At 40.8% G+C, this 143,842-nt stretch overlaps 7 protein-coding genes across 8 annotated transcripts; 5 read left to right on the top strand and 2 right to left on the bottom strand.

Annotated features, from left to right (window-relative positions):
• The first annotated feature begins 59,113 nt into the window (after positions 1 to 59,113).
• On the top strand, positions 59,114 to 82,616 carry prkacbb (protein kinase, cAMP-dependent, catalytic, beta b). Of its 2 annotated transcripts, none has more exons than XM_033982239.2 (10): positions 59,114 to 59,237; positions 69,860 to 69,921; positions 71,257 to 71,385; positions 74,189 to 74,287; positions 75,635 to 75,717; positions 76,839 to 76,965; positions 77,044 to 77,139; positions 77,895 to 78,017; positions 78,333 to 78,497; positions 80,951 to 82,616. In XM_033982239.2, the coding sequence occupies exons 1-10, from the start codon at positions 59,216 to 59,218 to the stop codon at positions 81,074 to 81,076; spliced, it is 1,032 nt and encodes a 343-aa protein (XP_033838130.1). In that variant the 5' UTR covers positions 59,114 to 59,215; the 3' UTR covers positions 81,077 to 82,616. The 2 variants fall into 2 exon arrangements, with proteins under 2 accessions (XP_033838130.1, XP_033838129.1); XM_033982238.2 differs by having other exon boundaries at positions 59,186 to 59,731.
• Positions 82,617 to 83,121: 505 nt separating this feature from the next.
• Positions 83,122 to 86,053, top strand: exosc4 (exosome component 4). The gene is made up of 3 exons (XM_033982360.2): positions 83,122 to 83,322; positions 84,345 to 84,551; positions 85,101 to 86,053. The coding sequence occupies exons 1-3, from the start codon at positions 83,152 to 83,154 to the stop codon at positions 85,458 to 85,460; spliced, it is 738 nt and encodes a 245-aa protein (XP_033838251.1). The 5' UTR covers positions 83,122 to 83,151; the 3' UTR covers positions 85,461 to 86,053.
• A 239-nt stretch (positions 86,054 to 86,292) lies between these two features.
• On the top strand, positions 86,293 to 97,554 carry gpaa1 (glycosylphosphatidylinositol anchor attachment 1). The gene is made up of 13 exons (XM_033982989.2): positions 86,293 to 86,380; positions 86,626 to 86,707; positions 86,776 to 86,955; positions 87,529 to 87,640; positions 87,720 to 87,867; positions 88,742 to 88,843; positions 88,953 to 89,149; positions 89,994 to 90,190; positions 91,715 to 91,868; positions 92,492 to 92,563; positions 92,647 to 92,840; positions 94,519 to 94,689; positions 95,599 to 97,554. Exons 2-13 carry the CDS (start codon positions 86,634 to 86,636, stop codon positions 95,840 to 95,842), a joined length of 1,845 nt encoding a protein of 614 aa, XP_033838880.1. The 5' UTR covers positions 86,293 to 86,380; positions 86,626 to 86,633; the 3' UTR covers positions 95,843 to 97,554.
• Positions 97,555 to 97,705: 151 nt separating this feature from the next.
• On the bottom strand, positions 97,706 to 106,946 carry LOC117385186 (ranBP-type and C3HC4-type zinc finger-containing protein 1-like). Its single transcript, XM_033982455.2, has 9 exons — positions 106,492 to 106,946; positions 105,112 to 105,286; positions 101,838 to 101,921; positions 101,615 to 101,756; positions 101,450 to 101,540; positions 100,545 to 100,827; positions 100,342 to 100,433; positions 100,136 to 100,237; positions 97,706 to 100,067 (listed from the first exon to the last, which is right to left on the bottom strand). The coding sequence occupies exons 1-9, from the start codon at positions 106,735 to 106,737 to the stop codon at positions 100,017 to 100,019; spliced, it is 1,266 nt and encodes a 421-aa protein (XP_033838346.1). The 5' UTR covers positions 106,738 to 106,946; the 3' UTR covers positions 97,706 to 100,016.
• Positions 106,947 to 108,602: 1,656 nt separating this feature from the next.
• Positions 108,603 to 114,743, top strand: LOC117385596 (alanine aminotransferase 1). The gene is made up of 12 exons (XM_033982888.1): positions 108,603 to 108,710; positions 108,792 to 108,881; positions 109,073 to 109,181; positions 110,073 to 110,206; positions 110,947 to 110,968; positions 111,026 to 111,247; positions 112,584 to 112,663; positions 112,938 to 113,074; positions 113,547 to 113,718; positions 113,794 to 113,949; positions 114,463 to 114,575; positions 114,653 to 114,743. Exons 1-12 carry the CDS (start codon positions 108,603 to 108,605, stop codon positions 114,741 to 114,743), a joined length of 1,434 nt encoding a protein of 477 aa, XP_033838779.1.
• Positions 114,744 to 115,494: 751 nt separating this feature from the next.
• dhx30 (DEAH (Asp-Glu-Ala-His) box helicase 30) lies at positions 115,495 to 130,105 on the bottom strand. Its single transcript, XM_033982631.2, has 19 exons — positions 129,934 to 130,105; positions 129,641 to 129,777; positions 129,445 to 129,555; positions 128,182 to 128,445; positions 127,941 to 128,090; positions 126,741 to 126,893; positions 125,515 to 125,976; positions 123,847 to 124,227; positions 122,721 to 122,799; positions 122,545 to 122,649; positions 121,860 to 122,035; positions 120,635 to 120,841; positions 120,483 to 120,564; positions 120,155 to 120,348; positions 119,926 to 120,085; positions 118,334 to 118,491; positions 117,772 to 117,875; positions 117,545 to 117,684; positions 115,495 to 116,846 (listed from the first exon to the last, which is right to left on the bottom strand). Exons 1-19 carry the CDS (start codon positions 130,103 to 130,105, stop codon positions 116,593 to 116,595), a joined length of 3,489 nt encoding a protein of 1,162 aa, XP_033838522.1. The 3' UTR covers positions 115,495 to 116,592.
• Positions 130,106 to 131,108: 1,003 nt separating this feature from the next.
• On the top strand, positions 131,109 to 134,601 carry LOC117385471 (chymotrypsin-like elastase family member 3B). Its single transcript, XM_033982758.2, has 7 exons — positions 131,109 to 131,173; positions 131,246 to 131,417; positions 132,504 to 132,629; positions 132,725 to 132,861; positions 133,618 to 133,760; positions 134,347 to 134,499; positions 134,576 to 134,601. The coding sequence occupies exons 1-7, from the start codon at positions 131,134 to 131,136 to the stop codon at positions 134,591 to 134,593; spliced, it is 789 nt and encodes a 262-aa protein (XP_033838649.2). The 5' UTR covers positions 131,109 to 131,133; the 3' UTR covers positions 134,594 to 134,601.
• The last annotated feature ends 9,241 nt before the right edge of the window (positions 134,602 to 143,842 follow it).

Here is a 143,842-nt window from a genome sequence, read left to right as displayed (position 1 = left end):
TGGTCCATGTAGAGCCTTGTAGCCGTTCCACAGATCTGACTCGGGACTTATCAGGATTCATTATTTTTGGCTAAAATGCAGAAACTCACAAAATGGATGTGACTGAAAACGTGAGCAGATAAATGAGCGTCCGGGGCTCCTCCTGTTTTGTGTGTGTTTCTGTTAATTCGTTGTCTCATCGTTTATTTAAAGTCGGGCTCGTTCCACGTCCGTGTGTAAATCTGACGCTCCGACTCGTTCGATCTCGTCCAACGCGGTGAGGACTTTCCCAGGCTGCTCCTCAGTGTGAGCCACATGTTTCACTCTTTTACAAAAAGAAACATCTCGATTTAAAAGACGTAAAGTTAAAGAAGCTGTGGAGACGCCGCTATGAGTGGAATGTGTCCAACGCTTCAAACGGCGAGGACACAAACACGTGACGTCAAGGTCACCTCGTTTAAAACTGGTTTGGAGATTCCAGCTCAGTGACGTCTGGACGAGACGTTTAGACGTTTCCACGACCTGAGAGAAAGATAAAATAATGAAAGAAAGAGAAGAAGAAGAAAAGTGTGATCATGAAACACTGTGTGTGTGTGTGTGTGTGTGGGTGTGTGTGTGTATGTGTGTTTTATAAGTATTTGTGTATTTGTATGTTTGTATGTGTGTGTTTTATAAGTGTGTGTATGTGTGTGTGGAGGGGTGTGTGTGTGTGTGTTTGTGTGTTTTATAAGTGTGTCAGAGTTGAGAATAAACTGTCTTGGTAAAGCTAATTACAACTAGCATGCTAACCACACACTTACTGTTTCTCAGAAAATAAAATGCTTCATAATTAGTAACAAAATAACACAGTAAAAGTACTAAAGTACTAAAGTAGTGTAATTTTAATTATCTGTACTTAAGTACATTTTACTTGAGTACTTTTGAGAGCAGTATCTGTACTTTCTACTGCACTACATTTTTGGACAGGACTGAAAAGTAAAAGTATTTTTATGTGTGAGACCTGCTGAAAAGTCTGAGGGTTTATTTTTTGTTTTTAACACGTTCAGAATTTGAACAAAACAAAAATATATAAATAAAAACATTGGATTTAATTGTTTTTGTTGAACAAAATTCAGCTCAAATCTTTATCAAAATCTCCACATTTGAAGCTTTAAAGACTCAAAATCTGTGAGAAATACTTTTACTTTTGACTCTTTAAGTACAGTTTTAAACAGGTACTTTAATACTTTTACTTAAGTTGATTTTTTATGTGATACTTTTACTTTTACTTGAGTATTTTTTTACTCAGGTCAGGGTTTTACATAATAAGTTGCTTCAGCTCAATCCTTTTTGGTTTATTTGAGTCAATACAAATAGAAAATGAATTTGTTTGTAAAAAATATGAAAAACCAAAATAAAGTTCATTCATTCAAACTTGATTTGTTCAGGTTCTTTACGGCGAATTTCACTTTTCATCCTTAAAAAGAAGCAGAACATGTATGTGGACTCTCGGAAATGATAAACTTTGACGTAAAAAGTGACGTAGAAGTATTTAAAATCAAACAAATAGTGACGGGACTTTCGGCTCTTTTTTGGGATCCGAATCTTTTGGATCATTTCAGAAGTTTGGCTCTTTTACTATTTATTTATCCACAAACTGATCACTGACAGAAAGAACCGACGTGTTTAAAACGGTTCAAACTGAGAGTGGGAGAGTATTTACCCTTCAAAATAAAACGTTACACTACTACAATAATTATAATACTTTTAAAAACTAATGTATCGTGATGTTTTTGTCTCACTCGTGTTTGTTTTTGTGCTGGTTCAGTGTTAATCAGGATAAAAACGCATAAAAACTGCAAACAAAAAGATTCGGTTCTTTTAAAAAAATGAAATCCAGTTTGAACAACATTAAGGAGCCGTTCAAAAGAGCCGTAAGGAGCCGTTCAAAAGAGCCGTAAGGAGCCGTTCAAAAGAGCCGACTCGTTTCTTGCTGCGGCTGAAGAGGAAAAACACACACGTACAGATGTGACTCAAAACGTCTGCGGTTCATATAAGTGAATGTGTGAAACAAATGTGTGCGTTTAATGTGAGTTTTTTATATTTTTTTAAGGAGCTGAACTTTGTGTCTCTGAGCAGGAAAATATTTGGAGAACTTGACCTTTGAAGTGCGTTTTTATTGTCCTGAACTAAAAAGAAATGATAAAACATGTAAATGCAGAGTGGACCGTTCACTGAAAAGCAACGGACAAAACCCAAAAGAGTAAACAAAACAAAACAGTTTGAGTTCTGTTTCTCTTAAAAGTTAAAATAATAAAGCTGAACAAACATCAACGTTTAGGTTTTATAAACTGCTCCATGTTTTTGCAGTGGGAGTTTTCTGTAGTTCAAAGTAAAAGCGTCGGGACCACAGCTGAAATACTCATCTCTGCCTCCTTCACCCTGACCCTCTGTGGGCCGGGATGGGCCGAGACAAACTGGGCCGGGCCGGGACATGGAGCGGGACAGATTTTACTACTCCGCTCCAGTATATCTGCTCCGGGTCAGTGGTTCGTGCGCTGGTTTGGCCCGAGTCCCCAAACGTCTTCTGCACAAATCGCATCAACAGAGAGAACAAGACCAAACAGACGGGGACATCAAAATGACTTTAGACTCTGTGATGTTTTACAAGGAATTTGGATCAAAAATACACAGATTTCATGAAAAACTTCGACGTGTTGGTGTTTGTTAAGTAAAGTTGTAGATGTCTGTGTCCCTCAGTGATGTTTGGCTGCTCATTACACTGGACACTGCCTAAGTATGAACTGAGCCTGAGACCTGTGTAGAAGAATCATTCAGCCTAAACGAGCCTACGGGCTAGAGCTTTTGTTTTCTTTGTTTCCTTTGTTTGCTTTGGGTCTGAGGAATGTAGTTATAAATCAGAGATAAATCATGTCTAAGGATTCTCTTTCCTGACACAAGTATCTTCTTTAACTCTCCTCTCAAACCATTTCTTTTCTGTGGCTCAGATCTGACCCTCTCTCTGTTCAAAGCAGTGGTCAGTGTGTGTGAGATGGACAGCAGACTGTGGTCCTGAGCTGCTCTCTCTCGTGTTGAGCAGACTGTGGTCCTGAGCTGCTCTCTCTCGTGTTGGTTCATTCTCTTATGGAGTGTGTTTAGTTTGTCCAGTGTGACGCTCACTTCACTCTTCACTATAATGAATGGAGTGAACCAGTTTCTGTCTTAAAGTGTTTGTAGATTTGAAATAGACAGAATCTCAAACTGTCTTAAAGCTCTCTGGCGTTTTTCAGACACACCTGATGTGTTAGGAATAGTTACACGTTTCCTTCTAGGTTCAGATTCCCTGTTGTCCTGTTTTTTAAATTTCTCTTAGATCTATTGAAGGCTCATTTTGGATCTCCACGAGGGCTTTGTCCACGTGTTGTTCCTCCTTCATTTCTCCTCTGTGTTTGTGGTTGAGCTCTGTGGTGTAGAGTCTGGATCACTCTGAGTTGAAGTGGACGGTGTGAATCAAACAGCAGGTATTGGTCAGTATAACTGCTCTAACCTTGATGAGCTTCATTTGGAGCTGAGGGCCGTGGGCGACGTCACTCACTCAGTCCACTTCTTTATACAGTCTATGTTCTATGTTCTACGTTCTATGTTCCTTACACACAGTATTACAGAACGATGCAAAGAAAAGCTCTGAAGATTGTTTTACCTCTTCACATTTCCAGCTGAACAACTTGAAACACCTAAACACATATGTTGTGTCAGCGGCCTCCCATTTAGCGAGACTTAATCACGAACAAGGGACCTCGAGTCTGTTTTCACAACATTATGAGGCCTCGCCGTTTCACCCTCCTTGAACAAACTCCGCCGTTTCCCCGGTGACATATATGGACTGCGACATGTCCACATGACTGGTTCCATTTATCCGACCTCGCTTCTGACTGGCCAGGAGCGCGGCGCCCTTGTAACTGTTGCTAAGGTTAATCAACTAACTGGAAACTATTTCAGTCCTGCCAAATCCGCGTCACATCAAGTTCATAGACTGTAAAGAAGAGACTGAGTGAGTGCGACGTCACCACAGCCACAAATGAAGCTCATCGAGGCCACAGCAGGTGTAGGGACTAATCTGGAGCAGAGTTACATATTTGGTGTTTAGTAAAGCCTCTTCCCGCTCGCACTGCTACTTTAACATGGGGTGGACGCTTAGCAACGCTGTCAATCAAACCTGTTGCTAACGCTAACAGGAGCGACCTCGGGGAAAGAAGGACCTGATTTGTCTGTTATTAATGTTCAGATCTTGATTTACAGACACAATAGTGAAATAAAAACCCCAGGATCATGTAGAGGGTTAATACGAACATTTAAGACCAGAATGACGAGTCTGACAGTAGAGATGGACGATACACAATAATATCATTAATTGTGATAAAAAATGTTCACAATTAATCGTTTGTAGCATTTTTGATAATCGTGATCATCGCACACGATTATAATCGTCTTTACGGCTCCAGACTGACTCATGTTTCCAGTTTCAACACAATGTTTAGATGTTAGTTCTGGTGTTTGTCCACAAGGGGGCGCTCTATCAGAGCGATGAAACTTGTTAGCTGCCCAAAAAAAGTCACAGCTCAGAGGGCAAACACGAGCAACTTCCACGCACATTTACGACACAAACATCTGCATCGTTTGACAAACTTGAGCCTGAAAATCTCCATCGTGATAAACACACGAGAAATAAACTATTGAATGTAGTTTGTGTTATTTTGGATTTGTATCAATAATGATGTGCGGTTGTGTCGACTTCGCTAGGTTAGCACTAGCTGAATAGCATTTTGCACAGCTGATGGTTGATGCAGCATGTCCTTTATCATGTCCTTTAACCTTTATCATGTCCTTTATCATGTCCTTTATCATGTCCTTTGTCCTCTATCATGTCCTTTATCATGTCCTTTATCATGTCCTTTGTCCTCTATCATGTCCTTTATCATGTCCTCTATCATGTCCTTTATCATGTCCTTTGTCCTCTATCATGTCCTTTATCATGTCCTCTATCATGTCCTTTATCATGTCCTTTATCCTCTATCATGTCCTCTATCATGTCCTCTATTATGTCCTCTATCATGTCCTTTATCATGTCCTTTGTCCTCTATCATGTCCTTTATCATGTCCTCTATCATGTCCTTTATCATGTCCTTTATCATGTCCTTTGTCCTCTATCATGTCCTTTATCATGTCCTCTATCATGTCCTTTATCATGTCCTTTGTCCTCTATCATGTCCTTTATCATGTCCTTTATCCTCTATCATGTCCTCTATCATGTCCTCTATCATGTCCTTTATCATGTCCTTTATCCTCTATCATGTCCTCTATCATGTCCTTTATCATGTCCTTTATCCTCTATCATGTCCTCTATCATGTCCTTTATCATGTCCTTTTTCTGGGGTTTTCTCAGGTTGGTTCATGTGTTTTTTTTTATAGTCAAGAGTTTTATATTTGACACATTTATTTTCCCACCGGGAGGAGGGACCCAGGACACACTGGAGGGACTATGTCTCTGACCTGGGAACACCTTGGGGTCCCACCGGAGGAGCTGGAGGACGTGTCCAGGGTGAGGGAAGTCTGGGAGTCCCTGCTCAGACTGCTGCCCCCGCGACCCGGCCCCGGATAAGAGGAAGAAAATGGATGGACATTTATTTTTCATTCACTGTCACCTGCAGAGTTTCTGATAATGGATATTTTAGTCACTTTTAAAAAAAACTGTAAGCCTTGGTTTAATAATTATTGTCATAATATTGTTAAATGTGATTATTTTGGTCAATATAATCGTGAGTTAAAATGTTCATATCGTCCCATCTCTACCTGACAGCAGCAGTGACAGGGGGAGGGGCCACAGATTCTCGATGGAAAGTGAATTAGAGCTGGAAGTTCGCCCGTGATCTCTTTCTATTTGGCACGCGGCGGCTAACAGGTTAGCTTTGTCCATTTCTATATACAGTCTACGGTCAGGTATGCCTCCATTTTAAAGTCTCTAAGTATTCCTGGCTGGCACGGGCCCCGCTGAAGGGCCTTTTTTCCCTCTGTTGTGTGGGATTCTAATGACATGGATGTGATATGGGCACAGGCTCAAAAAGGCTTCACTGAAACCCACTTTGGGAACGCCACGTTTTGCCAAAAAAGTGCCAGCGTTGAGATAAAGGCCCTATCATCTCTTTCGCATTAGCAGCTCCGATTCGTCCAACTTCCATTCAGCTCTTTAAATATGACAGAAAAAGTAAGATTCAGAAATGCAGTAATTACAGCTGGAGAGATACTGCAGAGGTTTATCGACAGTGAGGGAAGATACTTTAAAAATGTATTTAGAATGTAGTTTAATAGTCACAAACAGACCTGGAGTTGTGTTTTGTTTCATTCACACATGTTTAACACACAAACCTGCAGATTTAGGCTCGAAAACACTGTGTCCCACCTTGTGATGTCATCGTGTGGCGATACAGGAAGTGCTCCACTGTGTTTTTAAACTCCACACACTTTCATTTATAGAATCGTTTGGATCATTTTAGCCCTGGAATTTCCTGAACCTTAAATTATAGACTAAAAACGCAACATACACTAGGATTAAAAACAACTTTATATATTTTTTACTATTAAAATCATTTCTTTTCACTAATTTGACATGAAAAAATGACAACGACAATGATAATTCTCTGATTCTGTGCAGTTCAAGCCTAAACGGCACGATCAAATACTGCTGTGTATTTCTTCTTCTTTTCTAGGAAAGTAACTGTACTCTGAATACCACCACGTGACGCAGTAACAGTACCAAAATAGTTACACAAAATTAGTATTCTGAGTACATGTATTTAGCTACTTCCCAATACTGTTTATACGTAAGAAAGACATTAAAATCACACAAAACAAAACATAAACAATCACAAATAATCATCATAAAATTAGTATTAAAACAGAAAAGTGTAGAATAAAACCGAGCTAGCGAACAGAAAAAGTAGAAATAGCCGCTAGCCCAAAAACACGTCTATACGACAACACGAGGCTCACGTTTCCCCATCTTCCGTTACCTTGAACACATCATTTGGAATCCTTCAGCTATAATTTTGAAACTTTTATCGTCCTACACTGACATTTCAAGATCATCGTCGTGAAGTCTCCCTTTTGGATTTAGGAGAGGCTGTAAACGTTTCTGCAGCTGAATGTTTTATTATGCACATGAATGGGAAAGATGAAAGTTTACATCAACCTAAGGAAAGAATTAGAATGAATCTGCCTGTGCGGAGGACTCCTGCTTCACTGAACGGCTACTGCTAACATGCTAACTGCTAATTTAAACATAGGAAAAGAAATGGAGATATAAAAAGTGTTTAAAGCCACGGTGCCTGAGTTCTGCTTTTATTCATAGACTGTTTATATAAATGGATGTAGCTAACCTGCTAGCCGCCATGATCCAAATAGAAAGTGATCATGGGCGCGTTTCCGGCTCCATCAACTCTGGCTCCAGTTCACTTTTTATTGAAAAACTCTCGCTCCTTTCTCCGTAACTGGTCTTAAATGTTCGTATTAACCCTCTACATGATCCTGGGGTTTTTATTTGACTCTTGTGTCTGTAAATCAAGATCTGAACATTAATAACAGACAAATGAGGCAACGTTTTTATTTCCTGCGGTCGCTCCTGCTAGCGTTAGCAACAGGTTTGATTGACGCCATTGCTAAGAACCCGCTCCCTGCTAAACCAGCCGTGTTGTTTAGAATACGATGTTGCGCGCTTATAATGTAGGACTAGACTAAAAACAGCCAAGCAACATAAACAGGTCATTGAGCAACATGGCCGCCGCCTGATGTGCGCCGCAACGTAGATCAGGCCCCACGTGTCAGGTTTGTTTGTTTTTTTCAAAATAATATCCACATTTGCCCTACAACACTTTTGGGTGCGACATAACCACAGTTACTCTTACTCATAGACTGTTTATATAAATGGACGTAGCTAACCTGCTAGCTGCCACGTCCCAAACAGGAAGTGATCAAAGGTGCACTTCCGGCTCCATCAACTCTGGCTCCAGTTCACTTTCTATTGAAAAACTCTTGGACCCTTCTCTGTAACTGGTCTTAAATGTTCGTATTAACCCTCTACATGATCCTGGCCTGTTACCTTCAATTTCCTCGCTCCTGATTGGCTCTTTGGTTGCTATGATACACAAGGTTGCAATTCCAAACATGGAACTCAGCTCGAAATTAGCCGCTATAACTGCTAGCCTCGATGAGCTTCATTTTGGAGTTGAACGTCACACTCAGTCACTTTTTTTACACATATTGCTGAGCTTAAAGTTTAAGATTTAGGGAGGATTCTGTGTCTGAATTTAAACTTTTTGGACTTGCGTTGAGTGTCCAGGTCAGGCGGTGTTAGATTCCTGACCGGCTGCGGAGAGTCCGTGTTGTCGGAGGCCGTTTCGTGTCGTAAACCTCCTCAGGTCGAGCGTTAATGTAAAAAATCCTGTGCCCGTGATGCGTGCGCGCTGCATCTCGAGCGCTGGCCACACGCTGGGCTCTGTACACAGTCTTATGATTCTTGGCAGGAGCTGAACACTCCCACGCCGCTGTCAGGCTCCTGATTCAACGCAGATGGATTTGAAGTTTTTGACGAAGGCTCCGCAGGTTGGTCGTGTCAAAGTCCGAGCGCTTCTGAAAGCTGACGGGAACCGAGCTAACGTCTTTACCTTTCGGCGCTCTGGAAGTTCACGTAACTTTTCACAGAACTATTTTTGCGGTTGTGGCAATAGAATAAATAAAAAGACAGATTTAAAGATGCTTGTTTGTCCACGGATTTGAAGATTGCCGGTTCAAATCCCGCTCCCAATAGCAAATATGTGAAGTTTATTTGTTTAATGTAGTTTTAGCATATTTGGTTGTTTTTCTTTCAGGCTTTAACACAGTTTAAAGATCTTATATCACACAAACATGTCTCTCGTGTTAAGTCGTGTTATAACGATGTTAACGCCTCAAAGACAAACCTGGAGTTGTGTTTTGTTTCATTCCGCCTGCTGCTGGTGACATGTCTCCCGATAGGACACATGCATCTGCTTTCACTCAATCAACAAACAGCTTTTTATCTCAGTGACCACAGGGGGCGCTCTCCTCTCTGAAAATGTGAGGCAATAATGCTGTGGAAGTGTTTTCATTTTCTTAAAGGTCCCGTATTGCACAAACTTGACTCTTACAAGCTTTAAGTCATGTTCTAATACTGTTACCGCATCAAAAACAGACCTGGACTTGTGTTTTGTTTCATTCTGTCCAAATGTCCAAAGCTCAAATGTTCTGTTCCACCTTGTGATGTCATGAAGGGGTAGTTTTCAAGCTTCTTTTACCTTTAGTTCAGTCGAGATAAACGGCAACTCCAGGACTGAAACGATCCAAATGATTCTATAATTGAAGGTGTGTGGAGTTTAAAAACACAGTGGAGCACTTCATCACCACATGATGACATCACAAGGTGGAACAGAGTGTTTTCAGGAGGTAAGAGCTTTAGAACATGGCCACCTCTTCTCCCTGGCATTTAACATGAGCCAAACAGGATTTCTTGGTGTTTTATTGTTCTGTTCTTTCTCTATGTTCAGTATTATTGTATATTTGTTGTTTTTGTTTTTTTTTTACTCTTACGTGGAGCAGCTGAAGCTGTTTAAAACGTGCTGTATAAACTTAAAGTGTTAGCATTGCTTATCGTGTTAGCATAATCAAACGTTGCACACGTGTCTTGTCATATTTCCGTGTTGTTTATGCTCCTGTTTAATGAGACAGTTACTGCGTCGCGTTCATCGAGGGACATCAAAGTTCTTCTCAGTTCTCGATGTAGAACAGCGGCTCTCGGCTCCCGGCTCCCGGCTCCTCGCTCTCGCTCGTTCAGTCGGTTCCCGTTTGTGGAGGATGGGCGTCTGGGAGTTGTGCCACGGTAAAACGCGGCGGCGCGTCACGTTGTCACATTAATCTGCGGAGCTGGAGACTCTCTGTAAATATGGATTTGTCACATGGAGGAGACGGGTCTGATGTGTGTCAGCCTCTTCACTCGGAGCGATTCTCAACTGGAAATGTGTCCTAATGAAGCCCATTGTGTGTGAAACAAAAGAACACGCTCAAAGTGCTTTAAACACTCAGGAATCGGTTCATTCTGAGGAGCCGCTGACATCAAATCAATTCAGATTCAGCGTTTTCCGGATTTTTTTATATGTTCTTTGAGCAGTACTTTAGATTTACAGATTTATTCCTTCATAAAACACATATTTACCTTCATAAACCTGCAGATTCAGGCTGAGTTCTTCTCTCAAATCGAAAACACTCTGTTCCACCTTGTGATGTCATTGGGGCAACAGTGGCTCAGTGGTTGAGTGTTGGTCCCAACCCGAAGGTCAGAGGATCGAGTCCCGCTCAGACCTGTCGTTGTGTCCTTAGGCAAGACACTTCACCCACATTGCCTAGTATGAAAGTGGTGTGTGTGCGTGAATGATAGGTGATAGGAGGGGCCGATGGCGCAGATCTGCAGCCTCGCTTCCGTCAGTCTGCCCCAGGGCAGCTGTGGCTACAGTAGTATCTGACCATCACCAAGTGTGAAAATGAATGAATAATGAGTCTAGTGTGGAGGCTTTGAGAGGCTTTGGACTGTGAAGAGCATTACAAGTGTAAGACATTATTATTATTATTATTATTATTATTATTATTATTATTATTATTATTATTATTATTATTATCATGTGGTGATACAGGAAGTGCTCCACTGTGTTTTTAAACTCCACACACCTTCATTTCTAGAATCATTTGGATCATTTCAGTCCTGGAGTTGTCTGTTTCTACTGAACTAAAGGTAAAAGGTAAATGTTAACGTGAAAACTTCCACTTGATGACATCACAAGGTGGAACAGAGCGTTTTGAGCTTTGGAGATGTTACAGACTAATAATAAAGTGTGTGAATGAAACAAAACACAATTCCAGGTCTGTTTTTGAGGAACATGGATTAACGCTCACAAGAGTCCATTTTGCGTAATATAGGACCTTAAATTAAAGCTCCATCATGTAACTTTTTAGCCAAATAATAGCCTAAATTAAACGCATGTTATTTTTTTCATGTTTTTATTCTTACTATAAACACTCTTATCTCCTTTTATTCTTCTTCTTCCACGGTGTGCTCAAAAACTCATCTATCTCCTGGTGAATGATCCAGAGTATGGCTTTAACTTCTTGTTTCCATGGCATCGTGCAGGTCACGGCTTTAACTGTTACCGTTTCATTTTTCATAGAACATTTTGGAAAGTGCGAACACTTGGCACCTTGAAGGGAAAAAGACACAGTTCTATCGAAGTTTTTGGTGCTAAAAAGTGATAATTAGAGCCTCAACTCAAATGAAATTCTCTCTTGTTCAATCAGGTGATTAGTCTCAATTATGTCGTCTGAGAAGCCCCAGTTCCTCCATTACTGTCACAACGGACAGACTGTTTACGGTTTAAAGGTGCGATATGACACAAAATGGACTCCTGTGAGGTTTAAGTCATGTTCTAACGCTGTTACCGCATCAAAAACAGACCTGGAGTTGTGTTTTGTTTCATTCACACATGTTTGAGTCGCACTTTAAACACTCTGTTCCACCTTGTGATGTCATCAAGTGGGAGTTTTCACGTTAACATTTACCTTTTACCTTTAGTTCAGTCGAGATAAGAGACAACTCCAGGACTGAAATGATCCAAACGATTCTATAAATGAAGGTGTGTGGAGTTTAAAAACACAGTGGAGCACTTCCTGTATCACCACATGATGACATCACAAGGTGGAACAGAGTGTTTTCGACTGCAGGGTTTGTGTGTTAAACATGTGTTACTACTTTTACACTTCATAAACACACAGAAAACATCAAATATATATTAAGTAAGATAAACAGTATGAATAATGTAGGAAAGAAAAATTCTACAAAATATTAAAACAAAGGGTAGAGACTTTGAGGATTTGAACATAAAATAAATTTTAAAATATATTTATTAGAGATATTTAACTTTGTTTCTTTGCTACATGATTCCAAAAAAACGTAAATATTTTTTCAGCAAAGCAAAGTGTGGAGACTTTGAGGATTTAAATAAATAAATATACATCTATATATTTTCGATTTGAGAGAAGAACTCATTTAGACGCTTAAATCTGCAGGTTTGTGTGTTAAACATGTGAGAATGAAACAAAAAAACACAACTCCAGGTCTGTGTGCGACGAGGAAACGACGTTAGGACAGATCAGAAAATGGCGTCAGACGAGCTCTTTAAGTAACGGACGCTGCCCCGCTCCATTACAGTGACATTTAAAAGCGCATTAGAGCCACAAGAACGCGTGATATTTGTTCTTTAAGTGCAGACCTGTGAGGCCTTTCGCACGCGGCCTTTGTGTAATCCTCGCCGCAATTAAAATGTTTAATTTCCGAATCCCTATGTACATTTCCAGGCTATAAACACGGAGTCAAAGCTGGATTTTCTGAGATTGCTGAGGGAATGTTTAATCAGCCAAGGTCAGCGTGCGGCGTGCAGTGTATTCAGCCGTGCGCTTTCGTCAGTCGGGGGAAAACACAGGGACCGCATCTCATCTGTATTCTCTTCAGACCGAGTACGATCGCGCAGATACGGGATTTTTTTTTCGGAATTAAAACCCAGTTGACACATCCGCGCGTCCGTATCCTCGCCCACTGAGAGATTATGAATGGTTTGGCGGCGGGAAGAACCGACGCCTCGCTCATGAAATCACTCACAATGTGCAAAACGAGAATACTGTCGTCTGTTTGAACTGGCAATTATCCAGATCCACCCCTCAACTGATATCCTCCACCTCCTCCTCCACCTCCTCCTCCACCTCCACCTCCACCTCCTCCTCCACCTCCTCCTCCACCTCCTCCTCCTCTGCACAAACACGGGCCTCCACTTGAATCGTAATCATTTTGCTTTTTCACACAAAGATGCTAATATCACGGAGCTGCTGTCATGATTTTGTTGTGCTTTTGTTGCAGGTGTAAACGGAGAATGACACAAGAAACAAACAGCAAAAAAAATAAAATAAATAAATAAATAAAGCCAGAATGTGACGTCAGACTGAAGATGGTCAGAAGCGACGGGTTCAGCTGTAAAACCCCTCACCACACACTTTATACACTTTTCTCACACAGGCGTTAACATTTTCTCACATTTCTCTCTCGTTTAAACTCTCTCAAAGTTCAAACCTTCGTAGGCGTCTTTGTCGGTGCAGAACGTTTCATCGACATTGTGGGTTTTGTCGGGGAGAAAACAAATTGCAAACGTACAGCACTTCAGAGTCACACTGAGATCCAACGTTTATGTAAATTTGTCTGAACACATTCTGTACTGGACAGGAGACACGGCACGGAGGAGACTGATGGACAATGGTCTACAGTCCAACAGCCAATCAGGACGCACGACAAACAGCGAGATCACGAAAGGTGAACCACAATATAGTGATGGATAACTATAACATGGCTTAAATTTTGTGTAATATCGTTTTTTTGTTGTTTTTTTTTTAAGAATAAATAAAGCTTGAAATTAAAACCCAGTAAAGTGGCTGCACCGGCTCTTTGTTGTGTGTTTGTTGGTGAAAAAAAGATTGAATTCTTACAACTTTTTTCCTGCATCCGTTTTGTGTGGCTCCTTCGGCCGAGCTGACACTCACCTTGGGTTTAGTATTTCACATTTTCTGATTTAAAATAATGTCTACAGTTTGAAAACACACTTTATAAACTACACCTCCGTCACCAATGAGCGGTCTGGGTGTTGGAGCGCCCTCTGCTGTCAGCAACGGAAATGAACAATGAGGTAATAAACAAATGAAGGTTTTGTGAATGCTATGCTAGTAGAGTCGTGCATTTGAACAGAATTGGATCACAGAACGAGTCTGGAGATGGTGTCTGGGCTTAAAATTACGTAGGAGAAGTACTGATTTTTACCTGTGATGCAACAATCCTGGTTTAGATTTAAGGGCCCATGTTACACTGTTGTCTGATCTGGTGTAATGTTTTTTCCTCATCATAAACAGACCTGTTTTTTTGTTTCATTCTCACATGTTTAACACACAAACCTGCAGATTTAGGCCTAAAACACTCTGTTCCACCTTGTGATGTCATCATGTGGTGATACAGGAAGTGCTCCACTGTGTTTTTAAACTCCACACACCTTCATTTCTAGAATCATTTGGATCATTTACAAACCTGAAATTACCAATCTCTGCTAAACAAAACATAAAAGGAGATGTTAACTTGAAAACTACCACTTCATGACATCACAAGGTGCAGCAGAGCATTTTGAGCTTTGGAGATGTAATAAAATGTTATTTAAACATGTGAGAATGAAAAAAACACAACTCCAGGTCTGTTTTTGGGGATGGAACAACATTATAACATGGAGTCAATTTTGCGTTACATTGGACCTTTAATCACACGAACATCTGTATCTGCATCAGAATGTCGTGGTGTAACTTGAATCATAAGAAAATAATCCCACATTTTACTAATCCAGATTCTGAAAAACACGCAGTGCTTGTGTCTCTATGGTTCTCATCTCTGTGGATCATTTTGTTATAATTTACACATTTTAAATCACAATATTCATCTAAAAACACTTCTTAAAAGAAACAAATCCGCTGACTTCTGCGTTAGAAAACTGCGGCGTTCAATAGGAGCTGACGTCGGCGCCCCCTATGGACAGATGAATGGATCACACGAGCACATTTTTTTACATTCGTACCAAAATGACGACGTGACGCTGGCGAATCCTACGAGTATCAACGATTAAGAAATTAAAACTGGAGAAAGAAGTGGGCGTGTCACAGTGGGCGTGTCACAGTGGAGGTGAAAACAGGGATTTATCGGCAAAATGGCGTCTTGAAAATAGTGGATTAAAGATTAAACTCAAACATGAACTGCTCCAAATACAAATTACAACTTTAAATGAGAAGAAATGACTAGAACATGGTCAAAAACTCTGAAAAGTCGATTTTACCCGTACGAAAACAATCACCAAAATGAAGCCCAGTTCTTAAAATGAACCACGCCGCTCTGTCTCTCACCCCGTCCTGTCTCCGGTTGGACGGTCCGCTCAGGACGGGCCATGCTTGTGAATGAACGCTCTTTCATTAAAGAAACCTTACAGATGTATTATTACCAGAGGTTTTAATGAGGAGCAAGTGATAGGCCGACAACAGCACAAAGTGACTCCACGGACAGACAGGAGAAGGAGACGGCTACCAGATGGTTTGAGATGAGGATGACTGGAATACCAAGCAGGCCATACAGACACAATCTTTTCACTGGCGAGGTTCGCTGGCATCACTTCTACCTTGTTTACAGGAATGGAGTTGAATCAGCCCATTAGGATGGATCGGGATGCAAGGTCTCGTTCGCTGCACTCAGAAAGTATATCTTATATAATGTGTACTCTAAAGTGCACAGAGGAACTAAGCTGACGAAAAGTGGTCACGCTTAACATATGCACTGGAGGCCGGATTAATGGATTAAAATAAAAAACGATGCCTATGTGGGAGCGTTGTACTTCAGGGTTCTTCTTTGTTTGTGGCGTTGTTACAGCGTCAGGCCTCCAGCGCCTCCTGTAGGTGTGTATGTGTCTGTGACTGTATAAATGGACGTAGCTAACCTGCTAGCCGCGGCGGCGTTACATGTAAGAAGTGATCATGTGCGCACTTCTGGCTCCAATTCACTTTACGTTGAAGAATTGTCAGTTCTCTTTCTGTCTCTGCGTCTGTCAGACTCATTTTGGTCTTAAATGTTCGTATTAACCCTCTACATGATCCTGGGGTTCTTTTTTTTTAAAAGTTATTTTGAGTTTTTGTTTATTTTTGTTATTTTGAGTTGTTTTTATGTTATTTTTTATTATATTTGTATTTTTTTAGTTTTGTGCCTGTTTTTTTAGTTTTTGGTTTTGTTTTGGGTTTTTTTGTTATGTTGAGTTTATTTTTTTGTTTTTTTGAAAATCTGTGTTTCTCCTCTCTCTGTCTCTGCTGCTTCAGACTCATTCTGGTCTTAAATGTTCGTATTAACCCTCTACATGATCCTGGGGTTCTTTTTTTTTTTTCAGTTATTTTGAGTTTTTGTTTGTTTATTTATTTTTAAGTTTTTTTTTTTATATTTTTTCAGTTATTTTGAGTTTTTGTTTGTTTTTTTGTTATTTTGAGTTGTTTTTATGTTATTTTTATTATATAGATTTTTTTTAAGTTTTGTGCTTGTTTTTTTAGTTTTTGGTTTTGGTTTTTTTTTTTGTTATTTTGAGTTTTTTTTTGTTATGTTGTTTATTTTTTGTTTTTTTGAAAATCTGTGTTTCCTCTCTCTGTACCTGCTGCTTCAGACTCATTTTGGTCATTTTGTGTCTGTAAATCAAGATCTGAACAGAATCTTCAGACTTTTATTGCTATTTTCAGTGAACACAACTCACAAACTGGGAACGTTCTTTGGTGATAAAGTGCAACATAAAACACTAAATAATAATAATATGAAAAAGGATAAATACAACTATTATAAATACAAATAAGAGCATGCATGAAGTTAAAAAGATTAAAAATAAAACAGCCTTAGAGGTAGATATATGCAACAACATCAGAACAACAGTGCAAACTTGACTTTATTAAGATATCCGGTGTTATAAAGTGTTCAGTTTAGTGCAGATATTATAAAGTGTTCAGTTTAGTGCAGATATTATAAAGTGTTCAGTTTAGCGCAGATATTATAAAGTGTTCAGTTTAGCGCAGATATTATAAAGTGTTCAGTTTAGCGCGGATATTATAAAGTGTTCAGTTTAGCGCGGATATTATAAAGTGTTCAGTTTAGCGCGGATATTATAAAGTGTTCAGTTTAGTGCGGATATTATAAAGTGTTCAGTTTAGCGCGGATATAAAGTGTTCAGTTTAGTGCAGATATTATAAAGTGTTCAGTTTAGCGCGGATATAAAGTGTTCAGTTTAGTGCAGATATTATAAAGTGTTCAGTTTAGCGCGGATATAAAGTGTTCAGTTTAGCGCGGATATAAAGTGTTCAGTTTAGTGCGGATATTATAAAGTGTTCAGTTTAGCGCGGATATAAAGTGTTCAGTTTAGTGCAGATATTATAAAGTGTTCAGTTTAGCGCAGATATTATAAAGTGTTCAGTTTAGTGTGGATATTATAAAGTGTTCAGTTTAGTGTGGATATTATAAAGTGTTCAGTTTAGTGTGGATATTATAAAGTGTTCAGTTTAGCGCAGATATTATAACGTGTTCATGAGACCAACAGCAGAGGGGAAGAAACTGAGGTCACTCCCACTAGCGTTAGCATTAGCAACAGGTTTGATTGACAGTGCTGCTAAGCGCCCACTCGTTGCTAAACCAGCGAAGCGAGCGAGAAGGGGCGTTACCTTCACCAGTCTCGCTCCGGATTGGCTCTTTGGTTGCTATGATACTCGCTCCAAATTAGCCGCTATACCTGCTCTAGCCTCGATGAGCGTCATGTGACTGGAGCTGAACGCTGCGGGTGACGTTAGCGTAAGTCCAGAATAACTCCTCTGTAAATCTCACAAACCCATCGGCGCATTGTTCATATCCACAGTCATTTCATTTTCCAGCCCGTACGTGATTTTAGAACCGCTTTATTGTTGAGGTGGACTGGCCGGTCAGAGCGCTACGTTCAGGTCGATGTGAAATAAAAACACTTTATCATTAGCTGCGGACTCGGACTGTCACCATAATGATTCCTCACTCAGTATTTGAAAGATGGAACAGGATTTTTTGACGTCAGTATTTCTCATGTTGCTTTTTCTTTGAACCACTGGGACATTTTTGTTTATTTTTTGACTATATGATAAGATTTAAACTGTAATAGGTTGAATTCATGACACTTCTGAGTCAAACTAACGGCTAACGTGTTTTATTTTGCTGTTTATTTATCACAGCTCATGATTTTTACAACATTTATAGTAGTTTTTGTGGTTTAAATCTGTTCTTGGGTTTTTGTTCCAGTGGCTTAAATGTGTTTGAATATTATCATTTATTGTCTATATTTCCTTTATCAATATATCGCACTTAATTTTTGTTCTCGTGACAGGCCTGCTGCACGCTCATTCTGTCTTTAAGCGCTCGTTTACTACAAAATTGACTCATTTTCACAAACAAAACATCAGTACTTCAGTTTTAAATACATTAACCAGGTGCTGCTAGTCTCCAAACCCCGGGGTCTTCATGTCGTACCATGTGACCGCTCCAACCAATCAGAGCTCGAGTTTAGCCAGAGCGGACATAGAGCGTAGCCGAAGATAATGATTAAAGAGCGTTTTTTTAAGATAACAGATGGAATTTGAGCTGAGAAAAAGTTTATGATCTGAAAATAGGTCAACATCGCCACAAAATTCAACCTTTGTGGAAGATCTAGGCCCCTCTAGGAGAAAAATCCTTTCTGGGCAGGAGGGATTTCTTCATTGTACAGTGGTCTCTGGTTTATCTCGGGGGTCACATTCTAAAAATAACCCCCAATAGACGTAATCTGTGAATATCATCTTTATTTTTTACATTATTCTCTCAGTTTTTGTGTGTAAAACCCCTCACCACACACTTTATACACTTTTCTCACACAGGCGTTAACATTTTCTCACATTTCTCTCTCGTTTAAACTCTCTCAAAGTTCAAACCTTCGTAGGCGTCTGTGTCGGTGCAGAACGTTTCATCGACATTGTGGGTTTTGTCGGGGAGAAAACAAATTGCAAACGTACAGCACTTCAGAGTCACACTGAGATCCAACGTTTATGTAAATTTGTCTGAACACATTCTGTACTGGACAGGAGACACGGCACGGAGGAGACTGATGGACAATGGTCTACAGTCCAACAGCCAATCAGGACGCACGACACAATGGTCTACAGTCCAACAGCCAATCAGGACGCACGACACAATGGTCTACAGTCCAACAGCCAATCAGGACGCACGACACAATGGTCTACAGTCCAACAGCCAATCAGGACGCACGACACAATGGTCTACAGTCCAACAGCCAATCAGGACGCACGACACAAGTTCACTTCCTGGTTTTGGCCGTTTACCGAATGTCTCTCCCCTTTAGTCTTTTCCTCTAAAGCCTTATTCCGGTTCTACCTGAAGAAAAACAATCCGCTCCAGCACCAGAACTCGGAGCTGGCACCTACAGTTTTTTGAACGTCTGTATGGAAAAATGTCCCATATTTTGAGTCCAGACTGATGCTTTGATTTCGCAGCAGATTGTTGGCGCTTTGAAGCCGTCACTTACCACATGGCGACTGTGGAAACGGCGTGCGTTTGATACCTGTTATATTGTCACTCCAGTCGGCAGCCACTCCAGCTCCGAGCCCGATCCGCTGCGTGGGACTGGCTCCGCGGAGGGAACAAAGGGAATATGGATGAAGTGTGTACGCGCGCTGGCCCCTGGCGTACGAGCTGATTCGGCGCTGCTTTATGAGGCTTTCATCTAATTCCGGTCTGATATCTCCCAGTCTTAATTATAAGGGCAGCGTCGCAAGGCCCAGTATGAAAAGAAAACTGTTGAACATAGGAAGCAGCGCTATCTGGAGAAAGTGTTACAGGCCCAAAATGCTGCTGCTCAGAAACGTATTAAGGGAAAGTCAAGCAGAGGTTCACAGAGTATTCACACACATTTACACAGAGTTCTGATAAGACGCTGTAGTTGAATCTGTGAAAAGACTTTACAAAGCCCAGCGCAGAATAACCCGGCTCACACCAGACCGATGTGTCACTCTGAAGCCAGCGGTGCACAATATAACTCTGAAAACCATGGGGAAAACGAAAAGTCATGATGGTTATTTGAATTTGATTGGTTGAATCGTCACAACATATAATGAGGGACAAGTGTAGTACCAATGAGTGGCCACTAGTCCAACTCGAGACGGTTCTAACGCAGAAACACAATATCCGGTTATTTAACAGATCTATGCTCGTCTCAGTGGCATGAGTTCACTTCCTGGTCTTGGCCATTTACTGAATGTCTCTCCCCTTGGTCGTTCATGACAGTTATTTGAATTTGTTTGGTTGGATCGTCACAACAGCAGAACAGGCCAGAAAATCAAACTTTTTTTAAATCGAGTTGAGAGAAAAGCAGACATCTTTCCTGTCCGCACTCGCACAAAGCTCTGATCTTCTGCACATTTTTCACTGATTAAATAGTCGTAATGTCACTGAAATAGGCCGAAGTTCTTCTGTCGCCGTACAAACCTGAGTTCGGCCACACCTGTCGGGCCCAGTCGCACCTGTGGAGGGGTGGATTCTCATGAGTTTCTGAATTGTGCATGATGAGGTGCAGAAGTTTGTGTTATTTGTAGGCGTGATGCACATGATTTACAATTAGAAACGGTGGTTGTTGTTGTTGTTCCCACCGCAGTTTTCGTGTTTAGTTTTATTTTATTTTGACCGCTTGTAACCGCCATCTTATCCTTTTGGTCGTTACCCAAAGATCATGACCATAGATGACGACAGAAACCGTAGAGTGTAAGGAAAGAGGACTAAGTGTCAAATGAAGCTCATCGAGGCTGGAGCAGTTATAGTGGCTAATGCATATTTGTAATTCCGATCGCGAGTCTCATAGCAACCAAAGAGCCAATCAGGAGTGAGGCTCTTGAAGGTAACGCCCCTTCCCGCTCGCGCCACTGGTTTAGCAGGGAGCGGACGCTTAGCAACGCTGTCAATCAAACCTGTTGCTGACGCTAGCAGAAAGATTTGTCCGTCATTAATGTTCATATCTTGATTTACAGACACAATAGTGAAATAAAAACCCCAGGATCATGAAGAGTGAATGTGAATTGGAGCCAGAGTCGATGAACTACTAGCATTTCCTATTTGTAGCGCGGCGGCTAGCGGGTTAGCTATGTCCATTTATATAAACAGTCTTTGGTAGGAATGTAGACTGACCAGTAAAACGACAGAAAACCATACAAACGGTATTATTTTTCAATAAAGGTTCCAAGAAAGAATGACTCCCACTGAATCGCAGCCATTCATAATATTGTATTATATTAAAAGGTGTATTATGGACAAGTCAAAATAGTAGTCATCACTTATGGGTCCAGTACAAGACTCGCTATAAAGTGTAATAAAAAGTGCCAGATCAAACAATGTGGTATTACTCAGATACCAGAAAACCAGGAGAAAACCCATCCAAAGTCAGTGAGAGCGTGCAAACTCCTCACTCACAGCCTCTGAATCAAACTCGGGATAATTTAGCTTCGGAGCGAGGTTGAAAAAGAACAACAAAGGTCATTTAATGTAGTGTGGAGTAATATACTGGTATCCTGCGGTGGTATTTAGTCTGTGTGACTGAAAAACGCCAATACTTCTTTGAGTGTTTGAGCGGAGGTGTGAGAGACAAGGCTAACAAATACATTACGTAGCATAACTTTAAAGCTATTACGCGAGCCATCCCCCGCCGCACAATCAACCTGCAGCCAACTCCGCGTCTTCATTCCTTCGCTCTTTTTCAAACTTATAATGATGTGAGTGGCGTTTCCATCCAGACACCGTCACATCCTATTACAGGAGACACAATGCATGAACAGCGCTCCGGCTAAATATTTAGAACACAAGCAGCCGCCGTTTTATTTGCACAACCACAGCCTGCTGCGTCCGTGCCAGAATAGACATCATTTCAATTTTCCCTAAAAAACAATGGAGTGGAAAAGTACAACTCTACAAAAATGAAAATCTCTTCTGTTCCAGTGGAAAGAATGCTTTGTATACATCTAGTGTGATGAAAAGTACAGCGGGATGACAGTGGTTGATGGACTAAATATCAACTGTAATGCTGTTTTAATTAGGTCGTTCTCCGGAGAGTACAAGACGCCAGCGAAACACTTAACCCTTTGCCTGGTCTAATTGAGTCGTGCCTTTAGATTGAGTCTGCATCGGCGTTATACAGAGAAAATGAAAAGCTGTCAGACGCTTTTTATTCACAGACAGGACAGGAATTTGTAAAAGCTTATGCCAGAGCCGTGTGGAGCTAAAAGCAGATTGTGCAACGTGCAGAGGGGCCCCGTGTCCACCAGGGGGCCCCGTGTCCACCAGGGGGCCCCGTGTCCACCAGGGGGCCCCGTGTCCACCAAGGGGACCCCCAATGCAACAGACGGAAAATGGTAAACGGTCACAAATCCATTTTTATCAAGTGTTAAGTGTCTTGCACAAGGACACAAAGACAACATTCATCTACAGGAGCTGGAATCGCACCGCCAACCTGTGAATCAGTGGATCGACCAATGATGTTTATGGAATTCGAACCACCGACCTTCAGATCACAGGACAAACTGAGGACTTCTTGACTGTGCAGCGATGTATTTTAATTTTTTTTTTAAATTTAAGTTAATTTTATGATGATGACGCGCTGCACAAATAAACTTTTCTTTTTTTTACTTTGCACGTTAAGACTGAGACACGTCCCCAGATCGTCTAACGTCCTGTTTCTCTGTGGTTTATCAAACGGGCCCCAAACCCCCGTTGCGTTTTGCATAGACATTTGCATTTTTATCCTCCGTGAACCAGGAAGTAGCACTGTGAGATGTGAGATGTTAACGTTAGAATTGGGTCGACCAAAACTCTCCAAACAAACAAAAAAACCAAACAAATACTCGTAGTTTTGTTTTTCAAATCAGGCAGATCACACCACGTTTAATCAGGAGTGAAACGTAACGAAGTAAAAGTAGTAAAGTACTGTACTTAAGTAAAATAAATAACTAAAATGTATACTTAAGTACATTTTACAGTGTGTACTTTTTACTTTTACTTGAGTACATTTGAGATCAGTATCTGTACTTTCTACTCCACTACATTTTTGAACAGGACTGAAAAGTAAAAGTATTTTTAATATAGTTTGAGAGCTGCTGAAAAGGCTGAGGGTTTATTTTTTTATCAACTTCATAATTTGAGCAAAAAAAAAAATAAACAAATACATTTTTTTATTTAGTTGTTTCTGTATAAATGTCAACACAAATCTTTTTCAAAATCTCTACATTTGAAGCTTTATTAGACTCAAAACCTGCATGAAATACTCTCTTATAGTACATTTTTAAACAGGTAATACTTTACTTAATCACAAACTTTCTTGGGTGATAAAGTGCAACATAAAACACTGAAGAATAATAATAATAATATTTTTTTTAAGTAGAAATATAGCTATTATAAATACAAATAATGGAATGCATAAAGTTTAAATATATATTTGTATATGTGTATGTATGTATATATACTCTTTTTAAAATATATATTTCTTTCCTTTCCATATTTATATTACTATTAGTTATGTATGTATGTATTTATTAATTATGTTATTGTGAAAACTATGAAAATAAATACTTAAAAAAAAAAAATGCTTAAAACTAAAATAGTCAGAGGCAGTGAGTAGATTTTTTCATGTGATATTTTAAAATTTACTTGAGTATTTTTATTACCTTCTGTACTTTTATTTAAGTAACAGATTGAGTACTTCATCTGCCAATAAGATAAAAAAAATAATTTAAATAAAACATCATTTAGACCAGTACAACATTGCTCCTTTGTTTCCGTCTTTAACTCTTCAGCTTTAAGAGTCTCGACGTAAACGAGTCACGGCTCTAAATCATTTCTAAAGTTTCTGTTTACCCTCTAAACCAGCGCGGGGACGACTTACACACCTAGTAATCAGTTATGGCGAACGTTTTAACTGCTACACAAACAATGCGGTTGTGTAAAGCTGACGCGGCGTTCAGTTTGAAGGATTACGTTCGGGGCTGCGCTTCGCCATCTGATGTTGATTCCCATTCACATCCTCATAAACGTAAACCAGTAGCTGTCTGCGGAGGTTGAGAAACTGCATTCATCAATCCTAAAACATGTGCTTCAGAGCTGAGCGGGCAGAGGTCAGAGGTCAGGGAGTCACCGCGTCTTGACTGTTTTGATGGATGTTTGAGGTTTTTTTTACATATTCGTTGGCTGTGTGTGGAAAACGACGTTCTTTGATGTAAAAACCACACAAAAGTCCAGACGCGCAGTTTGTCACGGTCATCTTTACGTGGACTTAACCCGGAGGTGTAAACTATTATGTCGGGTGTCAGGTCTTATCGGCTTTGGTATTACGCAGGCTTTACGACGAGGCCCGCTTACGTTTACAGTTCTTATACATCATTGACTGCTCTGTTTGCATCGCTTTTGAAGGATTTAGCTCTAGTCGTACTCCCATGTCCAGTTCGTACAAATAGGGAGTTGTGCGTGATTCCCGGGAGCGAATGGAAAAGGGAGTGTTGATATCAGTTAGCATTTACGTCAAAATAACACAAAAATAAAATGGCTTTTGACTCGAACCAGTTGGACATACAAAATGTTAAAGAAATCACGTAACTGGATAGATTAATAGCAGTGAAAGAGTAAATATAAATGCTGTATTCTTACCTTGAATGAGAGTAAAAGTACAAGGCCACTGCGTATTAAACTAGAGCGAACACAGATCAATACAAACGATAAATGGTCAGAGATTTTCCTCCTTTAAGTCACTCAAAGCTCTTTACATCAACGAACAACTCACCAACTCACCCCTTCACTCACACGTTTACTCACACGTTCACTCACACGTTCACTCACACGTTCATACACCAGTGCACACAGACACCGGGGCGAGGGGGAGGTGAAGTGTCTTGCCCCAGGACACGACGACAATGACAGTGTTCATCTGCAGGAGCTGGACCGATGATGGACTTTAACAACATGGCCAACCTTAAAAGAGCTTGTCTAATTTATAAGGCCCTACACTCCCTTTAAAGGAGGACATTAAATATAAAGACAATTTAGCCACGACCACGCGAGCCTCCACCTGAGATGACCTGTGACCTGTGACCCCCCACAGATGAACTTTGATCAGAAAGTATTATCTGTCCAAGGTGGGAATCGTCTCTAACCCCGAGAGAATGTCCCATGAACAGATATTTTAAAGCTCACATAAAAAAACAAACATGCATTATCTATGTGACTTTAACTTTTACGGCCAAACTGACTGAAATAATGGGGCCTGTGCAATGAGCGTAGTGTGCAATGAGTGTAGTGTGCAATGAGCGTAGTGTGCAATGAGCGTAGTGTGCAATGAGCGTAGTGTGCAATGAGTGTAGTGTGCAATTTTTATTTTGACCCTTTTATGACCCCAGGCCTTGGGACAACAGATGGAAATGATCCTTTGGTTATAATCTGGTGTTTATATTCATGTTGAATCATGTCTGTTCATTAGAATGTGCTGTCCCAGTCAAATAAATAAATAAATAAATAAAATGTTTATGTCGAGAGCGGGATTCGAACCGCCAACCTTAGGATCAGCTGACTGAGTTGTTGAGTCGGCAGCTACTTTTTTTTTAATTAATTGAACTTTGAACTCTGTGAACTAGGAAGTGGCACTGTTTTTTGTTTTTTTTATGAAATATTATCAATAAAAAAAACCTGTAGAACGAAAGACAAACAAACAAATAACAGACAACATGGGAACACAGCTTCAGTAAGACACAAAAAAAGGAGCACACCAGACCCAAACCACAAAACCAAAATTTAAACAAATGGACCTGAGACATCGAATACAATTTTTTTTTGGCACAGATTTGAGCCATTTCAGGGGAAAGATCGAAACGGTCAAACCGCTCTGCAAACCAAAAAACCCCAAACATTTAAAAACAATGTTTTTAGATCAGGCAGCCTATAAAACCTTTAGTCAGTGCTGGAACATAATGAAGTAAAAGTAGTAAAGTACTGGACGAAGTGTCTTGCCCAAGGACACAACAACAGCTTTCAACTGTTGGAGCTGGAATCGTATCTCCAACCTGTGGATCTGACCGCTCTATGGACAATGTTTATGCTCTACCAACTGAGCCACCGTCGTCCCATCATCATGTGGCACTTTGTTAATTGTAAAAGACAAAATGGATCTAAAACAGAAACACGTCCATGACTTTCTGCTCAAAATCGTAGAATTTAAAAACTCTTGGCTGTTCAAAGTGGCGTTTGGCCGGAGCAGCAGGTTTTCATTTACTTTTATTACAGTCAGTGTTTATTATTCAGTATTCTTAAAGAGTAGTGGATTAACTCCTTTTACTGTGTCAGAAAACATTTGAGTAAAACGTCCCCATCCGTTTACAACAACAGCTCGACCTTGATGTTCTGTACTTCAGACATAACGTCGATGTCTTTTTCTTTTCATTGTTCAGTTCATTTTAATTCTGCAAAGCCCAAAATCGCACCAGCAGCTGCGTCGCGCGGCTTAACGAACCTGCTGATTTAACTAAGAACACATTTTTACTTTGCAGCTTTTTCAAAACACAGAAGGAAGGTCATGAAAAATCATTGAAATACGAAAATAGGATTTATTTACCACGCAACACAGGTTTGTTTCTGTTTGAGCTGCTCTCAGAGCGTTTACTAATCAAAAAACTATGAATATGTTAATGTCTGAAGGCTGCAGCTGTAACAAACAAACTGCAACCAAACCAACGTATGGACTAAACCTGTAAAGCCCCTCACCACACACTTTATACACTTTTCTCACACAGGCGTTAACATTTTCTCACATTTCTCTCTCGTTTAAACTCTCTCAAAGTTCAAACCTTCGTCGGCGTCTTTGTCGGTGCAGAACGTTTCATCGACATTGTGGGTTTTGTCGGGGAGAAAACAAATTGCAAACGTACAGCACTTCAGAGTCACACTGAGATCCAACGTTTATGTAAATTTGTCTGAACACATTCTGTACTGGACAGGAGACACGGCACGGAGGAGACTGATGGACAATGGTCTACAGTCCAACAGCCAATCAGGACGCACGACACAATGGTCTACAGTCCAACAGCCAATCAGGACGCACGACACAATGGTCTACAGTCCAACAGCCAATCAGGACGCACGACACAATGGTCTACAGTCCAACAGCCAATCAGGACGCACGACACGATGGTCTACAGTCCAACAGCCAATCAGGACGCACGACACAATGGTCTACAGTCCAACAGCCAATCAGGACGCACGACACAATGGTCTACAGTCCAACAGCCAATCAGGACGCACGACACGATGGTCTACAGTCCAACAGCCAATCAGGACGCACAACACATACTTGAGTAATGTCTCGGACCACTACCTCTGTACTTCTACTTCTAGTAATACTGGTTTGAAGTAACATTACTCTTACTTTAGTGTAATTTTTGTCTCTGGAGCCCACGTTATCTGCTGTGCCTCAAGGTGTTTTTCTTATCATTTTTTCCACATTATTATACTATGAAAGTCCTTGACCCGGAGTCACAATAACACAACCTCCGCTCTGACCCACAATGCACCGCTCCACTGGAAACACAGCTCTTCTTTATCGCGGCGGAGCTTAACCCGGCGCCTTGACCTGCGCTTTATACCCGGAGTCGTGTCTGTGGAGCTGCTTTACGTCGGTCCGCTCGCGTTTACCGTTCGCACACATCATTAACCGAGCTGTTTGCATTGGTTTTGATGGATTTGTGCGTCCGCCGTACTCAAAATCCATTATTTGTGTGCGCGGGGCTTACGCTGGTCAGATAAATTGGGGATGAAGATGGGAGTTCTGACAGTAGTGTGCGATCAGAAATGTACAGCAACGATTTCAACATAAAAATCACAAAATTCTGTAGAGGGGAGTTTCAGACTTACCTGACGTGAATGTCTCAATGAGCTCAACGTTCAATCACACGACCTCAGGGAGATACACTCTGCACGTTTGAAGGATTGAAGAAGTGTAATATTCTTGGCTGACCAGGTAAGAGGGTATGTGCATGCTGATGTCGTGTCCTTGGGCAAATCGAACTGACTTTTCATCAATGTGGTTTATGAACATGCACCGTGTGATTAGAGAAACAAACAAGGAACTTACTTCTTCTTTCCTCCAGACTCGTGTGAGCGGTGGACTTGTGCGTTGTGTTGTTTTGTGCAGTTTGTGATGTGTTCAGGAGCCACGGGACACGGCGGGAACTTTTGGAGGGGCTCTACGTTTAATCTGCTGCTTCTTAAAAGTCCAAAATGAGATTAACATTTCCCTTTGTCCAGTCCAAACTACAGGAGAGAACATAATGGACAGAGTTAGCATCTCTGCGCACAGTTCACACGAAGAAATGAAAACAACGGAGCGACATCAGAGCTCAATATGAACTTAAACACAAATAAAATATAATTACAGATGTAAATAAAGGCAAATAATAACAAAAGGACACGTTAATCATGGGATTACAACAGATGGATTTGCAAAGGGACGAGGCAGCGTCAAACTCCAAATTTAAACCAGGGGCAAAGGTCACACGAGGAAAAAACAAAGAAACAAAAGCATAGAAGAAGAGTCTGGAGGACCAAGACTGCAGTAAAACAAACGCCAGATCTGAGCAAAACTGTAATAAACAAAAGAAAAAACATAATTATACAGATATATATATATGCCCCGGTTACGCACAGACGTCCTCCATGGAAACGTTGACTCGTGGAGGGTTCGAACGCCTTTGTCACGTAGAGATAAACAAAACATTAATATGAAAGAAGAAGAGCTGGTTTATCATTCACTGTTAAAAAACTACAAGACCAAACACGAACTTTAAGAGTTTAAGTGCCAAACACAAACATGACGACGTCCAACAGCCCAAATGTGGAGAAATATCCATAAAGGGTAATGGCTGTCGCGATGCTAGCGCCACCTGCTGCATTTATTATCAATAGAACAATACGTTTTTATTTTTTGTTTAGAATTCTGAACAAATGCAACGTGAATGTTTGTTAAGTTTCAATTATGTCTCACCTTTTCCATGTATTTGAGCAAAGCGACTGTCTGCTTCTATTTATAAAGCGTTTTCTTCTCTGAGAATCAGGAAGTACACGTTTAACATACTAGTTAACAGCTCTGGTGAACAGTTTGGACGCTCAGAAGCGTAAAATAAGTGAGTAATAACTTTTGACGACTGCTAAAATCAACTAGTTCTGTTTTTCACCTTTAAAGTAGTAAAAATCCACTTCTGCATCGACCAAAAAGAGGGAAACGCTTGTATCTCCCTTTTTCCAGATTAAATGTTACTTTGTTTTCATCCCTGACAGTTTGTTCTGCTCACTAGCGCCTCACAGTGGTCACGTGATGTTACTGCGACGTGTCAGTTCAGCTGATTTACCGGCGGAGGCAGAACTACAGCGCCATCTGCAGTCGGACTTGTTCAGGAGAGTATCCCAGGTGCGTGCGAGTGAAAAGGCCCCTCGTCCCGGTTTAAAGTCCATATTATGTTTGTTGTCCTCTGTCCCACTTGTTTCTTTAACAGTGATCCAAAATGTCTTGTTTTATATTTTGTTCCTCGCTTTCACTGTTTCCCTCTCACCTTCTGTCCTATGTTTCTTTTTCCACGCACTGAACGCCCTTTCTGTTTCCTCGATGTTCGTTTTATTAACCTTCGCTCTGCAAAAATAACCTGCGAAAACAAATTAACGCGAGACCAGATGGACCTCATTGGACTAGTTGTGTTTCCCATTGCTTCAGCGGAGAGTTTTCGTCCGTGTGCGAGTCTACGATGACGTTTTCGGTGTCTGTTTGTGTCGTTCTGTTGTGTTTTGGCAGGAGGTGTCCGTGGGCTGCAGGAGAGGAGAGGTGAGGAGTGGGAGGAGCCGCAGACACATTTAAAAGAGCTGACTGCCATCGCGCTCGCTCTGGCTTTGATTGTGTCCGGGCTTTGATCTGGTTTTGCGGCGGCCATATTGTACGGCGCGTTATCCTCCTCCAAGGACACGACTCTGGACGCCTGTGTCTCGCTGCTGCGCTCTGCCAACCCCACCGAGCCCCCTCCCACCTCCGTGAATGAGCCGCCTTATCTGTGAACAAGAACCTGGCAGATATTTATGGTACGGTACAACCTCGCCAAGGTCTTTATGTTCAGCGCAACTTCAAAAACATGAACTTAAAGGTCCTGTATTACACAAAATTGACTCCTGTGAGGTTTTAGTCAAGTTATAATGCTGTTACCTCCTCAAAAACATGCCACACCACATGTTTAAGTGCTCTGTTATTAGTCTGTCTACATCTGCAAAGCTCTAAATGCTCCCTTCCACCTTGTGATGTCATGAAGTGGTAGTTTTACAGCGACTTTTACCTTTTGTTCTGTAGAAATTGGCAATTCCAGCTGCAGATCGTCAGTGTGTCTCCCGTAGTACAGTTTCTGCTTGGCTCAGTCTGTTTTTTGTGGCAGTGGTCATAGTTCTCAGTTGGTGTTTCTCGTTTTTCGACAGATCCCGTTTCTTGGACCCCGCACCTCCGCCTCCGACCCAGCTTCCTACGACCTGCTCCTGCAACCAGCACCCACATCCTTCATGTTTTTCTGTTAAACCTTTTACTCCGACTCTGTATCTTTGTTTTTCCCAGATGTTACGACGAAATGAAGGTGTGTGGAGTTTAAAAACACAGTGGAGCACTTCCTGTATCACCACATGATGACATCACAAGGTGGAACAGAGCGTTTTCAGTTTGAGAAAAGAACTCAGCCTAAATCTGCAGAGTTTGTGTGTTAAACATGTGAGAATGAAACAAAAAACACAACTCCAGGTCTGTGTGTGACGAGGAAACATTAAAACGGATCAGAAAACAGTGTAATATGAGCCCTTTAAAGCTACAGTATGTAACTTTCTAGAGTACGAGTCAGGTTTGTGAAGATGTGACACTTCTCTGAGCGTGTCTGCATGTTTTTCAGTTCAATAAACACAACCAAAATGAAAAAAAAACTAACTGTTATTTGTCTAAAGGGTTGCTTGCAGTGGCTTTACGTGTTTAACTGAACAATAAAATCCCACTTCCTGTATCACCACATGATGACATCACAAGGTGGAACAGAGTGTTTTCAGTTTGAGAGAAGAACTCAGCCTAAATCTGCAGAAACAAAACACAATTCCAGGTCTGTTTGTGACAAGGAAACAACATTAAAACAGATTGAAAAACATTGTAAATTGAGCCTTTTCCACAAACATGAGTCTGACAGCAGCAGCTACAGAGAAAGGGGCCACGGTTTTTCAATAGAAAGTGAATTGGCGCCAGCATCGACGGAGCTGGAAGCACGCCGATGCTCACTTCCTGTTTGGACCGCGGCGCTAGCAGGTTAGCTCTGTCCGTTTCTGTGGTGCTACTGTTTAGACGTTGTTTCAATCGCGCGTCACGGGTCCACGGGTCGTGTTTATTAATCTAATTCTATTGTTTTATAAATCAATCAAAAATCATCAAACATCAAAACTGGGAACAGATGTGGCTAAGAACCGTTAGCTCGTTATCCAACAGCACATTAGCATGAAGCTTTAATGTGACAAGCTCAAAACATGTTCCATTATCTGGTCAAACGTCGTCCATTTTGCTCCACCCTTTAAAAATAATGGACTGACTCAAATCCCGGGGGTTTTAACGCTCTGCATCTGGCACCAAGACCCACGCCCCCCGACCCACAATGCACCGCTCCACAGAAAACCGGCCGCTTGCTTGTTGACATCATGACCAAAATGTAATATACTTGACACATTGACAAATTGCAGATTCAAACCGTTTGGAAACAATGAGTGAACAATAGGAGCTTGGAGAAATATTTGCTCCAACTTGGCAAATTTTGAACTTTGTGTTTCATTTGATGTGGTTGGACGTGTTCTGTCACTGCCAGGACGATAATCCCCAGCTTGTCTCCACATGTGCGTCATTTGTAATGGATCAACTGTGCAAAAAAATTCAGCTAATATTTAATTCTCGCATTTTATGTCTTGGAAATTTTCTGAACTTTTAAAACAGATGTATTCTGCAAAATCGACTCCTTGTTTTTGGAGTGATTTAATTTAATCTGTAATCGCTTATTTTCAAGACGCCATTTTGTCAATCTGCCCCCGTTTAAGCTCCACCTGTGACACGCCCACTGTGACACGCCCACTGTGACACGCCCACTGTGACAAACACACCCACTCTTCTCTCTCGTCTCCTCATTCACACCTCCTCTCTAATTTCCTCTCTTGTCTCCTTTCTCATTTCCTCGTCTCCTCGTCTCCTTTGTCCTCTCTCATCTCCTTGTCTCCTCTGTCATGACTGTGCCACGCCCACTGTGCCACGCCCACTGTGCCACGCCCACTGTGCCACGCCCACTGTGCCACGCCCACTGTGACGTCTGCACTTCCTTCTCCAGTTTTATTTTCTTAATCGTTGATACTCGTAGATTCTGCAGCGTCGCGTCGTCATTTTGGTACAAATGTTTTAAACGCTCTGCTCTAGTGCGACGTGCCTCTGTCCATAGGGGGCGCTACAGCATGCGGCGCTTTGTTGTGATGACATTTACGGCGACGTCAGCTCCACTGGACACTACAGTTTTCTAACACAGATTTGTTTCTTTTCTGAAGTGTTTTTAGATGAATATTGTGATTTAAAATGTGTAAATTATAACAAAGATGAGAACCATAGAGACACAAGCTCAACAGGACTGATTTAATTATGGATCAAAGACAAAACTTTCTTGGCTTGTTCCTTATTTTTTTAAATGTGATTGTAAATTTGTAGAGATAAGTCATTTTTTACATAAACCTACAATTTTAAAGAGTTACGGGGATTTGTAAAATAAATGTTAAGAATTTTAAGAAATACCCAGTGTTTAGTCAAACTCTTAAACTCTCTGAAGGCTTAAATATGTTTGGATTTAAATTTTCATATTTCATAATTTTGTGTTTTTCTGTTCACCACTGGATTTATGAATTTAAATCTGAAGAATTTTATAAATCATTTCCCATCACTGCACTTTATTTGTCCTTTAAATCACATTCAAACCACAGTCTTTAAATATCTATATTTCACACAGAGCGACGTCCGTCTGGTCCACACTGTCTCTGTTTTGTCTTGACCCAGAACTAAACGTGTTCGTCCAATCAGATTTCTTTATTTCAGTGATGCATGTGAAATGAAACAGCTCATTGGTCGCTCATCGTTTAGAACAAAATCACATTTCTCTGAGTTTAGATTAACAGTGGATTTGCCTCCAGAGCACAGACTTTACTTTATATACTCTGTCCCCGGTGAATCTCCCTGTTTTCAGATGATTGTGATTGACAGATGGATTGGCCAATCAGGGACGAGCATGTTCCGTCCGTATTGGAAGAAAAAAAAATTGCAGAGGCTGAAAACACGGCGGGTTTCTGCAGAATCACTGAGAAAAGACAGAAGAAAGTAAATCACAGGCAAACAATGAGCTCCTTTGTTTCACATGAGTCACTGAAATAAACTGATCTGATTGGACGATCACGTTTGACCGGGTTTGAGACGCAGCAGAGGACGAGGACCAGACTGATATGAATCTGTATAAAACACAGAGTCTGTGTGAATCTGGTGAGACTCGTGGACTCTGTACAAATCCTCCATTTTTCCTCGTGATCAGCCATATTTGTTTTGACACAGATGAACAATGCCTGTCCCTGATTGGCTAATCCACCTGTCAGTCACGCCCCTTTGAGCTCTCATCTTTGTAAAATGTGCTGTAATCACCATTATATTTTTAGTTGAGTTGGTTTATCATTTATGTCGGTGCATTTAGACTGAGCTGCACGTGACAAAACACTGATTCAACTCAAGTAAAATGAAATAGATTTGGCAAAAGTTGAGATATTATTTAATTAAATAAAACTGAATTACAAAATGAAACCTTTTTAATTCAATTCAATTTATTTTTGTAAAGCCCCAAATCACAACAGCGTCGCCTTTTTGGGCTGAACATGAGAAATATTTAACCAACAGAAAGAAAATCAACAATGAAACAGAAACAAATGGAGAAGTGTCCCAGAGCGCCCCCTGTCCTCAGACCCTCCTCCTGCAGGAACCAGAGCGCCCCCTGTCCTCAGACCCTCCTCCTGCAGGAGCCAGAGCGCCCCCTGTCCTCAGACCCTCCTCCTGCAGGAACCAGAGCGCCCCCTGTCCTCAGACCCTCCTTCTACAACAAAACAACAAAAATAAAGACAGTCCCTTGTCAAATATCTGAACTTTGTGTCAGAGTTCAGTTCATTTATTTTTAAAATGACATAAATTCAGTTTACACTTCATAATCACACACGTCCGTCTCTGGCCCGTGCGTCTCGTCCTCTCAGTCTCACTGGGCAGTGGGAGCGTGTGGGATCGTTGGCATTTTACATGTAACGTGAACCATCACCACAAACGCTCTGCCAAACACTGAACCGGAGTCGGACGTATGTTTTTCAGCTCAACATTCCCAGACAGACGTTTATACGATGGATATGAAACGAGCTGATGCCCAAAGAGGCTCCACGGGCGCTCAGGCACAAGAGCGCTCAGGCACAAGAGCGCTCAGGCACAAGAGCGCTCAGGCACAAGAGCGCTCAGAGTTTATGTCAACAAAAAACAGAAAAATACAAAATGCAACAGGCACGAAGGAAATGTAAGAACAAATGTAAGAACAAATGTAAGAACAAATGTAAGAACAGAGAGTTTGAGTTTGTTTAGTTCAAGTCGTAAACTGGACAGATACAAACACAGAGCCTGTTATTCGGTGTTTTTAATTTATTTGAACTACGTTTTACATTTTATGAACACACAGAAAACAACAAATATGTGAAGTAAGATACATGGAATTATGGAGTAAAGAGAAAAAAGTAAAGAACTCTAATAAAGTTCATTTTTTCGTTCACTTTAGTCAAAAGTTTGGACACACGTCGTATTGAATGAAGTACGGTGTAAAAAAGGAGTAAACAAAGAAAAAGGTGTTTTTTCCACTTTGAGAATTTGAATTTAAAATATATAAATATATATTTGGTAGAGTTATTTTACTTTTTTTTTTTTACTACATAATTACTACATAATCTTATTTCATATATTTGATTTATCATTATTTTTACTACTTTATACATTTCAGATACATAAATAAGACAAAACACACAAGAACAAGTCTGTTCACACTTTTCTCTGGTCGTTTACACTGTGGTTCATTTTGGGGAAGGAATTTTTATATTTTTTTCTTATAATTTTTTATTCTGAGTCACAGTTGGAGCCGTGAGTCTCACTGCAAATGAACCTCACACTAATGTCACAGTGTGGAGCTTTGGGTCCTCAACTCAGCAAGAAATCAATCAATCAATCAATCAAATAAATAAATAAATAAATAAATAAATAAATAAATAAATAAATAAATAAATAAATAAATAAATAAATTGGTCGGAGGTCATCTGACCTCCGACCGCGTGTCTTGGACACTCGGGTGAAGAGAGGGGCTGAGCTGTCAACTGATCACCACCTGGTGGTGAGTTGGATCCGCTGGCGGAGGAGGAAGCCGGACAGACCTGGCAGGCCCAAGCGCATTGTGAGGGTCTGCTGGGAACGTCTGGCGGAGCCCTCTGTCAGGGGGGTCTTCAACTCCCACCTCCGGGAGAGCTTCTCCCTGATCCCGGGGGAGGTTGGAGACATGGACTCCGAGTGGGCCATGTTCTCCACCTCTATTGTTGATGCGGCTGCTCGTAGCTGTGGTCGTAAGGTCTGCGGTGCTTGTCGCGGCGGCAATCCCCGAACCCGGTGGTGGACACCGGAAGTAAGGGATGCCGTCAAGCTGAAGAAGGAGTCCTATCGAGCCTTGTTGGCTCGTGGGACTCCTGAGGCAGCTGATGAGTACCGGCGGGCCAAGCGTGCCGCGGCTCGGGCAGTCACAGAGGCAAAAACTCGGGGTTGGGAGGAGTTCGGGGAGGCCATGGAGGAGGACTATCGGACGGCCTCAAAGAGATTCTGGCAAACCGTCCGACGCCTCAGGAGGGGAAAGCAGTGCTTCACCAACACTGTTTACAGTGCGGGTGGAGAGCTGCTGACCTCGACTGGGGATGTTGTCGGGCGGTGGAAGGAATACTTTGAGGATCTCCTCAATCCCACTGTCACGTCTTCCGAGGAGGAAGCAGAAACTGGGGACCCAGAGGCGGACTCGTCCATCACCCTGGCTGAAGTCACTGAGGTGGTTGGCAAGCTCCTCGGTGGCAAGGCTCCGGGGGTGGATGAGATCCGTCCTGAGTACCTCAAGTCTCTGGATGTTGTGGGACTGTCTTGGCTGACACGTCTCTGCACCATCGCGTGGCGGTCAGGGACAGTGCCTGTGGAATGGCAGACCGGGGTGGTGGTCCCTCTGTATAAAAAGGGGGACCGGAGGGTGTGTTCCAATTACAGGGGAATCACACTCCTCAGCCTTCCCGGTAAGGTCTATTCCAGGGTGCTGGAGAGGAGAATCCGACCGATAGTCGAACCTCGGATTCAGGAAGAGCAGTGTGGTTTTCTTCCTGGTCGTGGAACACTGGACCAGCTCTATACTCTCCATCGGGTCCTCGAGGGCTCATGGGAGTATGCCCAACCAGTCCACATGTGTTTTGTGGATCTGGAGGCATTCGACCGTGTCCCTCGTGGTGTCCTTTGGGGGGTGCTCTGGGAGTATGGGGTCCGGGGCTCTTTGCTAAGGGCTGTCCGGTCCCTGTATGACCGGAGCAGGAGCTGTGTTCGCATTGCCGGCAGTAAGTCAGACCTGTTCCCAGTGCATGTTGGACTCCGCCAGGGCTGCCCTTTGTCACCGGTTCTGTTCATTATATTTATGGACAGAATTTCTAGGCGCAGTCAGGGGCCGGAGGGGGCCTGGTTTGGGAACCACAGGATTTCATCTCTGCTGTTTGCAGATGATGTTGTCCTGATGGCTTCTTCGAGCCAGGACCTGCAGCAGGCACTGGGGCGGTTTGCAGCCGAGTGTGAAGCGGCTGGGATGAGAATCAGCTCCTCCAAATCCGAGGCCATGGTTCTCGACCGGAAAAAGGTGGTTTGCTCTCTCCGGGTGGGTGGTGAGTCTCTGCCCCAAGTGGAGGAGTTCAAGTATCTCGGGGTCTTGTTCACGAGTGAGGGAAGGATGGAGCGTGAGATTGACAGGCGGATCGGTGCAGCGTCTGCAGTGATGCGGTCGCTGTATCGGTCCGTTGTGGTAAAGAAGGAGCTGAGCCGGAAGGCGAAGCTCTCGATTTACCGGTCAATCTACGTTCCTACCCTCACCTATGGTCATGAGCTCTGGGTAATGACCGAAAGGACAAGATCGCGGATACAAGCGGCTGAAATGGGCTTCCTCCGCAGAGTGGCCGGGCGCACCCTTAGGGATAGGGTGAGGAGCTCGGTCACACGGGAGGAGCTCGGAGTAGAGCCGCTGCTCCTACACGTTGAGAGGAACCAGCTGAGGTGGCTCGGGCATCTGCTCAGGATGCCTCCTGGACGCCTCCCTAGGGAGGTGTTCTGGGCATGTCCCACCGGGAGGAGGCCCCGGGGAAGACCCAGGACACGCTGGAGGGACTATGTCTCTCTGGCCTGGGAACGCCTTGGGGTCCCACCGGAGGAGCTGGAGGACGTGTCCGGGGTGAGGGAAGTCTGGGAGTCCCTGCTTAGACTGCTGCCCCCGCGACCCGGCCCCGGATAAGCGGAAGAAAAATGGATGGATGGATGGATGGATGGATAAATAAATAAATAAATAAATAAATAAATAAATAAATAAATAAATAAATAAATAAATAAATAAATAAATAAATAAATAAATAAATAAATAAATAAATAAATAAATAAATAAATAAATCAAATCAAATCAAATCAAATCAAATCAAATCAAATCAAATCAATCAATCAAATCAATAAATAAATCAATAAATAAATCAAATCAATAAATCAATAATTAAATCAATAAATCAATAAATAAAGGAAACGTTGAATCTTGTGCTGCAGGTAAATTGCTGAAAATCTGGTTTGACTCAAATAACTTTAAATCTAAATAAAACTAAACTCATAGTATTTACAAATCGCCAAACAAATATGAGCAGGAATTTAATTATTCAGAAAACAGTGAGCAAATAAATCAAATGACATTTTTATGAATAATAATCCAAAACAAGATAAGTTGGAAAAGTCACAGTTTATAAAAACAAAATGATGTAAATCTTTAGCAACTATATCGAAAGTCAAAAAAAGTTTGAACAAGAAAACACTGTTCATTTTGTTTAGTTTGTTGATATTTATGCACATGATCCTCGATGTGGAAGTGAAGCACAAATCAAACAAATCAAACAAATACACTTCACATCACGACAAACGAACAATGAGAAGAGAGAATAAGAACAGAATAAAAACAGAATAAGAACAGAATAAAAACAGAATAAAAACAGAATAAAAACAGAGAATAAAAACAGAGAATATGAAAAGAGAATAAACCCTCAGACTAAAGTTTTATCCAAAAAACAATGAAATTCAAGGACCTGGTAGATTATAGAACTGCATAATTTATGTATAAAATTAAGAATAAACAATTACCATTCCTTCATTTCATTCTGTTTAAAAATATTATAATTAAAATTATTATAATTATAATCCTGGAGGACATGAGGTATTTTAAAAACAAGGATTAGAACAAATATAAACAGTTGTGTGTTTGAGCTGCTGGACTAAACGTGTGGAACAGATGAACATGTTAGACAAATATTAGACAAATATAGATAGATATAGAAAAATACATCTGCACGACCAGCTCAAAGTTCAGACTCTCACATTCAGTTTTCTTCCCTTTATTTTGACTTTCTACACTTTATAAACACAGAGAGACAAATATATGAAACAAGAAATATGGAATTATCCAGAAAGAAAAAACTTAAATAATTCTACTAAATATTTTCCAACAAAGCAAAGAGCAGCAACTCTGAGGATTTGAATTTAAAATATTTATAAAAAGTATTTAGTGTTTCATGTTTTTTTCTTTACTACTTAATTCCTTATATCTTACATCATATATTTAACGTCTTCTGTGTTTATAAAAAGCAGAAAATAGTAAAAATAAAGTAAAAAACTTTAAATGAGGCGTGTCCAAACTTTTGACTGACAGTTAAGAAACGTTTTTAAAAAATGAGAATAAACTCTATTATAATTAAAATCCCTCATAAAAACACGTGAACATTTAAAGATCCAACAGTAACAGTTTTTGAACAGCTCATAAAACACAGCTCCTTAACTTTACACAAATGTGACTTTTTACGAGCGCGGCGTAAAGTGTCTGAGAGTTTGAGTGGATGTAAACTCAGAGGAGTCGTCGTGCGCCCCGCTGTGACGGAGCGAGTGGAGCCAAACGGGGAAACGGGCGGAGCTTAAAAAGTCAAGGCCTTTGGAAACACATCATCCGAGCGTTTTGTCCAGAGTCCAAGAAACATATTCACCCCAAATGCATTCTGGGAGGCTGTGTGCATGTGCTGACACAAGTTTGGACGAGGACGCGGTTTTCACACTAGATTTATATCACCTGCATACTATTACTGCATACTAATACTGCATACTGTTACTGTGTACTTTTACTGCATACTACTTTCTACTGGAGTATCTCTGTTTCCTCGTCACACACAGACCTGGAGTTGTGTTTTTTTGTTTCATTCTCACACGTTTAACACACAAACCTGCAGATTTAGGCTGAGTTCTTCTCTCAAACCGAAAACGCTCCGTCCCACCTTGTGATGTCATCATGTGGTGATACAGGAAGTGCTCCACTGTGTTTTTAAACTCCACACACCTTCATTTCTAGAATCATTTGGATCATTTCAGTCCTGGAATAATTGCAAATCTTCTACTGAACTAAAGGTAAAACGGAAACTGTTGACTTGAAAACTACCACTTGATGACATCACAAGGTGGAACAGAGCGTTTTGAGCTTTGGAGATGTAAACAGACGAATGATAAATTAAACAAAACACAACTCCAAGTCTGAGGAGAAAACAGCATTAGAACATGGATTAAAGCTCACAAGAGTCGGTTTTGCACAAATGAACTTGAAAACTACCACTTGATGACATCACAAGGTGGAACAGAGCGTTTTGAGCTTTGGAGATGTGACTCAAACATGTGTGAATGAAACAAAATACGACTCCAGGTCTGTTTTTGACGCGCTGACAACGTTCTAACATGGATTAAAACTTAATAATATAACTTAAAAAACTACTACTTGATGACATCACAAGGTGGAACAGAGCATTCTGAGCTTTGGAGATATCGACAAATTTCTAACGCAGGATGAGTCAAACACGCGTGAACTCCAGGTCTGTTTTTGAGGAGGTAAAAGCGTCATAACACGACTTAAACCTTAAAAAGTCCATTTTGTGTAACACTGGACCTTTACGTCTAATAGAAAAATTGGTTTAACTCTAATCTTATTTCTGTAATTTCAAAGAATCTACAGAAAACAACACCACCTGCATGTTCCAAAATCACTTATATTTTTTCAGTCGTTTAAATAAACTCGTGCCAGGTTTTGTGCGAGTCGAGTTGTTCTTCAGCGCACACTTTGTAAACGACTCCAGAGCATTAAGACTCGAGCGAAGCCTGAAATATGAACTGTTAAACTAATACAAGAGTCTGCTGTTTTTCAGAGCCGGTTTGTCCAGAACGATCGCAAAAACAGAGACGTCCATTTTGAAAAACTGCCAAATCGTGGTTTTATCTGATCGTTAGCATCGTCTACAGGTGTTAGCACGGTCAACACAACGCGTAATGTGTTTTATCAAGAAAACTGAGTCGTATTCAATAGCAGTAAAATATATTTGGCTTTTGAAAACACGTGGACAAAGGCGTCTAAAGGTGGCGCTAAAAAAACAGGACAACGGGGGAATCTGAAACGAGAAGGAAACGTGTAACTATTCCTTACACATCGGGCGTGTCGGAAAAGCTTCAGAGAATTTTCAGACAGTTTGAGATTCCGTCTTTTTCAAACCTACAAACACTTTAAGACAGAAACTGGTTCTGATTTTTGTTAGGAAAGACAATTCATCTTTGAACTAAACATAATTTATCTCCTGTTTTTGACTCCATCCTTAGACCCAAAGCAAACAAAGGAAACAATAGAGCCAGGATGCTAACAGGTGTGAAATCACTCATTTAGGGGCTTGAATTATTACACGAAGTAGGACTCAGGCACAGTGTACACTTAGGCTAGCACAACAGACCTAGCATACACACTGTTTTGAGTTTCAGTGTCGTTAGCGCCCCCTTCAGACAGATATAAGGCAGTGTCCAGCAGGAATCTGACCAGAACTGAAGAAGAAGCAGCTAAACGTCTTCACTCCTGCAACATTTTGTCCAGATTTGATCTTTTTCTTTTGCTATCGCTGCACAAACACTAAACTACAAACCTCCACGGCTTTTTAAAATGTCACTTATGTTTTTAAAGATGAGCTCTTCAGACGTACAACATTTCTTCATTGCGTCAGATTTCCTTGTACATAACTGCAGCTTTTACGGTTTGAGAATCACACAGACTCAGATTATGATTTCGGTTCAGTTCAGATAAATGTGCAGCTTTGGTTAAGATGTTCGTTGTCGTCCACAGATGGAAATGTGTCTCCTTCATTTGACCCACACTTCACTGTTTCTGACCAGACATTTCCAACGTAAACAGTTGACATTTACCATTTTGAAGTTTTATCTATGATGCAACTAACCAGGCAATATGCAAACAGAGCATTTTTGAGTGTTCAGAGAAGACAAGAAGCATGAATGAAAATGTTTTTATAAGGGGAAAACATTATAACATCGCTAAAAGGTAAAAAAAAAATAAAAAAAAATGGTGGTTTGGTCAAACTTCAATATATATTATATATATATTATAATATTTTAAACCAAAAATGTGGGTCGTTACTTAAAGGGTCTTGATTTTCTCTGATCTGTTCTAATGTTGTTTCCTCGTCACACACAGACCTGGAGTTGTGTTTTTTTGTTTCATTCTCACATGTTTAACACACAAACCTGCAGATTTACGCTCAGTTCTTGTCTCAAACATAAAAAAAACACTCTGTTCCACCTTGTGATGTCATCATGTGGTGATACAGGAAGTGCTCCACTGTGTTTTTAAACTCCACACACCTTCATTTATAGAATCATTTGGATCATTTCAGGAACCCTGGAATTGCCACTTACCTCGATTGAACTAAAGGTAAAAGGAGCTGTTCACTTGAAATCTTCCACTTGATGACATCACAAGGTGGAACAGAGCATTTGAGCTTTGGAGATGTAACAGACTAATAATAATAGGACATGACTTAAAGTTCACAAGAGTCAGTTTTATGTAACATAGGACCTTTAAAAACACAGGGCGTGTTCACTGTGTCCAAAACTCACCTGCATTACACCTGTTTGACATCACGTCACTTTACACTTCATTTCATTACTTTACTTTACTTTACTTTACTTCACTTTACTTTACTTTACTTTACTTCACTTTACTTTACTTTACGTTACATTACCGTCCTCGCTCGGTGTTTTCAGGCCGGTTCGTGTCGTCTTAATCAGGTCGACATAAACACATTTGTGATTAAAAGCTGCAGCTGCTGGAGCCACAGCTGCACCACAAACCTCCATGTGTCTGCACAGAATGAAACGTCATATTGTGTCGTCTGGAGGAAATGAGACTGAGGAGAGAGGAGGAGAGAGGAGGAGGAGAGAGGAGGAGGAGAGAGGAGGAGGAGAGAGGAGGGAGGAGAGAGGAGGAGGAGAGAGGAGGAGGAGAGAGGAGGGAGGAGAGAGGAGGAGGAGAGAGGAGGAGGAGAGAGAGGAGAGGGAGGAAGGAGAGAGGAGGAGGGGAGAGGAGGAGGAGAGAGGAGGGAGGAGGAGGAGAGAGGAGGAGGAGAGAGGAGGGAGGAGAGAGGAGGAGGAGAGAGGAGGAGGAGAGAGAGGAGAGGGAGGAGGAGAGAGGAGGAGGAGAGAGGAGAGAGGAGGAGGAGAGAGGGTGGAGGAGGGAGGGAGGGGGAGAGAGGAGCAGAGAGAGGAGAGGGAGGAGGAGAGAGAAGAGAGGAGAGAGGAGGAGGAGAGAGGAGGAGGAGAGAGGAGGAGAGAGGAGAGAGGAGGAGGAGAGAGGAGGAGGAGAGAGGAGGACACAGGAGTGGGAGAGGAGAGAGGAGGAGGAGAGAGGAGGAGGAGAGAGGAGGAGGAGAGAGGAGGGAGGAGAGAGAGGAGGAGGAGAGAGGAGGAGGAGAGAGAGGAGAGGGAGGAAGGAGAGAGGAGGAGGGGAGAGGAGGAGGAGAGAGGAGGGAGGAGGAGGAGAGAGGAGGAGGAGAGAGGAGGGAGGAGAGAGGAGGAGGAGAGAGGAGGAGGAGAGAGAGGAGAGGGAGGAGGAGAGAGGAGGAGGAGAGAGGAGAGAGGAGGAGGAGAGAGGGTGGAGGAGGGAGGGAGGGGGAGAGAGGAGCAGAGAGAGGAGAGGGAGGAGGAGAGAGAAGAGAGGAGAGAGGAGGAGGGAGGGAGGGAGGAGGAGAGAGGAGGAGGGAGGAGGAGGAGAGAGAGCAGAGGGAGGAGGAGGAGAGAGGCGAGAGGGAGGAGGAGAGGAGAGAGGGAGGAGGAGGAGGGGAGAGGAGAGAGGGAGGGAGGGAGGGAGGGAGGGAGGGAGGGAAGGAGAGATGGAGTGAGAAAGGGACAGAAGGAGGAGGAAGAGGAGGGCAGGAATGACGGAGAGAGGGAGGGGAGGAGAAAGAAGAGGGGGAGGGAGGGAAAGAGGAGGAGGGAGGGAAAGAGGAGGGACAGAAAGGGAGGGAGAAAGGAGGAGGGGGAGATGAGGAGAGGAGGAGGGAGAGGAGGAGGACGGGGAGAGGAGGAAGAGGAGGGCAGGAAGGAGGGAGAGAGGGAGGAGGATGGGGAGGATGGAGATGGGAGGGGAGAAGAGGAGGAGAGAGGAGGAGGAGGGAGAAAGGGACGAGGGAGGACGGGAAGGAAGGAGGAGGAGGAGAGATGACGAAGAAGGGAGGGAAGAGGAGGAGGGTTGGAGGAGGGAAGAGGAGGAGACCGGCTTTGAAAAATCTGCAGACGAGTGAGCGCGTCCTGCCGTCCTCCCTCGGGCGGTGTCCTAATAGGAGCTGGAGATAAGAGCGAGATAACGAGATGGTGTCTGTCCGACGCCGATAATCTCACGCTCTCGAGATCGACGCCACTCGAGCGACAATCAGCCGCAGCACGAGAGCGTTAAAGGAGCAGAAAGACACGGCCACTGTAAAGCCCCACTGTGGAACTTTTGGAAGGAAAATACTACTACTGTGTCCTCACTGTCAGCAGCTCGCATCTCCACAAACCCGACTCTCATTTGGCCTGGAGGAGGTTGTACTTGCACAGTACGACATAAATATATCTGTCTCTGGAGAATGTTCCGCAGTGTGGTTTTATGGTTTTAACCTTCTGTTACACAAAATAAATAAACATGTGGCAGTGGTGTAATGGGTTAAGCGTTTGCCCACCTACCACAAGGTTTTCTGCTTTATTTAATGTCTTTTTTTTCATATTAATTATACAGATATATTTATTTTGTAGTAATTATATTTTTCCACAGTAAAAGTTCTCAAATAAACACATTAGAGCATCTATTTTTTGTTTTGTGTTTATTTGAACATTTTTACAAACAGCTCAGCAGAACATTGATCCCAACTTTTAAAACATTACACCAAGTTCTTAAAAAAATGAAAAAGAAACAAGATCCGACATAATGAGCCTGAAGTTTCAGTGGAGCAAACGACTCAATGTCCAAGCAGCGAGTTTCATAATGACCTTTGACCCATGGGTTTGGACAGAGACTCATCACTGATCCACCAAAAAATGTTTTTACAAGTGTCAAATGTTAGCATGTTAGCACGTTTGCGTGTTAGCATGTTCGCGTGTTAGCATGTTCGCGTGTTAGCATGTTCGCACGTTAGCATGTTTGCGTATTAGCATGTTCACGTATTAGCATGTTAGCATGTTCGCGTATTAGCATGTTAGCATGTTCGCGTATTAGCATGTTAGCATGTTAAATAATCTACCAGAGCCTGAAGCAGGATCAAGAGGCAGAGACTCCAAAGATTTTTCACAAATCCACTAAAATGTCCTTTTCAAAATGTACTCATGTATTAAAATGTATTATATTTATTATTTTTATTTTATTTACTTATTTATTTTATTTAATAATTGCATTTATTTGTGTGTGTTAGTTTATTTTTTTATTATTATTTATGTATTTAACTTTATTATGTGCTTTAATTTATTTATTTTTATTTTATTTTATTTAGTAATTTCATTCCTTCATTTATTTATGTGTGTGTGTGTGTGTGTGTGTGTGTGTGTGTGTGTGTTTGTGTTTGGTGATTTACTTCCGCATATTGATTTTGTTTGGTTACATTTTTTAAATAATTCATTTTGTAAATCTTAAATCTTTCTCAAACTGGGACACACAGGTTTGTCGTTTCTGTTATTTACGTCCCTGGTCCTTCATTATGTCACATTTCCACATTTTACGAGCGTCTGTAGATTTTCCCCCAAACAGAGTCTCATCCTCCAGACTCACCCGACACAGAGGAAGGATTTAGGATCAGGTGACATCTGAGTCTGAAAACCAAGGAAGAGAGGACGACTCGAACACGAGAGGAACCTGAGCATGACCCGAGCAAGAGGGACCCGAGAACAAGAGGGACCCGAGCACGACCCGAGAACAAGAGGGACCTGAGCACCACCCGAGAACAAGAGGGACCTGAGCACGACCCGAGAACAAGAGGGACCTGAGCATGACCCGAGCAAAAGGGACCCGAGAACAAGAGGGACCCGAGCACGACCCGAGAACAAGAGGGACCTGAGCATGACCCGAGAACAAGAGGGACCTGAGCATGACCCGAGAACAAGAGGGACCTGAGCACGACCCGAGAATAAGATGGACCTGAGCACGACCCGAGCACTAGAGGGACCTGAGCACCACCCGAGAACAAGAGGGACCTGAGCACGACCCGAGAACAAGAGGGACCTGAGCACGACCCGAGAACAAGAGGGACCTGAGCACCACCCGAGCACTAGAGGGACCTGAGCACGACCCGAGAACAAGAGGGACATGAGCACGACCCGAGAACAAGACGGACCTGAGCACCACCCGAGAACAAGACGGACCTGAGCACGACCCGAGCACTAGAGGGACCTGAGCACGACCCGAGAACAAGAGGGACATGAGCACGACCCGAGAACAAGACGGACCTGAGCACCACCTGAGAACAAGAGGGACCTGAGCACCACCCGAGAACAAGAGGGACCTGAGCACCACCCGAGAACAAGAGGGACCTGAGCATGACCCGAGAACAAGAGGGACCTGAGCACCACCCGAGAACAAGAGGGACCTGAGCACCACCCAAGAACAAGAGGGACCTGAGCACGACCCGAGAACAAGAGGGATCTGGTTCAAACCCCCTGACCCAGAGGTCGATTTGGAACAATACTGAAATGTAGTGTCACAATTATCATGACCAAAATAATTAGAATGATTATATCACAATAATGATCAAAGTTGCTGACAGTTTAAAAATGTTTTAAATGAATCATTATCATTGTAATTTTATGAATAATTTCTGTGCTTAAAGAACCGTTATAGTTTTGTACTTTGTCATCAGTGAAAACAACTATGATCTAAGTGAGAATACTCTGGATGAGCAGGGCCGGCAACGGAAATTTAGGGGCCTGGGGTAAGACGTCACACACGGGCCCCCCTCTCAGACAGATCAATAGAGAGTCCAATTCTAGACCTCGAGACCCCAAGACAACAGACCCGTTTGTCCCCCGTCGACTCCTCTGTGGATAAGTCGTTTTTTTCTGCACATTCTGCTGTTACAATGGCGTTTATCTTTGTTGACGATTATCACGATTATATAAAATGTCCCGTGAATGATAATCCCCGACTCTTTTTATCACAATAAACGAGATTATTGTTTATTGCCCCGTCTCTAATCACAGGTTGGTGGAGCGATTCCAGTGTCCAAACTTTTGACTGGCAGCGTGCACAAAATGATTAAAATGTCACTTACACTGTGTTCTCACTTTAGGACTAGACCTGAACTAAACCAGGACTAGAACAGGACTAAACCAGGTCTACATCAGGTTTAAATTGTGCTCAAACAGGGAAGAACGGGAGATTAAAACACATTTTGAAGCCGGACTGATTTCTTACTTTCGAACTTTGACTCTCCCACTATTAACTTTGTATTTATGTCTGCCGTTAAGTGAACAAATGTGGACACATGAAAGACGAAGGGCAGCGTTCACTCATTTGGAGACATCGGTGAGTCTGTTTGAAGCCGCGTGTTTGGGAGAAGAAACATAAGAAACGCCGATACAGAGTGCAGCTGGTCAGGAGAACACGACACGGTTTGAGCCAATACAGATAAAAGATGAGAACAAATGAGAATCACAGTCGTCTGGGTCAGTGAGACGTTTTCAGACTGAAATCATGAGCTACACTTTCAAACGCTTCACATAAATTGACAGACGTGGGAAAGAAAAGAGGACAGAAAGTTTGGATGAAATGCAAGTTCGGAGCTAGTTTGGGTTTAAAAGTGATATTTATATTTCTGATCTATGTTCTAATGTTGTTTCCTCGTCACAAACAGACCTGGAGTTGTGTTTTGTTTAGGCTGAGCTCTTCTCTCAAACTGAAAACGCTCTGTTCCACCTTGTGATGTCATCATGTGGTGATACAGGAAGTGCTCCACTGTGTTTTTAAACTCCACACACCTTCATTTATAGAATCATTTGGATCATTTCAATGCTGGAATTGGCGAATTTCTGCTGAACTAAAGGTAAAAAGGATCTGTTTACGTGAAAACTACCACTTGATGACATCACAAGGTGGAACGGAGCGTTTCAAACGTGTGTAAATGAAACAAAACACAACTCTAGGTCTGTTTTTTGAGGAGGAAACAGGATTATAACAACTGTTTAAACTTCACAAAAATTCATTCTGCGTCATACAGCAGCTTTAAAGTGCATTTCCAGTTGCCTAAAAAATATTTCACATAATTGTGTTTAAGATTTTGATTAAATAAATGATTTTCCCTTCAGTTTTGGTGATGTTTATAATGTGACTTTACGTTTGAACACGCAGCAGATGTGACATATGTAGAGATGATGTTGTAACCTAGCAACCAAGATGTAAACATGAATGAAAACACCTTTATTTTCTTAAATTAATGGGAACAAATGGAGAGACAGTGGCTCGGCCGGTAGAGCATTTGTCACTGGTCTGAAGGTTGGTGGTTCAAATCCCTCGCCCCAGTGTCTGTGTAAACTGGTGGGAAAGTGCTGTATAAAAACTGACCAATTTCACCAATGTTTAAACTGACAGAAAAATGTGCTCCTTGTGTTTAAACGAGCCTTTACTCAGTGAAAAATATTTGCAAATTTTTTTTTTTCCAAACTGCTCCTTGGCTGGTGTAAAACTATGATAAATATTACCACAGTGAGGCTACTATGCACCAAACAAAGTCAGAACTAGAAAAATAACATGAAAATCTGTCATGTGAGTCGGTCAAGTCGTCACGCGAACATTTGGTGGAAGTAACGGTGATATTTACTAAAGATGAATGCAACTCAGTGTTAAAACATGATTAAAAAACAAATACATATTGATACATTTGGTTAAAATCACAATGGGAATATTTATCATATTTGAATATGATTTTAAAAAAACAAAAAAACTAAAACGTAAAAACCTAATAAATAAACACACTGAGCAGCCAATAGCAGTTCAGTCTGATGTGGCATCAGCCAATCAGGGCCCGGATGAGCTGGGCACGCGCCCCTCTGCGCAGCTCAGTCTGAACACAGAACTCACTCTGTTTTTCTGAGAATAACATTAAACGTGCATTCTGGTTGTGATTTTCTGAGATTGTTAAGCACAAACCAATATAAAAACTGCCTAAAGTATCATTGAAACTGCTGTGAGGCTCGCGAAGGAAACCCCGTAGCCCCGTGAGCACGTGACGCCCCGCGCGGGTGAGTCCCACACGCAATTTAGCATGCTAACCTCCGCTAGCTTCATGCTAACCTCCGCTAGCTTCATGCTAACCTCCGCTAGCTTCATGCTAACCTCCGCTAGCTTCATGCTAACCTGCTAGCCTTTTCACAATAAAAATACTCTTTTTAGAGCTCAAAACTATTATCTGTGGGTTGTTTAGCGAAATCCTTAATGTAACGTACTTGTATTTGTTCAATAGTGTTATACTTGTGCTGTTTTGGCAGTAGCAGTGTTCTGTTAGCCTGTTAGCCTGTGGTGCTAACGTGGTTCAGAGCACTGTAATAATTACCCCTGAAAGTCCAGGGCAATTTGTAAGTTATTGTGTTATTATTTTGGTGCAGATTATTAAAGGCCATAGTGATTGTGTAACGCACTTTAAAGCTGTTGTATGTTATTTTAAAGGTGTATTGATTATGGAACTAGAAATGTCCCCAGTTAAGCTTTTTATTTGGTTTATTCATATGGACATTTTGTAATTGTAGATATTTTTTACTTAATTGTTGTACAGTATGTTTATTAATTGTGAAAAGAATGCAAAAGAGAACTATAGCCATATATTGCATTATTTTAAGCTACTTTATTCTGGCCTTGTCTTTAGATCATGTTTCTTTGTTGGATCAGAATGGTAAACTGCAGACGTGCAGAAGATAAAGGATCATTTCCCAGGACTGGATGGCGAGCTCTGGCCCAAAGAGTCGAACAAACTGGTAACGTTTAACCCAACTGGTCACAAACACAGTGAACAGACAGTAACAGACATTGAAAAGGATTTAAAGGACTATACTACACCCGGGTATATTTTATTTGTTTTGGGTTTAAGCATGCGCTGTGTTAAAACAATACCTGAATTCACTCATAATTCTACTTATAATATAAACCGTTTTTTCACTTTAATTCAAAGTGTCCTCTGTTGTTATTCTCTAGATACAAAGGAGCCTGAGAGAATGTCTGATCTGGCCTTTCTTCCCTTTCACATTGGTACTAACAAATGTAAATTATTTAAATTTGCAAGGAGCCATCTGTACATCATGGCAACGGACAACAGATGAAAACTAGCCTCTTGGCTAATTCTGGCATGTTAAACAGTTACTGTTGGTCAACATGCACTGTCCACTATAAATAAACAGTAAACGTAACTATACTCCCATATGTTCAAAAAGGTACATAAAACACATATAGCAGTAGTTTAAATATTAGTAGTATCAGACAGTACTTTTACATTTTGCAGTAGGAGTAGTGACATAAGCCACACACACAGCAGTGCATAGTAGTAGTAGTAGTAGTAGTATTCATCGTAACAACTGTAGTAAAAGTAAAATTATAAACGTATTTTCTGTGCAAACCTATTGATACAGTCTCCATTCATTCACTGCAAATCATATGAAATATATTTAATATCCTCACAAACGGCAGAGGGCCAAAACATGTGGGAAACATTTTAAACTCACCACGCTGGAACAGAGACTTTTAAATGTCTTTTTTTAATATATTTTTTTTATTTCTGTGATCCATGCTCTGAAAACCAAGTGAACAGAAACATGTTTAAATCCTGTTACACTCATTTGTAAGTTTTATGTAAAAGAAAGATGCTATAAAGCTTAAAAATGTGACAGATGGTCAACTAAATCTTATGGACAACCCCTAATATTGTGCATAGATGTACAAATATCATTATATAATTTTGTATTATTATCCTTTAACTTTTTGTATTATGGACTCATTAATTTAATTTTGTATTTATTTATTTTTATTTTTTTCTGCATTCCTATGTGATATTTTGTCTGTTCTGACTATTAATTGTGGAACCTTTATTATTATTAATTATTAAAAAAAGAAAAAAAAAATCCTGTTACTTCCGGGTCACGCACCTGCGCGGCCTGTTTACGTAAACCTTTTAGCACTTCGGAAATTAACACCTAAACATGAAATAATGATTCTGTTGACAGACTGAAATGAGGTAAAAGTGTGTACATTGGATTTGAGAAGCAGCTGCGCTCGTTTTCGCGGTGTAATATAATTAGAGGAGAGTCTGTGTGAGAGAAGAAGTGAAGACAGAACAGCCTGAAAAACTGTAATTGAATAAAGTGACTTTGCACGTCTCACAAAAGAAGGATTAGCGCCTTTAATGCAGCGAGTCATGGAGAGCTGCTGCCATCTAGTGTCCGGCAGTGGAACTGCAGGCTGAAGGATGGTTATTATACTGCTGCCATCTAGTGTGCGTCTGTGGAACTGCAGGTCTGAGGACGAGCTTATTTTAGTGCTGCCATCTAGTGGACGGGTGTGTTTATATAAAATAAAGATGATATAAAATTTAAAAATGTAATAGATGACCTAGATAATCTTATGGACAACCCCTAGTGTATATGTATATATATGTGATTTATTGATTATCCTTTCTTAATGTTTTGTATTATTCTTTACTTATTTTTTATTTACTATTTTTTGTCTTTCTGCATTCCTATGTAACACTTTGTGTGTTCCAACTATTAACTGGAGAACTTTTCTATTATGCAACAAATGTTGTAAACCTTTATTAATAAAATAAAAAAAAAACGAAAATGTAAGTACTGGTTTACGTCACCTACAACCAATGTTCCCTCTAATTTTTCACGAGTCTGAGCAAACACACAAACTCCCTGAGCGTCCCATGGACCAGAGCGACATCAGACGTGGTCACTGTGGTCATCAGACGTGGTCACTGTGGTCATCAGACGTGGTCACTGTGGTCATCAGACGTGGTCACTGTGGTCATCAGACGTGGTCACTGTGGTCATGCTGCATCGCATCCATCCAAGTTAAATGGTTTATTAAAAGAATCAAATTACTGCATTTACATTTGTGTTATAAGATTTTTAATTAAGTGCTTCAGCCACTTATACAATGAAAATGACAAAAGTCTTGCTCATGACCTGTGTAGTATGTTAATGCTATTGGAAGTATAAATATTTAATTTTAACTACGGAAAAACATGAACTTCCAACCAAACCAAGACAACTGTAAACTCCAATGTTGAAAACACACGTAACATTTTTATGATAAAGCTCTGACTTGTATCATGAGTATAATCCATTGTGTGAAGCTTTTGCTTGATTTTTACAACAATAAACTAGTGACAGTTTCAACGACCAACACACACAGAGGAATCTGTATCTGCAGCTGCTCTATTACTGTACATTTATATATCAAAACACAATATATAATGTGTATTTGTATATATTAAAAACAAGTGGTATGGGTCAAAATAAATATATATTTACAAACCACACACTTCAAAATGTAACACTGCAAACTGAAAACACACTGTACATGTGACAGTGTGAGTCATTCTGTGACAGAAGTTGGAGGATCGAGTCCCGCTCGGACCAACAGTGCGAGGGCGGGCCGTGGGAACGTTCAGGGGTTAAACACTTAGCATTAGCATCATTAGCAGCATTAGCATCATTAGCATCATTAGCATCATTAGCATCATTAGCATCATTAGCATCATTAGCATCATTAGCGAGTCTTCACTCCACATCGGCTAAAACTCTGGGAGCGGGACATGAGGAGCCTGACGTTGATGAGCTAATCCGTCTGTGAATCACATAATTGTCTGGAGCAGCTCGTCCCGGTCACACTCACTGACTCACACTGAAAAAAAGCGCAGAATGAAATGTTTATTTTATTTTCAATTCCGGTTCGATTTTCTGTGCGCGGAGACCGTGTCAGCAGTGCGCAACTGCGCATGCGCGCAGCTTGGAGGGGACAGTGCCTACAACAGAGCTACATGAAACTTAACATTTGAATAAAGATATGTACAGGAAACAAAAAGTGTGTGGGTGGAAGTGCAGGTCTGAGGGATGAGCTTATTTTACCATAGCCTAAACTTGCATAAATAAAAAAGAATAGTTGCCAAGGTGATGAAATGTGGAGAAAGCTGCTGCTGGTTAATATTATTTCCTAGATTTAAACTGCGTAATAATCCATCTTTTTATCCAAACACAAAGTCAATGTTCTCTTGAGACCAACTGAACTGTGAGTAAATCTGTGTGAATGAATAAGACGTGTGTTTTTGTGAGAGTTGAAGTCAAATTGGCAGTTTATGATCGGCAAAGACATTAACCATGAAATAAAATCCACTGTCCTGTAGTATCTGTTCTCTTTAGTGAATCTTTGGGGATATGAAACTATTTCAGCTCATGTGACTCCCACTGACTTCCACTCCACTGTGGGTGAGTAATCTTAGTTTTTTTCAAACTGCCAAATAAAATACACAAAAATAAAGTTACATGTCCAAATATAATCCATTGTGTGAAACATACAGAGCAGAGAAACAGGCCACACACAGAAGCTGCTCTCAAACGACAACAAACACAAAACTCTTAATGTCACTGTAAAGAGATTTTGGTTTGATTTTATGAACCTCAGAGACGACAGGATCAGCTCTGATGCTCCAGTCTGATCGTCTAAATAAACTAAACATGTTAATATGAAGCTGGGAGTCACTTTGAAATCACACACAGCTCAGGACCATGAGGAGAACAAAAGTATAAAAAAGAGATGGAGCTGTGGATCTGTGTATGTCAGAACCAGGTCAATGTTCTAATGGATTATTTCTGGATTATGTTGTATTTATTATTTATTTGTATATATACTTTTGGTAGTACTTTAATATCCGGTCCGGGACTCACCAGGACTAACTGTGGTACTTTGTAGATACTTGACTGGTGAATACTGTGGTACTTACAGTGGTAGTTACTGGGGTAGTTACTATGGTACTTCTGGTGGTACTTTGGCTGGTACTTATACTGATACTTACTGATACATACTGTATAACTAATAGTGGTACTTTGTGGTACTTACAGCAGTACTTATAGTTGTACAGAAGTGATACTTGCACTAATAAGTACTGGTACTAGTACTGTACTTACTGCAGTATGTCGTATTAAGTAAACAACAATCAGACTGAAAAGAAATGTACAATAAAAACAACAACAAATAAATGATACGATTTAAATGAACATGACAGTGACACAAACTGGAACTATCAATATACAAGACACACTTTATGGTACTGGCACTAGGAAGTACTGGTACTATCTATAGTACTTACTGTAGTATATACTGGTAATTACTGGTACTTTCCCTGGTACTTTCCACACTACGTACCAGTACTTACTGGTACTTGCTGCAGTATGTACTGGTAGTTACTGATATTTACTGGTACTTGGACATACTGCAATAAGTACAGTACTAATACCAGTACTTATTAGTGCAAGTATCACTTCTTGTACCACTATAAGTACTGCTGTAAGTACCACAAAGTACCACTATTAGTTATACAGTATGTATCAGTAAGTATCAGTATAAGTACCAGCCAAAGTACCACAGTAACTACCACTGTAAGTCTTGGAAAGACCTGGACTGTATTTTAAAGTGATACCAAAAAATGTAATAATGTAATAAAAATAAATGATTGATAATAAAAATGTGATTGTGTAAATTCTAATAAAGAGGTTTTTAGTTTTTTATCTGAGGATTTGACAATAATTTCCCCCCAACAAACGACTACAGCAGAAAAAACATAATAACTTTTAAATGTCCATATTACACTACACTCTGATCTGTGCTCTAAGAAACAGACCTGAGCTCTTCTCTCAAACTGAAAACACTCTGTTCCACCTTGTGATGTCATCATGTGGTGATACAGGAAGTGCTCCGCTGTGTTTTTAAACTCCACACACCTTCATTTATAGAATCATTTGGATCATTTCAGTCCTGGAGTTGTCTCTTATCTCGACTAAAATAAAGGTAAAAACGGGAGCTGTTAACTTAAAAACTCTACCACTTGATGACATCACAAGGTGGAACTAATAAAAAAAGTGTTACTCAAACAACTCCAGGTCTGTTTTTGCGGCGGTAACAGCTTTAGAACACGATTTAACCCTCACAAGTGTCAGTTTTGTGTAAATATTGCAGCTTTACACCTGTTTGACTCTTTCATTGTGTCCCGTTTGTCCAATAATCCTGCAATATTCAATTCAAACTACAATTAAAACCAAAATGAATATCTATATGACGCCTGATATAAAGTCCTGAGATGTGTATGTGAACATGTGTGTGTCGTGTGTGTCATGTGTGTGTCATGTGTGTCATGTGTGTGTCGTGTGTGTCATGTGTGTGTCATGTGTGTGTCATGTGTGTGTCGTGTGTGTCGTGTGTGTCATGTGTGTGTCGTGTGTGTCGTGTGTGTGTGGAGTGTATCAAAGGCCTGTGTGACAGTTGGCCCTTGGCTCCGGTGCCTCCCATTCCACATGTCAGTGATAATTACAGCCTGATCTGTGCAGAGAGTGAGAAGCGTCGCTCTGGTGTCGCTCACTTCTCCATCTGCAAACATCTCAACTCATTTACAGCTGAGCCCATTTCATTTGGTTTGGAGTTTAATATTTATCAAGTCAAATTTAATGAGTTCGTGGCTAAAATGTGTTTCAAAATGATGAAAAACCATGTTGTAATGTTGTCCTGTCCTCAAAAACAGACCTGGAGTTGTGTTTTGTTTCATTCTCACATGTTTGAGTCACTTTATTATTAGTCTGTTACATCTACAAAGATCAAAATGCGACGTTCCACCTTGTGATGTCATCAAGTGGGAGTTTTCAAGTGAACTGATCCTTTTACCTTTAGTTCAGTCGAGATAAGTGGCAATAAAAACATTAAACGAAAAACTCCCAAAGGTCTAAAACTGCACTGAATGTTCACGAGGTCCATCTTCCTTTTACATGTGACATTTTGTGGAATTAAAGCCACAATATCATAACATTTTAATGAAAAAATCTGTTTTGCATGTGTGTTTTTTTTGGTTGTGTTTATTGAACTGGAAAACACCTGTGTCTTTAGTCTGACGAGCTCGCATCTCCACAAACCTGACTCTTATTTGGACTAGAGCAAAGCCTCCTTCTGCTTTTCTAGAATATTCCACAGTAAAAAAATGTTCCCAGAATAACAGCACCTTTCACTTTAAACTGCACGTACACTTTAATACTCAGCACTAAGAACATTATTTACACTTTAACAAATAAGACAATTGCAAAAAATGTTTAATTTGTTTGTTCTTTGACCCAGTTTTAGATCTGGAGACACAGGGACTTTAGCTGAAGCTGTGAGTCCTGGAGACAAAAGACAAATTTACCTGCTAATAATTTAATTGGATATGTGCAATATTAGTGCAATTTAATTATTATTATTGTTTAAGAATGTTTTTAAGTGTTTGTGTTGTGTAATTTGAAGTGTTTTTATTGAATATTGTTTTAAAAATGTTAAACTTACCTCCTCTGTCCTTGTGTCCTTGTGTCAAACTGGTCCCCAGGGAAACGAGCTCCTTAAAAAGGTTCCAGGGCAGGACCAAGGCAGGAAATGTATCGGGGAAACATGTCGAGTTTTTTAAAAGTTTTATGGGTTTTAAATATATTTGGTGTTTGTTTTTTTTAGTTTTTATGTGTAATATATGTATAAAGTTAATTTGATGTATGTATTTATTTGGTTTTAGGGAGGTTTGAGTTTTAAAGAGTGAATTTTAGTTTTTTTTAACACCCTGTTAATTAACAATAGTTTCCTCCAGACAGTGGGACGGTATAAAAGGCACAATGCACTTTGGTGATTGGAAAAAAGAAATAAAAATAGTGGACGACGCCGTGCTGCTGGCGTCTGTCCCACCTCCCACTGCTAAAAACCAATGTCCCACAGTACGGCATTAAACGTGTCTGTCTCTGTGCAGATTGTTGTGGACTGTGTGGAAATATGGATTTAACTTTTACTTTAATCACACGATGGTTTTACTTTTACTTTTTGGCTGAATAAAATGTAGGAGCTGATGAAATACTCAATACTGTTACTTAAGTAAAAGTACAAATACAGAGGTAAAAAGTTACTCAAGTAAAAGTATCACCTGAAAAATTTGCCTAAGTCAAAGTATTTAAACATGTACTTTAAGAGTAAAAAGTAAAAGTATTTCACACAAGTTCATTAAAGTGTAAATGGAGTGAAACTGATTCAAAATGACACATTTTGTTCAACAGAAACAAAACAAATCAATTTCTTAATTTTTCTTCTGAATTTTGTGTTTATTTTTGTTTTGCTCAAAGCCGAAGATTCAACTCAAAAACCTGTTTCCACGAACAAACAAAACAAATGAAATAACCTCAAATCATATAAAAAATACTTTTTACTCTTCATCTTGTACCAAATCAAACTGTTGCATCATCCCACACTCTTCAAAAATGTAGTGGAGTAGAAAGTACAAATACTGCACTCAAATGTACTCAAGTAAAAGTAAAAAGTACACACTGTAAAATGTACTTAAGTAAAGTACAGATACATAAACATTGTACTTAAGTACAGCACTTTACTACTTAGTATTTTGTTACCTTCCACTGATGATTGTCCAGGAGTACTCTAGTACTAGTAGTAGCAGTAGTAGTGATAGTAGAAGTAGTAATAGTAGTAGAAGTAGCAGCAGTAGTGCAATAGTAGTAGTAGTGTCAGTAGTAGTAGTAGTAGTAGTAGAGCAGTAGTAGTAGTAGTAGTAGTAGTAGTAGTAGTAGTAGTAGTAGTAGTAGTAGTAGCAGCAGCAGTAGTGCAGCCGTAGCAGTGTCAGTAGTAGTAGTACTAGTAGTAGCATTAGTAGTAGTATTTATAGTAGTAGTAGCATTAGTAGTAGTATTAGTAGTAGTATTTATAGTAGTAGTAGCATTAGTAGTAGTATTTATAGTAGTAGTAGCATTAGTAGTAGTATTAGTAGTAGTATTTATAGTAGTAGTAGTATTTATAGTAGTAGTAGCATTAGTAGTAGTATTTATAGTAGTAGTAGCATTAGTAGTAGTATTAGTAGTAGTATTTATAGTAGTAGTAGCATTAGTAGTAGTATTAGTAGTAGTATTTATAGTAGTAGTAGTATTTATAGTAGTAGTAGCATTAGTAGTAGTATTAGTAGTAGTATTTATAGTAGTAGTAGTATTTATAGTAGTAGTAGCATTAGTAGTAGTATTAGTAGTAGTATTTATAGTAGTAGTAGTATTTATAGTAGTAGTAGCATTAGTAGTAGTATTAGTAGTAGTATTTATAGTAGTAGTAGTATTTATAGTAGTAGTAGCATTAGTAGTAGTATTAGTAGTAGTATTTATAGTAGTAGTAGTATTTATAGTAGTAGTAGCATTAGTAGTAGTATTAGTAGTAGTATTTATAGTAGTAGTAGTATTTATAGTAGTAGTAGCATTAGTAGTAGTATTAGTAGTAGTATTTATAGTAGTAGTAGTATTTATAGTAGTAGTAGCATTAGTAGTAGTATTAGTAGTAGTATTTATAGTAGTAGTAGTATTTATAGTAGTAGTAGCATTAGTAGTAGTATTAGTAGTAGTATTTATAGTAGTAGTAGTATTTATAGTAGTAGTAGCATTAGTAGTAGTATTAGTAGTAGTATTTATAGTAGTAGTAGTATTTATAGTAGTAGTAGCATTAGTAGTAGTATTAGTAGTAGTATTTATAGTAGTAGTAGTATTTATAGTAGTAGTAGCATTAGTAGTAGTATTAGTAGTAGTATTTATAGTAGTAGTAGTATTTATAGTAGTAGTAGCATTAGTAGTAGTATTAGTAGTAGTATTTATAGTAGTAGTAGCATTAGTAGTAGTATTAGTAGTAGTATTTATAGTAGTAGTAGCATTAGTAGTAGTATTAGTAGTAGTATTTATAGTAGTAGTAGCATTAGTAGTAGTATTAGTAGTAGTATTTATAGTAGTAGTAGCATTAGTAGTAGTATTAGTAGTAGTATTTATAGTAGTAGTAGTAGTATTTATAGTAGTAGTAGTATTTATAGTAGTAGTAGTATTTATAGTAGTAGTAGTAGTATTTATAGTAGTAGTAGTATTTATAGTAGTAGTAGCATTAGTAGTAGTATTAGTAGTAGTATTTATAGTAGTAGTAGTATTTATAGTAGTAGTAGTATTTATAGTAGTAGTAGCATTAGTAGTAGTATTAGTAGTAGTATTTATAGTAGTAGTAGTATTTATAGTAGTAGTAGTATTTTTGTTTTCACTCTTTACAGATGGAAACTTCACATTATTTTCACAAAACCAAATTATTTAAATAAACCTGTGACTAAACGTGACACATTCTGCAGAAAAAAATAATATAATAATAAAATAAATAAAATAATGTAAATTTAGGAGAAACAGCAGAACACTGAATGAAAAAAAAAAAAAAAGATCTTGTACCAAATCAAACTGTTGCATCATCCCACGCGCCTCCTGCCCACGCGTGACTCTGTTTCCACCGCGCGGACACAAACTCACATTTATCTGCGTGTTTCCAGCAGAGGCCAAAGCGCACGGCTCCTGTGAACGAGAACGAGATGCTCCCAAACGCGGAAGCAGGTCAGGTTTGCAAAATCTCCACTGGCATCTCTGTCCAATCCAAAGAGCCACACCGCGAGTGCAGCTGAGCGCGGGGGCCTGGAGGGGGGCGAGGCAGCACAGAGAGCAGCACACAGAGCAGAGCAGCACAGAGAGCAGCCCGGCGACACCACTGGCCGCTGGAGCTTCATGACAACCGCACAGACTTAGGCGAAAGAGCCACGGAGAGCGCGTTTTTAGGGGGGAAACAGAGCAGAGAGACGCGTGGGGGCGGCTGCTCCAACGGGAAAGGGACCGGCCCGTGTGTTTTTCGAGCGCTTCTTTCCCCACGGATGCGTATTTGTCTTTGTAGCGGTTTATTTTAAGGGCACAGGGGCTGCAGGACAGATCAGGAGTGGTTACGGTGTAGCTCTAGCCGCCGCCATATCGTCTGCTGCGTCGGAGTATTCGCTGTGTCTTCCACCGCACCATGGGGAACGCTGCCACGGCCAAGAAAGGCAACGAGCTCGAGAGCGGTGAGTGTTTGTGGGACGGTGTCATGATGGGGGCCTCGGTGGAGCTTCGGCCTACGGTAACGGGGACCGGGTTATGCTGTGAACACGCTGTGCAAACCGTGCGCAGGAGAAGGAGCGTCCTGCGCGCTCCTCCGCCAAGTTTAAACACTTTTACGCACAAACTGTTCGATGTTCGCTTTTGATTTTTACGCACGGTGGTTTTCGGGAGATAAACGCAGCGCAGAGGCCTAGTGGTCGCGTTAGCCTGTAGCCAGGAGCACCAGAAGCACCGTTTGTGTTGTGGTTATCTTCACTTTCAGGGGGTGGGGTAGAGGGGCGCAGGGCTGGGTGCCATTTTCGCCCGTTCCATCGCGTATAAGCCGCACTTGACGCGCTAACGCATGTGTTTCGGTTTATTTACACGTTTTTCTCGTGTCTAAAAAGCCTCGATCCTGTAAACCCTGCTTGTGCTAAGTTTAGCTGTGGGTTGGGGGATTAGCTGGAGAAGGCCCCTCATCCCAATGCGTCTTGATGGTGGTGTAGCAGATCAGGCCTTTCTTGCTCAGTTAGCCAGAGCGAATCAAACGCTCACTGTCAGATGTTTGCAGGAGGAAATGCCTCAAAATGCCTCAAATTCAAACATCACATCTGCACTTGTCTTGTCCTAAACAAGGCCTTATTAATAATTTAAGCTTGTAACATTAGTGCTGTGTTTAAAGCTCACACAGAACACACACCATCAACACTATGAGCCGTATTAAACATCACACACACATTTGCAACGGACAGACTATAAATAGCAGTGATGGGACTTTCGGTTCTTTTACGGGATTCGAACCGTTTGGACCTTTTGGATTTCAAAGAGCCGTTCGAAAGACTGGCTCTTTTAGGCTCCTATTTATCTACGTGACAGAAACCAACGTGAGAACTTATTTTATCCACAAACTGATCCAAGCTGCTCCTCCACGTCCCGGAAGGAGGCCCCAGGGAAGACTCGGGACACGCCGGAGGGGCTGTGTCTCTCGGCTGGCCTGGGAACGCCTTGGGGTCCCGCTGGAGGACGCGTCTGGGGTGAGGGAAGGCTGGGAGTCGCTGGTTAGACTGCTGCCCGACATGGATACATAGACTAATCGGATTCTTGCGTCAGTTCAGTGTTAAAATGTGATAAACTAGAAAGATTCAGCTCTCAGGATCCAAGTGTTCAGAAGAGCCGAATGTCACGTGACTCACAAACATCTCGTACATTTACTCAAAAGTATTGTGCTGCGTTTCCCCTCCTCCTCGAGCTCCTGGGACACATTTTATTCTCAGTTACATAAACAAACCAATGGTCCCAGTGCTGCACCACCATCATGCCCAAGTATGGTGAAGAAATGACAAATGGTGATGTTTCCATTCATAAAAACTCCAGAGTTACTACGTGCTTTGGGCGTTCTTGGCATTTGCGCACGTAAACACAGCCAGCGCCAAGCCAAAAGCGTACATCGACCTCGTGCCCGGTTGGAGCTATTTTCCCCTAATCTCGCCGTGGTAAAGCACTCAGTTGTCATTGACTCGAGCAGCTTGTCATCAGACCTTCGTCATAGGATAAGGGGTATTACAGGCTTTGAACGCTTTGACGCAGCTGGGTCCTGGGGCTGTGTTACTTTGCTAGAATGCTCCGTGATCGCTCATGAGATAAAACTTCCACAAGCGACGAGAAAGAAGCTTTGATTAGCTGCACGTTTTAGCTACGACTGCGCTACTGTGGAGTTAGGCCTGTCATGAGAAATACTAGAGCAACATATGGTATTTTTAGGGCTCTGTTGTCATTGTGGAGAATTTTTACTTGCATTTGTAGGAAAAGTTTGGCTGTTTTTCTGCGCGATGATGAGATTTGATGAGATTATTACTTAAAGAGCTCATATGACGCTGTTTTCTGATCTGTTTTAATGTCGTTTCCTCATCACAAACAGACCTGGAGTTGCGTTTTGTTTCATTCACACATGTTTAAACACCCAAAATACCCTGTATATTTAGGCTGAGTTCTTCTCTCAAACTGAAAACACTCTGTTCCACCTTGTGATGTCATCATGTGGTGATACAGGAAGTGCTCCGCTGTGTTTTTAAACTCCACACACCTTCATTTCTAGAATCATTTGGATCATTTCAGACCAGGAATTGCCGCTTATCTCGACTGAACTAAAGGTAAAAGGAGCTGTTAAACCCGTTGAAAACTACCACTTGATGACATCACAAGGTGGAACAGAGCATTTTGAGCGTTGGAGATGTACTCAAACATGTGTGAATGAAACAAAACACAACTCCAGGTCTGTTTTTGAGGGGGTAACAGCTTTAGAACATGGATTAAAGCTACAAGAGTCTATTTTGCGTAATATCGGACCTTTTAAATGTGGCATTCTGTTGTTTATTTACTACAGTTTGAGTATTGTACAGTGAGAATACTTTTGTGTGTTGGTTTCAGTATTCTCGTTTATTGTCTATATTTCCTTCAGCACTTATCGCACTTCAGAGTTCGTTCTCGTGACAGGCCTACGTACCAATAATTGTGAACTTTTTAGAACATTATAACGCACTAATTCTTGCTGTCGTTTTACACACTACTCTCCACATTCCAAAGAGGTTTATTAGCCGGTTAACTCAAGACAACGAGCGGCACATCGTCCAGGATGCTCTGCCAAACCGTGACTTCAGGCCCTCAGAGCTGAAGATTGCGTTTCTTGTTGGCTGTGATCCTTAGATCCTGACCGGCTAACGGCTAAACCCATTTAAGCTGACACTATGGCCCGGCTAGCGGCTTTACAGCGCGACCTGGTTACCTACAGTCTACCCCCTCAGACTGTAAATAGAACGGGACGTAGCTAACCTGCTAGCCGCCGCGCTCCAAATAGGAAGTGATTGTGGACGCGCTTCCGGCTTTAATTCACATTAGAAAACTGTGGCCCGTCTCTGTGTAACTGCTGCTGTCAGACCAGGGCCGGTTCAGACTATAAGCAGACTGAGCAGCTGCTTAGGGCCCCGAGGCCACCAGGGAGCCCCCAAGAGCCCATACATTTATATTGAAAATAGTATATCAAGTTTTTTGGACACAGGGCTTGTGTGTTTACAGCAGCCTAAATATAATTTGTTTAAAATATCTGCTGCTGCTACGTTTGTTTTTGAGTCGGGCAGAGGTGAGGGCAGCTCTGTGTTTACACCGGAGCAAGGACCCGACATAATGTAAATATAAGTGCACTGTCGCCAACTGGAACACATTAAAATCCACTAGAAATGAAGATAAAATGTCTATGTTTGTGTTCTGTTCTTGTGTCTGTGGTAGTTGTGACATTCTGGATGTTTTCAGTCTGATGTTGGTCGTGTAAATACAAATACAACTGGTCAAAGTGATGAGAGCAGAGTCAGAATGTGTCAAATGTGAATCATGAGCCACAGGGGGCCCCAGAGACACATCCAGCTTAGGCCCCTCTTAAAAGCCAGAACCGGCCATGTGTCAGACTCATTTTGGACTTAAACGTCGGTATTAACCCTCTACATGATCCTGGGGTTTTTATTTCACTATTGTGTTTCCGTAACTCCGTAAGATATGAACTTTAATAACAGACAAATCAGGTCCTTCTTTCCCTGAGGTCGCTCCTGTTAGCGTTAGCAACAGGTTTAATTGACAGCGTTGCTAAGCGCCTGCTCCCTGCTAAACCAGTGATGTGGTGCGGAGCAGGAAGCAGCGTTTCCTTCAACAGCCTCGCTCCTGATTGGCTCTTTGGTTGCTATGATACTCGTTGGAATTCCAAATATAGAGCTCCAAATTAGCCGTGATAGCTTCATTTTAAGCTGAACACTGTGGGTGACGTCACACTCGCTCAGTCCACTTCTTTATACAGTCTGTGGTCCTCCGTCACTCGTTCCGTCCTCCCTCGTTCCCTCTTGTCGTCTCTAAATATAAAAGACTCGTACTTTGTTGTTTAGTTGCCATTATCCTGACACCTCTTCAGTTTCACGCTGCAGAGGCTCTGGCACAGTTACTTCCACACGGAGCCAAAGAATCACATAACCCTGCTAAGTTATGCCTGAGTGGCCGCGGCTCACAGGTCCTCAGCTCACTTTTCCATTTCAAGTCGGCCCCGGCGTAGAGCGACGGGATGGAAAGACACCTGCACGATCAATCAGGGACTATTTGGAGGCTGGACGCATAACGGGAGCGCGCAAACGGGCCGTTAACGCTCGCAAAACATGTTAGAAATGTAAATATAAGTTTGTTTTTGGGGTTGTTTCATAATTATATGCAGGAATTGTCAGGGAAATATCCAATTTACCATAACCTCCTGACAGTATTACCTTAAAGGGCCCATATTACCTTAAAGGGCCCATATTACCTTAAAGGGCCCATATTACCTTAAAGGGCCCATATTATCTTAAAGGGCCCGTATGACGCTGTTTTCCGATCTGTTCTAATGTTCTTTCCTCATCACAAACAGACCTGGAATTGTGGGTTTTTTTTTGTTTCATTCTCACATGTTTAACACACAAACCTGCAGATTTAGGCTGAGTTCTTCTCTCAAACAGAAAACACTCTGTTCCACCTTGTGATGTCATCGTGTGGTGATACAGGAAGTGCTCCACTGTGTTTTTAAACTCCACACACCTTCATTTCTAGAATCATCTGGATCATTTCAGTCCTGGAGTAGTCTCTTATCTCGACTGAACTAAAGGTAAAAGGAGGAGTTAACATGAAAACTCCCACTTGATGACATCACAAAGTGGAACGTCGCATTTTGAGCTTTGGAGATGTAACAGACTAATAATAAAGTGTGACTCAAACATGTGCGAATGAAACAAAACACAACTCCAGGTCTGTTTTTGATGCTGTGACACCATTAGAACACGTCTTACAAGTGTCCGTTTTGCGTGATCTTGACCGTTAAATCTCGGTGATATTCGTACATCGTCACGTCTCTGGGTTTTTTGCGTGTTTGTACCCAGCCCTGTTGTTGACTTAGTCCTTGTCGGACCGCAGATGTTGACCTCCCATGGCTCTCGCTCACCAAAGCAAACGCGCCGTGACATAAACAGTGTCCACTCCAAACAAAGTCCGAGAGGAGAGAGTGAACTGGGCCCTGTGTACATGAACCGTACGAGCGCTTTAACAGAGCGTCACACCGGCCTGTCACTATATCCACTCAGCGTTCAGTATACGGAATGTGGAACTACTGGTATATTTTTGTGGGAGGGGAGGTATTTTTGTTTTACAGATCGATACGGGCGATGCCGATACTGATTGTGAAGAAGCCAGATCTGCCAAATGTACTAGAAACTCACTCACAGCTGTTTTTACCACAATCCCATAAGAGAGCTGTGTAGTTACGTTTTTTTTGTAATTAAAGTGTTCAAATAAAACATGAGCATTGCCTGAAATATCGGCCTCTGCTGGAGATTTAAGGCTCATAGTCGAGGTGCAAAAAAGTGCAAATATACCTAATCTATCCATAGTCTGTTTATATAAATGGACATAGCTAACCAGCTAGCCGCCACGTTCCAAACAGGAAGTGACCATGGGTGCACTTCCTCCTTCATCGACTCATCATTTTGGTCTTAAATGTTCGTATTAACCCTCTACATGATCCTGGGGGTTTTATTTCACTATTGTGTCTGTAAATCAAGATATGAACTTTAATAACAGACAAATCAGGCGCCTTCTTAGCGTTAGCAACAGGTTTGATTGACAGCGTTGCTAAGCGCCTAGTGGTGTGGGTGGGACGGGGTGTTACCTTCAGCAGCCTCGCTCCGGATTGGCTCTTTGGTTGCTGTGATACTTGCGGTTGGAATTCCAAATATTGAAATTAGCCGCTATAACTGCTAGCTTCGTGTGGAGTGGAACGCTGTGGCGACGTCACACTCACTCAGTCACTTCTTTACACAGTCTGTCTGTTTAAAAATGTTTCACTGGGATCATCTACTATTATTTTTATCATACCAGTAGCAGCATCCATCGCGGTATTTCTCTGTATCGATACATCGTGCTTCCAGTTGTGTTATCGTGACAGGCCCGTACCATCGCATCACCCAACGCCCCCAAACAGAACCACATCACATCCACAGTGTCCCTCCGTATCTTCGCTCATGCTTTTGGAACCCCAGATCTTAACCGTAAACGCATTTTCCGCTCATGTCATCCCGGGTTACGCCTCTGAAAACCACCGGTGCCGGGACGATCGATACTCCGCAGCGTATCGCCCGCTCCTCACGGCGTTCACCGCATCACATTAAACACCATGTTGCATTGATGTATGTTGATGTCTTATTCTTGTATACTATCTCTCTCCTGTCTTCTCCTCATCCCATCCGTTGTTCCTGCAAAACTTTGGTGATCTGTAGAGACATTTGGTACGCGCTGGTCAGATTAGCATTGTTAGCATTGCTGTGACATCTTGCTAGTTGTGTGTGTGTGTGCCTTGTTTATCTTTTCTGCATGCCTTTTGATAATGCGTCCTTGTTTTTTATCTCTATTCTCTCTATCTGGATATCTGCCGTCTGCCGTGTTGCCCATACATTGGTTTGTCTGCTTGTTTCTGGCTGTGTTCTCCCTTAGGCCTCCCCGTTGTGGTGATGTGTGATGCAGCTGGAGCTCTGGCCCAGCATCCCTGTAATAATAATCATAATAATCCAAGTGTTGTGTTTTGGTTTCAGACTAACAAGCTCCAAATCAGAGTGTCTTGGTCTGCATCACCTGTCTGCCTGTGTCCGGTGTAGAGTGACCACCTGCCGCGCTCGTCGTACCGGGGACATGTGTGGGACTACAGCGCGTTTATTAAATGGGACATTCAAAGAGAGAACGCACAAATTAAACGCGCTGGATCTGATTTTTACGGCTTAAAAATTGGGGAAAAAAACTGTTTAAATTGTCCAAAGTGAATCAAATGTTTATCGTCTACAGTTATACATTTTTCCCCCTTTTTTTTAAAAACTCCACATCTCCTATTGGTTTTCTCTTGAAGTCCACTTTTGATGAGCATAGGCAAAGGAGAAAGAAAATAAATACACAATAAAAAAAATATATATAATAAAAAAATTGCAATAATAATCCATAATAAATAAAGTAATAATAAATAAAATGCATATAATAATAATAATAATAATAATAATAATAATAATATACAAAATCATGCCAAACAGAAGAATTACTAAAATAAAATAATAATTCTATCCATATTTGAACTCCCTCTATACAAAGTAATCGTGAATTTCCTCCGTCAGAAGACATCAGCAGAGCAGTGTTATACATTATTATTATACATATTCATTCATTCATTCACACTATGATAAAGGCAAATAACACAAAAAAACACATGTATCTTTATAGATGAGCTTAAACGTTTTGCTTTTACATATAAACTAATGCAATGAGACGATTTACAGTTTGTAGTCGACCCAGAAAATCTCAGAATGTTTGAATTTTTATTTACACAAAGTTGTTCTGTCGTTACTTGAGCGATAAGTCACAGCTACATAACACACTTGGATCAGTTTTATCTCGTTTTACTTTAGTTGAATAGAAATAAATGGCGTTTCAGTATCAGTTCACATCTGGTGGGTGCGTCCCTACTAATTATTCACCAGGATGAGTTTATAAGCTTTTTTTCACAGCTGTCAGAGTGAAGCTAATGGGCACTTCCTGATTATTGGACAGTTAAACGCTTTATATTTAGGTGCATAGACAAACAACAACAACAACAACAACAACAACGCCTCGCTCGTGTACAGCACTTTGCAGGATGTATATACAGCATCTCAAAGCACTCTGTGTATTCTCTGCTCATTATTACGTTACATTATTACATACGCTCCATATTTAGCGGTGATCAGCTGCCCTGGGACAGACGGAGTGAAGCGAGGCTGCCAATCTGTGCCATCGGCCCCTCCCACCGCCATCAGTCAATTTTGTTACTTAAAATTACTAAAAGTACACATACAGAGGTAAAAAGTTGGTAAAATAAAAGTATCACATGAAAAAAGCGCCGAAAAAAGTATTAAAGTACCTGTTAAAAATGTACTTAAGAGTAAAAAGTAAAAGTATTTTATACAAGTGTAGTTTATTTAAGTGTAAATGTAGTGATACTGATTCAAAATGACACATTTTGTTCAACAGAAAAAAAACAAAAACCTAAAAATTTCTTATTTTTTCTTCTGATTTTTCTGTGTTTTTTTTTTTTTGTTTTGCTCAAAGCCGAAGCTTGAACTCTTAAACTTTAGTCAGGATGTTTCTACGAACATGGTAAAAATAACCCTTTAATCAGATGAAAAGTACTTTTACTTTAGTGGAGTAGAAAGTACAGATACTGCCCTCAGATGTAGTGATGTAAAAGTAAAAAGTATCCACTGTAAATGTACTTAAATAACAGATACCTAAACATTCTCCTTAAGTACAGTACTTTACTCCTTGTACTTCACCTTCCACCTCCGTCAGTCTCTCACTCAAAACTCCACGTCCATAAGCGAAGTGTTTTGCCAAACGACACAATGACAGAGAATCACTGCTCTAATCTTCAGCCCCGGAGCGTCTGAGTCTTGGATTGAACCTGAGACACTCCTTAAATTCTTCAAAAGCTGCGGCTCTTATCACGTTTAAAGAAACACGCAGTGACGTCTGAACCTGCTGTGAAATGACGTCAACAAAACAAAAGAGTTCACACAGACCGAGGTAGAACGTGCGGAATGACGATGGAAATGATTCGGATTTGCTCAATTGGAATATTCCCCATGCTAGCTCGTTAGCAGGACGTGTCTTCAGTCCGTTCCATGTACGTCTGTCACTTTAATCACTGTAGCAGCTTCTCGTTCACTTCATGACTTGGACTTGGATTTGGAACAGTATATTTTCAGTTCAGTATTCATCATGTGCACGTTTTCTTTGCAGAACTTTGAGATTTTTGGCTATTGAATAAATATGAATCATTACAGATGCAAACTATTCACTAAAGTGTCTCATTCTGCTATTTTTTTTTAACGTATTGTAGATTTAAAATAGTTTAGTTTTCTCCGTATATGGGTTTCCCGTGGCCGCTCTGGCGATATTTTTCTGCAGATACGTAGCGTTGGTTTTGATCATTTCTACCTTACTTGCGTGATTTGAAATGGCAACTTATTCACGATTTAAATTCACTGCAAATGCCACAATGTATTGGCCCCTGCTGGAGATTTAAAGGCGATCGTCGTCTGCTAAAAAACGCAAATATCATCTAGTTTTGTGGTTTAAATCTACTTTGTTTTTTTGCATCAGTGGCGTAAATTGGTTTCAAAATGATCGTTTATCGTCTATATTTACTTCAGCGATGTTATTGAGACAAGCCTAGTTCTACATCGGTAAACCGGTTACACATAGTACCGTATTTTCTGGAGTATACGTCGCTCTGGAGTATAAGTCGCGCCAACAAAAAATGCAGAATAATGAAGAAAAAAATATAAGTCGCTCTGGACTGTAAGTTGCATTTTGGAGGAAATTTATTTTACAAAATCCGAGACCAAGAACAGACATTTTACCTTTAAAGTCACGTTATAATAATAAAAATAACAGGTTGAATATCAGTACAACATGCTAAAGTAACAATAACCAAGATGTGAAATTATATATTTGAATAATTTCACATATAAGTCACATCTGAGTAAAAGTCGCACCAACGACAAACTATGAAAAAAGTGACACTTACAGTCCAGAAAATACAGCTTAGTTTCAAGTCATGAATTCAAACTTTTACAGCTTAAATCTTATATTGTCAAAAAATAATGAACGATTTCCCAGTGGTGCAAAGAAAAAGTCCACGTGACAAATACTGACTTAAAAAACTACAGTTCCCTGGTTCATAGACAGAACAGCGGGTGGATGTTGTGATTCCAGCGACAGGACGACACATGTCTGAGGTGGTCACTCTACGTGAAGGCTGTTGTCTTGTGTTCTGTTTTGTTTTGTGATCTTTAGTGCAGAATAATGCTTCCTTCTGTGTTGTATATCCAGATGAGAGTAATCCCGCTCCTCTTCAGCATTGTTCAAACTTTCCAAAAACTCCTTTTACCAAACTGACAGTCAGCACTTGCAGTTTTCTCTCTAACTTCATTTCCAGATAATTCCGTGCGCTGACTGTTCTCTCTGTTTAATTATAGTGAAAGAGTTTCTAGCCAAAGCCAAAGAAGATTTCCTGCGCAAATGGGAATGCCCACCACAGGTAAGTAGTAGTAGTAGTAGTAGTAGCTGTAGTAGTAGTAGTAGTAGTATCTTTCAGTCCTCATCACAAAGAGACTTGGAGTTGTTTTTTTTTTTGTCTCATTCTCACATGTTTAACACAAACCTGCAGATTTAGGCTGAGTTCTTCTCTCAAACTGCAAAAACACTCTGTTCCACCTTGTGATGTCATCATGTGGTGATACAGGAAGTGCTCCACTGTGTTTTTAAACTCTATACATCTCTGCTAGAGTCATTTGTCAATTCCAGAAGCTGAAATGATCCAATCTACAACTGAACTAAAGGTAAAAGGAGCTGTTAACTTGAAAACCCCTCTCCTCCTCTCGTCTCCCCTCCTCCTCTCGTCTCCCCTCCTCCTCTCGTCTCCTCTCCTCCTCTCGTCTCCTCTCCTCCTCTCGTCTCCCCTCCTCCTCTTGTCTCCCCTCCTCCTCTCGTATCCCCTCCTCCTCTCATCTCTCCTCTCGTCTCCTCTCCTCCTCTGGTCTCCTCTCCTCCTCTGGTCTCCTCTCCTCCTCTGGTCTCCTCTCCTCCTCTGGTCTCCTCTCCTCCTCTGGTCTCCTCTCCTCCTCTGGTCTCCTCTCCTCCTCCCTCTTTAGACCGATCTGTTCCCTTGAACACTCCCACTTGATGACATCACAAGGTGGAACGTCGCATTTTGATCTTTGTAGATGTAACAGACTAATAATAAAGTGTGACTCAAACATGTGAATGAAACAAAACACAACTCCAGGTCTGTTTTTGATGCGGTCGCAGCGTCACACGACTCGACGCTCACAAGAGTCACTTTTGTGTAAGAACAATACATTTCATACATGTTTAAAAATCAAATTCTCAAATTAAATGGGTAAATTTGTCACTAGCGCCCCCTGTATTTACAAAAGCGTGGTTATATATGACAAAATAATGAAAGACCATATTCGCTTGTTCATTTAAACTTGAAATAAATGAACTTTTTTGGCTCATAATTCAACCCTCACATCACCACATTCTATAGACCAATCAGATTTAACACAGATGACATCACCACATTCTATAGACCAATCAGATGAGGGCAGATAAAATGAATATTGTTAAAATGCTGACTTATGTTGTAACACAGGAAGTTTTAGGTCTACTCATTAATAGAAATGACCAGGTTCAACATTTGAACATTTACATTCTCAATATTTCAATAGAGAACTGGCTCTTGCGCCCCCATCTGGGAGCATCACATCATCACACGCTAGAATCTGAAAAGCACCAGATGGAGAGCCACAGTTTAGAATCGTGAAATACTTTTTCCAACAGTGCGATGTCATGTGTTGTTTTGTTCCCGCAGAGCACAACGTGTCTAGATGACTTTGACAGAATAAAAACCCTGGGAACCGGCTCCTTCGGAAGAGTCATGCTCGTCAAACACAAAGGAACAGAGCAATACTACGCCATGAAAATCCTGGACAAGCAGAAGGTCAGTCCCTACGTCTGTGAGCGATTGGTCGAAATAAAAAGGGGGCGTGGCAAAGGCTCTTGGAAATATTAGGTTTCTTTGTGTATCTGACCCAAACTGCGCTTACAAGACTACACCTGCAGGGGGAGTTATTTATTTATGCAGAAAAGACATATTTATATAAAGATAGATCAAATTTATGCATCGTTTTATTTTTAATCTACCTCTGCCGATCGATTGGTTGAACTAAAAAGGGGGCGTGGCAAAATTTCTCAAAACTATTGGGTAAATCTATGTTTCTGAATCAAACTGCGCTTACAAGACTGTACCTGCAGGGGGAGCTCATGCAAAAACAAGTATTTATGCAGAAATAAGTACTACAAAACAATGTATTTTTATAAAGATGGACTAAACTTTTGAATCGTATTAGCATTTTACAAATAAACACCAAAAAATCAAACCGAATCTTCAGCTAACTCACTCATTTGCCAGATTTAGGACCCGACTTTGGATCTTTGTGTGCGATTTTGAACCACTTCGCTCCTCGTGTGCGGCGCCGGTGTAATTCTGAGCTGCTCCGTCATATCGTAACCACAAAACATCACCATGGCAACAGCCAGTAAAACAGAGCGTCAGGGGCAAACGAGGTGACGCACATAGAGGCGCAAGTTACAAACAGGTGAAAATAATTAGCCGATTTTATTACTCAGCTCTCGTAAAGTTGTAAATAATGACCCCAGTCCACAAAACGGCACTTTTTACTTTTAAAGAACACTTCAAACTGGAGAAAAGGCAGGAAAAGAGCCTCAGTTGTGTCTGTTTACATCCACACAGCAAGGGTCGGACTGAAGCTGCTGCAGATTAGCGATAGCGACTCTACTTCCTGTGTAGTTTATCTCCAGCCTTCAGTGCATTAAAAGCATTTATCTGAACGACTGCGCCACATTTCACTAATAACACAGTTTGGACTTGTGTAATGTCTCAGAATGAGTCGTTTTTACAAGAAACCGCTAACGCCAGGTTTGCTCACAACTTTTAGCTTGTTGCGTGCGATCTCTTCACTGCAGTCTTTGAATCAGAGCTTTAAAATCTCATCTGATTCTCCTTGTGTTTGTGGTCTGCGCTTTTTGTCACACGTTTAAATAAAATCCTGTAGTGTGTGGCGGGTTTAAGGCTCCATCAACCGATTAATGGACTAAACGAGGCCCAGTACAAGACAATATTTTGGGTTTATTTTGAACTATACAAAAACAAATGGTCAGATAAACAGACTCGAGAGCTAGTTTGCCAGGTCAGCTCTAATCCTCATTCTGTAACAAAATTCCAGCATTGCAACAGGTAAATTAAGATTAAAAGATTAACCAAATGGGGCAACAGATGGTATAAACAAAAGTACAACTGGACAAAAACTGAAAAAATACAAAATATATCCCACAAGCCAAGAGAAAAGAATCATTATGTGATTATGATCGAGACGTTCTCTGACAGCAGTGTGTTCAGATGGTAAAGGGAAACGAGGACGGCAGAATGTTTGGAGAAAAAAATCAAATGGCTGTTTGTTTCTGTTCTGATTAGATTTGTGGTTTGTGCTTAGAAAGTAGAATTCTGTTCAAACTGCTCATTATAAACCTCCTGGAGCGTTACCATTTGGAAAAAAAAAGACTGAAACATGAGCTGATAAATGAATACAAGAATCTGATGAATCTCTAAATATGTTTGAACCATAGACTGTTTATGTAAATGCACAGAGCTAACCTGTTAGCCGCTGCGTTCCAAACAGGAAGTGATCAGGGGCTCACTTCTGGATCTGCTGTCAGACTCATCATTTTGGTCTTAAATGTTTGTATTAACCCTCCACATGATCCTGGGGTTAATTTTTTTGAGTTATTTTGAGATTATTTAAAAAAAAAAAAAAAAATTTTGTCACTTTGAGGTTTGTTTTTTTGTTGTTGTTTTTTTATTTTGAGGTTGTTGTTGTTTTTTATTTTCTTAATTATTTTGTTATTTTGAGTTGTTTTTTCATTTTATTTTGAGTTTTTTAAATTTATTTTTAGTTTATTTATTGATATTTTGAGAATCTGTCCTCTCTCTGTCTCTGTCCTTCAGACTCATTCTGGTCTTAAATGTTCGTATTAACCCTCTACATGATCCTGGGGTTTTTATTTCACTTTTGTGTCTGTAAATCAAGATCTGAACATTAATAACAGACAAATCAGGTCCTTCTGTCCCCGAGGTCGCTCCTGTTAGCGTTAGCAACAGGTTTGATTGACAGCGTTGCTAAGCGTCCGTCCCCTGCTAAACTAGCAGTGCGGGTGGAAATGGGCGTTACCTTCAACAGCCTCGCTCCTGATTGGCTCTTTGGTTGCTATGACACTTGCGTTCGGAACTCGGCTCCAAATTAGCCGCTATAATTGCTAGCCTCGATGAGCGTCCACTTCTTTACACAGTCTATGGTCTGAACAGGTACAACATTTTTCTATAAAAGACAGAATATTTTGTTCTTTGCAGAAAACATTTTAACATTTTTAATATCTTTAATAATTTTAGTCTTGTTTGATCATTTCACCAGCTCAATTTGTGATTTTGATTTCGTTGCGATGTGTCAGTGGAATAGTGTTAAAATGTAAATAACAGATTACACAAAGAATTTGAACATGTCGTTTTAAAATCTTCTTTCAAACTGCCCTGTGTTTGTAGTGTAGAGTTTATAAATGCTGGTGTTTTTAGTTCAGACTCAGAGTTGACCTACTCCTCTCCAGGTCTGTATTTTCCATTGTGCTGTTGGGCCATCACACTTTGAGCTCATGTTCTCTTGTTCTGTCAGGTGGTGAAACTCAAGCAAATAGAACACACGCTAAATGAGAAGAGGATATTACAGGCCGTGAGCTTCCCCTTTCTCGTCAAACTCGAGTATGCCTTTAAGGTGAGTGTGCCTTTAAGGTGAGTGTGTGAGTGTGTGAGTGTGTGAGTGTGTGAGTGTGTGAGGGGGTGAGTGTGTGAGTGTGTGAGTGGGTGAGTGGGTGAGGGGGTGAGTGTGTGAGTGTGTGAGTGTGTGAGTGTGTGAGTGTGTGAGTGTGTGAGTGTGTGAGTGAGTGTGTGAGTGTGTGAGTGTGCCTTTAAGGGGAGCGTGCCTTTAAGGGGAGTGTGTGAGTGTGTGAGCGTGTGAGTGTGTGAGTGTGTGAGCGTGCCTTTAAGGGGAGCGTGCCTTTAAGGGGAGCGTGCCTTTAAGGGGAGCGTGCCTTTAAGGGGAGCGTGCCTTTAAGGGGAGTCAGTCTTCTTTGGCGTATTTTCTTTTGTGTGTCTTTTGCTGAAGTTCTGTGTTGCAGAGGTTTGGACTTGGACTCGAGTCAGACTTGAGTCACTATTTTGAGACTTGACTTGATCAAATGGACTCAGACTTGGGACTCGAGTTGAAGGACGGTGTCTCTGGACTTGAGTTGACCCATGTGACTTGAGACGACTTGATGCTTCTCCTCAAAAAATGTTTTTAAAAACACTTCTCTCTGAACAGTTGATACTTTCAGTTCTTAATTTTAAAGGAACAAAATGGAACATGTCCCTCCACTTCTCCATTTGTTACTGTGGATGTTACAATAACTGAAACATGAAACACTGAAATTATATCGTCACATTTCTCAGAATAATATTGGGGCTGTAACTGGATTATATATATATATATATTTTTTTTTATGCAGCAAAGTGAACTACACAGACCATGATCCTTTGCTCCATTTCACTACAAACTGAAGAAATAACTGTTATTACTTTGAAAAATCTACAGTTCTGTGAGCAGTAATGAAGTAGCAGTAGTGAAGTACTGCACTTAAGTATAAATGTTAGGTATCTGTATTTTACTTAAGTACATTTTAATATGGATACTTTTTACTTTTACTCCTACATTTTTGAACTGGACTGAAAAGTAAAAGTTTTTTTTATTATAGTTTGAGACCTGAGGGTTTATTTTTAACATGTTCAGAATTTGAACAAAAAATAAATAAAAATAAATAAAAACAGCTGGAAAAATGATGGATTCAGTTGTTCCTGTTGAACAAAATTCAGCTCAAATCTTTAAATCACCACATTTGAAACTTTATAAGACTCAAAATCTGTGAGAAATACTTTTATTTTCTACTTGTAACATGACTTTTTTAGCTAGACCAATTTAACTCGACTCGACTTGGACTCGACTTGAGACTGGACTTGGACTTGAGGTCAAGGACTTGAGTCTCTGTCCGGTCTCTGTTTGTTGTAAAAGTTGATTTATTTCCAGGACAACTCCAACCTGTACATGGTGATGGAGTACGTTCCAGGAGGAGAGATGTTTTCACACCTAAGACGAATTGGCAGGTTTAGGTATGAAAAAAACATATTAATGGTAACTCCTGCTCGTGTCCATGGAGATTAAATTGCTTTGCCTGAAATGTCCCACTGAATGGCATTAAATGTTCTGTACATTTGGTAAACGGTCACATTTTGACACAGTGTTTTTCCACCGTCAAGTCACTCAACACGTCACTCGACACGTCACTCGACACGTCACTCGACACGTCACTCGACACGTCACTCGACACGTCACTCGACACGTCACTCGACACGTCACTCGACACGTCACTCGACACGTCACTCGACACGTCACTCGACACGTCACTCGACACGTCACTCGACACGTCACTCGACACGTCACTCGACACGTCACTCAACACACTTTACATCAAGAACCACTCACACTTTCACACACCATGGGAACTTACATATCAGATCTGTGGAGAGGCGGCCCTGCTCCCAGAAAGAATGCAAGTTTTTAAAGGTATTTTGAGCAATAAAATGTTGAATTAATGCAAGATAAATGTGTTTAAAGGTTCGATATTACACAAACGTGAGGTTTAATCCATGTTCTAATGCTGTTTCCTCCTCAAAAACAGATGTGGAGTTGTGTTTTGTTTCATTCACACGTGTTTGGAGATGTAGACAGACTGATAATAAAGTGTTCCTCAAAGCTCAAAATGCGACGTTCCACCTTGTGATGTCATGAAGTGGTAGCTTTCAAGTGAACAGCTCCTTTTTTTTACGTTTAGTTCAATAGAGATTAGCAAGTCCAGAGCTGAAATCAACCAGATGATTCTGTAAATGAAGGTGTGTGGAGTTTAAAAACACAGTGGAGCACTTCCTGTATCGCCACATGATGACATCACAAGGTGGAACAGAGTGTTTCCAGTTTGAGAGAAGAACTCAGCCTAAATCTGCAGAGTTTGTGTGTTAAACATGTGAGAATGAAACAAAAAAAAACACAACTCCAGGTCTGTGTGTGACGAGGAAACAACATTAGATTAGATCAGAAAACCGTATAATATTGGCCCTTTAATTCTGTTCAAAGCGTCATCTCCATGGACACCAGCAGCCAGCAGAAAAGTTACATAATGCACTTTTTAAACATTGGACACTTGGCTTTATCTCAGACTCTTTCCTCCTCACAGTGAACCACACGCGAGGTTTTATGCCGCCCAGATAGTGCTGACGTTCGAGTACCTCCATTCACTAGATCTTATTTACAGAGATCTGAAACCCGAGAACCTCCTCATCGACCACCACGGATACATCCAGGTCCCAGAACACAACTTCTGTTATGATCAAACTTAAACGCACTTGAATGTGGAGTTTGACACGTGTTTGTTTGACCAGGTGACAGACTTCGGCTTTGCCAAGAGGGTAAAAGGCCGGACCTGGACGTTGTGTGGGACGCCAGAGTACCTCGCCCCAGAAATCATCCTCAGCAAAGTATGAAGTGTGAAGTATATGAAGTATATGAAGTACTGCCACAGAATCCTGCCGTGCACTTCCTGTTTGTGTTTTTGTTACACTCGACCCCTGAATGACAATAACATTAAAGTAAAAGTAGTAAAGTACTGTATTTTAGTAAAGTACAGATGCCTAAACTGTTAAGTAGTACTTACAGTTACTTACAGTGTGTACTTTTTACTTTTACTTCAGTACATTTGAGAGCAGTATCTGTACTTTCTACTCCACTACATTTTTGAGGGGGAAGGTTCATTTTGAGTTTATTTTTAGTTTGAGCAAAAAACAAAAATATACAAATAAAAACAGATAGAAAAAAATATAGATTTAATTGTTTCTGTTGAACAAAATTCAGCTCAAATCTTCATCAAAATCACCACATTTCAAGCTTTAAAAGACTCAATATATGTGTGAAATACTTTTACTTTTTACTCTAGGTACATTTTGCAACCGATACTTTAATACTTTTACTACTTTTTTCACGTGATACTTTTACTCGAGTATGTTTTTGCTTCAGTATCTGTACTTTTACTTAACAGAATCTCCTGTTTGAGATTCTTGTTTAATGATCATCTTGGGCCGAGTCTCTAAAAACATGATCTGGAGAGTTCAGACTGTTGAAGAGCAAATGTTTATTTATTTTTGGTCAGGACATTTGTCGCTGAGTTGCTGCTCGGAGTAAAGTCGCCCTAAATAAACCACTGTCCGGTCGGTGTAAACGTGTCTTTCTTTTGCAGGGCTATAACAAAGCCGTGGACTGGTGGGCCCTGGGAGTCCTCATCTATGAAATGGCAGCAGGTTACCCTCCGTTCTTTGCAGATCAGCCCATTCAGATCTATGAGAAAATTGTGTCTGGAAAGGTATTTTAAAGGCGTTCATTCATTCTACTTCAAAAGTTCTGAATATATATATTATATGTTTTATTTTTATTTATTCTATTTTATTTATTTATTTTATTATCTGTATTTGTATTCATTATTTTTTGTTTTTAATTTGTGTTTATTATTGTTTATTTTTTTCTTAATTTTCTATGTTTTTTTGTGCTTCTATTTTTTATTGTTTAATATTTTTATGTATATTTATTATTATGTTATTTATTTCTTTATTCATTTTTTGGATTTGCATTTTTTAAATAATTGTTATAATTTTAAATGATGTTTATTCTCTGTGTCCAGGTACGGTTTCCCTCTCACTTCAGCTCAGACTTGAAGGATCTTCTGAGAAACCTGCTGCAGGTCGACCTCACCAAACGCTACGGTAACCTGAAGAACGGCGTCAGCGACATCAAGGGACACAAATGGTTCGCTACAACGGACTGGATCGCCATCTACGAGCGGAAGGCAAGAGCACGGCAGACACTGGCCTCTGTAAAAGCAGAGTTAATGAGATATTGATTTATAGATTTTGAACTAGTTTCATTCAGTTATTTCTTTGATGCTGCTGTGTTCAGATGTGACGTTCTGTGGCGTGTTCTGTCGTCTGTGGGGCTCGTGTTCTGTCGTCTGTGGCGTGTTCTGTCGTCTGTGGCGTGTTCTGTCGTCTGTGGGGCTCGTGTTCTGTCGTCTGCGGCGTGTTCTGTCGTCTGCGGCGTGTTCTGTCGTCTGTGGGGCTCGTGTTCTGGTTTATGGAGAACAGGGACAGGAGCAGGACCGTTTGTGTATGAACCTGGTGATTTCACAGTTCTGTGGTGGTTGGAGTCGTTTGGAGTCACAGTTTCACACGTCGCTCTGTGTCACGGCGAGCGCTCGTGTGACTCATAATGGGCGGGTTTGATTGATCGATAGAGTTGTTGTTCTACTGGATTAAACTCATTGACCTTAACATCAGATTCAATAAGATCCTGGCAAACGTCCTGTATGTTTTTTATTTTTTTTATTTTAGATGTTTAGTCTTTGCTTTAAAGGTGCACTGTGTAACTTTTCTGGTGGAGGGTCTGCAGCTTGCTTGTCTCCATGGCGATGATACTTCTTCCACAGTGTGGCATTAAATATAGTGTGTATGTGTGACATCTCTGCCTCTGTGGCTCTATCCAACTTTTGTGGTGAAGAAGGAGCTGAGTCAAAAGGCAAAGTTCTCAATTTACCGCTTCAATCTACATTTCTACTCTCATGTTTAGTCCCAGTTTAGTCCTGGTTTGGTCCCGGTGTAATCCCGGTTTAGTCCCCGTTTGGTCCTTGTTTAGTCCCGTTTTAGTCCCGGTTTAGGTCGTATTCACACTAGCACTGGTTAGTCGCTTTAATCGAACTCTAGTTCTTTTGGCCACAAAGTCCGGTTCGTTTGTTCAGGTGTGAATGCACAATCGAACTCTGATACGGTCCAAAAAAGCGAACTCTGGTCCGCCAAAAAACCTAGGTCTCGGTCCGGTTGAAGTGAACCCTGGTACGATTCGAATGCAGATGTGAACGCCAAGCGGACCACGGGCCGCTCCAAAGACAGGAAGCGGATTACATGCAGAGCATTCTGGGTAAATAAAACCAAAACAAACACGGGTGCAAAGCTAGTGGAGCGGAGAAATGGCTCGTGGTCAGACGTGGAGTGAAGAGGAGGTAAAAGCCCTCATAGAAATATGGTCTGACGCATAGAGCATTACTAAAACCTGACGCCATGCCATTTTGTTTACATTTCCCTGCGGAAAAGAAGTTGCGTTGTATTGACCAATAGACGAGCGGCGTTTCTTCTTCATGGTTTTTTGTCTCGTTTCCTTCCATGGTTTTTGGTACAGCGCCACCACATGTGAAGGATTAGACAAGCTTCTCAAAAGGTTTGGTTCGTTTGACAAAAAGCAGTGTGAAAGCAAACGGCTCCAGTTGAAAATGTTCACAATGTTTCAATTTTGGTCCCGAATCGAACCGAGTCTACTGGACTATTAGGTGTGAAAACAACCTCAGTCCCGGTGACATCACACTCACTCAGTCGACTTCTTTACAGTCTGATAAAGTAAATAGTGTTTGTCCACTGACCTGGGAACAGCTCAGCGTCTCTGCTTAGACTGTAGCCTCCTGAAAAAGGATGGATGGAAATGAAAATATGTCAAAAAAGAATTTGATAAACCTGTACAAATATTTACAGTGTCCTAGTTTGTGATTTCTAATTCTTAACTCGATGGATTAAAGGAACTGTACCTGTTTTTCCCCCATTTATTTAAGCAACATTTGTCTTTTCCCAGTTCAGATATACTGTATAATCAGGTCCAATCATCAGGAAGTGTACGCTTATCGTGCTACTTGTTGTTAGCATTACCATAACAGCAAAGTTCACTCTGGAAAAGTTTTTAAAAGTGCTTATAAAGGATGTTTGGAATGCATAAGATAAGTGAGAAATAACTTTAAGCCACTGCAGACTCTGGAGTTTAAGTCGCACCAGCCAAAAAATACATAATAATGAAGAAAAAAAAATAAGTCGCATTTTTTGGGCGCATTTATTTTACAAAATCCGAGACTAAGAACAGACATTTTATCTTTAAAATCAAGTTATAATAATAATAATAAAATGTGGAACAACAGGCTGAATATCAGTACATCACGCTAATGCTAACGCTAACGTAACACATTTATATTTATTCAGCTCCATGAAGCACAGACAGAACTGAACACGTGTCTGGTTTGTTAACGTAAGATATTAACAGTTAATCCGATAAATAAAGCAGAAAAAACAAGCTAACTATGAAAAAAGTGACACTTATAGTCCAGAAAATACGGTAGTTCTGTTTTCATGTGTTAAGATCTGGGACAGCGCCTTTAAAATGTCTCATTAGCATTTTATTAACTTTTCTGCTTGTTTTTGTCTTTTCAAGGTGGAAGCCCCATTCATACCAAAGTGCAGAGGTCCAGGGGACACCAGCAACTTCGACGACTATGAAGAGGAGGAGATCCGCGTGTCTGTTACAGAAAAATGCGCTAAGGAGTTTGCCGAGTTTTAGGATGAGTGACCGTGGATATATCAGGGAAATAAGGGGGATCTTTGCACTCTTCAAAAAGACTTTGGGATGGAGCAGAGAACATTGGTTTTCTTCTTTTCAGATCTACAACATAGTCCTTTCCATTCCATTTACAGCTCAACACGATCCTCCGGTGCCGATAATCTTCACTGTCACCTGCACCTGCTTTAAAGGCAGATACACCACTTTTTCTTTTCTACCTTTACTCTTTTTTACTTTCAAGCAGTTAGTCTTGGATGTCGTATACCCCTTTTGAAATGTGATTTTTTTTTTTTTTTTTTTTTTTTTCAGTTTGAGAAAAAAACTGAGACAAAGGCCAACGATAGCCCAATCACAGTCTCTGAAGTTGTGTGGAGGTTTTGGCATGAAGGTTTCAGTGGCGGTGTGTTCCCTCTATGTTGGGTGATCTGTTACAATGGCCCGCTTTCAGAGCTAGTATTGTCCTATGTGCATATCATGTCAGTGTTTTTTGAAATCATGACCAAATCTAGTTCATTGGAAGACACCAGAAGAGAGGGTTTTGTTCCTTTCTTTGCTTTTGCCTTAGAGAGCCCAATGGTCCCGTCCAAAGAAGCGTCTGTGCACGTCTTCTTCTTGGTGTTTGGACCTAGGCACAGCAAGCCATTCTACTCAACGATAAACTCTGTTACATTAGAAAAACACACATGAAGTCTATTTTCTTCGATCCTTCCAGGTCTGCTAGTTAAAATGTTCATGTTTGTATCGATTTTTTTTGTTGCTGTGACTAACCTTATATAGGCTAGTAGTAGAGCTGCACTGTATCTGGAGAACATGGACATATTTCGTATCGTGAAAGGTCGCCATTATTAAAGTCTAGTTTTATAATATCACAATAACAGATTTTTTGAGTATGTTATTAAGCTGTAGGTTGGGCTTATAAACCTTCAAACAGCGCGTAGCCTATGCCACATCAGCCACGGCCGGGCAGTGTAGCAAACAGAAAGGGAATCGAGTGAATCTTTCATGATATAAATATGTTTGCGTGTTACGTCCACAGTGGTACAGTTCAGCCCTGCGTTCTTGTCATATTGGTCCAGTATTTCAGGTCTGCTTCTGAAGGCCGTCGTTACATTTGGAACCATATTGACGTAATGGAAAAGAGTGGAATCCCTTTATTGGAGTAATGTAAATGTTTTGGCTTTGTGCCTCGACATTGTTAAAGAAACTTTAAAAAGTAAAGGCAGAGTTTATAATATAATTAAAGATGTGAAAAAAATGAAATAAATGCAAAGAAAAATATTTATGATGTCCCTTTTTATCACCCACCAACAGATTTTTACTACATCTAAAGAATGTCAACCTTATGGTATTCACGTTTGAAGGCTTGGTTTTATCGCACACCTTTCCTACCGTACACTGGCTGAATAAAGTGAGGACTGCTCCTTTGTATCACATGTAACCCTGTCATTGTTAAGCTCATTACATTATACGTATACGCATTGTTTCATATGTTTTTATTTATACACATTAGAGATGCTAATAAATTTTATTTTTAAAAGTGTTTAATTATGTCTGTTGTGGATTGGGAGGGTGAAAACGAAACTGAAAAACAATTAAAATGATAATTCTGTGGAGTACTCGCCCATAAATGAACTGTCTGAAATTAGTATTAAGTAAAAAATGGCTTTAGGTTTAAAAAAAATAAAATAAAATAAATTGCAGGGGGCGTGAAAGTGACGTCACGAACGGACTTCCGGGTAACACAAAAACGATTAAAATAAATTAAAACCTTAAATTAATTGTCTGAAATAGTTGCACATTAGTTTAAAAACAACAAAAATAAAAACAACCAAAAAATTATAATTTAAAATATAGGGGGCGTGGCTGTAGTTACGAACGGACTACCGGGTAACTCAACGAATAAAATTATTTTGCTAAATGTTTGCATAACCTTTAAATTAATTGTCTAAAATGTGTATACATTAATTTAAAAACAAGAACAAAAAATACAAACATTAAAAATAAAAACAAGTTAATTAAAAAAAACGAACTTCCGGGTCATGTAGTTTCGCAGGCCACGTGGGGAGTTTGGAAACATGGCGGGTCTGGAGCTGTTGTCGGACCAGGGCTACCGTTTGGATGGAAGAAAAGCCACCGAACTGCGGAAGGTCCAGGCCCGGATGGGAGTGTTCGCTCAGGCGGACGGGTCGGCGTACATCGAGCAGGGAAACACCAAAGCTCTGGCTGTTGTTTACGGGCCACATGAAGTAAGTAGCAGCGAGTTAGCTTAGCCGCATCAGCTACTCCCACTACTACACACAGCTAATAAACAAATGTCAGAAAGCGTTTAGTTTGTTATTAATTAGGTCGCAAATAAATGTTAAAGGGGCTATATTTTGCGATTTTCTGATCTGTTCTAATGTTGTTTCCTCGTCACAAACAGACCTGCTAGAGTTGTGTTTTGTTTCATTCACATGTTTAACACACAAACCTGCATATTTAGGTTGAGTTCTTCTCTCAAACAGAAAACACTCTGTTCCACCTTGTGATGTCATCATGTGGTAATACAGGAAGTGCTTCGCTATGTTTTTAAAGCCCCAAACACCTTCATTAGGATCATTTGGATGATTTCAGTCCTGGAAGTGCTCATCTCTACTGAATTAAAAGTAAAAAGGAGCTGTTAACTTGAAAACTACCACTTCATGACATCACAAGGTGGAACGTCGCATTTTGAGCTTTGGAGATGTTACAGACAAATAATAAAGAGTTACTCAAACATGTGTGAATGAAACAAAACACAACTCCAGGTCTGTTTTTGATGAGGGAACAGCATTATAACATGAAATAAATCTCAGTTTGAGTCAATGTTGTGTATTATAGGCCGTAAAATATTACTCCAATTCAACAGTGCTCAGTTTTATTATTATTATTATTATTATTATTATTATTATTATATTAAGTATTTAAGTATTTGCTCATTTAAATATAATTATAATATAAAGACAGACATTTTGATAGAATGGGTACACTGGAAACAGGAATTCCATCATCTTATATTTTGTATCTTAAAAACAAAAGCAAGAATTAGCCAGCTCAAATCTTGTTATAATTGCAGTTATTGTGAACAATCTCTAATATTAAACCAAGTCACAACACAAATGCAATGATCTCTGGTGTGATGGATGCATTATTCAATTTGCCTGTTTTCTATATTTTATTCTACTTGTTTAGCTGAACAGATTCCTTTGTGTAGTAACTGAACAAAATACCTGCCTTTTCTTATTCCCAGATGAGAGGATCCCGAAGTCGCACTCTTCATGATCGCGCTGTTATAAATTGTCAGTACAGCATGGCCACGTTCAGCACAGCAGAAAGAAAGAGAAGACCTCACGGAGACAAGAAGTCCACAGAGATGAGCCTCCATCTAAAACAAACCTTTGAAGCAGCGATCCTGACCCAGCTCTACCCACGCTCCCAGATAGACATTTTTGTCAAGGTCAGACATGAAGAACTCGAGTCCAGCACTCGTAGGGTGACCACCTCAAAAACTCATAAAAGTGGGATGGGTCATGGGATTTGGTGGGACAGACGCAACCTGTTATTACCTCGAATAACATATAGATTTATGTAAGTCTACAGTGCATAGTGTCTTTGATTAGGCTATTGTCCTACAATAGGTTTACACTATAAAGATAAACAGTGCATTATTAGATTAAGGATACAGCTTTTCTGTGGGTCATAGTGATGACATTTAGATTTTTTTGTCTGATGAAAAATTAACCATTAACCCTTTCATGGTTCCATTGCTGCTGTTTGTGATAACTATAAAACATAACAGTTTTGATACATTTGGGTGACTGGTATTCTTTCTTAAATCAAAGGTGGAATTCTGTCATCAAACCTTTTTATTAGTAGCTCTCGCTAGTCTTTCAAAGTCGAGGTTTAATAGGAGTAAAACTCTGCTGGAGGCAATGCAATGCAGTCTATATGAACGCAGTTAAACCAAAGATGAAAAACATAATTTTAAAGTTGTTTCTTTCTCCAGATCCTGCAGGCAGATGGAGGAAACTACAGTGTGTGTGTAAATGCTGCTACTCTGGCAGTGATTGATGCGGGGATCCCGATGCGGGACTACGTTTGTGCTTGTACAGTGGGTTTTGTGGACGAGACGCCGCTGGCCGACCTCTGCTACACAGAAGAGAATGGAGGGGTCAGCTCACTGGCCTTGGCACTGCTGCCCCGCGGGGGACAAATCGCTCTACTTCAGATGGATGCCAGATTACATCAAGATCATCTGGAAACAATGATGGAGGCTGCAATGATCGCCTGTAAAGGTGTGAGCAAGGTGCTAGACGAGGTCGTACGACAGCATCTGCAAGAGGCGTCAGCGCTCAGTAGAGACTGAAGAACCACAGCTGATACGAGAACATGGACCTGTTTAACCAGTTACACAGCTGCTGTGATTCTGTTGGAGTTCATCTTATGCAACAACATTCATGTCCGTCATCATTCATCAGAGCAGGAATTTATCACAGCAGATCAAAAAGTATTCAACTGGACACATGGTAAAGTTCAAGAGTGTAAATATGTCAGTACATTCCTGTAATTGTTTTCAATAAATATGACTATTGCTGTGAATCAATACACAGTGCACTTAAGAACATAGTTTAATTGATCAATATTGGAACCATTCTGCATTTTATTAAAAATACATAGATTACAACCATGTCACACTTAAAAATGTACTAATAACTTTTTATTAACTTTTATGGGACAGCTGTTTAGGGGCTCGTTTTGAACAAATTTAACTTGTGGAACAGCTGCATGGTTTTTCAGCTGTGCTTTTTCCTCTGCCAGTCAAGTGTGTTCATATTAATGGATCGTGTCTGTCTTTAATTTGTTATTTTTCTCTAAATATATTACATATATTGTTTGTTAAATTGTGTCCTGGATTTTTTTTTTTTTTTTGAATAAATAAAAAAAATCCATACAAGAGGGAACAGCTAGCGCCGAGTCCAAAAGCTCTTGTTTCCTCCGGTTTTCATTTGAGGCGACACATAATTCCTCCTCAAATTACGCTATTGTCGTTTTAAACAGCCCGATTATCTCCTCAGCTGGAAGTAGCCACAATCAGCCGCTCATTCACCGAAGCTCCACCCATTTGATTTTGAGAAATTTTTAAACTTGTTATTTTGAATTTCGGGGATCTGTTTCCGGTCCGTCCGTTTTTCTGTCCTCCGGAAACAAGGAAGTAGCGCAATAGCACCAGCAGCAAAACTCTTCATCGTTTACTGCTGGATGTCACTCCCTGCGAGGTGTAAAAAGGTCTGTCTTCATTTATATTTCTACAAAATGAATAGTTTAAGTAATCACTGTCACTAATAAATGCGTGTTTTAAAGTGTAAATGCGACTATATGTAAATGAATGGTGGCACAATGTCTGTTTCACTGTAGAGAAATGACACTAAAATCACACTTGGATAAATATATGCGTTTATTGCAAGCCAGAAAACAAAAAGTAAATATTTGACATTGCTGAGTGTGATTTGTTTACTTTTTATTTTGAATAGTAGACAATATGGGGCTCCTGTCTGACCCAAACAGAAGAAGAGCTCTGATCACTCTCCTCACCCGCCTCAACGCTCCCATATGGTAAAGTCTCATTAGTTCCACTGTGCTATAACGTGCAGGATGTAATGAGTCTGATCTTGTCTGTCCAGTGTGGTCTGCTACATGGCGGGTGTGGCCTGGTTCATGGGACTCGCCTTTGAGCCGTTCACTCTGCGGACCTACATGTCAGAGAACGCCATGGGCTCCACGATGGTAGAGGAGCGTTTTCCTGCTGGAGAGAGGGCTCTGGCCACAGGCAGGGAGTTTGCAGCACACAAGAGGAAAGCTGGGTGAGGAAAGAACATTTGAATACAATAAAATAGTTGTAATTGCTGTAAGGTATTTTCTAATCTTGATCTATTAATGCTAAAGTAAATGATACGTGCCCATCAGTGGATACAGATACATTTCTCATCTGCCCCTCTCACTAAGGAATTTGTGACCCCCAGTCTGAGAGGGTTATAAAACACTCACTTTGTTCGACTTTGCTTTAAATCTCACCCACCTTACACACACATTGAGAGACACTATAAAAGCTGTCACACACACATCTCAGGACTCTCTATCCGTAGATTCCTTTGCTTCATTGCTCACTTTACCTGTGTGGAACTCCTGACTTTATGACTGACTCTCCTGACTCTTGATCCTCTTTGACGCTTACACCAGAAACAAACATTCTTACATTGTATTTATTTATTTACATGAGCTTATACATAATTAAACCTCGCCATTTTCTTACACAATAAGACAAAACAATATGTATATTCATTTTACTGAATGAGTAATTATTATTTTGTTGGAAAAATGTCTCATTCTAATTGATGAATGACAGTTGTACATGTGTCCTGATTTGTCTTTTTCAGTGGTATGCCGGTGGATTGGCTGGTGAAGACCCTGCAGGCTCGCGGGCTTGAAGTGTTCACTCAAAGATTCTCACGCACCCTTCCTTTCCCAGATGAAAACAAAGAGAGATTTGTCAGTTCATTTGATTGTTGAGTACTGTGTAAGAAAAATGTGTTTTTAATTACAAATATTCATTGAGCTTTGAATGTAGATGGTGAAAGGCACAAACGTGTATGGAATCCTGCGAGCCCCCAGAGCTCCACGGACAGAGGCTCTGGTCCTGAGCGCCCCCTGCAGTCCAGGAGAAAACAACAACCAGGCTGTGGGGCTGCTGCTCGGACTGGCACAATACTTTAGAAGTAAGTCATGTATAGAACACACAGTGGGATGGTAATGCAAAACAAGATCCACTCATTTATAAACCTAGTTACTCCATCTTTAATGATGGCAAAAGACACAGTTTAAATCTGTCAACTGAACAAATCATTCCTACGATTTTTACAGTTGACAGATTTAAACTTTATCTTTTGCTATGGATCAGACCTGGACGACTGAGGGACATCTTTAATGATACTTTATAATTGTGCAACATCCATCTTATATCTTATATCTTCTTACAAATCAAATTAGGCCATAAACAATCTGTTACAAGCTTTGGACCAGTTTAGTTTCACATAGGCTCTTCATATTCCCCACATCAGAATTGGGACTGAAGTAAAACTAAACATAAACTAGACCAGAACTAAACAAGGGCTAGAACATGATGAAACCAAGTCCACATTTAGGACCAAATGACGAGAAATGATTGTACATGAAAAACTGCACTTTGCTTATCCACCACAAGATGCTGCTATAGGGCTGAAAAATCACTCACAAAAATGTACTTTTTAAATGGTAAAACATCATATTTTTATACTGCGCTTTTCCACCTTTCGAGGCTCAAAGCGTTTTACGTCAAGACACTGCTCACCCATTCACTCACACATTCATACACAGGTGCACAGACACTGGGGGCGGGGGGGGGGGGGGGGGGGGGGGTTAAGCGTCTCATCCAATGACAGTTTTCATATGTGGGAGCTGGAATCGTACCGCCAACCTGTGGGTCAGTGGACGAACATTCTACGAACTGTCGCCCCTTTAAAATAACTTTTTGAAGTACACAAATGTTCATATTCATTCATATATTCATAATATTGTTTTTATAAATACCTTATGCCATTCTTTGATGAACAGATCAGATTTATTGGGCTAAAGACATCATATTCTTGGTGAATGAACATGATCTGATCGGCATGCAGGCCTGGCTGGAGGGCTATCACCACACCAACACGACAGGTATACGTCTAGAAATACTTCATACTTTATATATTATTTACATTGTATTGACCAGATTCTGAAACACGTTCACATTTAACCACAGTATGAAACTCCCTGCGTGTTTCAGGCATGGACTGGTCTCCGCTGCAGGGTCGAGGGGGTTCAATCCAAGCGGCTCTGTCGTTAGAACTGAGCAGTGACGTTGTGACCAGTTTAGACCTCGTACTGGAGGGTCTGAACGGGCAGCTTCCCAACCTGGACTTGGCAAATCTATTCTACGCATTTTGCCAGAAGATTGGAGTCCTCTGTACCATACAAGGAAAGGTACAGTTCAGTTAATTCAAGGTTATTTCAAAAGCGTTTTTAAAACGACTTCAGTCGACCAAAGAGAATAAACACATCAGATTTAAAGAGCATATGATGACAGGTGTTTCTTGGTTTGGTCGGATAATTACTGTGGTAAATATTTATCATAATTTTACATCTGTTAAGTGGAAGTTTGTGGAAAGCAAAAAGTTTAAAAGAAAAGTGTAAACATAGAGGAAGTATCGCTGAGTTGTAATATAGAATACTTCTACTTCAGAAACAAAAGTGGAGTCCAAAATTCAGGGACGATTTAAGTTTAAACCTTCATTTAACAACACAAAGATAGTGTCATTTATTTTTATTAGTCTAATTATAACTATTGTGCAATTTTAATAAAAAGCTCAGTGCACAACAGCGCCCCCAACCTCACTGTTAGCGTCACTACTTCCTGTCCAGTTTTATCTCTACGAGGTTTTTGTCAAGTCATGATAAAATGAATAAATATTTAAAGATGAGACAGTGGACAGGGAGCTGCAGGTGGGTCAGAGGTCAGAGGTCAGAGGTTAGGGAGGTGGACAAAGAGCTGCTCACATTGTTAAACACTACACAAATAAAATGAATACTTCACCAGAGACACTTCAATGGGTGATTTCTGACACTTGTTAACATATTAGTTGCTGCTGTGTCCAACCAGGAAGTAAAAAGATAAACTTCACCAAAAAATAAAACGATAGAAAACATAAAAAATAAGTCATAAATGTTAACGATGCTTTATTGGAATGAGCAGTCTAACGGTTCAGATGCACTTTGAGCTTTGTAACAAATTTTAATAATAATAATCTTTTTTTTTATGTGGTCTTAGTTGCAGAGGAATGACTGGGACAGTGTTTCGGGCTACAGTCACGCTGTCCAGACGATGATGCTGATGGTGATGAAGCAGGCGAGCGGTCGGCCCTGGGGAGACCACGGCCTGTTTCTGCGTTACCACATCGAAGCCGCCAGCATCAAAGGAATCAACAGCTTCAGACAATACAAGACGGACACGACCACTATCGGCAGGTCAGAACATTTACACTCAATCCTCTCATTCAGTGTTTTTGTTTATTTACATTTACTATTTTCTACATTTTATATACACATGAAGACATTGAATATATGAAGTAAGATATTAAACGTTTTTCCTTTACTACATAATTCAATATAACTACCATATTTTCCGGACTTTACGTCGCTCTGGAGTATAAGTCGCACCAGTAAAAAAATGAAATAATGAAGAAAAAAACATATAAGTCGCATTTTTGGGGGAAATTTATTTTACAAAATCCGAGACCAAGAACAGACATTTGATCTTTAAAGTCAAGTTGTAATAATAATAATAAAATGTGGACCAACAGGCTGAATATCAGTACATCACACTAACGCTAATGCTAACGCTAACGTAACACATTTATATTTATTCAGCTCCATGAAGCACAGACAGAACTGAACACGTGTCTGGTTTGTTAACGTAAGATATTAACAGTTAATCAGATAAATAAAGCAGAAAAAACAACAAGTTTACTCTGGGTCTCTGTTTCCTCTTCTGTGTCGCGTCATCAGACTCAGCAGAATTTTTGTTCAGTGTTTGTCTTTGTCTTTTAAATGAGTGTAATGTTGATATTTTAAATGTTGAGTGGTTCAGGAGGAGTAGATACTGGTCCAAGTCTAGAGCCCCTCGCACGACTGTCACTGTGACAAGAACCAACATGTGACTTTATAGATTTGAATCATTTCACATAAAAGTCACATCTGAGGAGAAGTCGCACCAACGACAAACTGTGAACAAAGTGACACTTATAGTCCAGAAAATACGGTACATATTTAACACATATGAGCAAAAGGTGGTTACTATGGGCAACAGGAGTGTGTCCTTGGGCAAGACACTTGACCTGCCTTGTTCCCAGTGTCTGTGTGCCATTTACTTTGAGGATCTGAATATAAAATAAGTAAAATAACTACTAAATATTTGGTATTATTTTCTTTGTTACATAATTCCATATATCTTGCTTTATCTATATTTAATTTGATATATTTGATGTCTTCTGTGTGTTTGTAATATGAGTGAGTGTGTCCAAACTTTTGACTGGTCGTGTATATAAAATAAATTTGTTAATTAGTTTAAAGTCATACTGTGGAACAATTCAGGCAATGCAAAACACTCCAAAAACTCCTTTATCGCCATGGAGACGAGCAGGTGGTAGACCCTTAACTGTAAAAGTTGCATAGTGCAGCTTCATGAAACAACATTCTTAGTAAAATGACTGATATTTCTCGTACATTTGCTTATTTGTGCACTCGGTAGACCAAGTTATAGGTCAGATCTGTGGAAAGGCAGCCCTATTCACAGTGTTAATGTTTTTTAAGGTATTTTTGAGCAATAAAAATGCCTGTAATTTAATACAAGATAAATACATTTAATACCATACTGTGAAACACTTGGGGCAACTCTGTGGTATTGAATTGAACATCTCCATAGAAACAAGTACATAGTGTGAAAAAAGTGTGCTATGGAACTTTTCCACCATGTTCTCTTGTATCTTTCAGACTTCTTGAAGGAATGTACCGTAAACTGAACAATCTCCTGGAGCGTCTTCACCAGTCGTACTTCTTCTACCTGATGCCCTCCCTGTCTCATTTCGTCTCTATTGGATACTACATGCCCGCGTTCGGTCTGCTCGCCGCCATCCTCTTCATGAGAGTATCCTTTAAACTCAGTCAAAACACGTGAAAGTGAAGAGAACATGTGGTAGTAGCAGTGGTAAAGGTTAATACATGTTTATTTTAATTAGTTTGAATTTGAATAGGTTGTTTACTTTGTCACTTTTATTAAAATAAGAAAACAACTGGCTTCAAGACACAGTGAGCTAGAGTGCTACTGTACACAAAACATATTAGAGGCCTGCCATCTTCACAAGACCAGGTTTAAACTACACAAAACTCCAACGATGATTCACCTGGTTTAGACCTGTTTTAGTCCTAGTTTAGACCTGGTTTAGTCCTGTTTTTAGTCCTGGTTTAGACCTGGTTTAGTCCTGTTTTTAGTCCTGGTTTAATGCTGGTTTAGGCCTGTTTTAGTCTTAGTTTAGTCCTGTTTTAGACCTGGTTTAGACCTGGTTTAGTCCTAGTTTAGTCCTAGTTTAGTCCTGGTTTAGACCTAGTTTTGATAACAGTTTTAGTATCGATTAATATCTGATTTTCAATACTTTTTACTATGTTACATGGCATGGAGGTCACTTTTTTAACATAATTATTTCAAGTACAAACATCGATACACATCATGAACACCTGCTGAACCTGCTCCTGCCCTTAACAATAAAACAGGCCTTAGATCTTTGGGTTCAACTGACCGCTCCCCCACTGCCACCAGAAGAGGGCGCCGCTCACATTAAACAAGTCAGCAACGTTTCATAATTCCTGTGTGATTATTAAACACATTTACACTTTACACATGTGATAATAACAGTCGTTGTGTTTAGTCCAGTCCTGGGGTCCTGTCGGTGTTGACTCCTCTGGTGATCAGTCATGTGACTGGAGCGGCTCTGTACGCACTGCCCATCCACTTCCAGCAGGTGGCAGTAGAGCACTTCCCCGTGTCTGAGACGGAGGCCGTGGTGCTGACGGCTATAGCGGTGTACACGGCCGGGCTGGCGCTACCACACAACACACACAGGTACAAAACTCTTCACGTGGATTCAAATATAACTTATTTTGTCTCTTACTCATTTATTTTAAAGATTGTTTGTCCAGTTAAGAAATCCTACGTCAGAGGAGAACAGATATTTAGTAAACTGCATTTGTGGTACCAGGCGAAGGGCAGAATCCACTTTAAAATCTGTTTAAGTAACGTACGGATACGAAGGACAGGACTTTACGACTCTGAAAGTGTAAAAATGCAACGGTGAGACGTAACAAAATAAGTTCTATTATAGTTTTCCTGACAATATTTACATTTATAAACAAATCATATGCTGATTTACTGCAGCGCTGCATGGTATGATTTCAAATTCATTCATAAATTCAGTGCAGATCTCAGAGTAAATGATTCTTTCTGTTTATTCCCACAGTTCACTCGTCAGGTCTGTGCTGTAAATGTGGCTTTGAGTGTTTCTGCATGTGTGTGATATCTCCAGAGCGTTTTAGAGTAACTGCCTGCGTCGCTTCGTATGTTTGAGTTTGATAACACTGAGTTACACTGTGTTTTTATCTTTTAAAGGGGCTGTATTACGCCGTTTTCTGATCTGTTCTAATGTTTCCTCGTCACACACAGACCTGAAGTTGTGTTTTTTTGTTTCATTCACACGTCTAACTCATAAACCTGCAGATTTAGGCTGAGTTCTTCTCTCAAACTAAAAACACTCTGTTCCACCTTGTGATGTCATCGTGTGGCGATACAGGAAGTGCTCCACTGTGTTTTTAAACTCCACACACCTTCATTTCTAGAATCATTTGGATCATTTCAGTCCTGGAGTTGTCACTTATCTCGACTGAACTAAAGGGAAAAGGAGCTGTTCACTTAAACTACCACTTGATGACATCACAAGGTGGAACGTCGCATTTTGAGCTTTGGAGATTTTACAGACTAATTGTTACGAGCTACTTTGTCCAGGGCTGGTGACACTTAATGAAATGATATTAACAAAAACAGGAGAGTGGAGATGTGTTCAAAACAATACATCAGATTTATGTGCACAGTAAAGTAAATAACTGGATAATATGAAAAACTGCAAATAACAAAACGTTGCTGCAGCTTTTATCCCCCAGACGAGGCGCAGTTCATAAACTGAAGGATCCGGGTGAGTGGAGGCGAAACCAAATACAGAAAAAGGACAGAGTAACACTTTATTATTAGTGTTATGGACCAAACATGTGGAAACAAAACACAACTCCAGGTCTGTTTTTGAGGAGAGATCAGCATCAGGACACGACTTTAAAGCTACAAGAGTCAGTTTTGTGTAATACAAGACCTTTTAAAAACATTAGCAAAGACTAAAATTGTTCAGCTTTGTCATATTTAGGGCTGGACACTTATCGAATTTTGATCAAGATCGTCATTTCAAAACGTCACTGATCAGACTTAAGGAAAGAAAGTCTTTTTTGTGTGTTTAATTGCACTGCATTAAAAGTATGTCTTGTTTGTGCTCAATAAATCAGCCCTGAAAGACATTTTTATTTTGTTTTTAAAAGAAAAATTTGTATTGAGATTGAACAATATGAGGAAAAAGAAATCGTAATCATTTAATTTTCGCCGTATCCCTGTTGCGCTGTTTGAACTCTTAACACGTCTGACTCACTGCCTCTGATGTGTCCTAAATAGCAGCGCCCTCTTGAGTTGAGTTTGTGCGTTGCAGGCTGCTGTCTGGAGAGGGCACGGAGCAGGGCTGGAGGGTGCTGAAGCTGGTGGCGGTGCTGTACCTGGCCGTGCTGTTGGGTTGTACCGCTCTCATTAACTTCTCCCTGGGCTTCATTCTGGCTCTCACCCTCGTGCCCATCGCCGCCTTTGTCACGCCGCACGTCCCCAAGTAAGAAATGAAAACACAACTATATGTTTTTGTCTGTTAAACCCCTCACCACACACTTTAAACGAGAGAGAAATGTGAGAAAATGTTAACGCCTGTGTGAGAAAAGTGTATAAACTCTCTCAAAGTTCAAACCTTCGTAGGCGTCTTTGTCGGTGCAGAACGTTTCATCGACATTGTGGGTTTTGTCGGGGAGAAAACAAATTGCAAACGTACAGCACTTCAGACAAATTTACATAAACGTTGGATCTCAGTGTGACTCTGAACACATTCTGTACTGGACAGGAGACACGGCACGGAGGAGACTGATGGACAATGGTCTACAGTCCAACAGCCAATCAGGACGCACGACACAATGGTCTACAGTCCAACAGCCAATCAGGACGCACGACACAATGCACGTTCATACGATGTAAAAAAAAAACATGTAAAATTGCACACACAAAAAAACGGACGGACGACTGTAATGAAATAAAACCCCAGGATCATGTAGAGGGTTAATTCGAACATTTAAGACCAAAATGACGAGTCTGAAGCAGCAGAGACAGAGAGGGCACAGTTTTTACGTGAACTGAAGCCAGAGTCAAACTGGAAGCACTGATGATCACTTCCTCTTTGGAACGCGGTGGCTAACAGATTAGCTATGTCCATTTATATAAACAGTCTAGGCTCTGAACACAGGTTTGCTCAGATCGTTCTGTTTGGGTTGATTTGGGTTGGTCACATGGTCAACACTTTCCTCATATTGGAAAAACCAAACAGCATTTCAAGCTTTTTTCAAATAACCTGTGGCTTTTTGATACAGACCATTTCCTTTTTGAGAAGAATAAAATCATACGTTCAATCTGAAGAGGTTGGTGTAATCATTATAAACAATATAAAAGTAAATATTCTTCCTCTTGTCTCCTCCAGGGTCCTGTCAGCGTTCGTCCTGGTCTTCCTGAGTCCAGCCTGCACGCTCCTCTTCTCCGTCTTCTTCTTCCAGGAGCTGCAGGAGGTGCCCGTGAGCTTCCAGGAGGGTTGGATGCTCTTCCTGTCCGTCATATCCCAGGGAATTCTGGACCACTCCCTGTACGGCTCCCTGGTCTACCCCCTCATCTCGCTGCTTGTCTATCCCTGCTGGCTTCTCTTCTGGAACATCCTCTTCTGGAACTAGAGCCCACGATGGTGAGATTTGAACGGGATATGGACAAATTCACCGGTTGACTTTTGACCAAAGGAATAGTTTGAGGGAATGTGCTGTTTATGCATCGGTTAATTCAAGAGTATAGCGCCCTCTGCTGATACTGAGGTCTCTGGGGATGGAGGTAACTTTTTGTTTGAGAAAATTCAATTGTGTCAACTGGACAAAAGTTTTTTAGAGTGAAGACCACAGACTGTGTAAAGAAGTGGACTAAGTGAGTGTGATGTGTGTAACTTGATTTACGGACAAAATATTGAAATAAAAACCCCAGGGTCATATAGAGCGGATTTATACGAACATTTAAGACCAAAATGACGAGTCTGACAGCAGCAGGTACAGAGAGGCCATAGTTTTTCAATGTAAAGTCTGAAGTGCGCACATGATCACTGTTTGGAACGAGGCGGCGGCAGGTTAGACATGTCCATTTATATAAACGTCGCTGCTCTCCCAAGTGGCTTCTTCAGCTGTGGTCAGGCGCTGCTGGACACTGCGTTAGATCTATGTGAAGGGAGGAGCTAACGACACTGAAACAACAGTTTATTTACATATTCTGTTTATTGGGCTATTGAACTACAAACTACTTTTGCCTCGTTGACAGAAGTGAATTTTCTTTTGCTGTGGAACCTGAAGGAGCGATTAGCATGTGTGTATGAAGGGCTCTGTGTTTGCAGCTCAACACTGTATATTTATTGAAATTATAATCGTGTAATGTTTTTCTTTTAATGTTTTCAGCAAATAATTAATTTCTCCTCACCCACAGTTGTTCAGGTTCAAACAGTATGAAGCTCAACAGTGAGTCGGCTCAGGGTCCAGAAGGAAATTAATATTTGAATTTTTCACAATGTCTGTGTGAAAAATGAATAAAGAGTTCAAAGGCATCGCGGAGGCTAACGAGCTACGTGCTAACTGATCCATAACATGTTAAAGTCCCAAAAGTCCGTTTCAAATGCAAGATTCTGCAAAATATTTTAATAACTTGGCGGTTTATAAAGTTTCAGAAACAGATTTCAAATAAAATTATAACTTTTGTCATCATTAGTTCCACGTAGCTAATTGTCCCGTGCAGCTTTCAAACTTTTAATAAAACATTTTTTCAGAGTCTATGAGAAAACTGAATGTGAAATTTTGATCTGTATCGGCAACTGGAATATTTTGCTTTTCTTTCACATTCTGTTGATTTAACAGTTGGATCACGAACATGTACAACAAACATTATGCAAACCTATTTTAAAATATTTTTCCTTTTTTATACTAAGAGGGAAATTATTTACAACACATGACACTTACAGAAGAGAAACATTACACTAAACTTAAATGTACGGAGCCCGGCATAGGACATCTGCAAAATAGAATATTAATGCCACGAGAGAATATCCTGTGGGAACGACTTAAAAAATAATGTCACTACCTTATGATAATTAAGTTAAATATCTCATGCGCACGGGAAAATATATGTATAGAACTTATTATGTTCCCTCCAGATAATATATTATTCTCCTGAAGTCATCTGCGGGGCTCTGTATAATTGTTCCAATTGTTTTGCCTTTAATATAAAATGTTAATGTTCTTTTTGTAGTTTTGTTGTGTGTACGTTTATGGGAGGTGGTTTGTGTCTGACTGCTATATTTGACTGCCTTTTTAAATGTTTTTTTATTTATATTGTTGAAATAAAATGTGAAATTATTATTATTTTTTTTTATTTTGTTGGGAGAAAAACTAACTGAACTATTTATTTACATTAATTCCTAATAGGACTGTCAAAAGTAGTTAAGTGCGCGTCCTGATCTGAAAGTTAGCAGTTTAAATCCCGAAAATAGAAAAAGCAGCGTACGCACCGTAGCTGAATTGCGTTTATTCAGTTTGTACAGCATCATGTTCTCAAGCAGATCCTTCCAGACAGAATCAAGTAAATTAGATGAACAGTGAAAATGTACATCCTTTGCACAATCTCTGTTAAAAATAATACACTTAATACAATGTTATAAAAATTAAAAGCACTTGACAAACCCTGTAAACAACCTCCCTCCTCCCGTCGCTCCCCGTTCACGTCCAAAAGGGTTAAATGGCACCAGCTGCAGTTTAAACAGTTTGGTACAAGGCTTATTTTTTTTCACTTCGCTCCTACGTCTCATATCACAAAATGTCCCACAAAATCTCCAATTCTAAAGACCACATATGAGCACCCCCGTTAAAATAAATAAAAAGCAGTCTTGTGTTTTGTCTCCACAGCACAACAAGCCTAAAATAAATAGTTTTGCTAAAAATTGGGGTGATGTCGTCTATAATGTGGCTATGAAGGCTGCGGTTTCATGCTACAGTGTCCCGCAGGCTGCGCTCACAACAGTGCAAACATGTGGCCTACGTGCAGGTTTAAAGACGCGTTATGGAACTTTTCTGGTGGGGTGATCGCGGTATGGCGTTAACCTGGCGTCTATCTCCATGGAGACAGGCAGAGGGCGCCACCGGGTCAAGTTTTCAATGTGTTTTTTTAGCCTTAAAGACAAATAAAAGCAGGATCATCACATTGAATGCCATACTGCGAAACATTCCAAGCCAAGTGATAACATCTCCATGGAGACAAATAGGTGACTCCACCAGGTCCACTTACAAGTCAGATCTGGGGAAAGGTGACCTCACTCAGTCAGAATGCAAAGTTTTCAAGGTGTTTTTTAGCAATTTATAGACAAATAAAAGCAGGATCGTCAAGTTGAATGCCATACTGTGAAACATTCCAAGCCAAGTGATAACATCTCCATGGAGACAAGTAGGTGACCCCTCCAGGTCCAGTTATAAGTCGGATCTAGGGAGCGGTGACCTCGCCAACAGTTATAATTCAAGGTTTTCAAGGTATTTTTTTTTGCATTATAAAGACACAATCAAATAAAAGCGTGGTCAGTAAGGTGAATGCCATATTGTGTAACATTCCAAGCAAAGTGATAACATCTCCATGGAGACAAGCAGGTGATGCCACCACGTAAAGTTACAAGTCGGGTCTGGGGAGAGGTGACTCCACTCAGAATGCGAGGTTTTCAAGGTGTTTTTTTGCATTATAAAGACACAATCAAATAAAAGCGAGGTTATGAAGGTGAATGCCACACTGTGAAACATTCCAGGCAAAGTGTTAACATCTCCATGGAGACAAGTGGCACATACAACACTGGAAAAGTTACATACTGCGTCTTTAAATGTGTGAGACGTTAGTATTTGAGTTAAAATACTGAACTTGGTCTTGATTTGCTCCTCAAAACAAACATTTGAAATAGAACTAGTGATTAGAATTTTATAAAATGTAGTGAGCCGTTTGTCGTTTCCTCTCGGATCTGAGCTCAGCCCCAGATTCTTTTGATTCTTTACAAGGAATGAATCAAATTGGGACAAACAGCCAAGCACTTTTTTTGGCATGTGACCAACAAACTGATTCATTTTTGGAACGATTCCAAAAATCTTTCCTTCCTGTTTTTTAGCTTTTGTTGCAAGATTGATGAAGATGACGGTTTGTTATAAAATAATAGTCTTTGTGCACAACAGCGCCCTCTACCTCTGTTAGCGTCACTACTTCCTGTCTAGTTTTATCTTTATGAGGTTTTTGCAGAGTCACGCTAAAATTATAAGTATTTAAAGATGACGGCAACCAAATGACGAATCTGGCAGTTACAGAGGGATGGGCCACAGTTTTTCAATGTAAAGTGAATTTGAAGGACGATCACTTCCTATTTGGACCGCGGTGGCTAGCATGTTAGCTATTTATATATACAATCTATACTTTGAGCCATAATAAATATTAAAACAACACAAACTGGAGTATTCTACATATAAAAATGATTAGGCAGTCTTTAGTTTAATTAATTTGAATGTTAATTGGCTGTTTTCACATTTTAAAACTGTTAGCTTTGAGACACAGTGAGCTAACGTGCTGCTGTGCACTGAGCCTATCGTCATAATCAGGAAATTGAAAACAAGATTTCTGTAGATTTTTAGATTAAAGATTTTGCAACAAAGTTTTAAAAAGCAGCAGGAGTTTGCACAGAGTGAACGCAGCCGTGTGAAGATAAACAGTGGGATGTGGACCCCGTGGACTGTATATAAAGTGTATGGTTTACCTCCATTCTGTGTCAGATTATACAACATGAATGAACATATCAGACAGTCAGCTGCTGCCTAAACCTGCGTCTGCCCGCTCCTCTCTCCGTCCTTTATCCTGAACAAAGCAAAGCACGTGTTAAAATGAAGCGGGTGTTATATGATCGACAGGTCGTCGGGACGCACCTGTAGAGCGTGTGTGTCGGGGCGAGCCGTGGCGCAGATCTCACAGCCGGGGCGAGATGGCTTATTAATGAACGTGCACAAGGGACAGGCCCATTCTGTTTGCTACGGGACAAACCGTGACAGTTAATGTCGGCTACTTCAAACAGTATTTTGTACTAAAAGGAACTTCAAATACTAGAATATTAAATATCTTTACAAAGACTTACCTGTGTTTTACTGGCTTTGTTGGTTTTGTCATTTATTTGTAGATTCTCAAAGTCTAAGATGTCTTTAAGATCGACGGCCGACCCCGAGCCTCCTGCAGAACAAACCAGTGTCACATCAGTGTCAATTATTCAATGCAAATACATCACCTCTGTTCTGCATGTTTCTATATTTCTACAAAGCCAGTCTCCGTGGCTGTTCAGACCTTGGTTGTTGTGCAGCCTGGTGGGCAGGGTGCTGTAGCCTCTTCGGTCCTGGGACATGGGGCCGTTCCCTGGAGGAGGAGGGGGGGCGAGGAGGGCGCTCTCCAGGTCCTGCTGGAACAGCTGTCTGGTGATGCGCGCCTGGCGGGCGGAGATCAGGTACAGGTACGCCGTGTCCCCGTCCTTCTGTACCCCATAAGACGCCAGAGACCTGGGGTCTGTGCACAGGCACTGGCCAATCACCCAGCGCTGCACCCGCGGGTGAAAACCATACTCAAGGAAAACCTGCAGGAGACACAGCTTCAGTCATGATCGATTCACATCATCTGTGCTAAATCACCATTTATAATGTTTATGTGTTGTCCCTAGGACTATATTTTCGTAATAACACTTACACTTATAATGTGCTTTACAGGTTTATCCAAATCAATTTAAACACTATGGTTTGGTGATAAGCCGCTGTAGCCACAGCTGCTCTGGGGCAGACTGACAGAAGCTGATCACCACCAGACACACACACATTCACACACCACATTCACACACATTCACACACCACCTTCACACACATTCACACACATTCACACACCACCTTCACACACATTCACACACCACTTTCATACTATGCAAAGGGCCTAAGGACACAACTCCAGAGCTTGGTCCGAGAACAAATTGATCCTATGAACCTTTGGGTTAGAGGACTACGACACTAACCACTGAGCCACTGTCACCCCATATCATCAAACATGCAGTAAAAAGTAAGAAATAAGTAAATACACAAATAATATCACAATAACATTCACTATACCGGGCGTATCCCCTGATTACTCTGTTACTTCATGCAAGTGAAAACATTCCAGCTTTTTGACAGAGTAAATTAAATTGACATTGAGACGGTGCAGTATCTGACCTGTTGTTTAAGAGCGGCCACTGTCATGTAGGGGAACACTTTAACTGTGACACAACAGGACGACGACACATCCTCCACCACCACTGATAAACTGGAAACAGAAACACAAATTTACAATCATAAAACCAAAAAACTCTTTAACCACTTCCCCCGTTGTTCTCGTACTTAAGTTCCCCCTCGGTGTAGTTGTTCTGAGTGAGTTGGACGGTGAGCGCCACCTTCTGACGAGCCAGGGCTGAGGCGTGTTGTGAAGCTGCCTGACTGTCCCCAGCCTCTATCGCTTTGGTCAGCTCCAGGCACAGCTCCTCTGCGGGAAAAGAGCCAGTGCATCATCAGCAGCAAGTTTAAAAAGAGAAAAAACACATGGCAACAAAAAGGAAGCACCCACCAGAGCGAGGGAGAGAGGGGGCGGAGCTGAACACCTCTGCTGTCGTCTGTGTGCCGTCCGGTTCAGGCGGGTTTATATTTGAAACTGTAACGGAAAATGATTTGTCATTTATTGTTAATATGTGATTTGTTGATATGTGGTGTAATTTTCTACAGTCGTACTTATTGTCAAAATCAATCAACTGTCACATATTTGCATTGGGTTCAACAGCCCACCCTGTTCTGAGGCATTTCATCCTCCGTTTTGAATTTAGGATTATTATTTTGGATGCCCCCGGCAAGTAACACTGGGGAGAGAAGCATTTTCAATAGGTACCAGCAATAAGCACGGCTATTGTCAACTACAACGCAAAATATACACATTATATACAACATTACCAATAAGATATGCAGCGATACTATAAGTACCTACCGATATCTGAATTGTTTTGATTTATTTTATTATTGTGTCTTGCATAAAAAAAAAAAGTCAAGTGTTACCACCAAAGACTCATTTAAACAAACTCATCCGCCGCCTCTTCCAGGCTTTACAAAGAAATGAAGCCAAATTATAAACATCAGAATTAAACAGCCATTTCATCTTGTTGTCGTCATGACACCAGAACAAATCAGAGCATTGGGTGATCAATGCTCCGATATGAACCGATACCAGAGACTGAAAACAGCATTTATTTCCTTGAGACAAAAACAAAATAAGACAAAACTGATCCAGTGTGTTCTGTTGTTACTTATGGGATTAATAACAGCTACATAACAACTTTGTGTAAATAAAACTTCAGACATTGAGACTTTCTGAGCCCCATGTGACCAGTAAATAGCCGTATTACATAAATCTGTATGATCATCAGTTGAACCGATATTTGGAGGTCGATATCTTTTAACACATTCAGATTTTTCAGTATCGGTGCATCTCCAGCGATAATGAATCCTCCTCATTGCAGTTTACTGGGAAAGCACCAGAAAGAGACGAGGAACTTGAGAAAAAACATACAGAAGCAGTTTGGGAGCTCAGAAATGGATTTTGAGTGAAATTCTTTTTTAAATCTACACTACAGATATGTTTTTTCTTTGTTTATACAGGGGAACCCAATGAAAACACTTAAGACCCTCGCTTTCATGGTACGTAAACACATCCACATAAAACAATAAAAACAGGAGCAGGTGTGAGTGTAAAAGTTTGTTACCACATTATTAAACTGTGATTGTGTCACTAAAGTCTCCAGCTTTGTTTTTCCTTGGAACGTGTCCATTTTTGTGAAGCAAAACAGCTAAAAGCCTCTTTCCCCGTCTCAGTTTTGTGGCTTGTCCTTAGTCTTATGCGTCTCATGTGATATAGTATTAAATGTTCCAGTATTTTAGATGCAAACAGCACTGAACTTTTCTAAAACCTGCACAATGGTTGACTAAATATTGTTATGGGGATAGTAAAAAGGAGTCTAGGGCAATTCATCTGAAATGTATTAAAATGCCCCTGTAAATAAATGTGAGTAAACTGTAAAATTATTGGAAAGAACACAGTAAGTTTATTTTATTTTTGGCATTTTTACTCATATATTTTTGCGACTATTTAATTGTTTTTTTCTTATGCACTCAAGAATATATCTGTTTCAATACGATGATACAATTAGGGATGGGACGATATACGATAATATCGTTAATCGCGATAAATAAGGTCCGCAATTAATCGTTCGTGGCATTTTTTAATAATCGCGATCATTGCGCACGATTATAATCGCCTTTACGGCATCACACAGCCTCATGTTTCCAGTTCCAATACAACGTTTATATGTTAGTTCTGGTGTTTGCCCACTCTGACAGAGCAATGACACTTGTAGCTTCTGTGCTTATCTATGTCTGAACTATATTCTGTCAGATATCAACAATAAACAAAGTCTGATCCGTAACTCTCCACAGTACCAGTGCGCGCCTCACCCGTGCGCACAGATGAGACGCTAATGTGTGCACATCTTATATTTTTACCTACAATAATGCAAACTGCAGAATAAAACAACACCTTTTAAACAACAGACAAATTAAGTCTAATTCATACAGCTGAACACAAATGTGTCAGAGCACATGGTCCGAATGCACACTATGTGCACAGGAGCAAAGCTAACGATTATACACGGTATATTTTACGTACAATTAAGTCAATAGCAGAATAAACCACACTTACCGATCGAGAACAGCATCCAATCCATAAAAAAATAAGGTCCTTTACTCCTGAGTCCACTGTGGGATCTTTAATCTTTGCCATGAACCGCTCCAGGTCCGAGATGCCTCTAGTTTAACTTGTACAAACATCCACAGTGTCCTCGGTCACGTCCTCCCTTTGGTTTGTCTGTTTCGTCATGTTTAAAACGCAAAACAACAGTGCGTAAAATGCGCCATTATGCACACATTTCTGCATCCACTCGTTTCCCAATTCACCAAAGTGCCGTAATTAAAAAAAATTAAGTCTTCGTCGACGGGCACTTGCGTCACTTCCGGCGCAACAAGGACCGGTCCATTTCTCCAGCATGGCATTGAGGAGTACACATTTTCTTCCGGGTACGTCTGTTTACGGAAAACCATGGCATGTGATACGTCATCCTGTCCCGCTGCTCATTGGCTGTGTGCGGGCTCAGTAACCCACAACCCCCACCTTATTGGCCAACATTGGTGTCAATCACAAGCTAATACGTGTGTTTAGCACTGGGGAACAAAGTTGGCGCTGTCAGAAGTTTATTATGCCTGAAATCGACTAAAGAAAGGCAAAGAAGTGACGGAGCAGATTTCATATTTGGAGTACTTTCCTGCAGCAGATTGGACATAATTTCTTGACTGGAATATATTCTCTGGACCTTTACGGAACAAATGAGACCAACTTTGTGTAAATATGTTGATGTTTAACAGAACCAGAGCGCTCAATGGTAAGTGAAGTCCAGATTCACACTTTGTGACTTTTCTATAAAAACGTCTTTCCTGTCAGCACTGTGGTGATTGCAGGTGAAAATGGTTTGCATATCCAGAAAGACGAGCGCCGCAGCTTTCATTTGATGTGTAGATTGTTTGTGCGGGTGACGCAGAAGTGTATGTACATTGCTGTAAAGTTGTAAAGTAGGCACGGGCCGTCGGAACGTTAACAGGTTAATAATTATCGCGATAATATCGTTAATCGCGATTATTTTGGCCACGATAATCGTGAGTCTAAAATTTAATATCGTCCCATCCCTAGATACAATATTTGAATGTTTTGTACCATATTTCCAGTCCCTCCTCTGAGACGTCCTCACCTCTATGTGCCTCTCTGAGTGAGGACATCACCACAGTCGCCCACTCCTCAGCTTCTCGGTCACAGCGGAAGTTGAAGCGAATGCAGTCGTTTGGGGGAGCGGCCAGACGCATCTCATGACAGCGAGGAGACTTGACCTCGTACTGCACCGAGCGCAGGTCGAACTCTGCGATGAACTGAGGAAAAACATGGAAATATACAGTTTAAAGGTTATGGAAGGAAACAGAGGAAGAACAACACGATCTACAACGGGTCAAATGTCCTTGTACCTTAAAACTCCTGTAGTATTAGAATCTGTAACATCACAAAAAGCAACGAGCAAATGTCCTCACTGGAGATTCTAAGCTCTGGACTCTTAAAATAACCTTTGAGTTTAGGAGTTTAATAATCGTGGAAAACCTGAAATACAGTTACTTTTTGGTGCAGTAGTTTCTGTGGTCGAATCAACACAGAGCTGGATCTGATCATTGGGGATGTTTGGGTGGTGTTTTGATGATGATGTTTGGATGGTGTTTTGGGTGGTGTTTGGATGGTGTTTTGGGTGGTATTTGGATGTGTTTTGGGTGGTGTTTGGATGGTCTTTTGGGTGGTGTTTGGATGGTGTTTTGGGTGATGTTTAGGTGGTGTTTTGGGTGATGTTTGGATGGTCTTTTGGATGGTGTTTGGATGTGTTTTGGGTGATGTTTGGATGGTGTTTGGATGGTGTTTGGATGGTGTTTTGGGTGGTGTTTGGATGGTGTTTTGGATGATGTTTAGGTGGTGTTTTGGGTGGTGTTTGGATGGTCTTTTGGGTGATGTTTGGATGGTGTTTTGGTGGTGTTTTGGGTGATGTTTAGGTGGTGTTTTGGGTGATGTTTGGATGGTCTTTTGGATGGTGTTTTGGGTGGTGTTTGGATGTGTTTTGGGTGATGTTTGGATGGTGTTTTGGGTGGTGTTTGGATGGTCTTTTGGGTGATGTTTGGATGATGTTTTGGTGGTGTTTTGGGTGATGTTTAGGTGGTGTTTTGGGTGATGTTTGGATGGTCTTTTGGATGGTGTTTTGGGTGGTGTTTGGATGGTCTTTTGGGTGGTGTTTGGATGGTCTTTTGGGTGGTGTTTGGATGTGTTTTGGGTGGTGTTTGGATGTGTTTAGGGTGGTGTTTGGATGGTGTTTTGGTGGTCTTTTGGGTGGTGTTTTGGGTGATGTTTAGGTGGTGTTTGGATGTGTTTTGGGTGGTGTTTGGATGTGTTTAGGGTGGTGTTTGGATGGTCTTTTGGGTGGTGTTTGGACGGTGTTGTCTGTAGTTGCTGTGGCACATTGTGTATTTGATTTTCTGTAAAATGGCGATGAGGCGGATCCTGACGTGGTTCAGTCAAACACAGTAAACACACGTGAGCTCACCACGCTGCGGCTGCCGCTCGTGTCTCTCAGCGCCAGGCGGAACTCTCCGGCTCGGCCCGGGTCCATGGAGAGCTGCAGGCGGAGAGCCTCGCTCCCTGCCCCGGGGAGGCACAGCGGCCGGATCCCGGAGTGACACACCGACACCCGGACTGACATGAGCACCGTGCTGCAGCAGACCGCGGGGCCGCCGCACACAGCCTGCGGAGAGGCGGGGGCCGGAGGAGCCCAGCCCGAGCTCAGAGCCATGACGAACAGAACCAGAGCCCGCTGCAAGAGCCGCGGGAGCCACAGGAGCCGCGGGAGCCTCAGGTTCAGACGCTCCTCCGGGTCTTTAACAGAACCTTCTGTCCTATGTCCACAGCTTCACTGTGTCCTGATGAGTCCATGTCTCCCCGAACCGAGCAGACACAAGAAACAAAACAGGAAGTGCCACGGTCCGCGCTTTATTTATGTCCGACTAGGAACCAAAGCTCAACAGGTTTATGGTTCCACCTGTCAAACCTCTGGAACAAACACAGGTGCACCAAATTAAAATAACAGGTCAAAAAATACTCAAATAAAGTATCACATGGAAAAAATCCACTAAAGTAAAAGTATTAAAGTACCCGTTTAAAAATGTACTTAACAAGTAAAAAGTAAAAGTATTTCACACAGATTTTGAGTCTTATAAAGCTTCAAATGTGGTGATTCTGATTTGAGAGATTTGAGCTGAATTTTGTTCAACAGATTGAGTCAATGTTTTTTTTTTTTCAGCCGTTTTTATTTTTTAGATTTTTGTTTGTTCAAACTATGAAGTTGATTAAAAAAATAAAAACTAAGCCTTTTCAGGCCTCAAACTATAATAATAATAATTTCAGTCCAGTTAAAAATGTAGTGGAGTAGAAAGTACAGATACTACTCTCAAATGTAGTGAAGTAACAGTAAAAAGTACTCACTGCAAAATGTACTTAAGTAAAGTAAAGATACTCTAAAACAGTACTTTACTACTGTTACTTCATTACATTTCACTGCTGACTGTAGTACACAGTTGGTGGTGATAATAAAATGGTTGTAATCAAATGTAACTGTCATATTCACCCGCTCTGTTGTAGCGTAGGCCTTTAACAGTCAGATGTGAGACAGAAGACGCTGCACTGGTGTGGTCCAAACTTTTATTTCGTTTTCAGTCATTTGCAAGTGGAGCGTCTCCTCCAGCAGCAGAACCTGGTGTGTCGCATCAGGCGCATTTTATTCTGTCCCACTGACTGGATAAAACTAGTGTTACTTAAGAGGAGTGTTAAAAAAATAACATCAACCTAACCCTCCATAAAACCAAATAAACCCACAAACCAAATTAACATTATACATACACACACAGAGAAAACCTAGAAAAACAAAAAAACAAATGTACTTAAAACCCATAAACCTTTAAAATGCCCGAAATGTCTCCCCTGCACATTCTCGGCCTCAATCCTGCCCTGGGACCTTTTTAAGAGAACTCATTAAGCAGGGGCCCCTTTGACCCCTGGACACAAAGACACAGGAGGAAAGTTAAACATTCTTAAAACAATAAACACTAAACACTGCAAATGACACCACACAAACACTTAAAAAGGTCTTAAACATGTATTGCACATGTCCAATTAAATGAATCATTAGCTGTTAACATTTTCTTTTCCCTCCAGGACACGCGGCTTCAGTTAAAAATGCCACTGTGCCTCCAGACGAGTTAAATAAACATTTTTAAATCCTTTATGTGCAATTGTTTTATTTGTTAAAGTGTAAATAATGTGCTGTGTGTTATTAAAGTGTAAGTGCAGTTTAAAGTGCACATAGTGAAGGGGGTAAAGTGCAGTAACTTTTATAACAAAAGTGTTTGTTACTTGTGTGTTCAGCTCTGTGTTTAAGAACATATGTAGGTTGTATATTTCAACATGTTGGTAAATTATCAAACGGCCTTTTGCTTCTTAAGGTGCACAAAGGTCATGTCTCGTTAACCGGTTCATGACATTCTAGGGCAGAAGGTTAAAATTCTACCTCATTTCAGATAATCATTTCAGCTGATGTTCCTGCTCTGTGGCCCCGTGTGAGGAGCAGTGATGTGAGTGAAGCAGAGGAGACTCAGGAGGAGGATGTCTGTGGTTCTTCGGGAGATCAGCCCTAATATAAGGAGCATCAGACCCCCGCGGTACACAGCCCTGTCCGTCCGAGCGGCGCAGATCAGAGAGGAGCTACGACAGGTGCGTTTCATTTATTCATCTTTGGATTTTCTCCATCATCTGATAAAAACAAACACATCTTCGACTTGTGTTTTTGTGCAGGGAGTGAAAAAGCCCTACACGGAGCTGATAGACGTGACGTGGGGCGACCCTCAGGGAGCCGGGCTGAAGCCCCTCACCTTTGCCCGACAGGTGACTCCTACCTTCGCCTCACCTGTCCGCCTCACCTGTCCGCCTCACCTGTCCGCCTCACCTGTCCGCCTCACCTGTCCGCCTCACCTGTCCGCCTCACCTGTCCGCCTCACCTGTCCGCCTCACCTGTCCGCCTCACCTGTCCGCCTCACCTGTCTGTGTTTAATATTCAGTATTTTCACATGTTTTAGGTGCTGGCTGCGTGTCTTTACCCAAAGCTCTTGAATAATGAGCGACTCCCTGCAGACGTGAGGCAGAGAGCTGAGGGTCTGCTCCACGAGTGTCACGGGGGCAGTGTGGGTACGAAGACGACTGAACTACTCATATGAAGTCGTAACAGTGCATTATGTTCATTATTTTGAGTTTTTTACGTACTTTTCTCTGTACTTTTCTGTATTTTTGTCTGCACTTTTGTATGTACTTTTTTCTACTTTTGTCTCTACTTTTTTCTATTTTTGTCTGTACTTTTCTCCATTTTTGTCTGTACTTTTCTCCATTTTTGTCTGTACTTTTCTCCATTTTTGTCTGTACTTTTCTCCATTTTTGTCTCTACTTTTTTTCTATTTTTCTCTGTACTTTTCTCCATTTTTGTCTGTATCTTTTTCTACTTTTTTTCTGTACTTTTTTCTATTTTTCTCTCTACTTTTGTTTGTAAAATTAAAGGTGCACTATGTAACTTTTCTGTAGCTGTATCCTGCTTGTCTCCTCTCGCCGTTATTACTTTGCCTGGAATATTTCGCAGTAAGAATCTTCAGAATTCAGATCTGAGAGACTGAGCCTGGTCGGGTCAGGACTTGGACGGGACACAGCTGGAATATCAGGTGCCACAGGGGGCGCTAGAGGCAAAAACTATCATTGTGTCCTTAGGCAAGACACTTCACCCACATCTGGTATGAAAGTGGTGTGTGTGTGTGTGTGTGTTGGAGGTCGGAGGGGCCGATGGTGCAGATTTACAGCCTCATGTCCATCAGTCTGTCCCAGGGCAGCTGTGGCAGAGCCGGGCGTTAATGAAAACTGAAGTTCTCTGCAAATCCTAAAAGTCTCTGTATAAATCCAATACATTATTATTACATTTTAATACTTATTGTGAAACACTCAAAGTATAAACAGCTCCATGGAGACAGCAGAAAGGTTCCATAGTGCACCTTTAGGATAAGAATCATTTATATTGTATCTCTTTCCGTTCTCCAGGTTCGTACACAGACTTACCTGGTATTCCTCAAGTGGCTCGTCAGATTTCCGAGTTCATTTCCAGGCGAGACGGGGGCGTTCCCTCGGACCCTGACCACATCCTCATTTCTCCGGGCTCCCAGTGGGCTCTGCAGGTACACGAAAAGTACACGGCAATGTACAAGTTTAAACAGCTGTACTGTGATACTGTGGTACATGAGGCTCAGTTTACTTCACTCATGCTTTTGTGTTGGTGGAAAGTTAAAGCCCCAGTTTGAATATTTCCTGGATTTTCCGATACTAGGTCCAGTTCATCCTGTTTCAAAATGTTTTCTGCTCATTCAGTGATGGATGAAGTACTCAATACTGTTACTTAAATAAAAGTACAGATACAGAGGTCAAAAGTTGCTTGAGTAAAAGTAAAAGTATCACATGGAAAAATCTACTTAAGTAAAAGTATTAAAGTACCTGTTTAAAAATGTACTTAAAGAATAAAAAGTAAAGTGTTGTTCATTTTCTGTGTAAACGTCAGTGATATTGATTCAAAATGACACATTTTGTTGAACAGAAACAAAATGAATCAATTTCTTAGTTTTTCTTTTGTGTTTTTATTTTTGTTTTGCTCAAAGTCGAAGCTTCAGCTCTTAAACTTTATTCAGGATGTTTTCACGAACACGGTAAAAATAACTCCTCAAATCAGATGAAGAGTACTTTTACTTTTCAGTCCTGTTCAAAAATGTAGTGGAGTAGAAAGTACAGATACTGCTCTCAAATGTACTCAAGTAAAAGTAAAAAGTACACACTGTAAAATGTACTTAAGTAAAGTACAGATACCTGAAAATTCTACTTAAGTACAGCACTTTACTACTTTACCACTGCTCATTTGTGTTTGCAGAACATTTTAAGCGTGCTGGTGCGTGGGGACGGTGGAGGTGGAGGAGGTGGAGGAGGTGGAGGAGGTGGAGGAGGTGGAGGAGGAGGTGGAGGTGTCAGATCGGGGGTCCTGACTCCACAGCCCTCATACTCTCTCTCCGTCATGTCGGTGGTGGGTCTGGGTGGTGTTCCTGTGCCGTACCAGCTGTGGGAGGAGCAGGGCTGGGAGGTGCAGGTGGAGGAGCTGAACCGAGCGCTGGAATCTGCAGAAGGAGAGTGTGACCCGGTCGCTTTGTACGTCATCAACCCTGGAAACCCGTCAGGTGAGATCAGACCATGAACTTTAAACTGCAGCGTGTGGGAGGTTCTCCGCCCGCTGGTCTCCATGGAGATGTCATCGTTTTGATTGTAATGTTCCACAGTATGGGCTTGGGTGAGTTCAGTTGCAGGTGTTTTGAGTCCTGAAAATAAAATAAAATACTCTGTTAAATATTCTGTTACTAAAATTCCAAATAAAAGAATCACATGAAAAAATCTTCTTAAGTTAAAGTCTTAACTGTTTAAAAATGTACTTAAAGAGTAAAAAAGCACTAAACTCTGTCAATATCATCTTAGACAAACAGGTAGAATAAAAAAAAGTAAGACTAGAACCAGTAAAAAATGTCGTGTTTGTGTCCGAGGGGTCAGTGTGTGGAACAACCTGATAAATTAAAAAGCTCCTACACAATTAAATCATTTAAAAAGAGCTTTAAAACATCAGGAGTGATTCGTGTGAACTGCTGCGGTTTGTAGTTTTTCTTTTGTCACATATCGAGTCATTTGTTGTAGAACTGATGCTGCTTTTCTTTGAATTCTTGTGCGTTATTATTAAATAGAGTTCGTCGTTAAAAGTCATTTTTCCTTCAGCCTAAACCCTTTCGATCATGATAGAAATGTCACGTACAACTCTGTGAATAATGTTTGACAGAACCATAGACCGTTTATATAAATGGACATAACCTGCTGCTGCCGCGTTTCAAACAGGAAGTGATCATGAGTGCACTTCCTGCTCCATCAACTCTGGCTCCAATTCACTTTCTATTGAAAAACAGTCACCCGTCTCTGTCTCTGCTGCTTCAGACTCATTTTGGTCTTAAATGTTCGTATTAACCCTCTACATGATCCTGGGGTTCATTTTTTGGAGTTATTTTGAGATTATTTTTTAAGTTGTTTTTTTGTCAATTTTAGTTTTGTTTTTTTTTTTTGTAATTTTTATTATAATTTTTTTAGTTATTTTGAGATTTATTTATTTTTTGTTTATTTTCTTTATTTTTTTTTGTTATTTTGAGTTGTTTTTTCATTTAATTTTGAGTTGTGGTTTTGTTTTTTTTTTGTTATTTTTGAGGGTTTTTTTTTTTTTTTGAAAAACTGTCCTCTCTCTGTCTCTGCTGCTTCAGACTCATTCTGGTCTTAAATGTTCGTATTAACCCTCTACATGATCCTGGGGTTTTTATTTCACTATTGTGTCTGTAAATCAAGATATGAACATTAATAACAGACATAACTTTATCTTTCCCAACAGGATAAAATGGTTCTATCGAGGACAAAATAAGTTCTTGTTCTTATATTTACACATTTACACCTTCATAATAATGAAAAACAAAACTTTTTATTAATCAGGTCATGTTCAGAGAAGAGAATCGATCCAAGATGTGATAAAGTTTGCGTCAGAGAAGAGGCTCTTCCTCTTGGCAGACGAGGTTTGTCTAATGAGGTTTATGTATTTACAGTAAAAGTACAGATACTGGAGCAAAAATACTCAAGTAAAAGTATCATACAAAAAAAAGTACCACTTTGGAAATGTACTTAAACACTAAAACGTAAAAGTATTTTTCCCAGATTTTGAGTCTTATAAATCTTCAAATGTGCTGATTTTGAAAAAGATTTGAGCTGAATTTTGTTCAACTGAATCCATCTTTTGTTCCATCTGTTTTTATTTGTTCATCTTTGTGAGTGAATTTCATTTCTCCACAGGTTTATCAGGACTGTATTTACAAGGAAAACATAGAATTTTTGTCGTATAAAAGAGTTTTGGCCGAGATGGGGCCTCCGTTTTGTGACACGGTGGAGCTGGCGTCTTTTCACTCTGCGTCCAAGGGCCTCCTGGGAGAGTACGTGTTTATGATGAATAAACTCGCACTTTAATCACAACCTTCATGTTATTTTTGTGCTCTGGTTTGAACAACCTCAATATATTCATTTTAGAAAATAAGTACATTTATTTTCATTACTAATTTATCAAAATCAAACTTTAAGAAACGACTCAAATGAAACTGAACACCTTATTTTTTTAGCTCACTGAAATGATTGTGATGATCAGTTTGGTTTCACAGTGGGGGTCCCGGGCCTCCTGGTTATTTTGTGATATTAGCAGGGCTGTCGACAGAATTTTGGGGACCTGGGGCAAGAAGCCTCACATGGCCCCCCCCTCTAATATAACTGTATAGGAAGAGGGTGCAATTCTGGGCCCCTAAGACCCTGGACCCTGGACAACAGATTGGAAATGCTAATCTATAATCCAGTACTAAACTTAGACCAACATGCTAAATCAAACTTTCAAATGTTTTTCTTGTTTTGACGTAGATGTGGTTTTCGAGGGGGTTATGTGGAATTGGTGAACATGGACCCGGCCGTTATGAAACACGTTTTCACCATTTTCTCCAAAGACAACGCGCCGACTCCAGGTCAGATCGCCCTGAGTGTGATGGCGAGTCCCCCACAGCCCGGAGACCCGTCCTACCCCCTCTACAGAACAGTCAGTGCACAATAACAGCGTGGGCTCCAATCTCTCCAGGAAGATAAAGGTCAAACTGTGTTTTTGTTGTTGTAGGAGAAACAACAAATGCAAACGTTGATCAAAGACAATGTGAGAAAAGTGCATGAGGTTTTGAACAGTTTACCCGGAGTCTCCAGTCACCCTGTGGAGGGCGGAGCTTTCGCGTTTCCAAGAATAGATCTGCCACCTAAAGCGATTCAGAAAGCAAAGGTTAGAACATTAAAATATAAACTCTGCTGCAAAAAAATGAGGACTAATCTGGACTAAACCAAATCTACATAAGGACTTAAACTGACCCCAAACCAGGACCATAAGTGAAAGTGGGAACAGAGAGCTGAACCAGGACTAAACCAGGACTAAACCAGGACTAAACCAGGACTAAACCAGGACTAAACCAGGGACTATAGGTGAGGGTAGGAACAGAGATGTGAACCTGGACTAAACGAGGACTAGAACAGGACAAAACTGGGTCTAAACCAGGTCTAAACCAGGACCAAAGGTGAGAGTAAAAACATAGACTGACCTGTAAATGTAGAGCTTTGCCTTTGGACTTTTGACCTCATCACTGCAGATGCCGCTCCGTCCTGCCCTCGAGAACAAGACCCTGACACACTCAAGACTTTAAACTAATTAAATACGATCATTTATATTTGTATTATTGTAGATTTTGGGGTTTGCGACATTAAAACACCAGTTTCCTTAAAATGTTCATTCTGATTCCAGGACCTGGGGATGGAGCCGGATATATTTTACTGCCTCAGACTTTTAGAAGACGCCGGACTATTCTTCACCCCGGGCTGCGAATACGGACAGAAAGATGGAACCTACCACGTTCGGTACGCCAAAAAGAGATTTCATGTTGAATATAAAGATCTAAATACAAAAATTAAACAGTATTACTTCTCGTTGGCAGGTTTTGCATCATGGTAACAAAGGACACGATGGACGACTTACTGACACGCCTGGCTGCCCATCACACACAGTTTATGAACGACTTTTCTTGACTTAGAAGAGCTTTATTTTCTTTATCTTACGTTGTATTTAGAGCAATGTAAAGAATAAATAAACAATAAAAAAAAATAAAATTCAGATTCCATTTTCTTACATAGTTACACGAACGAGTTAAAGTTAAAGTTCTGCTTACGACGAAGCAAAGATTAAGCCCAATCCAAACAAATGGATTATATTTTAACTCAAAAACCGTCTCGATAAAGACACAGTAACAAAGACTAACTGAATATGTTAAAGGGTCTGTATGTGATTTTGAATGTATTTGAGTCCACATAAATGCTCTTTAGCTGCTGTATAGTCTATGTTATAGTAAAAGCAGCTAAAGAAGAAATAAACTGAGACATGTCGACGCATTTTGCATCGTATTTTCTTTGGTAATAACTAATACAGAAGCTACTGGTGTTTTTTTGTCCAGGCAAATAGTTCGTCAAGAGTCGTAAGAAATCGACTGTGACTCTATCCCAGACACTTGATTCTCCGTCATGGTGTTAAATGGTAAACAGTCTCTCAGTTTTATCGAGCGCTTTTCCATCTTCAAAGAGGAGGGTTAAGTGTCTTGCCCAAGGACACAACAACGGTATTCATCTATAGGAGCTGGAATCACACCGCCAACCTGTGGGTCAGTGGATCCGACCGCCCAACCTTCAGATCAGTGGACAAACACACCAACTGAGCCACTGTTCATCTAGACGTCATTTTATTGGAGAGTGGGGTCACTTCTCCACAGATCTGATATGCAAGTTCCCATAGTGCTCCGAATCTACAAGCTACAGGTCAAATCTGTGGAGAGGCAGCGCTGCTCCCAAGAAGAATTGGTGTTTTGAAAGGTATTAAGTTGAAGTGTCTTGCCCAAGAACGCAACAACAGCATTCATCTGTAGGAGCTAGAATCACACCAGCAACCTGTGAGTCAGTGGATCAGTCAGTGGAGTGGGATTTGAACCGCCAACCTTCAGATCAGTGGACAAACAAAACTGAAATAGGAAGATACTGGAGAGAACTGCAGTAAATTTCAGACTATAAGCCGCTACTTTTTCCTCACGCTTTGAATCCTGCGGTTTATACAACGGTGCGGCTAATTTATAGACTTTTACTGACTAACGTCCACCGGGGGGCGCTCTCTAACAGTAAACGCAAAAGTGAGACAGACGTGGGGAAAGATTCTGCGCTGAAGAAAACACGAGTTTTGATTTTGAACTGACATTTTGCGCATAATGACACAGCCTCATCATGAAAAACACACGAAGAAATGAGTCAAAGAAGGAAATAGAGCCACTGCACGTAAGTTTGACCAAAAAAGAAGGAAATAGAGCCACTGCACGTACGTTTGAAGGAAATAGAGCCACTGCACATAAGTTTGAAGGAAATAGAGCCACTGCACGTATGTTTGAAGGAAATAGAGCCACTGCACGTAAGTTTGACCAAAAAAGAAGGAAATAGAGCCACTGCACGTAAGTTTGAAGGAAATAGAGCCACTGCACGTAAGTTTGAAGGAAATAGAGCCACTGCACGTAAGTTTGACCAAAAAAGAAGGAAATAGAGCCACTGCACGTAAGTTTGAAGAAAATAGAGCCACTGCACGTAAGTTTGGCCTCAATGAATTGATGGTGCGACGTTGAAGGCGGCAGTAGGAAGAACTTAATGTAAAAAGCAAACACTTACATGGCACTGACTATCCCAGGCAGTCGTTTCTGTGTCATGGTGCAATATCACTGCGGCAGAAAGGACTAAGTGGGCGGGGCTAACGGTCAAACTCAAACATGTTCCCCCGTCACGGTTTGAATCACACACAGACCCTTTAATGTTAAAAAGAACACAAGGACGTCTCATAAATCCTGTCGTTTCAGTCCACCTCACTGTCACTGTTCTGGGAGTATGGACTCGAGTCTGTGTTGTTGAGAAGTTGGACGAGCAGTGACACCAGTTTGCCGTCTTGTGTCGCGTTGGTGGTTATATTCTCGGGGTCGCTGAGGTTTCTGTGTAACATGGTGAGGATAGACGTGCGCAGTTCCCACAGCAGCTCCCAGGTGTCGGCTTCCATCTCACAGCGAACCAGAGCGTGTCCGGGAAATGACACCTCCACCCTGTCTCCACGCACTGCCACACAAAAACAAAAAACAAAACTAATCGGAAATGAAATTAGAGTCAAAGAAGTCCCAGGATCTCAGTGCCCAAGAATTGCAACCTCTTTATATTAATTTATATTAGAGGGGGCCCATGTGAGGCTTCTTGTCCCGGGCCCCCAAATTTCTGTTGACGGGCCTGCAGGTCGACTCTAAGGATCAGTACTACGTGATCATGACTGAAGTTTAAAAATCAAGATTTACTTTTTACATTTAATTTTAATTTGGAGTGAATTTTTATGACTCAAAATAAATGTAATAATAATTAAATATTCGATTTAATCCGTTCTACACGATCCTGGGTTTTTATTTCTATTTATTGAAGATATGAACATTAATAACAGACAAATGAGGACTCAAAACACTCCTGTTAGCGCTAGCAACAGGTTTGATTGACAGAGTTGCATTATTTTCAACACTCTAGCTACTGATTGGCTCTTTGGTTGCTATGATACTCGCAGTTGGAATTCCTTAATATGAAATTCTGCTCCAGATTAGCCGCTATAACTGCTCAGGCCTCGATGAGCTTCATTTAGAGCTTTACACAGTCTACGGTCACTACACATCTTCCCTTCTAAATAAATAAACACAAATGAAATAGCTACATAAGTAAATGCATCACCAGTGTGTGTTAAGCTCAGTATCGTGGCAGGTTTGGTGTAAAAGTCTGACCTCTCTCGTGGATGTCACAGTCTGTGAGCAGGAGCAGGGCCAGAGGGTGAACAGCTGAAGAGTCCCTGATGAAAACCTGACCGTTGGACTTGACCGCACTGAAGAATGTGAGCCAGCGACACGGCAGCTCCTCTTTCCCTCTAAAATAAAAACATGAGAACATTTACGTTGTTTACAAACTTTTATCTGACAGTTGTTGTTCTTGTGGATAGAAGTAAAAATCAGACCTGTTGACAGTCGAGCGGTGAAGTATCACTGGACCGGTTTTTGTTCTAAAGGACAAAGTGTTGGGTCTGAAGCGCCCCCCTTTGGTCACAAAGCCTCTTTTTACCTGCAACAGAAAACATTTTAATATCAGGGAATAAACTGAGAAGAATAAGAATGGAGTACAAAAATAAAATGGAAAACAGAACTCGAAAAGTTTTAGAGCAAACTCTCTGTCTCACTCCCCCTTTCTCTCCATCTCTCTCCTCGTCTCACCCCAACTCTCTCTGTCTCACTCTCACTCTCCATCCTCATCTCACACCCCCTCGCTCTCTTACTTCCGCTTGCTCTCTCCCTGTCTCACTCCCCCTCCCCTCTCTCCATCTCGCTCCCTCTCTCTCTCTCTATCTTGCTCACCGTCTCACTCCCCCTCCCGTCTCTCACTCCCCCTCCCGTCTCTCACTCCCCCTCCCGTCTCTCACTCCCCCTCCCGTCTCTCACTCCCCCTCCCGTCTCTCACTCCCCCTCCCCTCTCCCTCTCCCCTCTCCCCTCTCCCCGTGTTCTCGTGTGAATCTCCTCCACACCTGTATGAGGTTTGGGTACAGTCCTGCGAGCAGCACGGCCTTGAGCAGCTCGTTGTCGGTGCTGTGTTCGTTGTAGATGGAGCTCTGCCTCTGACACTCACTGGACCGAGACACGAGCTCCGCCTCAAACAGGTTTTCACTGAACTGAGAAATGAGACCTGCAACACAGAGGGACAGTTTAGTTCTGCTCTGAAGCACAATAATTACTACATCAACTTATTGTTCCTTTTCATTGCACTATTTATGCATTTTTTCTTATTTTCTTGTAGTAGTAAGCCTTTCAAGACACACAAAAATGAGCATTATTATTATTTTTTTGAGCATTATTTAATCACTTTACACTCTGCCCTGGGACAGACTGACGGAAGTGAAGCTGCCGATCTGTGCAGGCTCAAACTGTTTATCTGCTGTGACTGAAAGGGTTTTATTCTGCCTCGTCTCTTTTAATGCTAGTTTTATGATGATTATTTATGTTTGATTTGTTGCATTGTGAGGAATTGTGCTGTACAAATAAACTTGTCTTGCCTCAATAACCAGGCCCAGCCCTGACAAGATCAGACTTTAAGAATCTGGCATGGCCCCTTTGTTCTGCTGGTGGCATTTTTAGTGGTTTAAGTAGTTTCAGTTTTATCGTGCATCATGATATTTTTCTGTTGCAGTGTGTATATTCAAAGTGTGTGATTGTGACAGGTCTAGAATTACGTCTGGGTGATAAGGCTCGGTATCATTAACATTTTGTCAGTACGATACAAACCTCAAACCAGTGCTTTTTCAATTTGAAACAATATATTTCAAATCAATTAAATATGATTCAGTGAAAAATAAAGGTTTTCATGACCCTTAATGATCAGCCACATTTTCCCAATAAAACAACAAACATTAATGATGCATTTATCTTCCATTTACTGAAGATAAATGAACATAATCAAGTGCATTTTGTTTAGTGCATGTGACTAATGAGAAGAACACATCAAACTGTTCAAGCTCCACATTTACATGGACAAGTGCAGTTTAGCAGCTCAAAGATCACAACATATCGACTAAAACAACTGTGATACTACAAGTTTTTCTTAAACCACTGTCTATGCAGAACATGTGACCTGTGATTGACTGTTTTGATGATTAAAACAGGTGTATTTCATATTCGCACAAACAAGTTTCTTTCCTCTAAACAAGTCACACATTTGTAGAGCTGTGACAGAATACTTAAGTAAAATTTACAAAAAAAATATTGTTACAGCAGCTCACGATATCCATACTGTATAATTAAATTAATACAATACAATATATCACTGTTTTTGCACACTTCTACTGGGCGATGCTCCATTTAGTCTTAAAAACATAAATTAGCTTCCTATACATGAACAATACAGGTTTTAAACTATCACGATTTGTTTATAGTATTTTTGTGACCATGACAGTAACTTCTCTTTCTGAAAGTCTGAACTCCAAACCACACACTTTTACTGACCGTCCTGGCTGCAGTCGTGTTCATTAAAGACCCAAACTGATCATTAAATTGAACTGAGATTCAGTCAATTCTGTTTGTCAATGAACAGTCCTACTTCCAACGCCAAAAGTTTGAGACGTACCATTGATGTAGCGCAGGCTGGTCCTGGAGAGAGTGTAAAGATCCAAAAACTCTTCTCTCTCGTCCCGGTCGCCCTCCCTCTGCAGCCGCCTCCAGCCCGAAACCACCTCACTCAACACCAAGTAATCGCTGTAGTTCAACTGACTCAACGATTCCTTTGCCTACACAGTCAAAATGATTATGAATACATTTAAAAAATACAATAAAAAACTTGACTAAACAGTAAAAACCTTGTTGACGAGGGCCCTGTTCTGGAGGCTGTTGTGGAAAGGGTCCCTGGTGAGACAGGCCGCCACAGACAGCAGGGGGAGCACACAACGAAACAAAGCTCCCAGGATGAGGACTTTACCCAGACGAGGGTCACATGACATGTACGCCACACGCTCTCCTAAAGGGGTCAGCGTCTCCGTTTTGTCCAGAACTCCTGTGAAAAGTCAACAGTGTGAGAGAGCGAGCCAAAAGAGTGAACCTGAATGTAAAAGTACTTTCTAATATCATTACTTTTAAGATCAAGTTTGATTTTCCTGTGGCTCAGAGAATATGCGTAGCTCTACTTACCAATATCTTGTAGATTTTGTACAGCGTCCTTCACTGCCCCTTTATCAGGACAATCCAGAACTTGTGCCAAAAAATCTATAGCCTTTAAAAACAAACAGACTTGAGTTCATTAAAATGCGATATTAAAACACGTTGTTGTTTCTGGGATGTACCTGGATACTTGGACTGTGAATCTTAGCTTGCAGGACTAAATTTTCTAAAGGTGTGCGCAGGATCTCAGGGATGGGGAAAGGAGCCATAGACTTCAGCTGCTTCTGTGAAAATAAGTGATACGAGTGTCCGGGTTGACACCGTCCAGCTCTGCCTTTTCTCTGGGTGACGTTGGAGCGAGAAATCCAAACTGTGTCCAGACAAGAGACCTGAGAATAATAATACTACATGTTATACTACATTTACTACATTTAAATGACTTGAATGTGGGGTCAAATTAACTGAAATAATATGAACTGTGCAATGAGTGGAGTGTGTAATATTTTATTTGTTTGGCCTTTTCGTGAGTCCAGCCCTTTGGATATAATCCAGTGTGTTTACATTTATGTTGTGTCATGTCTGTCCATTAACACTGCCCCCCCAAAAAATAAAATAAAAAAATAATCAAAATTAAAATACAAAAAATATATATTTACTAAATTGTGATAAAATCTAAATTCAATAAATAAAAGACTTTTCAATAAATGAACATTGAAAGTCTTTTTTTTTTTATAAGACCAAACACAATTGTGATAAATGAATATTTGAGAAAAAAATATATATATATATTGCCCTCATTTTGCACATGAATAATGGACATATATGGAAAAACCTAATTTAGGATATTGCAACTTTGAAGGAAAACAAGGTGTAATAGTAATAATAATAATAATAATAATAATAATAATAATAATAATAATAATAATAATATTAATGCAAGACTAAATGTAATAAAAATTAAATGTAGCAAAAAACAAGTTGGTTTGGCTTAATTCATAGACTGTTTATATAAATGGAACACAGCAGCTAGCAAGTTAGCCATGTCCAAACAGGAAGTGATCACTTCCAGCTCCATCGACTCCAATTCACTTTTTATTGAAAAACTGTCCTCTCTCTGTCTCTGCTGCTTCAGACTCACTTTGGTCTTAAATGTTCGTATTAACCCTCTACATGATCCTGGGGTTTTTATTTTTTATCTCTTATTATTTATAACCATTAATAAGAGAAAACAAGAACCTTCATGCTCCAAGGTCGCTCCCGCTAGCATTAGCAACTCTGTCATTTAAACTTGTTGCTAAGCGCCTGTTCCTCGCTGTAACTGCTCTAACCTTGATGATCATCGTTTGACTGGAGCCGGACGCTGTGGGTGACACTTCTTTACACAGACTAATTAATTTCAGCACTAACCTTTGTTCTCGGGTCGTAGTTCTGCTCCTTGTGCATTCCAGTGTCCACCACATGCACGATGTCGTCTATCGTGATGGACGTCTCTGCGATGTTTGTGGTCAGAACTATTTTCCTCTGTCCTGGAGGCGGGTGCTGGAACACGGTCTGCTGATCGGCCACTGATAAACTGGAGTGAACTGCAAGAAAGTATTATATTCAGAAAGTTCTATATTACACAAAACTGTGGCTTTAAGTCATGTTCCCTCCTCAAAAACAGACCTGGAGTTGTATTTAGTTTCATTCACATGTTTAACACTTATTAGTCTGTTACATCTCCAAACCTCAAAACGCTCTGTTCCACCTTGTGATGTCATCAAGTTTCAAGTTAAGAGCTAACTTTTTTTTTACCTTTTGTTCCGTAAAATCGTCAATTCCAGGGATGAAATGATCCAAATGATTCTAGTGAAGGTGAACACCACTAGGGGAGCACTTCCTGTATTACCTCATGATGACATCACAAGGTGGAACAGAGTGTTTTTCACTTGAGAAAATAACTTTGCAAGGTTTGTGTGTTAAACATGTGTGTATCGAAAATCAGACAATATTAAAACTAATAAGAAAAAAAAAAAGTGTTTTTCATTATCACCGAGTATCGAGTCTATTCCTTCACTACTGACTTTTCGGCAACATTTGTAAGAAAACTCACGAGGCAGAATCATGTGTTTGCCTGTTGAAAAATGCTGCTTAACTGCGAGCTTCTCTTGGACCAGTTTGATGTCCTGCCATCCAGGAAGAAAACACAGAACGGCTCCTGGAAAGAGAAAAGTATTTTATTTCTGACACAGTTTGTGATCATGATTTCCTGCTTAACAAACACGTTACCTGGCTCTCCACGTCTGTCCACATGTTCAATTACATCAGCGACCAAATCCAGATCGAGCGTCGTCTCCTCTTTTCCCACCTGAGATCAGAACGAAGAAGAACACGGAGAATCCTGTGACATCGGATTTGCAAAATACTCACTCCTGCTTTAGAACAGGGCTGTGCAAATTTAAAAAAAAAGGGTCAGTCTTTTATAATTGTCCATAATCCTTCTAATCAAGTGTTCTATCGGGAGGTCAGACTTTGAAGGCGAAAATTTGTGTGTAAAACAGAACAGTTTAAATCAGACCTATTGAGCTTGTGTCTCTATGGTTCTCATCTCTGGATCATTCTGTTATAATTTACACATTTTAAATCACAATATTCATTTAAAACCACTTCATAAAAGAAACAAATCCTCTGACTTCCACGTTAGAAAACTGTGGTGTCCAGTGGAGCTGACGTCGTCGTAAACGTCATCACAACAAAGCGCCTCATGCTGTAGCGCCCCCTATGGACAGATGCACATCACACTAGAGCAGCACTTTATTTTCCCCATTTGGACCAAAATGACGACGCGACGCTGCAGAACGAGTACGAGTATCAACGATTAAGAAAATAAAACTGGAGAGGGAAGTGCGGACGTCACAGTGGGCGTGTCACAGGGGGCGTGTCATAGTGGGCGTGACACAGGGGGCGTGACACAGGGGGCGTGACACAGGGGGCGTGACACAGGGGGCGTGACACAGGGGGCGTGACACAGGGGACGTGTCACAGGGGGCGTGTCACAGTGGGCGTGACACAGTGGAGGTTAAACTGGGTCAGATCCACAAAATGGCGTCTTGAAAATAAGCGATTAAAGATTAAACTCAAACATGAGTCAGTCCAAATAAAACTTTGATAACGTGGTTAAAAGATCATCATTGATCTGTTTTAAAAGTTTTGTTGTTTATTTTTTAGGAAATAAATATTCAAAACCATTTTTATTTGTGATAAAAGTAAATAAACTGAAAATTGTGATCAATCTATATAACACATATAAAACAAACTCATGCATAAATAAGACGCACACTTTGTTTAGGGTGCTGTAATGTAAATTTAAAGAAAATAAAACATAAATAAGTAAAGAATCCAGCGTCCATCTCACCTCAGCGCTCTCCTCTCCATCTTCTCGCGGCAGGGGCCTTCCCATCTCCCTCAGGACGTCCTCCAGATACCTGTCCCTCACCGGGTGCATGAAGCCGGGCACCTTCACGACGGGACAGCCTCCAAAATAGTGGGACAGTCTGTGGTTGTCTCCGGTGGCGCTCATGAGCACCACCTGCAGGTCGGGGTTCTCCTCCAGGGACGTGCGCAGCAGGGCCAGCAGCAGGTCTGTGTTTATGTCCCGCTCGTGAACCTCGTCCACCACCACGTGACTGACGCCTCTGAGCGACGGATTCGACTGGATCTTCTTCAGGAGGACGCCCACAGTGAGGAACAGCAGGGCCCCTCCGCTGTGCTCCGGGGGCCGGCTCTCGAGTCTCACCTGAGAACAAGGTAGAAACAAAAAGATAGGAACAAATCAGCATCACCTCTTTGATTTGTGATGCTTCTAATCGTATTATCAATTGGATTATTCTGTTAATTTTTCCAAATAATTGTCAATACAGAGATCTGGATCACACTGTGCGCAGTTACTTTAAAAGATCCCAAATTACAGTATTTTCTATGTTATAATGTTGTTTCCTCATCACAAACAGACCTGAAGTTGTGTTTTGTTTCATTCACACATGTTTGAGTTCTTCTCTCAAACTGAAAACACTCTGTTCCACCTTGTGATGTCATCATGTGGTGATACAGGAAGTGCTCCACTGTGTTTTTAAACTCCACGCACCTTCATTTATAGAATCATTTGGATCATTTCATTCCTGGAATAACTGACAATCTCGACTGAACTAAAGGTAAAAGGAGCTGTTAACTTGAAAACTCCCACTTGATGACATCACAAGGTGGAACAGAGCGTTTTGAGCTTTGTAGATGTAACAGACTAATAATAAAGTGTGACTCAAACGTGTGAATGAAACAAAACACAAGTCCAGGTCTGTTTTTGAGGAGGAAACAGCGTTAAAACATGGATTAAGTCTTAAAGGTGTTATATTACGCAAAGGGAAAACTACATTTAATATATATTTACTGTGTTAGTTAAAGTATTTGCCCCCTTCCTGAATTATTGCAAATTTATCACATTTAAAAAGGTTTTAAATTATCAAACCAAATTGAATATTTCGTAAACACAAGTTAAATGCAGTGTTTAAATCATTATATATTAAAAAGGTCCTATATTATACAAAATGGATGAGTTTTACTCCATGTTATAAATGTGTGAATGAAATAAAACACAACTCAGGTATGTTTTTGATGAGGAAACAATTAGAACAGATCAGAAAATAGTGTAATATGGCCACTTTAAAAGAGGAATTTGCATTAAAAACCTGTCTGGCCTAAACAGTTATTGGGGTGTAAATACTTTTTTCAAACAGGGCCACTCTTTGGAGTAATAACACAGCATTTTTTACTATAATTACAATTATACACCAATGAAATGGGCTGTCATGACAGCTGAAATAGCTTTTAAAGTTTAAAAACATTGTAGTTTATCCAGCCTTTGAATGGGCGTTTCATTTACTCTTACACCTGTTGTTTACCTATATCTATTCATAATATTAAGATGATTATTCTTTTAAACTATCAGCAACTTAAATATAATCATTAATAGCAATTATTTTGGCCATGATGATGGTGACATCACATGTGCGTATCGTCCCGTGTTTACCTGATATCCCACAGAGCGTTTGAGAGCCGGGCCCATCTCCTGAGCCACTCGATGAGCCACAGACACGGCGCTGATTCTTCTCGGCTGAGTGACCAGGATGTTACAGTTGGCTCCTGCTCCTTTCCGAACCCGCTCCTCCAACAGAAAACGTGGAATCCTGGTGGTTTTCCCACATCCCGTCTCCCCTGCGATCACCACCACCCTGGAGGACCGGACCGCAGACAGGACCCTCTGACGGTGAGCGTCGACGGGCAGCTCCACGGTGAAGCCGGGGTGTGCGCTCTCCCACGCCCCCTGCAGGTAGGAGCTGAGCTGCTCGGCCTGCTGGGAGGACAAGGGTCTGTAGGGTCGGCCCGTGATGGCGTCCGTCAGAGGGTCTTCGTCCTCCTCTTCCTCCTCCTGCTGTTGAGACGCCCGCTCCTCTTCCTCCCACAGCTTCTGGACCTCGGCTGCCGCTGGATACTGAAAAAAATAATACTGTAAGTAAAGTCAAGCACAGTGATGGGAAGAAACTGGACACATGTAACGAAAATACACAGAATACTCATTGTATAATTGTAAAGTATTCTAGTAGAGTTACTTTTTCATTTGGAGATATTCAGAAAACAGTTACTGACAAACACATTGTCGTACCTGATTATACAGTTTTGGCTTTAAACTGCTGTTTTAGTAAAGAAAATAGGCTTTTGTGACGAGCCCATGTGAGATTTTCCGTTATCTAAATCAGTCATAAATAAATTCAGAACAAACAGTGGAACAAACATGAAGCTGCTGGATTTTTTTTAATCCTTTGTCATGTTTTTACACTATAATATAATAAAGATGTATTTAGAATGCAGTACTTGGATTGTTCCATGTAACAGAATACATTATAAATCAAATACATTAGGACACAGATCAGAGAATAGTGGAATATGGGCCTTTTATTGTATGATTCAGGATTCTGTAACTCACTGATAAAACTGTATGGAATATTTCTTGCTTTAACTTTTATGGGTAAAATGTCAGTTCAGTATCTATGAGCTCATCAACAACTAACAAATCACCTTTTTCTATTTAGCTGTAATGCAAGTACCAAAAACTACTCCAAATTTGAACTTAACTTCTGCAAAAAGTGTTAAAATAAATATGTTTTCAGATAAGTACTTTTAAAAAGGAGGAGTAACAGTTTTTCACTATGTCAATGTAAAGGCTTTTCATTTGTCTACTGTAACACACAGACCAACCTCTGAAAGATACGATTTGATGCTGTCCTCCAGATACTCAGGGACGTCCAGCAGAAAAGGGCGTCTGTCCCTGGCTCCAGCCTCCTTCACCAGCTCACGGTGGTACTTCGCATGGGTCAGGGGGTTGTTGTTTTCATCCAGCAGCTCAAGTTCCTATAAACATATTGAAATATGCACTTTCAGACAAAATTTTGGACAAACCCTTCAATTTTTTCTCCTGTATTTTTAGTACTTTCTACATGTTAGACACAAAGGGAAGACATCAAATATATGAAGTAAGACATGGAATTATGTAGTAAAGAAAAACTAACACTATTTTTTTTTTTAATGGGCAGTGTCCAGCAGTAAAATGACCAGAACTGAAGCAGCAGCTTGGATGAGCAGACAAACGTCTTCACTCTAAAACTTTTGCCCTGATCAACACCTCCCTCAGGGTCAAGGTGTGACAAGGAGAAGGCTCGCTGCCCTTAGCTCTACTGACTATCTAGCAAAAAAAAAATAAAAAATCAACAAAAGACAGAAAGGGGCAACGCAAGGAGAGGGAAGGAAGGAAAAAAGGGGTAAAAAAGAAAAAATAAGATCCTCACTAAAATCATTTTCTTATTTTTTTCTTCTTTCTAAATTTTCCACATTTTCATTCATATTTCAGTTTTTTTTTCTATTTTTCTGTATTATTACTTATTTCTGTGTAGACTCTGCACACTTGACTGAGCGACAGGTGCATCAGAGTAGCACTTGATCTGAAATGTTAAGAAAACTCCCGCACACCGTGTCACTCTTGGTTCAGTTTTATTCAAACAACGTTTTGGTCCCTCTGACCTTGTATATACACACACCTGAGAAAGGCCAGATGGACGGAAATGGTGTGAATAAAAGTGAACCAAGAGTGAGACAGTGAGCAGGAGTTTTCTTAACCTTTCAGATCAACTGTTTTATTACTTACACACACATACACACAGATGAAATTCTTATTGTCTTGTCACTTTTACTTCAAGTCAAAATGTCTAATGTCGTTATCATTTTCTATTGTCTCTAATATCACAATAATAAACAAACAAAACTTTTGTCCAGTTGATACAATAACATTTTCTTTTGCTATGGATCATACCTGGACGACTGAGAGATTACACAGACATGAACCTGTTTTTTGTGTGTTTTTTTTCCTCTTTCCACTACTGATAAAGGTAAAATGGTGGATACCTTGAGTTTTAAACATGCTAAAGCCGCAGCCCTCTTCTCTGCGGTGGCTCGGTTGTTTGCGGTGGCTGTAAACTGCATCTCTTCAGGCCAGCGTAGTGTCAACTCACATTTTTTTACCTTCCCTCCAGTTATTTTATACTGGGTCAGCTCCTAGAAACACATGAATACAGAAAACACACAAACAACAAATCAAATGGGAACTTATTTCACTTTAGGCTTGTCCCTCGTTTATGCCGCTCACCCTGATTCTTTGGGATGAGGTGGCCACTTGAATGACTCTTGTGAGGAGAGATTTGGGTTGTGGAAAAAGGGAAACCGCTTGAGTAACTTCAGGATTTTCTTGAATAAGTGTCTGTTTTTGTCCATTTGACACTGATCTAGACATATGAAAGTCGCCTTGGCAAAAGTCCTCGTCTTTGTCAAAGAGGTGTGAGTGCAGCCCTCCTCTCCCTCTGCCCACTCTTCTCTGGGGGAGCTGATTGTTTGGACCGATCACACCCATGTCCTGAAAGGGAGAACAACAATGCATTATCCTTGTAGTCACTGAGTCTTTGTTTGTCAAAATTCCCTTAATTTGATACAGGACCCCTCTACTTTCACTTTAAGACCATGGACTCTATATATAAATGGACATAGTCAACTTACTAGCCGCCGCATTCTAAACAGGAAGTGGTCATGGGTGCACTTCTGACTCCATCAACTATGGCTCAAATTCACTTTACATCCAAAAACTGTGTCCCCTCTCTCTCTCTGTACCTGCTGAGACTCGTCATTTTGGTCTTAAATGTTCGTATTAACCCTCTACATGATCCTGGGGTTTTTATTTCACTTTTGTGTCTGTAAATCAAGATATGAACATTAATAACAGACAAATCAGGCGCCTTCTTTCCCCAAGGTCACTCCCACTAGCGTTAGCAACAGGTTTGATTGACAGCGTTGCTAAGCGCTCGCTCCCTGCTAAACTAGGAAAGGGGAGGGAAGAAAGGAGCATTATCCTCAACAGCCTTGCTCTGAATTAGCTCTTTGGTTGCTATGATACTGGTGGGCGGAATTAGAAATATGAAACTCTGCTTCAAATTAGCCGCTATAACTGCTCTAGCCTCAATGAGCTTCATTTGGAGCTGAACGCTGTGGGTGACGTCACGCTTAGTCCACTTTACACAGTCTATGCTTCTCACACAAGTTCACACAGGCATGGTATAGGTGAAGCGCTTTGCTCAAAAGGTACATAAACAGTTGACAAATGTATTGACAGCTGTAGTATTACCATCTTTTAATCATTTGGCATGTCTCTAACAAAGTAAAAGACAAAGTTAAATCTGTCAACTGGACAAAAGGAGTGAAGACGTTTGTACTTTCTTGTTCCTGTGTATCATGTTCTCTGTATATTTGCTTTTTGTTGACCTTTATGTGAAGCATTTGTCCAGCTCAAGTCGTTTTAACTGTGCTTTATAAAGAAACCTTAAGTGAATTTATATAAAAAGAAATGTACAGACAAACTTACTTTGAGTTTGTGGCACACAGCAGCTGCAGCAGCTCGTTCAGCATCAATCTTTTTAGAAGCAAACGCCTCTTCTTCAATTTTACAAGGCCATAACACTGTCACTGTTGCTTTCTAGAGTAGAAAAGTTGTCAAAAATCATATTTATTCAAGATGTTCGTTTATTATCAGTGTATTTGTGCTCATTTCTGCTGCTAACCTTCACCCCGTCATATTCACTGCAGCTGTACTGGACCAGTTTGGACGTGTCACTGATGCCCAAAGATCGAGAGATTGTGTTGTGCAAAAGACCCTTAGAATCTGGAAATTCCTTCAAAAGACGTGGATTAAAGTTTCCTGGAGATAGAACAGTTACAAAAAGCTTCTGGTTATTTCATATAAACATGTCAGGGTGGAAATGATAAAAGAATTTCAAAGAGGATGCCCTTGAAGTCACTGCAGACACACAGCTGTCAACAGTTAGCCGCGTTAGCCGCCGGTGCTAACACTCACCTCTTTTCCCATGATGCACTTCTGTTCCGGGGTCCTGGTGACTCCGGGCTTTAGTCCGATACCAGCGCATCCCCTCGCTCCAGTTTGGCGCAGTTTGGGCTCTTATTTGCGCACATTTGCCCAGATTACAGAGCGCTCTCATCCGCACGAGTAAAACACCGGGTAGCGCCATCTTTAAACTGAAACTTCTTCTTCTACGGCGACAAACGGAAGTGATGGATTTTCCGCCATTTTTGGAGTGAAGTGAAGTCACAGCGCCACGTGTCGGTGTGGAATTTTGTCAATAAATGAGCTCCAGATATTTTTTTATGATGATTTTTTTATTGTCAGGCTCAGTTGGTAGAGTGATCTACCAACTGACTGATCTGAAGGTTCACGGTTCGAATCCCACTCTTAACATAAAGATTATTATCACCCCCAGTGTCTGTAGAATAGTGCTGTATAAAAATGTGACTATTTACTGTTGTGTCAAGTTATATCTGACTAACTAACTAACTAAATATTAATACTTTTAATTAATACTTCTATAATAATAATATAAAATCAAACTGTATGTCCTGTACTGTATGTTGTGGAAAAATTACAATTCTAGATGAAAAGTAATCCATTTACAAAACCCCTTGAGTTTTGAAATACAGAAAAAGGTTTATTCTTTGTTACAGCTGATACGGGGCCCAGGCCTCCCCTGGACACAGACTGGGAGCCTCTGGCCTCTCAAGTCTCCCTGAGTCTTTCTCCTAGAGCATCTCTCCCCCCAAGCTCTGAGTATTTTATACCAGAATGACAAAGCTACATTCATTTCAAAGCAGAGTGACTTTTGTTTCACACCAAGAGATAATGAACTTTTACACTTAGACAGGTAGAACAACAGAGAGTTTCCTGTGGGATGGAGACAGAGCTTCACACATGTTAAAGTCTGACAGACACAGATCAAATACATTTAAACACATATGATAAGAATATTGTCTTTACAACATGAATATACTTAAATTTCCATCACAAATACAAAAACACACTTATAAGGCCTTTAAAGGTTTAAACTATATGATTAATGTCTATTTACTTTTGTTTACTTTGATAATAAGATGTTTTAAATGAGTGCTGACACAGTCACCTCGCAGCTGTTAAAGGGGAGGAAAAATCCCAGGGCTGTGTACAGTGGCCCATATATCGCTGCATTAACCACTTGTTGGAGAAGAAATGGAGCTGGCACTTGTTCTGCTGCTGGGCGTGACAGCTGGTAAGGCCATACTTTTATTTGTTCACTATTTTCATACCAGTTTAGGCGCTCAGTGGGTTTGTTTTGTCTCAGTGTGTGGGTGCGGCGTGCCCAGCCATCCACCCAACACAAACAGGGTGGTGAACGGCGAGGAGGCCCGGCCGTACAGCTGGCCATGGCAGATCTCCCTCGAGTCGTTCTTCCCCACGTGTGGAGGGACCCTCATCGCTCCCAACTGGGTCATGACGGCCGCTCACTGCATCACGTAAGAACATGTTCATGTTTACAGCCATTTTTAGGACTTCAGACGCTCAGTTTAAGCTGATCCTCTTCATAAGCTCCTGGTACTGGTGGATTTCAGATTCATACTCTCAGATGGAGTAAGTAACTTTTATATTGTTAACACTAGACTTTCCTCAGCAAAATTTAAACTGGATCATTTATATTAGTTCCTAAACACTGGAACTGGCCACAGCACAACAAAAACAACATTTTAACAGTGCTCCACCTGTATTAAATATTATCGATCAACAGAATGTTGTGAAGCAGGGCCGGCCGTAGCTTTTAGTGGGCCCTAAGCAGAATGTGTCTCTGGGCCCCTGGGCAGTGGAGGTGCCTGGGCTCAGCTGTTGGTGACTCACATTTAACAACATTATGACTCTGCTCTCATCACTTTGTCCAGTTGTGTTTCTATTTATGTGACCAAAACACTGAAATGTTTTAATGTAACTTGTAAAACAGCGACTCAAATGTACCTCAGGGGCCTCAGTGCACCTCAGGGGCCTCAGTGCACCTCAGGGGCCTCAGTGCACCTCAGAGGGGTAAACACATAGACAATACAAATATAGGCTGCAGATATTTTGCTACTATATACAAAACAAAACAAATGTAATCTTCATTGAGGGATATTTAGGCTGCTGTAAACACCCGAGCATTAAAGTTTCTAATATAACGCTACATATTATATTATTATTAATACAATTGTACGGGCTCTTGGGGGCCCTCTGGTGGTTTTGGAGCCCTAAGCAGTTGCCCTTGTCGGCTTATAGTCTGAACCGGCCATGCTCTCGGTTGAGCGTTTGTCCACTGACCCGAAGGTTGGTGGTTCAAATCATTGGTTGTCGGTGCAATTCCAGCTCCTACAGACAAATGCTGTTGCTGTGTCCTTGGGCAAGACACTTAACTCCCCTTGCCCCCAGTGTGTGTGTACTCAGGTGTATGAATGTATGTGTGACGCAAAGTGTTTTGAGCGAGCCATTTACCATTTTGAGGACTTTCCCCGCTCAAAAAGACATATTTAGTTTTTACATTGTTAATCGCTATGGCAACAGGCCTAATTTGTCATTCCTAGATTCCACACCTATAATGTGGTCCTGGCTGAACATGACATGAATAAAGTGGAGGGCCCTGAACAGACGATTAGAGTGGAGAAAATGATCCTTCACCCGAAATGGAATAAAAACTGTCCATCTTGTGGGTAAGAAAAAGTAAAAGCAGCTTAAAAACTGCAACTATTCAACAAATATGTCCTGAAACGTCGATAGAGTCGTAACTGCTGTGTGTTTTCTGTAGTAATGACATCGCCCTGCTGAAGCTGCAGACCAGTGCTGTCCTAAATGATAAAGTGCAGCTGGCCTGTCTCCCCAAACAGGACAGTGCTCTGCCTCATAACTCCCCCTGCTACGTCACGGGGTGGGGACGCCTCTACTGTGAGTCGACCTCCTCGTTTGAGCCGGCCTGTACGGCGGCCATTTTGTTTTTGTTTAGTAAAAGATATCGTCAGTGTCATGTTTTAGAGTTAAGGTTTTATCTTTAACTGAAAAGGGCAGAAATGAGTGAAAACAAAAGTGGAGATTTGACACAGACGACTTTTTTCAATCCCAGAGCCTCAAACCAAACAATAAACAAACTCAACATCCAAAACAATATGACCACGTAAATAAAAACTTTAGGCATCTGTACTTTCCTTCAGTAGATTTTACAGTGTGTACTTTTTACTTTTACTTCACTACATTTTTGAACAGGACTGAAAAGTAAAAGTACTTATTATTATTTGAGACCTGCTGAAAAGGCTGAGGGTTTATTTTTAACACATTCAAACAAAAATATACAAATAAAAACAGCTGGAAAAAACTAAAATAAAATCAATTGCTTCTATTGAACAAAATTCAGCTCAAAATCACCACATTTGAAGCTTTATAAGACTAAAAATCTGTGAAATACTTTTACTTTTCACTCTTTAAGTACATTTTTAAATAGGTACTTTAATACTTTTACTTAAGTAGATTTTTTCATGTGATACTTTTACTTGAGTATTTTTTTGCTCTGGTATCTGTACTTTTAGTTAACAAAATCAGCTTCATAAAAACCTAAATGGATTTAGTCAAAAACAAACATCTTGACTTGAACAACTACGACTGAATTAAACTTAACTCTGGCTCTTTTATTATTTCCGTTTCCTTCAGCGAACGGTCCTCAGGCCACTAAACTCCAGCAGGTGCTGCTCCCAGTGGTGGAGCACAGCGTCTGCAGTCGGAGCGACTGGTGGGGCAGCTCTGCTAAGACGACGATGGTGTGTGCGGGAGGAGACAGCAAGTCAGCGTGTCACGTGAGCAATAAAATATCACTAATATATCACTAATGTCACCATCACTAAAATGTCTGGAACACACGTCCTGGTTCTTAAAGGCGACGCTGTTTTCTCATCTGTTCTAATGTTTCCTCCTCAAAAACAGACCTGGAGTTGTGTTTTGTTTCATTCTCACATGTTTAACACACAAACCTGCAGAGTTCTTCTCTCAAACTGAAAACACTCTGTTCCACCTTGTGATGTCATCATGTGGCGATGCAGGAAGTGCTCCACCGTGTTTTTAAACTCCACCTTCACTAGAATCATTTGGTGTAAATAAAATCCTCATTTAGTCCAGGTTTAGTCCTGGTTTGGTCATTTGGATCATTTCAGTTCTTGATTTGTCAGTCTTGACTGAACTAAAGGTAAAAGGAGCTGTTCACTTGAAAACTACCACTTGATGACATCACAAGGTGGAACGTCGCAGACTAATAATAAAGTGTGACTCAAACGTGTGTGAATGAAACAAAACACAACTCCAGGTCTGTTTTTGAGGAGGAAAACAGCATTAGAACATGACTTAAATCTCGTAAGAATCCATTTTGTGTGATCTGGAACCTTTCAGGGCGACTCTGGGGGTCCACTGAGCTGCAAAGGCAAAGACGGCAGATGGTACGTCGAGGGAGTGACCAGTTTTGTGGACGGACGCGGCTGCAACACCCCCAAGAGGCCGACGATGTTCACCCGCGTGGCCTCGTTCATTCCCTGGATTAGTGAGGTAAAGATAGACACGACTTTATCTTATGACCAGGGCCAATTATAACCCGATAATGAAATGTTCTGTTCCTCTTTAGACCTTGGCCGACAACTGAAGCTGAGCACGACGTGAAAACTTCAGAATAAAAGCTTTAAATAAAGTCCAACAGAAAGAAAATGATAAACAGCATTAAACTCTTACCTTTTTCTGTGTCCTTCTTAAATATGTTTTAATCCACTTTTGGGTCGGAACAAAAACATTGATTTATGTTTCTTTTTTAAAATATAAATCAGTTCTATCTTAGTCAAAATACATTTGTGTATTTACATTTTTGATTAGATTTTTTCAGTCTGATGCAGAATTATTAAAAGGGACTCTCTCTGTTTATAAGTAACACCCTGTTTGTAGATTAATAGCAGCTGCTGTTACTGCAGCCCTAGACTCCACCCAGAGGTCTCAGGTCAGAGGTCAGCTCCTGTGCCCAAAGCCAGGCTCAAGACCAGTGACTATGACTATGGAACAGCGCCCTCTGCCTGTCAGATCCTCTCAGTCTTTAACACAGTTTAAGACCAGACTGAATCCCACCTCTCCTCCCTGGTATTTAACACCACACAGGACATACAGGTGTTGTATTGTTCTGTTCCTGTGTGTCGTGTATCTGTGTGTTTGTTTTTTGTTGACTTTTGTGTGAAGCACTTTGGTTCAGCTCAAGTTGCTTTAAATATAGAAACAAACTTTAAATGAAATAAATTGTTTTTGGAGACGTTAGGTAACATGTGGTGACAGCGTGCACTCCTGTCCCTCCTTTGAAAACACCACACGAGAACATTTCCTGTGTCTTATGTTGTTTGAGGTTCTGCTCAGTGTGAGCGCACATTCAAGTGTCTTTCACCTTCAGTTCATTTCTGTTTTGTTGTTGTCATTTTGCATAATAAGCCCTTTTTAGAATACTGCCAAAAAGGTGAGTACTGAACAGAACTACTTCTAATTTTTACATTACAAATTAACGTTAAAATATCAAGATCAATGTACTGCAAGTCTTATTTAATAAATAAAATGACACAAAGGACAACAGTTTTCTCCATTTTAGCCAAACATGTAAATGTGTAGAAGTGTCATTCACGTCTTTGTTAAACTCACTGTGTGTGGCCATTTTCTGCTGGTTTAGTGTGAAGGAAAATGAGTTTGTAATGAATCATTTAATGGCATTTAGCAAATAGAAATAATTCTGTTAATCCTAATGGACCTAAAACAGGAAAAGTTTAGTCTGATTCATGTCAGACAGAGAGAGAAAAAAGCAAATGTGTCTTTTTATATAGTGCATGTAAACTTGTGTATATATGATTAGTGCAGGGGTGAGCTGTACAAAACAGTGAGGGACGTTCAGAGGAAATCAGAGGCTTAAGTCATAAATCGTATATGACAGAAGATCCAATTCCCAACACAACATGATGGGCTTTATGTTTTAATCATTTCATCTCATATATTTTTAAAGACTAAAGTAATTCAACCCTCCCAACCATTAAATGTGCCCTGTGCATCTTCCCCAAAAGGGCGTCCTCTGCTCGAGCCCCTGGACATGAATGAGTTTAATGCTGTACTGTGTAACAATCCAGGCAAAGTAACATCTGTATGAAGAAGCAGTTGGTAAACCCTCATTCAAAAAATCCTACTGCTGATGCCACGTGGTTTACAATTACTGCAATCAAAATAATGAACTGAAAACTTGAAACTACATGTATTTTGAGACTTTAGGGGCAAATTCAGATAAGGGACTTGATGAAATAATCAGTGAAATTGAGCAACAAAACACAATTGATAAAAACTTCTCGATGATGCCAAACAAATCATTTTAGAATTCAACTCAGAATCAAACCACAAACATGAACTCACAAGTGATCTGCAGAGGGTGGTAGCTGCAGTGAAGAAGACGAGAAAGATCACTCCCAGATGAACACAGATGGTGAGCTGGACCCTCATGGCTCTGTCCGCAAAAGGTCGTCTGATTCAGGTGAGGACGGGAGAGGGAAAAACCTGCATCATCGCCACGTTTGCCGCCTTCCGAGCTCTGCAAGGACAAAAAGTGGACGTCATGTCCAGCTCTCCAGTTTTAGCCGAGAGAGACTTTAACGACTGGAAAGATTTCTATAAACCAGTCGTGTTTGAGCACGTTCAAAAGCCCCAGTGTGAGTCCCAGCTAATAGTGAAGAGCACTGCTCAGTGTGGATACTTTATACACATAAATTACAGTCACAAGCTAGCTAGCATTAGCCACCAGTTTTTCAAAAAGTCTCTGTCACTTTATTGTTGAAACTCAAACTCCTAAACAAGACCATGAACTGATCACAGGCTCTAGAAAATGTGCTGTTTGAATCCATTTTGTGTTTTTTTTTCTTGAGTTTTCAGAAAACATATCAGTGTGTTTGCTAATGTGTGCATTATGTCAACAAGGTAACTGCTAAACATTCTACCATAGACATACATGCAGAAAGTATCAATAATCAATAGGAAAAAAACTGGTCCTTGGAAGGCCTCCTGGGAGGATGACATCACATCCTAGAATCTGAAAAAACAACCAATCACATTAAAGAAATAAGAAAAATATTAAAATGACAAAACAGTGGTCCGTCACTCTATCGCGGTTCACCTTTTGTGGTCTCGCTGTTTCGTGGATGTTTTTTTTTTACAGTGTATAAACGTGCATTGTGTTCTGCGTCCTGATTGGCTAAGGGACTGTAGACCAGACATGAGCAAACTACGGCCCGGGGGCCTCACACGGCCCTTTGGGTTTATTAATCTGGCCCGCCGAACGTGACCAAATTATATTAAAATAGATAAAAGTAGGCGAAGCTCTGGCCTGGAAACACCTTGGACCGACCGTAGGAGCTGGAGGACGTGTCTGGGGTGAGGGAAGTCTGGGAGTCCCTGTTTGGACTGTTGCCCCCGCGACCCGGCCCCGGATAAGAGGAAGAAAATGGATGGATGGATAAAAGTAAACATATACACACACACACACACACACACACATACATATATATATATAAACATATATACATAGAGAGAGAGAACTAAACTAAACAGAACTAAACCAGGACTAAACCAGGACTGGACCGGGACTAAACCAGGACTGGACCGGGACTAAACCAGGACTGGACCGGGACTAAACCAGGACTGGACCAGGACTAAACCAGGACTGGACCAGGACTAAACCAGGACTGGACCAGGACTAAACCAGGACTGGACCAGGACTAAACCTGAACTATATACTATGGACTTAATCTAGTTGAAATGACTCAAATTATAAAAAGTTCATAAACCACAAAAATTCGAGCCTTGGTTTAAATGACTTGAAATAGGAAAATGAATCTGCAATGAATTTAAATAAATATTTCCGTGCTTGTGTGTGAGTCGTAGTGATTTGTGTAAATTCACTATGTTAATCCTGCAGTGTTCTGGTGTGAGGAAACCATACACTGTTTATATAAATGGACATAACTATCCTGCTGCCGACACGTTCCAAACAGGAAGTGATCATGGGCTGCACATCCGGCGACTCTGGCTCCAATTCACTTTACATTGAAAAACTGTGTCTCCTCTCTCTGTAACTGCTGCTGTCAGACTCATCATTTTGGTGGTGATATGTTCGTGTGGACCCGTTCTACGTGATCCTGGTGTTTTTATTTCACTATTGTGTTTGAGATATGAACATTAATAAGTTACAAATCCTCCGCACTGACAAGCAACTGGAAGTGGAACCTGCATGTCAAGGTGTCGTCATAGCAACACATACAAATAACCCACGCTTGGCCCATGCACTCATCGTTGCGGAAGCATTAGGCCCTACGCCCTGTATGGGCTCAGGCCTAAGTCCAACCATGATCGGGAGCATTTTCAATGGAGATACATTTATACGTTGTTGTGGAAAATTAAAGCCAAAGGAAAAGGAAGGAGTTCGTCCTCATCCAGGATCAGGTTTGTGGAGATGCAAGTCTGCTGACCACAAGGTTTTCAGTGGAATAAAGACAACCAAAATGAAAAAATGTGCTCTTATTTTTGGCTAAAAAGTGACTTAATGTGACTTTAATTTGTCATTTGATGACATCTGTCCTTCCTTAACATTGTATATTACCATTTAGTATAGAAAAAATATAAATATAAATAAATACAAGTTTTATTAATATCAGATTTTTACCATCTTCAAAAAAATATGAAAAATGTGACTAGGTCATTTTAAATAGTTTGCACTGGTCCAGAGTTATTAAGATAAGACGTTAAAGTGACTAATACATTGATTTTGGCGTTCCACCACTGACCTGAGGCACACATCACATGTAAACACAATCACAATTCCCCTTGTAATGTTTCCAAAGATCTGAAATGCCCTGACTGCTGTTGTTGCACCACACGTCCATTCACTAAACCTTCAGCTGACAATAAAGACGTCAAGTGACAACTAATTACAAGTGCGTCTCTGTGGACAATTATGAGTCACTACACAGTTGTCTGTAAACAGCCGAGCATTTAACCAGCGATTAGAATGTGTGGGCTTTTATTTGACAGATTGGCCGTGCGGTGCTGTGTCCTGGTGTTGTGACTGCTGTTTGTATGCAGGCAGTAAACAGACAACAGGACTAGTTCATTTTAAATGGTTTGCAGTGATTATTCCTCACTTATCTTCTTATCTTATCTTTATGTGCAGTTGCTTCTGAATGTGCAGACACAAACCTTGCTTGCTCCTGCTGCTTCCTCCTTACTTTGCTTTTTAAATAATTTTACCTCTTCCATTGCTGGGAGATTTGTTACTTATGATTTTCTCTTAAGTAGACCAAGATTTTTAAACCATTTTCACTTTTTTTTTTTTTTTACAAAATTTTGGACGAGCCAACAACATGTCCGCGGGAAGAAACAAAAGGAATTCTTTCTGCGAATGCTGTCGGAACTATCAACAACAAATTATTGAGCTACAAGCACGGATATTTGTTTTAGAATCTGAAAAAGGACTTCACCGAACGCTTCCTGTGACCTCCAGTGGTAAGCAGCCCACAGTTACTTTCAGAGAAGAGAGTGAAAAATCTGCTACTTTCAACTTAAACCTGAGTGATACGGTGTCTTTTCCAAAACTTTGTAAAGACAAGATTTTCAAGCCAACGCGACAAGTGATAAGAGACAATGCTAATATAGTTACATCACCCAAAATACAGCTGACAAACAGATTTTTACCACTGTCACAGACTGATGTTGATGTTAATATACAAACAGAAAATGGATTTTTGTCGCAAAACAAGAGCAATGAAGTTGGCAAAAGAGCGGCGGCAGACAGGCGGTCTGTGCCAAACGTCAAGGTCAGAGGTACGCTGCTGCTAGGAGACGGTGCTATCAGAGATGTGACTCACAGAGGAATCCAAACTTGCTCGTACCCCAGTCACACTGTCTCTGAGATTACAAAACTCCTCCCAAAAGTTTTGTCAACACACCAAGGAGCTAAACAGCTGAATGTGCACGTGGGTGCAGTTGACACCAGAATGAATGAAACTGAAATCTTGAAAAAGCATTTCATTTAATTATTTGAGGAGCTTGGTAAAGTGGAGGTTAAGACTTTCATCAGTGGACCTCTTCCTACCATAGACAGAAGGAAGATGAACAAATTTACCTGGCTGCTTCAGCTGAACACATGGCTGTTCAATGAATGTGCAGCCAGAGGACTGCACTACATTGAGAACTTTGATCTTTTCTGGGAATGAGGGGACCTGTTCAAGGGAAATGGCCCACACCTGAGCAGAGGTGGAGTAAGAGTGTTGACGGATAACCTCCTCCACGCTCTGAGAAACCGGCCTGGACAGGGTCCTGGGCCAGTGAGAGAAAAGAGGAATGAGAGAAGCATTCCTGCTGCACCAACCACAGACCGAGCCAATGTGTCAGCACCACCAGCAGCAACACAACTACAACCACCACCTTCCCCAGCGAAGGAGTCACCACCAGCACCACAACCATCTCCCCCAGCAAAGGATTCAGCACCACCACCACCTCCCCCAGAGAACAAATCAGTATCACCACCACCTTCAAAAGTGAAGGATGCATCTCCAGCGTCACTTCCCTCAGGGCCCACATCACAGGCCTTGAACCTGTCTGTGACAGCCCCAGCAGAGGTTTCAGTCACAACAGCACCCACATCACCTCCCCTGCCCACAGACCAACCCTGGGTCCCCTTTGCTACATCCACTCCCTCTAGAGACTCCTCACTCTCCTTTTCCTCCCCACCTTCACCTATGGCCCTTCCTGACCATCTAGAAAGTCTCATCAGATCAGGAATTAAGATGGCTCCTCTCACACCTAATATAGAGCGATCAAGAGTTCTGGCATCAACTATGCTGAACTCTTCCCCATACCCACCTATCCCCCCTCGTCTTTCACGCAAACTCCCCCCTGCTCCACCTCCTCGGCCCTCACCCGGTCCCTCACCCGGTCCCTCACCTGGTCCCTCACCCAAACTCCCCCCTCATCACCCTTCCCTGCCTTCCCCCAGAGCTGTTATCAACAAGAGTTAGGACACACAGGGCCTCTGCTGTCTCAGGACATACAGTCATGATAAAGATAATATCAGACTGAGGCCTGTGATGGAGCTATATCTACAGTTACACCACGTAGACTGATTAACAGAAGGACAGACTGTCCAATCAGAGACATTTAGTTCACATTCCCTGTAAGAAGATAACATCCAGTCCTACTGAAACTAATCTGAAACTTGCTGTGCTCAATGTCAGATCTTTATGTAACAAGTCCTTTTTAATTAATGATTTTATTTCTTCTTTTAGTCTTGACTTTATGTTTTTAAATGAAACATAACACAACAAAAACACAGGTAATGCAATCCTAGTGGAATCAACTCCACCCAACTTCAAATTTGAATCTGAAACACAAGTAAACAAAAAAGGTGGAGGTGTGTGCGCATTTTTTAGAGATAATTTAGTTACAGATTGTCATTTGTGGTGTTTTCATCTTTTGAGTATGTTTCATTCAAAATGGAGCTAAAACAATCCCCCTCCAGACTCTACTTAGTCATATACAAACCTCCCCAGCTCTGTCTGAGTTTTATTGATGATTTTACTGAGATGCTTTCAGTCGTATGCACAGACTTTGGTGGTTTAGTCATTACAGGTGATTTTAATGTACATGTGGATAATGTGTTTGACAGAAACGCTAAAGAGCTCAGTTCTGTGAAACCTTTGGTCTGACTCATGTCAGTGAGCCACAACAGAGACACACTCTGGACCTGCTCATTACAAAAGGAGTAAATATTTCAAATGTCAATGTGGTGGATGTTGCTCTGATCATTTCTGTGTCTTCTTTGACCTGTCTGTTATTCCCAAACCAGCGGCTGGTCCTGCAGTTGTTCAAAGGAGACACATAAATGATAAGACAGGTGCACTGTTCATGGAAATGATACACTTTGAAAATGCCTCATGTTCTAATGTTGATGATTTGTTGAACTCTGTAACTTCGAGTGTTTTGAATGTTCTGGACACCATTGCCCCGATGAAGGTTAAAATGGTTAAAGATCAGCAGAAAGCTCCATGGAGGAATGATGACTCGGTCAGGGCACAGAAAAGGGAGGAGGGCCGAGCGGGAAGGGAGCAAGTCAAAGCTCCAGGTTCATTATGAGATTTACAGAGAAAAGATGCACATGTACAACCACAGTTTATGTAGAACAAGGCAAAGGTATTTTTCTGACATTATTGGAAGTTGTAGTAAAAACTCTCGTATCCTGTTTGCAACGGTAAACAGATTAACAAACCCCCCAGCTCCACTGCCGTTAGAACTAATTTCCACATCTAAGTGCAATGAGTTTGCAGTATTCTTTAATGACAAGGTTCAGGGTATTAAAAATGCCATCAACTCCACAACACAAATAACAACCCAGCACCACCGAGACACTTAGAGCTGACTCACTTTACACCTGTAACTGATAAAACTGTCCAAGAGATTGTCACCAGTCTGAGTTCATCTACATGCTGCCTCGATGTGTTACCCACTAAATTTTTAAAGTCTGTGCTCAGTTTGCTGTCACCACTCACTCACATAGTTAATATGTCACTTCAATCTGGAACATTCCCAAGTGCTTTGAAAACTGCGGTTATCAAGCCTCTCCTAAAGAAGAGCAGTCTTGATGCCACAATATTGAACAATTATCGACCGATCTCAAATCTGCCATTTTTAGGCAAAGTCCTTGAAAGAGTTGTTTATCAACAGTTTATTAACTTCCTCGAAATGAACAACTCCTTTGATGTTTTCCAATCAGGTTTTAGACCCACCACAGCACTGAGACTGCTCTTATCAAGGTGACAAATGACATCCGCCTGAACACTGATGCAGGCAAAGTCTCAGTCTTGATCCTGTTAGATCTGAGTGCTGCTTTTGACACTGTGGATCATGGGATCCTCTTACAGAGACTAGGGGACTGGGTGGGCATCTCTGGTACGGCACTAAAGTGGTTCAAGTCCTATTTAGAAAACAGGGAGTACTTTGTTGAAATTGGAAAATGTGTATCAGATAAAATGTCCCTGACCTGTGGAGTACCCCAGGGTTCAATCCTGGGACCCCTGCTGTTCAATCTCTACATGCTGCCGTTAGGCCAGTTAATACGCAGCAATAATGTGTCTTACCACAACTATGCAGATGACACTCAGATCTATGTCTCACTAGCAGCAGGTGAATATGGACCAGTGGATTCACTCTGCCACTGCATCCAACAGATCAGTGTGTGGATGCAAAACAACTTTCTTCTGCTAAACTCAGACAAGACTGAAGTCATCATCTTTGGCCCACAGAAACATAGAGAAAGTGTTAGCAGTCACCTCCAGTCTCTCTCTCTAAAACCTTCAAATCAGGCTAGAAATCTAGGGGTAATAATGGACTCAGACTTGAACTTTAACAGCCACATCAAATCAATAACATCTGCAGCTTTTTACACCTAAAAAACATTGCAAAAATCAAAGGTATACTGTCAAAGCCAGACTTAGAGAGACTTATCCATGCATTTGTCTCCAGTAGGTTAGACTACTGTAACGTCCTGCTCACTGGCCTCTCCAAACGAGCCTTAACACAGCTGCAGTACATCCAGAACGCTGCTGCTCGGGTCCTGACTAGAACCAGGAAGTATGAGCACATAAGTCCTGTGCTCAGGTCTCTGCACTGGCTTCCTGTAGCTCAAAGAATAGACTTTAAAGCAGCTCTGCTTGTGTATAAGTCTCTCCATGGCCTAAGTCCAAAGTATATCTCCGACATGTTAGTGCCACATGAACCATCTCGCAATTTGAGGACTTCAGGGACCGGCCTCCTGCTGGTGCCCAGAGTCAGGACTAAACAT

This window comes from Periophthalmus magnuspinnatus, chromosome 17 (genome assembly GCF_009829125.3).
Source record: "Periophthalmus magnuspinnatus isolate fPerMag1 chromosome 17, fPerMag1.2.pri, whole genome shotgun sequence".
Lineage (NCBI taxonomy): Eukaryota > Metazoa > Chordata > Actinopteri > Gobiiformes > Gobiidae > Periophthalmus > Periophthalmus magnuspinnatus.
This window is presented reverse-complemented; position numbering and strand designations above follow the sequence as displayed.

Coding starts and splice junctions, on each gene's coding strand:
- LOC117385596 (XM_033982888.1), top strand. CDS start 108,603: ATGTCTGTGGTTCTTCGGGAGATCAGCCCTAATATAAGGAGCATCAGA. Junction 110,969..111,025: donor CATTTTAAGCGTGCTGGTGC/GTGGGGACGGTG, acceptor GAGGAGGTGGAG/GAGGAGGTGGAGGTGTCAGA. Junction 113,075..113,546: donor TCCAAGGGCCTCCTGGGAGA/GTACGTGTTTAT, acceptor GTTTTGACGTAG/ATGTGGTTTTCGAGGGGGTT.
- gpaa1 (XM_033982989.2), top strand. CDS start 86,634: ATGGGGCTCCTGTCTGACCCAAACAGAAGAAGAGCTCTGATCACTCTC. Junction 90,191..91,714: donor GACACGACCACTATCGGCAG/GTCAGAACATTT, acceptor TGTATCTTTCAG/ACTTCTTGAAGGAATGTACC. Junction 91,869..92,491: donor CCGCCATCCTCTTCATGAGA/GTATCCTTTAAA, acceptor ACAATAAAACAG/GCCTTAGATCTTTGGGTTCA.
- dhx30 (XM_033982631.2), bottom strand. CDS start 130,105: ATGGCGCTACCCGGTGTTTTACTCGTGCGGATGAGAGCGCTCTGTAAT. Junction 129,778..129,933: donor AGTGCATCATGGGAAAAGAG/GTGAGTGTTAGC, acceptor TTCTATCTCCAG/GAAACTTTAATCCACGTCTT. Junction 120,565..120,634: donor TTCACAGTCCAAGTATCCAG/GTACATCCCAGA, acceptor TTGTTTTTAAAG/GCTATAGATTTTTTGGCACA.
- prkacbb (XM_033982238.2), top strand. CDS start 59,686: ATGGGGAACGCTGCCACGGCCAAGAAAGGCAACGAGCTCGAGAGCG. Junction 71,386..74,188: donor AAATCCTGGACAAGCAGAAG/GTCAGTCCCTAC, acceptor TTGTTCTGTCAG/GTGGTGAAACTCAAGCAAAT. Junction 74,288..75,634: donor AACTCGAGTATGCCTTTAAG/GTGAGTGTGCCT, acceptor ATTTATTTCCAG/GACAACTCCAACCTGTACAT.
- exosc4 (XM_033982360.2), top strand. CDS start 83,152: ATGGCGGGTCTGGAGCTGTTGTCGGACCAGGGCTACCGTTTGGATGGA. Junction 83,323..84,344: donor TTGTTTACGGGCCACATGAA/GTAAGTAGCAGC, acceptor TCTTATTCCCAG/ATGAGAGGATCCCGAAGTCG. Junction 84,552..85,100: donor AGATAGACATTTTTGTCAAG/GTCAGACATGAA, acceptor TTCTTTCTCCAG/ATCCTGCAGGCAGATGGAGG.
- LOC117385471 (XM_033982758.2), top strand. CDS start 131,134: ATGGAGCTGGCACTTGTTCTGCTGCTGGGCGTGACAGCTG. Junction 131,174..131,245: donor GCTGCTGGGCGTGACAGCTG/GTAAGGCCATAC, acceptor GTTTTGTCTCAG/TGTGTGGGTGCGGCGTGCCC. Junction 132,630..132,724: donor AAAAACTGTCCATCTTGTGG/GTAAGAAAAAGT, acceptor TGTTTTCTGTAG/TAATGACATCGCCCTGCTGA.
- LOC117385186 (XM_033982455.2), bottom strand. CDS start 106,737: ATGGCTCTGAGCTCGGGCTGGGCTCCTCCGGCCCCCGCCTCTCCGCAG. Junction 100,238..100,341: donor ACAAAGCCAGTAAAACACAG/GTAAGTCTTTGT, acceptor TTTGTCCCGTAG/CAAACAGAATGGGCCTGTCC. Junction 100,068..100,135: donor CCGACACACACGCTCTACAG/GTGCGTCCCGAC, acceptor TGCTTTGTTCAG/GATAAAGGACGGAGAGAGGA.